The sequence below is a fragment of the Tachypleus tridentatus genome, chromosome 10 (genome assembly GCF_004210375.1).
Source record: "Tachypleus tridentatus isolate NWPU-2018 chromosome 10, ASM421037v1, whole genome shotgun sequence".
Taxonomy (NCBI): Eukaryota; Metazoa; Arthropoda; class Merostomata; order Xiphosura; family Limulidae; genus Tachypleus; species Tachypleus tridentatus.
Genome location: NC_134834.1, coordinates 85,521,414 through 85,665,592, shown reverse-complemented (window position 1 = coordinate 85,665,592; position 144,179 = coordinate 85,521,414). Strand labels below are relative to the sequence as shown.

General features: G+C 34.6%; 1 protein-coding gene across 8 annotated transcripts; it reads left to right on the top strand.

Annotated features, from left to right (window-relative positions):
- The first annotated feature begins 52,360 nt into the window (after positions 1-52,360).
- LOC143229781 (homeobox protein OTX2-like) lies at positions 52,361-143,971 on the top strand. Of its 8 annotated transcripts, XM_076462549.1 has the most exons (7): positions 52,371-52,485; positions 66,818-66,926; positions 105,108-105,389; positions 124,125-124,217; positions 126,433-126,501; positions 138,705-138,868; positions 140,907-143,971. In XM_076462549.1, exons 3-7 carry the CDS (start codon positions 105,296-105,298, stop codon positions 141,513-141,515), a joined length of 1,029 nt encoding a protein of 342 aa, XP_076318664.1. In that variant the 5' UTR covers positions 52,371-52,485; positions 66,818-66,926; positions 105,108-105,295; the 3' UTR covers positions 141,516-143,971. The 8 variants fall into 8 exon arrangements, with proteins under 8 accessions (XP_076318668.1, XP_076318664.1, XP_076318666.1 ...); XM_076462553.1 differs by lacking the exon at positions 66,818-66,926 and having other exon boundaries at positions 52,361-52,485; XM_076462551.1 differs by lacking the exons at positions 52,371-52,485; positions 66,818-66,926 and adding an exon at positions 67,688-68,009.
- The last annotated feature ends 208 nt before the right edge of the window (positions 143,972-144,179 follow it).

Sequence of the window (144,179 nt, the reverse complement as noted above, 5' to 3'; positions counted from 1 at the left end):
TTTATTTTTAATCAGTTTCATATAAAAAGTGATAATTTATACGCAACTTGTCAGTAGATTTCATAAAATACACAGAGAGCATATAGAGCGATTTAAAAACAATTAGAAATTAATGACCAAAAGCTTTAATTGTAGTCGCCCCAATTTCACCTCCACCCGTAAAAAAAAATGAATTATTTATTGGACAAGGTTTCAAACTGGGCTATGTTCATAATTTCTTGTAAAAAATTAAAAAAAAAAACAATTTAATCAAAATGTCAATAATCTAAGTAAAATATGTCCTAACTAGGTCAGTGATAAGGTTCCAGTCGTATAATACTAAGATATAGAAATTGATTTCTGTGGTGAACGGAGCACAGGTAGTTTTGCGCTGAAAACCATCGCTAGTTTGTTATTTTGTAATTAAACACAAAGATACAAAATGGGCTATCAATGATATGCCTTTGATGGATATCGAAACCCAGTTTTCCTCGTTATATAAAACATCTGGTTTTTTCAAAAGTTCAGCGTGTTTCGATAACCCAAAAAAAGCGCGAAAAACAAAATTTTTAATTTCAAAACCTAGAAGTGAAATAGGCTGTTTTTTTATTTATTGGGCTGAGATATTTTGAATTAAACGTAATCCAAAATAAAACAAATAACAGAGTATTGAAATTAAAAGGATGAGTAGATAAATAAATAAATCCATATCAAACAATAAGTTTGGGCCCGGCATGGCCAGGTGGTTAAGACACTCGACTTGTAATCTGAGGGTCGGTGGTTCAAATCCCTGTCACACCAAACATACCTGCTCTTTCAGCAATGGAGACGTTATAACGTCACGGTCAATCCTACTATTCGTTGGTAAAAGAGTAGCCCAAGAATTGGCTGTGGGTGGTAATGACTAGCTACATTCCCTCTAGTCTTACACCGTTAAATTAGGGAAGGCTAGCGCAGATGGCCCTCGTGTAGTTTTGCGCCAAATTCAAAACGAACAAACAAACAGTAAATTTCTCATGGCTCCATTTATGCAGTACTGCAGTTTCAGAAAAACCGAGGACGTTGTCAAGGTAATTGCTGTTAACATATTTGATTTCCCTTTATGCAAATAAATAAATAAATTAGCGCTTTATGGTTAATTCATCTTCCTTTTTCTAGGATTCACAACGCAAAAATCAGGGGCTCGATTTCTGTCGGTGAACACAGCAGATAGCCCAGTGTGGCTTTTCTATAATAAAACACACCCACACACCTTCTTCGAAGAAGATAATGTTTTTCTGTTTGATGATATATTAGTGAGAGATTTTTACTACCCTGAAAATAAAAAAAAAGGTAGAAAATGTTTAGATTTAGTTATCTTGATTTCTTGTTAGATCTCTCTACAAACGTGATTATTTCCTATACGTAAGATCAGAGTCTCCAAAACGTATTCATGGCCAGGTGGTTAAAGCACTCGACACGTGATCCAAGGGTCGCGGATTCGAATCCCCGTCACAGCAAACATGCTCACCCTTTCAGCCGTGGCGACGTTGGTGAAAGTGCAGTCCCCTAAAAGATGGCAGTGGTCGGTGATGACTAGCTGCCTTCTCTCCAGTCTTACACTACTAAATTAGGGACGGCTAACGCAGACAGTCGTGGTTTAGCTTTGCGCGAAATTCAAAAACAAACCAAAATGTATTTTGTTGCGACTTTGTTTTCTATTAGCCATTCTATGAATTTATCGAATAAATTTAATCTTCCGAGTATTTCCTGTATTAAGATAATCAAACACTTCCTTTTCCCATTACTCATAGATGGACTTAAATAATAATATAAAATGGTTAAAAGTTTTAATAGCTTCACGATGAAAAACTGAAGAGTGTATGTGAAGCTGATATTGATAGTAAACCAAGGGATAATAGTTCCAGGATTTAGGAGGAACTGCTTGGCAGTCACGCATTTTCCCTAGAAAATATTTTCTAAAAAATAATTCACCTAGAAATAATAGCACGTGAAAGCCACAGTTCAGGACCCATGTTATGACAGCGAGCAAATATGATGTCAGAATTCGCTGGAGGTGTGAGTAGAAAGGAGCTTTCGATTCAGTCATCTGTTTGAGGTTTTTCTATTGTTTTTGAGCTCGGAATGGAACGGTTGTCTCTCGATTGTAATTCACGCGACACACGCTGTGACAACGACTGGAAATAAAAGACTGAACAAGTGGCCATCTGTCTGTAGAGATATCGTTCCCCTTGTAGAACGCCCCGTGCTTCTCACGTGCAGTTTTCTAATACGATATGGTGGCTTCGGCAATGGATAGATACTCTTTTCTGTATATTCCTATCAAAATATGCCCAATTTACTATTAACAGACATTATTTATCAAGTCGTGTAGAGCAAGAAAATACAAAACATAATACTACCCACATTGTGTTATTGCACATGTAAGATACTAAATGCATTGTTCTCTTAAAACTGTGTATTAGGATAAGCCATAATATAGGGATAATACAAGAGATTTTCCGATTACATATTTTAAGAAGTAATTGTGTTGAAAAACCTTTCAGTTTCTAAGGCAACTTTAAAGCTATTTAAAAAGGCAAACATTTCACTTCACAGTTTTGGTTCAATATCAAGAAACACAGTTATTAATATCAGAGGCGTTGTCAAAAGGCACGAACAACACTTACTTCTCAAACACACACAAAATCTCTGGTTCAATGACAAAATACACGGCTACCTAACTCCATAGATCTAGTTTTACGTCAAGAAACACAGCTACCTGGCTCCAGAAGTCCAGTCCGACATCGAGAAACGTAGCTACCTGACTCCAAAGGTCTAGTTTAACGTAAAGTAACACAACAACCTCACTTTGAATTATAAACGTGTTAAAATCGTTGCTCCAATGTGTTAGTTCGTTATGGCTCTGAATAACTGAGTGAACGCCAATAGAACAAATTTCGTTTAATTAATTAAGACTGGGATGTATTATTTGTGACACATACCTTGATTTTAATATTAGAATACTCAGCGTAATTAAGAATATTAATTTATAAACAAGAAATTTATTGAAAAATATAAATTGTGAATAAATAATAGTGGTCAGAATTTCTATGAATGATTTTGAAGGTCAAACACAAATGTTTATTAATATAAAACAAGGCTGAAATTATCGCTGGCCGCTTGCGTCAATAATTATAATGTATTAATTACTTCAACTATAATACATATGTATATGACTGTGTGTGTGTGTATTTCGACTGTCTTAAGCTTCACTGAATGCACAGTAACGCTTAAGACAATCAAAATATGAGACGATGATGTCAAAATATACTTATGTTGATCGTATATTATCTCTGCGCTACATTGTCCAATATTTAAAGATTTTTGTAGATTAACATATTTTACATACAAGGAAACTGTAAACATCCTGTGAATTACGTAACCTGGCCGACAACTATAGAAGGTCAAAGACCACTGGGTGAACTCATACAACAAAGAAATGCGACACGTTGAAAATTATCTCGCAGCCTACAAAGTATTTCTTATACAGGCATTCCGGTGCATAACTCTATCTGCCCAGACGTCTAAGACCACACCTTCGCGAGCGTTTTAACTCACTCGTTTTGAAAACGAACAGGAGAAAGGTATTAATAACTTGTTCTGAATAAAATACCAGGACAGCGGAAAGGTGTTTACGAGCGGATATAAACTACGTTATTGATTCCAGTTCAACGTAAAGAGGAAAAGAGCTCAGTTCAAGCTACACAAGAGTTTAATCTTGCCACAACATCCTGTAAAGAAATGCGCTATATCTGATATAATGGTTGTTTTTCAATTCATCCATGATTCAAAAAGAAAATGTATTATTTCACGTGTTATTAATGATTCCGATAATTGTTTGTATGACTCACGCTTCTGTATTTATTTTAAGCAAACAAAAATTCATCATTCTTCGTGAGTTCATAGACACTTTGTAACATTTATATGTACTTAAACATATGCTGCAGGATTAAGTGAAAAATATATCATTTACTGATACCACAAAATAAAATAAACGCAAACATGAGCTCTATTTCATTAACTACAAAAGTTTACTTCGAATGCCAGTAATTTTAAAATTATTTACTAATAATCTCCAAGTACCATATAACATAGAAACTTTACACGTGTTTGTTTGTTTTAAATTTCGCACGAGGGCTATCTGTGCTAGCCGTCCCTATTTTAACAGTGTAAGACTAGACGGAAGGCAGCTAGTCATCATCACCCACTGTCAACTCTTGGATTACTCTTTTACCAACGAATAGTGGGATTGACCATAGCATTATAACGTCCCTGCGTCTCATAGGGCGAGTATGTTTGATATGACGGAGATTTGAACTCGCAACCCTCAGATTGCAAGTGAGCGCCCTAATCACCTGGCCATGCCGGACCCACAAGTGTTCAAAAACCACAAAGCTTGTTTCCTCTCCTTAATAGCCCCTGCATGGCCAAGTGGATTAAGGAGTTCGACTCGTAATATGAGGGTCGCGGGTTCGAATCCTCGTCACACCAAACATGCTTGCCCTTTCAGCTGCGGAGACATTATAATGTATCGGTCAATCCCACTATTCGTTGGTAAAAGAGTAGCCTAAGCGTTGGGTGATGATGACTAGCTGCCTTTTTTCTCGTCTTTTATGTGCTTATTGACGTTTTTGTAAGATAAGTAAAATTTAACTTATATTCTTAATACATAGCTTCTTGTTAGTATTTAATTACACATTACTTTTTTACCAACGAATAATGGTAAAACGTAATAAACATTTAGAGATTTCCAATTGTTATGATAAATTCCCTATGGAAACAAAATAAAAAAACCTGTGTTCCTTAGCTAGTTTCATAGATCTAAATATACAGTGAACGTATTAATATGAACGTCGTGATTTGTGGAGCTGTAAAGGTGGAAGCGCATTTTTCCCACCTCATTGATCTTCCTTCATTGTTTTTGTGATAAAAAATGTCACATTAAATTACCAAATATAAAAATTATTAAAATGTATTTGTTATCGTAACAGCAAAAGTACCCCAATTTGTATTTCAATGGCACAGTTTCTGAATTAAATCTCATAAAATGCAAACATGAGAGATTTGTTAGATAAAAACTGCACAATTTCAAATTTAACACAAACAGTTTAATAAATGATTTCTGAAGCTTCGTTTACTTTACGAGATGGATAAAATGAATAAATAGATGTCATTTATCAAATCAGGATGCGTACACTGTTCGAAATAAAACAAAGAACAGTCTGTCCCTTATTAATTTTACACCTATAAAATGGTTAAAATATTTATATCAATCAGTTTGTTTGTTTGTTTGTTTGTTTGTTTTTAAGGGCAAGTGTACGCAATACGTTAACTGCGTTGTGTCCACCACGGGTATCGAGCCCCGACCTTTATCGGTATAAGTCTTCAAGCTTACTCCTGAGCCATAAATACAAAGCAGATATAATTCTCAAAAACTGTTATAAATGAAAGTATAGGTGTAAACACCTGAAATTAATTTGCGTGTAATTATTTATTATATAAATTCGTACACTGAAAATAAAGAATTTTATCTCAAAATGTCAGAAACTTATGAAAATTGTGGTTGCCCTTTATTTCAAGGACTTACTTAAATTAGTAACTTCCATTTTCTTCCAGTAGCGTAAATACATTAGAAACGACAATGAAGTTACGCAAAAAAATATTACACGATATTGACCTAATTCAACCGTTCTAAACTCTATTTAAGGTTAAATAAACTCGTGTATACAAAACTATTTGATTTTGAATCCCCACCTAGTGGCTCAGCTGTATGCTTGAAGACATTTAATGTTAAAATTGGGTTTTGATACCTGCAGTGAGCATAAAAGGTGTGGTTCGTCGTACAGATTTATGTTTATCGAAAAACAAGAAAACAGTTATGAACTTAGTACAATCTACAAATAAGGCTTTCGCCATCACATGGCGACAAAATAAATGTCTTAAGTAAGATTTTCTAGTTCTATACGAGCCCCCCAGTGGCTCAGCGGTATGTCTGCGGACTTACAACGCTAAAAACTGGGCTTTGATACCCGTGGTAGGCAGAGCACAGATATCCCCTTGTGTAGCTTTGTACTTAATTCAAAACAACAACAAGTTCTATATGAAACAAAGCGTCGAATATTTCTATTAAATTTTATATACAGTATTAGAAATAATTATGGAAGCAGTAAGACAAAAATAGCACAGAAGGCAATGTCTTCGGAAATTGCATTTTTTGAAAGTGAGTTGCATAATGTACTGTCACATATTGACATAAAGTTTATAAAGTACAAACAGTCATACTATGCTCAGTAGTAGTAGGGTAACCCAGTTATGTCTCGATGCACGAGATATTGCGAGATAAGCGTGTAGGAATCAAAGTTTAGGTTGACCGTTTCTTCAAGGCTATAAATGTTTTAGTAAAAGCTCAGAATGGAGTAAATGAAACTGACACTGTTATTAATAAAAGTGGACCAAGCAAAAAACCCAGTCTTTCAAAAAATGTTGTTCAGTACATCATAATATGCTTTTCACAAGATGAACAACTATTTGATACAGACCCTTCCAATAACAACACAGTAAATACAAGCATAAATATCACCACGAGAACAGCGGGTAACCTTAATAAAAAGAAGAGATAACCACACCAAAAGTTTAAAGCGAGTATCAAAAAACCACAAATAATGAAATAAGCAAAAGAATCCAAGCCCAAACTTCAACAACAATTAACGACGGTTTGTTCATATTAGAATAGCGATCCGTACCGTAGTCAATGTACAGCATGTATATATACACTGACCCCAAGTAAGGAATCAGTATATATATCAGCCAACAATGTGGGTGGTATACACAAAATTAATGACATTATGATTACTGACAAGTGCAAGGAGATTCTGTTAATGTAATTCCCTTAGGAACACGATTCATCCATCCCATAGGGATTCTTCATCTGCAAATAAAATTATTCTTAAGCGTACAACGTTTGTGGTGAAACACGGTCATGGCAATAAAGGTGTAGATGTACAACTCACAACTATCGTTAGGTCGACGCAAAATCACGATATGAACATTTTTGAAATTATACTGGCTTATGCAAAACACTGAAAAAGTGAACAAGCTACCAATTAACTTGGCTGAATTGTACGTATTAATACAGGACAAATCAAAGAATATCCTCCCTTCCCAATCAAAGTTTGATAAAACTATTTTGGTTTATGTAAAAACTTAAAAGGTAAACAGCGACCAGTTAACTTGACTAAATTATGCGGAACGATAAAGGACATCGTAGTACTCTGTCTAAAATGAACCAAATATTGTCCGTGACTCCTGTACAGGTATCGCTTGTGTGTTTGCATAACTACCTGCGTTATCGTACACAATATCTAAGTATACAATCTGTGTGTATTTAAAATATATCACTGTCGTAATTAGGCGAGACTGACAACTTGAAATATATTAAGCGTAGTAAACGCCTAGTAATTAACGAAGAGATAAAATGATCAACATGAAATAAATATTCTGCTAATATAATAAGAAATTCAGGAGCATTTTAGTACCCAAACACACCAGCAGGTGTATTGCTTATTTTAGCACTGGTCTCAATAGAGAACTGGAATAAATACCGACTGTTTCACTGGAAGTCAACAGAATTTATAATCTGAGTACATTAATGTTTACTCCACTAGAGCCTAAAGTTCTGTAGGACATATTTTCAGACTTGCCTTTACCACATTCATCTATTGATGGGGCGTCATCAGGCGTTACACAAGAAACATTAAATGTATTACAACAGGTGGCAAGAAAAAGAAAAAAAGGAACCAATAAAGTTACCTGTGGTTTAATGCTAACATAAGTGTCCATAAAATAGCACATGGAGTAAGATGAAAAGAAATATCTTGGTTATGTTGATATTAATACAGAAGACGAGACATCTTATCTTGCCAGCGATTGTTTCTCTAAACAGCAACAGAAAAATAGCTGCTGGTTCTTTATTAATGGCTAACCAGAATGAGAACGAACAAACCTGATGAAAATGAGCTTCCATAAACTTTAAGATGTTGAGACTGCAACAGTAGCACTTCTTTTTGACCGGTGCTACATCTCCACCTTGAAATAACGGGGTAAAAATATCTCACCAGTAAATTTTCTAACGTGTTTTTTTTTTTCCACCTTAGCAATAAAAATGTAAAATATATGTCATACTTGATGTGTGCTACGTTCTAAAGCTCATTGTAAACAGTTTTGCACATGGAATATTTTAAAGACCTAAAAAGTTGAATATATTAAGAACACTTTCCTACTGATTTGCGCAAATTGCACGAACAGGAAGACTTGAATACAAATCATGATGAATGCACATCAATGGTAGAAGCAAAAAAATAAGAGATAACTTTGCAACACAAACTTTAAGTTTAAGTGTGGAAACTGTGACAGAACTTTGCAACACAAACTTTAAGTTTAAGTGTGGAAACTGTGACAGAACTTTGCAACACAAACTTTAAGTTTAAGTGTGGAAACTGTGACAGAACTTTGCAACAAAAGCATAAACTTGCCTCACTTAAAGTGAAGAGAGCCCCCTGTTAATTGTTTAAGATAGACGCTTTCATTTGTTTGACCCCAAGAAATCATTTGTTAAATAAATAGAAGAGTTCAACGAGTCATTCTTAAACCTTTCCATGTTGAAAAAGAAAAATGATATTTTATTATTTAACATACATTTCCGGACAAAGATTGGATACATCTGGACCTAAAATACCATTCATTGACTTCCTAACTACAATAAAATCCTCCTTGAAGAATAACAATCCTATTGTCCAATGGTTCACAGCTGCATATAAACGATAGCTCAGGCACTATGAAAGAAGGCTGTCCAAAATGAAAATAAGTCTTACATGATCACATAGTGCTTAATGTCTCTGGAGACATATTAAACATATATGTGACACACAGGTATGATTTTAGAGTACGTGGTTCTAGATAGGATGACGATGATTACGAGACACATCAAACTGCACATCCCTTTTACCATATAAGGAAACGGCTATTGGATGAATAGTTGATTATGTAGCCAAAACGACATCTTATAACAAAGTAAAAACAAAAGTAGTTTGATAAAGGCATCATTAAGAGTAATCAGAGTGGATCTGACAACAGAAAGGTGTTTTGAGAAACTTGAGAAGTCAACCAGTGCTGAATCTTTTCAAATAACTACGACCATTAGTCTTTGGAAACAGACTGCTAGTTTGAAAAAAATATTTTTCAATGAAGCTTTTTCTTGTTTACAAGGACAAGTGCTAGATTGTAAATAATGTGATAACCATGCTTATAGCTTGATAAACATTTAATTATGTGCTATGTAAAAAATAATAATACATAACTTTGTCCAACAACAATCTGGGGCCTGTATTGGTTAGCTGACTAAGGATCTCGACTCGTAATCTTATGGTAGCGGGTTCGAATCCTCGTCGCACCAAACATACTCGCTCTTTTAGCCGTGAGGGTGACGGTTAATCCCAATATTTGTTGGTAAAATAGTAGCCTAAGAGTTGGCGGTGGGTGGTGATGACTAGCTGCCTTCCTTGTAGTCTCTACAGAACAAACATGCTTACACAACGCGACTTGTGCGACAAACAAACGTTTTTTAATCACCTTTTGTGGCACAACCTGTTTGTAAAATGATACAAAACCAACAGTCTATTTGCACAATTTTGTCTTTAGATAGTCCAAACTGTAAGGCGTATCTTTGTTTTGTAAGATAAACTAGTCTGTGAAATAAATCTAGGTAACTGCCTTTCCAAACACTTCTAGTTGTAGGACAAACAAACCGATCTTTGCACATCATTTGGTTTTGCACAAACTTCCGGGAAAAGTAAGCTAGATTATTTCACAGTCTTGCTTACAGCACAAACAAGCCTCTTAATTAATCTGGAATGATATTTTATGTGAAGCCACATATAGTATGAGCTACTTCCCACCCCAAATAAAACAAAACACACAACAATAAAAGTACTACCTTATGGCTATATAACTTACCATTCACATTAATCAACGTAACTTGATGAGGCTTTTCGACTAAAATCCTTTCAACTGAATTTTACTTACGTTATGCACTAACTTTGAAGGTAACTAATTTTTTTAAGTATCTTTTTAAAATAAAAGCTAAAAGAGTAGAATTAATAACAAAAACAACAGCCATTAGACTTTTGTTTTACGATTTTGTCTATTATTAGAATAAAATAAAACTAACAGCAACAACTGAAACTAACAGCCACCATAGAGAAGATGTTGTTTTTTGAATTTCACACAAAGCTACTCGAGGGCTATCTGCACTAGCCCTCCCTAATTTAGCAATGTAAAACTAGAGGGAAGGTAGCTAGTCATGACCACCCACCGTCAACTCTTGGGCTACTGTTTTACCACCGAATAGTGGGATTGACCGTCACATTATAACGCCCCACAGCTTAAAGGGCGAGCATGTTTGGCGCGAAGGGGATGCGAACCCGCCACCCTCTGATTACGAGTCGCACGCCTTGACACGCTTGGCCATGCCGGGCTTCCCCTTCCTCCCCATAAAGAAAAACTAGACAATGTATTTTGTATCGACAAACGAACCAACAGCTGGACGTGTCTGTGGTACTGTTGCTATTGTCCTAAGAGAGTGCAATGGGATTTTCAAAGTTGAAACATTAAGAGAACTCGTAAAAACAAACATGTATCATCCAGTCATATATATATACACAAACATAAAACATAATATTTAGTAACTGACTCAAACTTCGAAAAAAAATATTTACTGTCAGATTTTAAATTTATTAATCTATCCTGTTATATCTTATTTATTTAGTTAAAGTGAGTTAAATTATTTATGTTGTATTATCACTGAACCAAATGCATAAACTAAAGTGGCCATATTTATGTTCCATTAAAGGGTACAAAATAATTAATAATTTCTTATTTTTCTTGCTTCCCTGACAATAATTTTTGTTATAAAGAATTATAAGAAATATGAAATTTAATACAAAATAAGGACTGCACATTGGACAAGTGTGTTACTGTACTGACAATGGCGTTAAGCGGCAGCCATATTGTTGGTTCTTAAATCGTCGTATCTAATCGCGTAGTAATTATTCTCAAACAATAGTTGAATGCTTTGTAATATTTTCACTCTTTCAGTAGTGGTTACCTAAATTTTAAACATTTCTTGCTTTTTAACTATATACACTTATTTTGTCTATATTACTTTTCAGTTTTTATAATAATTCTGAAAAGAAAATAGCTAAATAAATTACAAAAATATTTATTTGTAAAATTAGTATTGTAAACGTAAAGAGAACAATAACTCACAATAGTGCATTGGTGTAACTCAATTATATTGTGATTTGCGTCATTATTAGTAAGTGACATATTTTAGTAAAACCTTATACAAATTTCTGTTCAAGTAGAAAGTGATGCAGGTAAATATTAATACTAAAATAGCACAAAACTATTAAGTGTTATAGTTGATTATTTATTAGTACAGCACAACTGTTATTTGTAATACCATATACGTACACAATTAGGCTACAAAAGGACGTCTATTAGTGAATTAGCGTCTCCCGCTGGTACAGCGGCAAGTCTACGGATTTACAATGGTAAAATCAGGGATTCTGTTCCTCTCGGTGGACTCGGTAATTAGCTCGAAGTGGCTTTGCTTTTAGAAAACACACACACACACTGAGTTAATAAGCTACACGTCAATATTTATATACATTTTTTACACTTAATGTCACATAATATAATTAGTCGGTAAATGTGTTTTATGCATTTCAAAGTTGGTAAAATAGTATTATTTGTACAAATATTTTATACAAGTTGAATCTGCTGATTTGTAAATAAAATTCACTTATAAAGCTTTAATCTTACTTTTTTCACTTGAAGATTCTGCAGATTATTGTTTTGGTTGTTTTTAGTGTGATTAATCGTCACTTTATAACGCCCCCCACAACTGAAAGGGCAAGCATGTTTGGTGTGAGGAGGATTCGAACCCGCGACTTTCAGATTATGAGTCAAGCGACCTAATCATCTGACTATCTCCGGCCTATTTGCTTATTTCACTATATATTGTGTAAGTAAATGATTGTTTGTTTGTCCTACAATACAGAATGTTTAAAGAGAGGCGTACGTTTGTCTTGTGCTTAAATGATTATGTGAGGAAACAGGTTTATTTATTTCATAAACTAAACTGTAAAGAAAAAAAAACAGATGTATTATGCATCAAAAATGGAGGGCCTGTCTGATTTAAAAGGAATTCGTAAGGAGATTGGTTTATTTACTTAAAAAAATATCTAGATCCTATGATCCAAATACAGAGTCCTAACAAACATTTTCGTTCCTTTAAGAAGCTTGTCATGTTAAAACAAAAGCAAATAGTGTTTGCGATTATTGCTCATAAATATGAGCCTTAAGTTCTGAATCTCTGTTTAGAAGTGTTAATATAGTATTATTGCGGAAAGATCCAGTTTATAGGTAAGATTTTCCTTTTTTTTAAACAACTGAAAAAGTGAAATTAAATTAGCAATAATTTTCTGATGGAGAATAAAGAACAATTCTATTAACTTATCTCATCGACATAAGCCTTTAATAATCTTGACAAGCAAAGTACATGAGCTTATAAGACGAGTGGTAAATAGTGTGAACATTAAAAATGTAACTAGAATTACAACTTCTAATACTGCCGAATATAATTGGAACTTATGTCAAGATTTGTATCAAAATCTATTTAATTCCCTCTTGGTAGTCTATCAATTGTTAAGTCTTTTGAAAAGCATTATCACGATAGGTAAAGAACACTAGACTTCGCTTCTGTCATTAGCGTTAATATGCTTAGAGCCCAAGACTCTACTGCGAAGTTAATACCTGACGTCACACGAAAGAAGGGACTTAGTCGGATCATACGCCCTACGGATGCTATTGTACCGTCCATTGACGCTTTAGAGCTAGATTTGGAAGAGAAGTTTTCTCGTTTCGAACCCTGAGTGGTCTATGTTAGAACAATGAAGCAACTCTGTATCGAACGTCCACCTTTCGGTAACACGCTTCAATTCCACCTACTGAAAAATACACGAAGCGAAGGGAATGAACATTTTATTTTATCTTGAACTGGACTGTACGTTTAGTTGGGCTCCACACACACACACACACACACACAAATGTCCGGTTTGTTAATGAGTAAGTTCTATCTATTTTATGTTTCATGTACGGTTTTCTCAGCCTCCCGATTGTAGATAGTCTACAAACAAAAGATAAAATTGTTCACTATTATTTACTGTTTCTTGAGCTTCACTATTATAACCAACCACTGAATAATTTACTATTGCGTAACCTTTGCACTACGTACGCAGGTTGAGTAATCCTTAAATGGAGAAGACACAGTCAGAGACCCCTAGACGTGTTTGGAAACTGCAACACCAATATCTCAATACCTATCAACAACCTCCAGCTGTGCATTTAGCTAATGCGCTCACGTCCTGTATGAACAAGATTGCAGTCATATTTCAAAATCATCTTTTCAAGCAAGGTAGGTGTGCATCATACATTCTGTTTATATTAGGTTTGTAAAGCAGTTGTCAAAGTTACATTGTTAAAGATCACGATTATATGCATTCATGCACGTGCACATGTAAAGCCAAATGTAATATGAAACCTATACAACATAATACAGTTTCAGAGTTGTAATATGTTTGAAAAGGTTAATAAATAAATGTATCATTAAATTCTCTGATACACCAGATAACAAACCTTACTTTCAAGCTTATTTATGTTTTACAAGCTAATTAATTATAAGTAAGAAATTTACTGGTACTATTTCTAACTAGCCTTTTTGTTTTGTTCTACCACTTGGTGTAAGAAATCATAAACTTTCGAATCGATCACTTTTCTCGTGTAAATTTATTGTTCGTGCAGAAAAAAAAAAGTATATGAATCAGTTTATACAGTTCAACACCAAAGTTGTGTTAATAAACACTAATTCTAAATATTAACACAATAGTTGTGTTAATAAACACTAATTCTAAATATTAACACAATAGTTGTGTTAATAAACACTAATTCTAAATATTAACACAATAGTTGTGTTAATAAACACTAATTCTAAATACTAACACCATATTTGTATGTATCATAACTGTTATTATATCAACACCATAGTTGTATGTATCATAACTGTTATTATATCAACACCATAGCTGTATGTATCATAACTGTTATTATATCAACACCATAGTTGTATGTATCATAACTGTTATTATATCAACACCATAGTTGTATGTATCATAACTGTTATTATATCAACACCAAAGTTGTATGTATCATAACTGTTATTATATCAACACCATAGCTGTATGTATCATAACTGTTATTATATCAACACCATAGCTGTATGTATCATAACTGTTATTATATCAACACCATAGCTGTATGTATCATAACTGTTATTATATCAACACCATAGTTGTATGTATCATAACTGTTATTATATCAACACCATAGTTGTATGTATCATAACTGTTATTATATCAACACCATAGCTGTATGTATCATAACTGTTATTATATCAACACCATAGTTGTATGTATCATAACTGTTATTATATCAACACCATAGTTGTATGTATCATAACTGTTATTATATCAACACCATAGCTGTATGTATCATAACTTTTATTAGATATCAACACCATAGTTGTATGTATCATAACTGTTATTATATCAACACCATAGCTGTATGTATCATAACTGTTATTATATACACCATAGTTGTGTATTGTTATTATATCAACACCATAGCTGTATGTATCATAACTTTTATTAGATATCAACACCATAGTTGTATGTATCATAACTGTTATCATATCAACACCATAGCTGTATATATCATAACTGTTATTATATCAACACCATAGTTGTATGTATCATAACTGTTATTATATCAACACCATAGTTGTATGTATCATAACTGCTATTAGATATCAACACCATAGTTGTATGTATCATAACTGTTATCAGATATCAACACCATAGCTGTATGTATCATAACTGTTATTCGATATCAACACCATAGTTGTATGTATCATATGCATCATTAAAATTATTATGTACATCAAACTAGCTTGATATGTTAATACCACAGCTATATATATATATATATAATCATCACTAAATAATCTCTTTGGCAACACTAAAATTTCTGCACCAATACTGGCTCAACAAGTATCAGTATATCAACACCATATATAAGAATAGCTGTGTAGGATTGGCTAATAAACTTCACAAAAAATAAAAAATAAACTAAGAGAAGTGAACATATCATTTGATCTGGCTAATGATCGTATAGCAAACTAAACCGTCCTAACTTTACGTGGAAAATAAAATTCTTACATTACTGGCTTCTCTACTTTGTGTATAGAAAGTTTGGTGTTTGCTTAGAATTTCAGATTTTATTATTAAACCTTTCCTTTAGTTCATTTTACAATAGAGTAACATTTCACGATTGAAAATTCTTGCTCTATTTGTTTTGCCAGTGAGGACGTTTTTTGTTTAGTATTTTTGCTAATATTTGTTTGTTTGCTTTTCTTTACGTGAGTTACTGGCTTATAGTGTATTCTAAAACTTTATACATTTTGCATAGAATAGTATGGTAAAATAGGTATATTTTTTCTCTAGGAAATGTTCGCTCGTTTGAAATTTAGCACAAAGCTACACAATAGGCTATCTGTGCTCTGCCCACCACAGGTATTGAAACTCGGTTTCTAGCTGTGTGAGTCTGCAGACATACGACTGAAAAGTCCCTATGAAATGACGATAAATTGTAGTTACTGCTAAAACTAGGTAGGCGTTAGGCCTATTGAAGAAAGATAATGGTGAACAAAAATAACAAACCTTGCTTTGGGCTATTCGCCAGTTTTCTACTTTGGGAAGATCTATATAACTGAAAAACGGGATATATATATATATACCGGAGATATAAGAACTATACCAGGTAGTTCTGCATATCTAGTTTCTGTTGACTTCTGTAGAAGAAATCCCAGATGACTTTTGATTTAATACAAGCGTCCGTGCCAGCCATACACAGACAGTGCTTGTTAACCCTCCAATAGTCCTCCCGGTCCGGCATGGGCAAGCGTGTTAAGGCGTTTGACTAGTAATCCGAGGGTCGCGGGTTCGCATCCCGGTCGCGCCAAACATGCTCGCCCTTTCAGCCGTGGGGGCGTTATAATATGACGGTCAATTCCACTATTCGTTGGTAAAAGAGTAGCCCAAGAGTTGGCGGTAGGTGGTGATGACTAGCTGCCTTCCCTCTAGTCTTACACTGCTAAATTAGGGACGGCTAGCACAGATAGCCCTCGAGTAGCTTTGTGCGAAATTTAAAAAACAAACAAACAAACAAATAGTCCTCCCACAGTGGTACGTCTGAGGACTTGCAACGCTAAAATCCGGGTTTTGATACACATAGTAGACAGAGCACAGATAGCTCATTCTTTAGCTTTGTATTTAATTAGAAACAAAAACTCTTCGATAAATCGATACCGATACTATTTATGTGGACCATATATGTTTATAGATATATTAACACCATAGCTATGTACATCAAAGTTAATAAATATCAATATTACAGTTATATACACCAACACCAATTCTATATATCATCATCATAGATATTTGTATCAAAACTAACTTAAAGTGTTAATAAACTAGTTATATGCATCAAAACTAACTCCGTACATCAGCACCACTGCAATATACTTCAAAATTTAGCTTTTTGTTTATCAACATAATATTACTTTCAGAAACCTTTACATGAAACGTTAAACTTTTATGTATCTCAACCATTAGCTCTTTATACCTCAAAAAGTTTCATACACTAATACCAACAAATAATTTATATTCTGATCACTATAATAATAAACTTCCATATATTTCAACCATCACTTCTCTATACATCATCAAAGTTCAACACATCAACACATCAACGCGTGGCTTTGCTTCTACATTAAACAAAAAACAAATATACTAATATGACGGTCACGTTTACACAGAGTCTCAACTAGACTTGTTTCACTGTTGTTTTTTTTTAACCCATTATCATGTGATGCACCTTGAACACTTCTTGATAAATATTGCACTCAATGAATGTTCAGTTGGGTATTAAACATTAAAAAACGAATTAGTGATCCTATTGTGCCACATGAGAAAAGCCACTTAATAAGACATGTCTGTTTACTTTATTTCCATGTCTCTGAATTTTTCATCACCAAACCTGCGTAAACCTTTTATTGAAAAATGAAAATATGTGAGAAAACACATTCGGTTTTATCTGGTATCAACTTCACGCATTGTGCTTAGCAAGATACGACAGAATAGGGATTGTATGTTCTATCTCTCTTCCTATGTAGCCAATAAAATATGTTTCTTTATGTTCTCGTTTTAGGTATTTAAAATTTTAAATGTCTTAAATATCACTTGCCATTTAACCTTTAAAATAGGTGTTAGTTAGTGAATTATTTTCATCTCATGGTTAATTCTTCTAAGACCAGAGTCCTGTGGGACGAGGAAAACGCTTCAAGTAGCTCAACCACTTTATGTTTGAAATTAAAATATTTGTGTATCGAATATTATTGCAGGAACTTGATTTTTACTTGCATTAATTTACGGAATCATCTAAGAGGAAATAATGTTAAAATGGCTGAATTCCTATTTTTTATTACCTTTTCTCTGTGAATGTGTAAGGAGTCACGCTGTTAGTCCTCATTATGATGTCATAGAACGTAACTGACATTGCAAATAGTGCACTTCTTCTTACACGCAGGCGTAACGAGACGAGTTTCATCAGTAACGAAACAAAAACCTAATAAAAAAAAACACACTAAATATTTGTTTGTTTCAGTTAATTTCTTTTTACAAAGATGTAATTTGTAACTTTAGCTCCTGTTACCTTTTTTCTTTTTTGCATGGCTATAAATATTGGGTTTTAGGTAACCATCTGCTGCACAGTAGTGCTGTAAAGCACTTTGAAACTTTACTGGTACTCGAGGGCTATCTGTGCTAGCCGTCCCTAATTTAGCAGTGTAAGACTAGAGGGAAGGCAGCAAGTCATTACCACCCACCGCCAACTCTTGAGCTACTCTTTTACCAACGAATGTGACTTCATTATTATACCGCAACGCAGTAAGAGGCTGTCTCTAAAACATAGCTTGACAAAAAGAAGTTATAAGAAAGAATTGTAAAAGTGGACATGAATAACTTGTAGAAGAGCAGAATAACCAGCGTAAAGAACTGTTATGTTAAAACATTTCTGGCCCTTTCAGCCGTGAGGGCGTTATAATGTGATGGTCAATCCCACTATTCGTTAGTAAAAAGTCACCCAGAAGTTGGCGGTAGGTGGTGATAACTAGCTGCCTTTCCTCTAGTATTACACTGCTAAATTAGGAACTGCTAGCGCAGATAGCTCTTGGGTATTTTTGAGCGAAATAAAAAAAAATAAATAAAGCAATTCAATTTTTTAACTCAAAGAGATAAACAATGCGCCATCTGCGCTCTGTTTACAGCACAAATCGATCCCTGGATGTCAAACTTCCTGAGTCTGCAAACTTATCGATGATCCGCTGTGAGATTATATTTACCAAATACTTCGATATGATGTATAAATTGCTTCGGATAGAGACGCTTAGGCCATATGGTCTGCGTCAGCTAACAAATCAAAAGGACAATATTCGGAAAATAAGGGAGTGTCGGATTAAAGAGCAAGATGCCTATGCAACCAAAAACAGTTATAAAGCTATCTTCTGTTGTTCAACTCACTTTTAAAGCTCTTTTGTTTGGGATAAAAGCGACAACAATCTCTGGTTCAGTCTTTCTTTCCCTCATGAAATTTGGCCAGAATACACAGCAAGCTCTAAGAACCTATTTTTGAAAACAAGGGAGAATATGTTCTAATATCTCAGTCTTGCATCGAACACATGTGGTAGTAGACCGGGTGCTAAATATATCAACAAGTGTTACGTGCATAGGGCTTAAACAGTTGTTGCTTCTCTTTAGTGTAAGAGATTTAGAACTTAGCCACTAACGTTCCGAGTATACGTTTCCCATTATAGATAGCTTCATGTTGCATACTTTTTACTACGCTTCGTCATTTGCACGCATATTTTGCACCCAGAAAGTTTAGGTGTTAAAAAAAGAACATTTAGAAGTGCTTAATCCTTTATGTTATATGATGACGATTTGTTTTGCATATGATAGGCACCACGTTTTGTCGTATCTTAGATCTTAGATCACATTAAACGTTAGAATGTCACATATGGAAGAGTAAGTCTATGACTAACACCAGGAAGTAGTGGTTGAAGAGTCTGAAACTTTATGAGGAAAGAATTTGTTTGCTTGTGATCAAGCACAAAGTTACACAATGGACTATCTGTGCTCTGCCCACCACGAGCATCGAAACCTGGTTTATAGCGTTGTAAGTCCACAGAATGGAGGACACAAGGAAGGAAGAAATTAAAAGTTTCATCGTAACTGGAAAGATGGAAGGAAGGAGAGACCGCGGAGGACTGAGTCTAAGAGTCTGTGTGAATGGATGAACGTTGGAAACTCAAAGAGAAGAGATCTATGGATGACCATAGTCACCAAGACCTGTTTGGGTAAAGAGGGAGATGGTCATGAAGAAAGTAAAATGGTGAATGAATAAGGAAATCTCATCCGGAACATATCAGTAAAAGTACTAAAATACACGTCACAGTTCTACTACTCTCTGAGTTAAAGAATTGGAACAAAAATAGTTAACTAACAGTTATCTTGAATTTTTAACACAATCTACTAGAATTTTACTTATAACTGTACGTAATTGTGCACATGTGGGTTAAAACATGAATGCATGTAAACTATTTATTACTGTGTTTTTGCAACTTATTTATTGTGTACTATATAGTTACAGACGCACCTTGTTCATTTTCCGTATTCCTGCTTTTATTGAAAAAAAATGTAATTGTCCCTGCGGTTTATTTCTATCTACTTTTTTCAAATTTATTTAATTTAATCTCTTTGCTTACACTGAACGTTTTTATTTCACATTTTTAATGAAAGTTTTTTTTCAGGACTAAACTGCTAATATATTTTATCACTATCCTCTACAGTGCTTATATACTGACCTCTTCATAACATGATTATTTTTCCTTGGATCATATATAGGTTTCAGGCTTACCAGGCAGCTCGTGAAATCTCAAATTACTTTGCTCAATAAGCTCTGTCAGCAACCAAATATAATGACAATAACAAGACTGACAGGGTAATGTATCTCTCGAATCTTCATCTTAAGATAATCCTAAACGTGTACTTTTTAGAACTACCTATACTAATTTACTTTATCCTCCTATGAGTTATGACGGACTTTGTGGACTTTTATTACATAATGTTGACATCTCTATTACTATGCAAAGATGACGTAAAGCATGCCTCATTCGGTTTTCACTATCATTCTGTACAAAACATTCTTCTGGTTCCTGGCCAAGCACGGCCAAATGGTTAAGGCACACTACTCATAATCCGAAGGTTGCGGGTTCGAATCCCCGTCAAACATGCTTACCATTTCAGGTGTGGGGACGTTATAACGTTACGGTCAATTCCACTATTCGTTAGTAAAAGAGTAGCCCAAGAGTTGGCGATGGGTGGTGATGACTAGCTGCCTTCACTCTAGTATTACACTGCTAAATTAGGGACGGCTAGCGCAGATAGCCCTCGAGTAGCTTTGCGCCAAATTCAAAACAAATCAAACTTCTGGTTCCATCAGCAGATATGTTCAGACAGTTCTTTTTTTAAAGTCTGTTTATTGGCTGAATTTTACTTTATTCCATGAACATCACATCGAAGCTACTTGACATTTTTTATGTCGAAATATTCTTTTATCCTTCACTTATTGTCAGTTCTCAATTTCGCACTGACCAATTATAACTTCACATCCTTTTGTTTCATTAATTCGTGAGCAGAAGAAGAGCTGAACAACTCAGGCCATGGGCATGAGTCTTAACGCTCCCATAAACCTTTCTTTCTTTTAACAAACTTCGTGATACAACCAAATGAACGTAAATGAAAAAAGAAGGGTCCAACATAGCCAGGTGGTTAAGTCGCTCGACTGGTAATCGGAAGATTGGAAGTTCGGATCCCCGTCACACCAAACATGCTCGCCCTTTCAGCCGTGGAGACGTTATAATGTGACACTCAATCTCACTATTCGTTGGTAAAAGAGTAGCCCAAGAGTTGGCAGTGGGTGGTGATGACTAGCTGCCTTCCCTCTAGTCTTACACTGCAAAATTATGGACGGCTAGCGCGGATAGCTCTCGAGTAGCTTTGCGCAAAATTCGAAATGAACCAAACCAAAAAAAGAAGTTCACAAACCTCAAACTGTATATATAAAAGAAATAAATTATTGAAACAAATAAGAAATATTAATTGTTTAAAACACTTTATTAATAATTTCTACATTTTAAAGTGAAAATGTGTAAAGAATGAGAAAAATGCCATGAAAAACCTTTTTTCAGTTTGGAAATTAAATGTTTCTTTCCATTCAATATTGGATGTAACTTTGTATTGCAGAGTTAGTTGTAAAACAAAGCTTACAAAAATGTTCTTTCAGTGGAACTTCGTTTTGATATCTCAAATAATCCTTGGATTAATTGCAGTCCTGGACTAATGTATGAGGTCTTGTACTTATCGTGATTTCTTTTGGTACTAGAATAGAAACAGCAACGTAAATATATACATAACTCAATTAACGCGCTTTCGTTTTGAAATACGCCATGTTTACACGAAAGAAGTTAAAGAAGTTTAGCGTTAGGAGTTTACGAGCTGTCTTCATTCTAAGTGCCATATCTTAAGTAGTTTTCAACCCAGCAGAGGTTGTTGTGGCCATATGTCACCCCAGCGTGGGGCCAGACAAGATGCCTCACCATTGTTGGATGATTGTGACAACATGCTCACCTGCCCTCAGCCTTCTTCTTGGTATCGGAATTATAGAGGTGTCTCTAGTCTCAAACTGGGGGTTTACGAGGCGAAAAATTAGGAGGGTGTGATCGCTAGGTGTGTGTGTGTGTGTGTGTGTGGAGCTTCGCGCTTATAGAGCCAATAGGGACATCGATAATTCCCCTGGTTCTCTACAGTTCCTATTCAGTAAGTGTTTGGAGAAACCATTGAACCTTGTCAACCCTGGTAATTGAGCTTCCGATTCAATCGAGACCTGTATCAGTCGAGTCCGTATCTCAAGCGCCGGAGTTCCCCAGATGTGAACTACTCACCGCAAAGGACTCTTACGGGATAGAAATCTGAGAACAATAAAAGTGTCCATACTTGTGGCGACTATTCATCCACCGCAGCCATGATCAATAGGCTATGTATATTGAATTCGATTACCTATAAATACGCAGAAAACAATAGTAACGAAACATTTACTCTCTTTAACGCATTGGAGTAATGCCAGCTGATTTGACTCTCTCTTTGTGAAATAGTATTCACAACCTTAGCTTTCATATGTTATGTTATTTGATTTACATAATTAACATGTAATACAATTAACCACGGCTTATCAAGAAACATGACAGGAACAGCCGCCGTCTGGTAAGTATTTTCTAATTATTACTCAAAATTAAAAAATTGGTTGAAAATAAATAATTGGATTGGTTTAATACAGTTTTTAATATTACAGAAACAGGACTCAATTTACCATCTTATTTTTCAGTTAAAATTTTATTTCATATTCATTTAAATTACGATACACAAAGTTAAAAACAACTGATGTTTATCGGAGGTTTGGGCACAAAACTGTCGAGAGTGGATGTGCTAAAGAGTTGAAAGTTAATACTAAAAAAAAGTTTACTAGAAGTTATGTGTTACTAGGAAAGGTTAAATGAAGTTCACGAACTACTATCCCATTATCTTGATTTGTTGAGCTTATTACAAATTTCTATGATATCAGAGAAATCTTGATGTTTCTGGTCTTGTCAGAGCAAATTCTTTCTATTATTAACTAGAAACGTCACACAAAAACAAGTTGGCAACTAATCTCAGAAACAGCCACAACGTTGTCATGGTACAGTTTACATGTTGTTTCAAATGTCGACAAGGTCTACCGGGAATCCCAACACGACGCGGCTCTTTGTTGTGGTCGTCATACAAGCCTGTCGGTGCTGGGATTCTACCGGAATTGATTACCAGACAGGGTCGTATTTTTTCTTCAAATAGGACATCAAAAACCAAGAAATCGCTTGTCTCGCTCGTGTGTCTGATCCCACCCATTTCATATAACCTGGGGCTATAAATATCCATGCATTTGAAACGTGGAATCGCGATGTAAAATCATCCCAACCTCGCAGTTGGCACCTATGTTACAAGGTTGGAAATAATTTCCTCAAACTCTGTTTACGAGGTCTAGAAGGTATAGTGTAGAACGGCTATAAAATACTTTATTTTCTTTCAGGCTTGACAGATAAGGTCATACAAAATACCCGAAGAATAATTTTCCAATGAGAAAAGTTTAAACTCAGGTGGCACTGTGTTCGTGTTTTAGACACCTGGAAACACTTATATGAACAGTTCTTCGTCAATAAGAACTGAACTTATATAATTTGTCTGACAGGCCCAGTATAGCCAGGTGATTAAGACTCTCGACTCGTAATCTGAGGGTCGCGGGTTCGAATCCCCGTCACATCAAACATGCTGCCCTTTCAGGCATGGGAGTGGTATAATGTGACGGTCAATCTCACTATTTGTTGGTAAAAGAGTAGCCCAAGAGTTGGCAGTTAGTGGTGACGACTAGTTGCCTTCCCTCTAGTCTTATATAACTAAATTAGGGACGGCTAGCGCAGATAGCCGTCGAATAGCTTTGCGAGAAATTCAAAACAAACCAAATCTAACCTAACTTGTCTGACAAATGTTTTTGTTGCTGCAAATAATTAAAAGTCGGTTTTGACATGAAAAGTGTTTCAGGAAAACGAAACTTTTGGTATTGGCTAAGCAAATAATCGCTTAGCCAACAGTGCTACAAATGTAACAAACAAAATGAGCTAACTTACACTTCGTCACACCAGCCACACTCAAGGAGTCTTTAATACACTAATGGTTTGGAGCCGATCCAATAAGCATTGCAAGTGTTTGAAAATTAGTCTTCCTTCTGGGGTATTTGGAATTTAGCGGTATATCATAAAAGCACACGAGGGTATTTGTGCACATAATTATGAAATCCTATTTACCTTTGAGCAAAGTTATTCATCAACCAATAAACACTCTTTATCCACAAATGCTTTTAGGTATTTTTATTAAAACTTAGAAAACTAAGTTGAAAATACTTCGTAAAACAGAGATATTGATTATTTACAGTGATATGAGTAATAGTAAATCATTTAATAAAATTTTGAAAATAACTCTCTGAAAGGTTGTGACATGCGCACTTCAACCTGCCCACAGCGAAAGAGCTAACTTCCTGCGCCCCCCAGTGGCACAGCAGCGTGCCTGCCGACGTACAAGACAAAAACCGGGTTTCGATACTCGTGGTGGGCAGACCACAGATAGCCCAATATGTAGCTTTGTGTTTAATTCAAACCAACAACTTCCTGCTCTGATGAGAGCCCGTATAGAGCCCAAGAGTAAAGGCACTGCCCTTAATCCGGAATATCAAGACGTTCGTTATTGCAAAATTTATTTTGGTTACAAATATAAAAAAAGAGAATAAAAAGTATTCCCTTAATGTCGAGAAACCAGTTATTCGCAGTTCTACTGGTTAATAGGGAAAAGCTTTGCAGGCGTTGATTACATTAGATGTCGTGTGGTTGGCATATCAAAGCATACTTTTCTAATATAATGTTCTCCTGTTAATGCTATGGTTGCTGTATCTACTTCACCATTTCTTCTGAATATAAGCAAGTTAACTCAGATAAATGATAATTGATAGTATATGGTGTTAAAATGAATAATAATATAGGGTTAAAATTCCTTAACGTCTTATGACGTAAATGAAATTTATAAAAACTGCACTTTGAGAACTTAAAAGTTTGCTTCATATAGTAACGGTCGTATTCAGGTAATTTCTTAAAATAAATAGCTTTTAGATCACTGGTATATCTGTTGTATCCTAGCCTGTTTGAAATGTTGCGACATTGAACGAAAGTCTAGTCGGCACTGATTATACCAGTTATACAAACTGTTAACATAAACTGACAGCTGATAGCATAGATTATTTTGGATGATATGCTTTTCTAATATCACACTGGTTTTCTCATACTTTTGGTCTTGGTGCACAGTATCCTTTAGGGCTACGGATAATAAGAAACGGATCTCATGTTTTTGTTTGTTGGATTACTTTGAACTTGAACAATGAAGTTTTTAGCATAGTTTTCAATTGTTTGTTGTACTATTGTAGTGAATAATAAAACAAGAACTAGCAGGATCACACATAGGAGTTCATCTGATGCTGATTAAGTACATTAAAGTCCTGTTTTTCTATGCTGTTATGAGATAAAGTGTGAACTACGGAAAATATATTGACATGGCGTTTTCAGACATACTGGGGACCATTTGTTATCTAACATGGTTTCATGATGGAAAGGTATAATTAAAATCACCTTATTTATACATCTTTTGTACTGACATGTTTTACCTTAGAATAATAGTTTCAGACATATCATTTGATTGACTTTAACTTTGATTTGACAATTGTTACCTGACGTAAAGTCAGGTAACAAAGTCACTAATATGACTAGACATCCTATATCACAGTATACTTTTGATATTTCATACCCACTTCACAACAATAGGGAAAATCATGACTTGTGACTTGAATTTATACATATATAAATACCGAGTCTGTAAAAATTCGAAAGAGAAAAACAGAAAAACCGGGGTGCTTTCAAAAATACTTTAAAAGCCACCATCGTGATATTGAACTTAAATATTATTATTGTTACCACTCATACCCAAGGTATCCCAAAGGTATTGGATAATTCTTGCGATTTTTAGTTTGTTTTATAACACACCATTTAAGAAACTTGTCTATAATAAGTAAATATATTAAAATGATAGACAAGTATTATAACCTTGAGTTACGCATTGTAGTTTTATTGAAAAAAAATATTGTTTGCCCCAAAAAATGTGGAGAACGTTGATTAAGTTTATTAATTCTGTCTATCAATGGAATCACTGTTTAGGAACGTGACAAGAATGATTTATGTGCACTAAATATTCAACTACGCAAATTTGTTTTCATCTGTATTTGAAGAGAGTATTTTTTAAATAAACGTTTTTATTGTACACGGTTTTATTTGTACTTGGAGAATTTTTTCTATGTATAAAGTTTTTTTCTCTAAGCGAAAACAGCGCGTAATGGTCGTCAAGGCCAAAACCATAACACGTTTACAAGATACGTTCAGTTTTCCATACATACGAATATGCAACAAAATATGATAATTTAATCATTTGCTTTAATCTAGCTTGTTCATACGAGCATGCAACAAAAGTTTTTTAAGCTTATTTCTGCATATTTGTCTCATTTGTAAAACACATAACGTTGTCTGTTATGTTAGATCTGTTTTATATGCATCTTTCCTAAGGCATACGACGAAACATTATAAATCATTTCTGTATCTTTGCTTCTTTTTAAAAGCGTGAAAAAAATAGTTGTTTTTAAATATATTTCTTCTCTGTTCTTTCTTGCTCGTGGAACATTTGATTAAAAACATTTTGGTTACGTACCCACTTGTTTACGACACGTGCAACTATACCTATTTCTTCTCTTTTCTGTCTCCTTCCTATAGAATGCACCCAAATGTTAAACGTATTTTGAAAACAAAGTGTTAACAGTTTTGAAATGCGAACACAATGTATCATTTTTTCCCCTTTTTCACATTACTTTTATATATAATGCACAACTCCGATATCTTATCAGTTCGTAAAATGACTTACTGAAATGAGTTTTCACACAGTTTTGAGATATTTTCGTATATTCACACCTGATACCAGCACATTGTTAACGATCGCAAGTTTTACGAGAGGTTCATCTAGCCTTCAATGTTTTCTAGTTTACAGTTTAATGTTGATAAACTTGTGGCGGTAAAAACATTCGTCAGTACTACGAAAAGACATCTTAGAAGTCATAAGTTTCTTGCAGTACGTGAGCGGAAAGCCGAGATAACCGTCGGAGGAATGGCACGGCGACAGTTACCCGAATCAATGGTTGTGTGACAGCGGGGGGTTCTCGCATGTAACCGTGGCCTACTCGTAAATCACTGGCTCTGAGTTTAAATCATAGCGGAGCTTTGTACAGAGTAAAGTAAAGACTTTTTCTCCTAATATTATTATTAGCGATTATTACCCACAGGAGAGAGTGAGTTCAACACGTTTTGTTTTCCGGCCTTGATGTTAATATTTAGCTACTTGTTGTTCAATTTTCCATCGATGACGAAAAACGAGTAAAATGCGTTGTCACTTTTCCTTTTTCCTATAACCAAAATGTACGACACTTTTGAGGCTCGCGATTACCAACGCACAGGCACAGTTCAGTTGATTTATTTCCAGCTTCAAGTTACGGTGATGTAAAGTTTTAATGTGTTAAAGAATAAAATATATAAAACCGGGCTCAAGGAAACTTTATGTGAATAAAACTTTCAGTAAAAATACTAACCAGGATAGAAGTAAGCTGAACAAAGACATGGTTTGAAGGGTTGGATTAAACAGAAATTATTTATTACAACAAAATAAAAGTGTTAAATCGATAATATAAAGCTCTAGAAGACGCGTTTCCAGTAAGAAGTCATTTTGTAATAATAACATGAAACTGTTAATCAGCTATAAACAAGATAAATGAGAATAGAATGAACACGTTAAGGCCCGGCACGGCCAGGTGGTTAAGACGTTCAATTCGAAATCCGTGGGTCGCGGATTCGAATCCCCGTCACACCAAACATGTTCGCCCTTTCAGCTGTGAGGGCGTTATAAAGTTACGGTCAATCCTACTATTCGTTGATAAAAGAGTAGCCCAAGAGTTGGCGGTGAGTGGTGATGACTCTAATCTTAAACTGTTAAATTAGGGAAGATTAGCGCAGATAGCCCTTGTACAGCTTTGCGCGAAATTCAAAATAAACCACAACACAAACACAGATTCGGACAGTTACGAAATTTTGGGAAAAAATTTTAGAAAAAATTTACAATTTTGCAAATACAGTAAAATACACAATGATACCTCAAGCACAGTTAGGGTTATTAATTGTTATATTTAGAGTGAGATTAAATTAAGATAATATAACGAAACTTTGTAGAATGGACGGCAACTGCCTGTTGTGGAGGCACAATTGTAGAGGAGGACGTTTCGAAAGTCTTCCACCTTTCGTTTGATTTATAAGAAACGACAAAGACACCTTTTCGTTTAACTAAATAAAAGTGTTTCTAGATTTGTTTAAAATGTTTTGTAGGAGAGTTTTAGACCATAAACATTTCTAAATATGGGATGTCATGATTTGCAAACAAACAAACAAACGAAAAGCATCATAAAATGGAATTAGATTTATAGAGCTCCCCTATATCCATAGCTCTCAGTTTGTGGTCGCATGGCCTCTAGAGATCTGCTAGCATTCTAATATGGGTGTGTAACGATAAAGAGCCAGAATCTTTATTATAGTTAAAAAGAAACGAAACAAAATTCTGTTCGATTAAATGAAACTAATATTTTATTTGAAAACTATATTACGTTAGATGCTTATGTTAGTTTCGTTTTTATATACTGTATAGTATCACCATTCCCCGATAGGTCTGTTTAAGTATACAAGTACAATTTGTTTGAGTATAATTTGCGAGATCTCTTCGGTTTTTGAAGAAATCCTTGGCAAAAAAAGAAAGGTTTAGAATCACGAACTTAAATGAATGAAAACTCTATTCAACTCTTACAGCGGAACTTTGAACACAGTGAAGAAACAATAATGTGCCATGTGTCTGTTTGTTGTTAAGTGCAAAGTTACAAGATGAGTTACCTGTGCTATGCCCATTACAGGTATGACTTGGTTTAGTTTGTTTTGAATTTCGCGCAAAGCTGCACGAGGGCTATCTGCGCTAGCCGTCCCTAATTTAGCAGTGTAAGACTAGAGGGAAGGCAGCTAGTCATCACCACCCATCGCCAACTCTTGGGTTACTCTTTTACCAACAATAGTGGGATTGACTGTAACATTATAACGCACCCACAACTAAAAGGGCTAGTATGTTTGGTGTGACGAGGATTCGAACCCGCGACCATCGAATTACAAACTGAATGCCTTAACCACCTGGTTATGTGAAGCGATAAAAAGAAAAACTAATTTCTAGCATTATAACTCTTCAGATGTACCACTGAGCCACTAGGGAGCGCTTTTTGTTTAAAATTTCATTAAAACGTTGCTGTATTATTCTTTAATAGTTCAGCTGTTTTATTAATGATCTGCTTTTTAATCATTTTTATTAATTCCATTTTTTATTGTAATTTATTTGACAGAAACTGTGGTCTAAATGTTGCTTTTCTCGAGAGCTATGCACGTGGTTTTAGCAACAGGTGCTGTGAAATGTGTGCGTGTGTTTACTTTTTATATATATTATGCGTGCGTCAATGTGCATAATTTTATTCTCCGGTACATGATTGAATTACAGGAGTAGAAGCCCACTAGAGAAACCTTATAAATCACCGATACTGGCGAAATAACATGGACGAATAACTTCATATAATGCAGCTCAACAGATATTTGCTATAGCTTGACATGGAGTGTAGTTGTTTCCAGTAATGATGAACAAAGCATCATTATAAAACTGCCTTAACTTAATAACTCATAAGGATTACAGAAACCGGTATGAAGAGCTAATTTGAATCTGAAGAAGAAGACGCTCACAATTGAAACATGTTATGTGAAACGGGAACAGACAACCAGAGTTCATTTTTCTCCCTGTTACAGGCGTTTCATCCTTTATCGTAGCACTTGTCACATTATCACAGATCTAATTAAATATTGCAGAGTAACTCGGTGTTACACATTTAAGTTTAAGTATAAACAAGGTATTATCTTCAACACTGGTAAAGAAGTTTATAATTTAAACAAACCCCACAGTGGCTCAGCGGTATGTCTGCGAACTTAAAATGCTAACAGCCGAGTTTCGATACCCGTGGTGGGCAGAGCACAGATAGTCCATTGTGTAGCTTTGTGCTTAATTCAAAACAACAATTTAAACAAATTATTAATTTTAACACTGGTAAAAGCATTTTATAATATAAACAAGGTATTAACTTCAACACCAGTAAAGAAATAATTTATAATGTATATAAATTATTAATTTTAACACTGATAAAAACATCTTATAATATAATATAAACAAGGTAGTAACTTCAACAGTGGTGAAGAAGTTTTATAATTTCTTCTCCCTCTCTAAATCCACTGACGTTTCTGGCATCCAGATATTTAACACAAGGCACATACTCTGAACTGTTATTAACCACACTCGTATTAAACAAGACACATCCAACTAGTTAACACAAGACATAATACTTTCAAATGTTACTAGCCACTCTCACATTTAACAAAACACTCCCAACACGACATGTGGCTCTTAGTTACTAGTTACCATTCATAGCATATTTAACAAAATGAAACAAGTAATTTAAGGGTGATGACAACGAACACATATTCAACATAAAATTACACTCGCCTGAATAACTTGTGCTTGTTATGAAGAACTATTTTTCATGATGTTTCTCTCAACTGAGTATTACATACGTATTTAACATAATGACGCGTCATCTAATAAGAACAAAATGTATTTTTAACGGGCACGTAATTAATGAGAAATTAACACAAATGCATTTTTTACCTACAGTTTTTCTCAATTGGTTAACATATGCGTATTTTGTTATAATCATACTGTATTAGTTAATTACAAGTATTTTTTTTATAAACAAGTGTTGAAACGAGGCCACCTTAAAGATTTTAACGCGTGGCTTTCAAAGATTCATTCTAATTGATGATAACATTGTCAATTATGAGACGAGTAGTTACTATAAAACTGTTAATTATAACGCAAAAATCAAAACTTACAACAGTTATTAGCGCACAACTAGTTAGTACTAAGACTGTTGATCAAACACCAGTAGCTAACACTCGAATTGCTAATCACCGTTTAAACGAGCAATTAACACAAAGACAGATCAGCTTAACACAAATACCATACAGAAAGTTAGGCAATAGTGAATTAACGCTAACAGTGTTGATCATTATACAATTAATTAATATTAAATTTATTAACCACCAGTAGTTACGTCTAGGATTGTTGTTCATAACTTAAGTAATTATTTGCTAAAAGAGACACTGTTACAGTAGAATGGTAAGAAAGCTGCAGAAACAGTGTCCCACAAAACGCGCCGCAGCCGCAGGATGGCGTGTTGTAGTTGCATGATGAAACGTCACTTGGATAGGATAGAAGGACGTGTTGTGTGAAAGTAAAATTCCTTCTCGAATGATCGATATAACTCTACAAGTATATTATTCTATAACTCTACAAGTATATTATTCTATAACTCTACAAGTGCATTATATTCCATGACACTTGTAATTAATTGGATGAAAGACCTGTATCTGAAGAAAAGTATTATATTAACAAAAGCGAATTAAATAAGAAAAGTATAGCTTGACATATTTAATTTCAAATAAATATTATTTACCAATCAAACAGATGAGATTTCAGATTAGCTATATGCGAAAAAAAACCAGCTTATTATGAATAGTGCATAACAGGATATGCACTATTCATAAGTGCATATTTTAGAGATTTTTAGCCAGTACAACAAATTCTGTTTGAAAATAAATGCACTTATTTTCCAACCTGTTATTACTACACAGATTGTATTCATGTTCGTCTTCGTTCAGATTAAAATGGAAATAATTGTAAGTAGGTCAGAATGCAACAAATGTTATACGTGGATCAATATTCGTAACTGAATGACTTCTGTTTACTATCTAAATCCATACGCGTTGACCAATGTTATCAAAGCTTTATTTCATGAACACTGTACTGACCTTAGGTTTCACTTTTCGCCTTTTTAAATAGTAAAATACTTGTGATTCTAGATGAATATAACATCAGTGTACATGATATGTCAAGTATCAATATAAAACATATGACTCTTACTGTAGCGTCTTTTAGAGATAGGCTTAATATGCTCACTAAGAATGAAAGAAAGTAAAGAACAACGGTAGTTTTTAAAACACGATTTACTAAATGTAAACTCTTCTACGTAAAAAACATGACTCTCATTATGTCTCTGCTAAAGTCTAGTTTCAATAAAATAAACAATTATTCAAGATATAAGCATGTTAAATATGTAATAATTTTTTCTAATCGTTTTGTATATAAAATTTATATTGGTGATATATATACATATTGACTATTTCATTAAGTTAGTGCTGCTGGTGATTTATAAAAGAAATATGTATCAATGTAATGCTGTATCGGTTATTACAATAATTCAAAACCTTATATATAGTGTAATTCATAAAAAATGGTACATCAAATTGCATCATTTTTCTGTGTTGTTCAAATAGAAGGAACTAATGACATAAAAATAAAGTAAATCCAATGCAATTCATTGTTGTAGTTAATTGTTGTTGTTTTTGAATTAAGCACAAAGCTACTCAATGGGCTATCTGTGCTCTGCCAACCACAGGTATCGAAACCTGGTTTTTTTGTGCTCTGCCAACCACGGGTATCGAAACCTGGTTTTTAGCGTTGTAAGTCCGCAGACATATCGCTGAGCCACTGGGGGGGGTTGTAGTTGGTAATAGCTTAACACTAATAAAATATTTCTAATTAATACCATACTCTCACATGACTTTACGGAAACAAAGTAAAACCTACAGGGAAGGTACCTCTATTTTTTATTTCTCTATTGCGATGTTGTTAGCTTAACCTTAAACCTTCTATATTTCTATGTTAATGCTTGTCAAAAGTTCTGCCAAGGTTTTTAAACAAATCAGTTGAAGAGTTAAAAAAAAAAAGAATGGCTTTGAGATTAATTGTCGAAACGATTTGGTGGAATGATATCAGTTTGTAAATTACTATTTAATGTGAATTTGAGCATACTGTAATTTAATGTATACAGTTGATACTTGTATCACTGAACTGTAGTATATACATATTTTTGTGACAGATCAACGTACCGGGCAAACAGAATGTTTGAAATAAGTAGAACAAAAATAATTTTGTACACCTTAACAACATCATATTATTCCAACTAAATGTATACAATTGTCCCGAGGATATCCCCCCTTTGTGATTTCAGTGAGTCTTAAAATTTGCATTTTAAATAAGGCTGGCTTTGATTTAACTTTATCTCACTAATCTACGAGTATGTTTCTCTTGGGTCGGAGCTTGGTCTAAATCCCTAGGCGGCACACCGGCGAAAAACTTTCCGTTTAGTTCCAGATTCCTCCGGAGATAACAGCGGCTTGTCAAGCGTTGGACTGATGTCGACTTCTCGAGGAATGGCAGTGTCACTGAGGTAGAAGGTTGTACACTTATTCTGTTCCTTGTTTTAAGCATTAAATAATTAATTGTTTAGTCTAACAGGCAAATCCCCTGCTGAGAGAGACACAGAGGAGGCTTACAGCTGTGTCAAGATGTCGAGCTCTTTCTTTCCTTATACAGAGGCTTGTGCATGACATTGTTTTATATCGCAAAAGTTAAAGCAATATTAAGAACAACAAAAAAATTCTTTGCAATTTTCGATGAAATAATGATGATATAAGAAACAAAAAAAATCCAGGTCTCGAGACTTGGTTCAATGTCAACATAAATTCAGTCGGCTATGAATAGTTTACTGTGATGAAGCTGCAATGAATTGTCACGCGTTTTTCACATTTATTAGTGGCTCCCAGAATAATGATTAGCGGGTCGTTATTGACTTTCATTCTACTATCAGCACGTACGATTTCAGTAATATACTGTGACTGGTTGTAAAAGTAAACATTCCACCAGATCTAACTATTTCAAACGTTTTTTCATCTTAAATGACTGTTAAATTCTATCTTTACAATTGTTTTAATATACAACAGAAATTAACTGGTTTATCAAGTCTGTTTACCTTTCACTGCTGCCTGTTACAATGAGAGCTCGTTGTACTCAGTTATTAATGGATGATTGAGATTTAAAAATTGATGTGTTATACCCGCTAGCCCACCGCTAGTTCAGCGGTATGTCTCCGGATTTACAACGCTAAAATCAGGGGTTCGATTCCCCTCAGTAGGTTCAGCACAGAACCCGTGTGGCTTTGCTATAAGAAAACACATTTAATTCTTATTGTTGTTTAATTGTTATTAAATACCTCTCGAGCATCGTATATACCTTCAAGTGAATATGAAATTCTAAGTACATTTTTACTAATATCTAATTATATATTTTTAGGCTTCTTTACATTCTGTTCTGTGGTACCACTCTGTTGTGCCAGTATAGCTACACTAATGATATAATTTTGCTGTGATTTCGTAATATCGATTTTATTCACTTGTAACTGTGTTCTCAAAGCTTTGTTATGCTGACACAAAGTTTCTGACCTTGATTTCTGTTATACACCAGGTTCTTGACCTTGATATACTCTTATTCCTGAAGTTCCTGACCTTGATACACTGTTACACTAACTGACTCCTGACTTTGCTATGCTATTATATCGGAAGTTCTTAACCTTGATACACTGTTACACTAACTGACTCCTGACTTTGCTATGCTATTATATCGGAAGTTCCTAACCTTGGTACACTGTTACATTAACTGACTCCTGACTTTGCTATGTGATTATATCGGAAGTTCCTAACCTTGATACACTGTTACGCTAACTGACTCCTGACTTTGCTATGCTATTATATCGGAAATTCCTAACCTTGATACACTATTACACTAACTGACTCTTGACTTTGCTATGCTATTATATCGGAAGTTCCTAACCTTGGTACACTGTTACATTAACTGACTCCTGACTTTGCTATGCTATTATATCGGAAGTTCCTAACCTTTGTACACTGTTACATTAACTGACTCCTGACTTTGCTATGTGATTATATCGGAAGTTCCTAACCTTAATACACTGTTACACTAACTGACTCCTGACTTTGCTATGCTATTATATCGGAAGTTCCTAACCTTGATACACTGTTATATTAACTAACTCCTGACTTTGCTATGCTATTATATCGGAAGTTCCTAACCTTGGTACACTGTTACATTAACTGACTCCTAACTTTGCTATGCGATTATATCGGAAGTTCCTAACCTTAATACACTGTTACGCTAACTGACTCCTGACTTTGCTATGCTATTATATCGGAAGTTCCTAACCTTGGTACACTGTTACATTAACTGACTCCAGACTTTGCTATGTGATTATATCGGAAGTTCCTAACCTTGATACACTGTTACACTAACTGACTCTTGACTTTGCTATGCCATTATATCGAAGTTTCTGACCTTGATACACTGTTACACTAACTGACTCCTGACTTTGCTATGTGATTATATCGAAGTTCCTAACCTTAATACACTGTTACACTAACTGACTCTTGACTTTGCTATGCCATTATATCGAAGTTTCTGACCTTGATACACTGTTACACTAACTGACTCCTGACTTTGCTATGTGATTATATCGAAGTTCCTAACCTTAATACACTGTTACACTAACTGACTCTTGACTTTGCTATGCCATTATATCGAAGTTTCTGACCTTGATACACTGTTACACTAACTGACTCCTGACTTTGCTATGCTATTATATCGGAAGTTCCTAACCTTGATACACTGTTATATTAACTAACTCCTGACTTTGCTATGCTATTATATCGGAAGTTCCTAACCTTGGTACACTGTTACATTAACTGACTCCTAACTTTGCTATGCGATTATATCGGAAGTTCCTAACCTTAATACACTGTTACGCTAACTGACTCCTGACTTTGCTATGCTATTATATCGGAAGTTCCTAACCTTGGTACACTGTTACATTAACTGACTCCAGACTTTGCTATGTGATTATATCGGAAGTTCCTAACCTTGATACACTGTTACACTAACTGACTCTTGACTTTGCTATGCCATTATATCGAAGTTTCTGACCTTGATACACTGTTACACTAACTGACTCCTGACTTTGCTATGTGATTATATCGAAGTTCCTAACCATGGTACACTGTTACACTAACTGACTCCTGACTTTGCTATGTGATTATATCGGAAGTTCCTAACCTTGATACACTGTTACACTAACTGACTCCTGACTTTGCTATGCTATTATATCGAAGTTCTAACCTTGATATACTGTTACACTAACTGACTCCTAACTTTGCTATGTGATTATATCAAAGTTTCTGACCTTGATACACTGTTACACTAACTGACTCCTGACTTTGCTATGTGATTATATCGAAGTTCCTAACCTTAATACACTGTTACACTAACTGACTCTTGACTTTGCTATGCCATTATATCGAAGTTTCTGACCTTGATACACTGTTACACTAACTGACTCCTGACTTTGCTATGTGATTATATCGAAGTTCCTAACCTTAATACACTGTTACACTAACTGACTCTTGACTTTGCTATGCCATTATATCGAAGTTTCTGACCTTGATACACTGTTACACTAACTGACTCCTGACTTTGCTATGTGATTATATCGAAGTTCCTAACCTTAATACACTGTTACACTAACTGACTCCTGACTTTGCTATGCTATTATATCGAAGTTCCTAACCTTGATATACTGTTACACTAACTGACTCCTGACTTTGCTATGTGATTATATCAAAGTTTCTGACCTTGATACACTGTTACACTAACTGACTCCTGACTTTGCTATGCTATTATATCGAAGTTCCTAACCTTGATACACTGTTACACTAACTGACTCCTGACTTTGCTATGCTATTATATCAAAGTTTCTGACCTTGATATACTGTTACACTAACTGACTCCTGACTTTGCTATGTGATTATATCGAAGTTTCTGACCTTGATACACTGTTACACTAACTGACTCCTGACTTTGCTATGTGATTATATCGAAGTTTCTGACCTTGATACACTGTTACACTAACTGACTCCTGACTTTGCTATGCGATTATATCGAAGTTCCTAACCTTAATACACTGTTACACTAACTGACTCCTGACTTTGCTATGCGATTATATCGAAGTTCCTAACCTTAATACACTGTTACACTAACTGACTCCTGACTTTGCTATGTGATTATATCGAAGTTCCTAACCTTAATACACTGTTACACTAACTGACTCCTGACTTTGCTATGCTATTATATCGGAAGTTCCTAACCTTGATATACTGTTACACTAACTGACTCCTGACTTTGCTATGTGATTATATCGAAGTTCCTAACCATGGTACACTGTTACACTAACTGACTCCTGACTTTGCTATGTGATTATATCGGAAGTTCCTAACCTTGATACACTGTTACACTAACTGACTCCTGACTTTGCTATGTGATTATATCGGAAGTTCCTAACCTTGATACACTGTTACACTAACTGACTCCTGACTTTGCTATGTGATTATATCGAAGTTTCTGACCTTGATACACTGTTACACTAACTGACTCCTGACTTTGCTATGCGATTATATCGGAAGTTCTTAACCTTGATACACTGTTACACTAACTGACTCCTGACTTTGCTATGCTATTATATCGGAAGTTCCTAACCTTGGTACACTGTTACATTAACTGACTCCTGACTTTGCTATGTGATTATATCGGAAGTTCCTAACCTTGATACACTGTTACACTAACTGACTCCTGACTTTGCTATGCTATTATATCGGAAGTTCCTAACCTTGATACACTGTTATATTAACTAACTCCTGACTTTGCTATGCTATTATATCGGAAGTTCCTAACCTTGGTACACTGTTACATTAACTGACTCCTAACTTTGCTATGCGATTATATCGGAAGTTCCTAACCTTAATACACTGTTACGCTAACTGACTCCTGACTTTGCTATGCTATTATATCGGAAGTTCCTAACCTTGGTACACTGTTACATTAACTGACTCCAGACTTTGCTATGTGATTATATCGGAAGTTCCTAACCTTGATACACTGTTACACTAACTGACTCTTGACTTTGCTATGCCATTATATCGAAGTTTCTGACCTTGATACACTGTTACACTAACTGACTCCTGACTTTGCTATGTGATTATATCGAAGTTCCTAACCTTAATACACTGTTACACTAACTGACTCTTGACTTTGCTATGCCATTATATCGAAGTTTCTGACCTTGATACACTGTTACACTAACTGACTCCTGACTTTGCTATGTGATTATATCGAAGTTCCTAACCTTAATACACTGTTACACTAACTGACTCTTGACTTTGCTATGCCATTATATCGAAGTTTCTGACCTTGATACACTGTTACACTAACTGACTCCTGACTTTGCTATGCTATTATATCGGAAGTTCTAACCTTGATACACTGTTATATTAACTAACTCCTGACTTTGCTATGCTATTATATCGGAAGTTCCTAACCTTGGTACACTGTTACATTAACTGACTCCTAACTTTGCTATGCGATTATATCGGAAGTTCCTAACCTTAATACACTGTTACGCTAACTGACTCCTGACTTTGCTATGCTATTATATCGGAAGTTCCTAACCTTGGTACACTGTTACATTAACTGACTCCAGACTTTGCTATGTGATTATATCGGAAGTTCCTAACCTTGATACACTGTTACACTAACTGACTCTTGACTTTGCTATGCCATTATATCGAAGTTTCTGACCTTGATACACTGTTACACTAACTGACTCCTGACTTTGCTATGTGATTATATCGAAGTTCCTAACCATGGTACACTGTTACACTAACTGACTCCTGACTTTGCTATGTGATTATATCGGAAGTTCCTAACCTTGATACACTGTTACACTAACTGACTCCTGACTTTGCTATGCTATTATATCGAAGTTCCTAACCTTGATATACTGTTACACTAACTGACTCCTGACTTTGCTATGTGATTATATCAAAGTTTCTGACCTTGATACACTGTTACACTAACTGACTCCTGACTTTGCTATGTGATTATATCGAAGTTCCTAACCTTAATACACTGTTACACTAACTGACTCTTGACTTTGCTATGCCATTATATCGAAGTTTCTGACCTTGATACACTGTTACACTAACTGACTCCTGACTTTGCTATGTGATTATATCGAAGTTCCTAACCTTAATACACTGTTACACTAACTGACTCTTGACTTTGCTATGCCATTATATCGAAGTTTCTGACCTTGATACACTGTTACACTAACTGACTCCTGACTTTGCTATGTGATTATATCGAAGTTCCTAACCTTAATACACTGTTACACTAACTGACTCCTGACTTTGCTATGCTATTATATCGAAGTTCCTAACCTTGATATACTGTTACACTAACTGACTCCTGACTTTGCTATGTGATTATATCAAAGTTTCTGACCTTGATACACTGTTACACTAACTGACTCCTGACTTTGCTATGCTATTATATCGAAGTTCCTAACCTTGATACACTGTTACACTAACTGACTCCTGACTTTGCTATGCTATTATATCAAAGTTTCTGACCTTGATATACTGTTACACTAACTGACTCCTGACTTTGCTATGTGATTATATCGAAGTTTCTGACCTTGATACACTGTTACACTAACTGACTCCTGACTTTGCTATGTGATTATATCGAAGTTTCTGACCTTGATACACTGTTACACTAACTGACTCCTGACTTTGCTATGCGATTATATCGAAGTTCCTAACCTTAATACACTGTTACACTAACTGACTCCTGACTTTGCTATGCGATTATATCGAAGTTCCTAACCTTAATACACTGTTACACTAACTGACTCCTGACTTTGCTATGTGATTATATCGAAGTTCCTAACCTTAATACACTGTTACACTAACTGACTCCTGACTTTGCTATGCTATTATATCGGAAGTTCCTAACCTTGATATACTGTTACACTAACTGACTCCTGACTTTGCTATGTGATTATATCGAAGTTCCTAACCATGGTACACTGTTACACTAACTGACTCCTGACTTTGCTATGTGATTATATCGGAAGTTCCTAACCTTGATACACTGTTACACTAACTGACTCCTGACTTTGCTATGTGATTATATCGGAAGTTCCTAACCTTGATACACTGTTACACTAACTGACTCCTGACTTTGCTATGTGATTATATCGAAGTTTCTGACCTTGATACACTGTTACACTAACTGACTCCTGACTTTGCTATGCGATTATATCGAAGTTCCTAACCTTAATACACTGTTACACTAACTGACTCCTGACTTTGCTATGTGATTATATCGAAGTTCCTAACCTTAATACACTGTTACACTAACTGACTCCTGACTTTGCTATGTGATTATATCGAAGTTCCTAACCTTAATACACTGTTACACTAACTGACTCCTGACTTTGCTATGTGATTATATCGAAGTTCCTAACCTTAATACACTGTTACACTAACTGACTCCTGACTTTGCTATGCTATTATATCGGAAGTTCCTAACCTTGATATACTGTTACACTAACTGACTCCTGACTTTGCTATGTGATTATATCGAAGTTCCTAACCATGGTACACTGTTACACTAACTGACTCCTGACTTTGCTATGTGATTATATCGGAAGTTCCTAACCTTGATACACTGTTACACTAACTGACTCCTGACTTTGCTATGTGATTATATCGGAAGTTCCTAACCTTGATACACTGTTACACTAACTGACTCCTGACTTTGCTATGTGATTATATCGAAGTTCCTAACCTTGATACACTGTTACACTAACTGACTCTTGACTTTGCTATGCCATTATATCGAAGTTCCTAACCTTGATATACTGTTACATTAACTGACTCTTGACTTTGCTATGTGATTATATCGAAGTTTCTGACCTTGATACACTGTTACATTAACTGACTCTTGACTTTGCTATGTGATTATATCGAAGTTCCTAACCTTGATACACTGTTACACTAACTGACTCTTGACTTTGCTATGCCATTATATCGAAGTTCCTAACCTTGATATACTGTTACATTAACTGACTCTTGACTTTGCTATGTGATTATATCGAAGTTTCTGACCTTGATACACTGTTACACTAACTGACTCCTGACTTTGCTATGTGATTATATCGGAATTTCCTAACCTTGATACACTGTTACACTAACTGACTCCTGACTTTGCTATGTGATTATATCGGAAGTTCCTAACCTTGATACACTGTTACACTAACTGACTCCTGACTTTGCTATGTGATTATATCGAAGATCCTAACCTTGATACACTGTTACACTAACTGACTCTTGACTTTGCTATGCCATTATATCGAAGTTCCTAACCTTGATATACTGTTACATTAACTGACTCTTGACTTTGCTATGTGATTATATCGAAGTTTCTGACCTTGATACACTGTTACACTAACTGACTTCTGACTTTGCTATGTGATTATATCGAAGTTCCTAACCTTGATACACTGTTACACTAACTGACTCTTGACTTTGCTATGCCATTATATCGAAGTTCCTAACCTTGATATACTGTTACATTAACTGACTCTTGACTTTGCTATGTGATTATATCGAAGTTTCTGACCTTGATACACTGTTACACTAACTGACTCCTGACTTTGCTATGTGATTATATCGGAAGTTCCTAACCTTGATACACTGTTACACTAACTGACTCCTGACTTTGCTATGTGATTATATCGGAAGTTCCTAACCTTGATACACTGTTACACTAACTGACTCCTGACTTTGCTATGTGATTATATCGGAAGTTCCTAACCATGGTACACTGTTACATTAACTGACTCTTGACTTTGCTATGTGATTATATCGAAGTTTCTGACCTTGATACACTGTTACACTAACTGACTCCTGACTTTGCTATGTGATTATATCGGAAGTTCCTAACCATGGTACACTGTTACATTAACTGACTCTTGACTTTGCTATGTGATTATATCGAAGTTTCTGACCTTGATACACTGTTACACTAACTGACTCCTGACTTTGCTATGTGATTATATCGGAAGTTCCTAACCTTAATACACTGTTACACTAACTGACTCCTGACTTTGCTATGTGATTATATCGAAGTTTCTGACCTTGAAATGCTGTTACACTAACTGACTCCTGACTTTGCTATGTGATTATATCGAAGTTTCTGACCTTGAAATGCTGTTACACTAACTGACTCCTGACTTTGCTATGTGATTATATCGGAAGTTACTAACCTTGATACACTGTTACACTAACTGACTCTTGACTTTGCTATGTGATTATATCGAAGTTTCTGACCTTGATATACTGTTACACTAACTGACTCCTGACTTTGCTATGTGATTATATCGAAGTTTCTGACCTTGATATATTGTTACACTAACTGACTCCTGACTTTGCTATGTGATTATATCGAAGTTCCTAACCTTGAAATGCTGTTACACTAACTGACTCCTGACTTTGCTATGTGATTATATCGGAAGTTACTAACCTTGATACACTGTTACACTAACTGACTCTTGACTTTGCTATGTGATTATATCGAAGTTCCTAACCATGGTACACTGTTACACTAACTGACTCCTGACTTTGCTATGTGATTATATCGAAGTTCCTAACCTTGATATACTGTTACACTAACTGACTCCTGACTTTGCTATGTGATTATATCGAAGTTTCTGACTTTGATACACTGTTACACTAACTGACTCCTGACTTTGCTATGTGATTATATCGGAAGTTCCTAACCTTGAAATACTGTTACACTAACTGACTCCTGACTTTGCTATGTGATTATATCGAAGTTCCTAACCATGGTACACTGTTACACTAACTGACTCCTGACTTTGCTATGTGATTATATCGAAGTTCCTAACCATGGTACACTGTTACACTAACTGACTCTTGACTTTGCTATGTGATTATATCGAAGTTTCTGACCTTGATACACTGTTATACTAACTGACTCCTGACTTTGCTATGTGATTATATCGAAGTTCCTAACCTTGAAATGCTACTGTACTTTTTGATTATTGTATGTGTGTTCTTTTACCAGCCATTCCTAATTTTTATTCGCTGTTATCATAACTTTTCCAAACTTTGATACAATATTACCCTAATTATTAAACTGACCTCCATCCCTACATCAAGAATATGAATATATTTTAACATAACTTCACGAATCAAACTCTCTACAAAGTGGATACAGTGTGTTATAGGATTTCATCCAAACAAAAAATATATATAAATTTTACTTAATATAGTTACAAGAACTGATTTGTTTACATTTTGACATGAAAAAAATAATCCTACAGAAACAAAATCACTACAATAACCACTGTCAGTAAACATTCGTACATTCCTAATGAAAACTTTAATACTCTGAAGAGTTGCTTAGTGGAAAGAAATAGTTGGGCATTACACAATGGCATACGACACGGTGAAGACTATTAAGTGAATCAATTAGTTCTGCGAGAAAGAGATATAATACTTCTAGCAAGATCTTTAACCCAACATTAATCTATCTCAACTTTTTTTCCATCTAAAGGATTAAAAGGTATAAACTCAACCACAATGCCTAAAGTATCCGTAAAACGTGTTTATTAAAACTAGTTAATACTAGGAGAGTAAACTAACAAACCGAAAGTTCTCACGCAAGGCTTGAATTTACGAAGTAAGCACACGAATTCCACTTTGAAAACATACAAAAAGGATAAATCATTATTTATACTGAAACGTTACCATGTTGAATTAAAGGAAGGACTTGAAATATAAATATTAAAGTTCTATTTTCAGGTAAAACAAATAATTATGTTCAAAAGGTATTTTGTTTTTTTGATATCACGTTTCGCTAGGCTCATCTAGGATCGTGAGGTGGATATATTTTAATAACGAAACAAATCCTTTGGGAGGTAAAATTTGTTTTGGAATTTCGCGCAAAGCTACACATTCGTTCGCTTCTTTTTTTCAATTTCGCACAAAGCTACTCGAGGGCTATCTGTGCTAGCCGTCCCTACTTTAGCAGTGTAAGACTAGAAGGAAGGCAGTAGTCATCACCATCTACCGACAAGCTCTTAAGATACTCTTTTATCAACGAATAGTGGGATTGACCGTCACGTTATAACGCCCCTACGGCTGAAAGGGCGAGCATGTTTGGTGCGACGTGGATTCGAACCCTCGACCCTCAAATTATGACTCGAATGCCTTAACCCACCTGGCCATGCCGGGCCGTACGAGGTAAAATATCCACAGTAATGCTATAATAAACGTAGCGGTTTTCTTTCGTTATTCAAACCTATACAAGTGTTTTTTAATAGGATAAAAAATGAGGCATTACCAATTTTTGAGGTAAACAAACTTGTTTTAGGACATAGGACTTGTGTTGAACAGTCCTTCTATAGAATGTTATAGTTTATTTTCTATGGCATTGTCTAACGTAATGCTAAAAAGCGTTGTATATTCCAATTTGTTTTCACACTTAGCTTAGTCCTAGTCCAACTGCACTTGGCACAGTTTTAAGAGATCTATTATAGAACATAACATGTGTTATATTTAATGTTGAAGATAGTTGTTAAACAATTATTTTTCCAACGTTTAACTCCATAAGTGCTTTAGATAGTAACTAATGAGCCCTGTTACAGAACATTGTGTTTTTTAATATTAAGATTAAAAATTACTTGACCAAATGATGAGGAAAATTATTGTAATCCCACAAGGTTTTTCAAACGTTTTAGTCCATTGCACCTCACTAAACTGTTTATGATTTGTTACTGTTTTAATAACACAAAGGATTTTCTAATGTTGTAATTCGTTAGGACGTAACACAGTGTTAATAAGTGTCTTTTAAGGAACATAAGGCTTTTTCCAGTGCTTCGTGTTATTCGGATCTGGAACGTTGTTTAGAAATCCTGTTGTACAACGTCAGGATTTTCCAGTACTGTTGTCCTTCACTACCACACGAGAAACTTAATTAATTTTGTTTTATGATTTTCTGTGATATGTTTTAACAATACTTTATGCAGAATCGTGTACTATTGAACAACACTGAGTTTTCTAGTTGTATAGTATAATATTTCGCATAGTGTTAAAGTGTATTGTTGTACAACATGTTGTTCTTCTTGTAATGTAATAAAATAACACCTGACACAGTGTTGAGAAACATTGTATTGTACTCAAACATTATCTGACATAGTACAGATAGTGCTATTTTAAAACGAAGATATTTTTATTGAAGCAGCTTATTGGTTTGTGACATAACACTGAGAAGTGTTATTAACAACGTATTTTCTAAGGAAGAAGTCCAACAATTCACTTGGCATCGTATTATAAAGTCTTGAATAGAATAGATTGAATTCCATTTTAGTAATTTAACCACGTAATTAATATCAAGTAAGTGAGTCATCATATAGTTCATAATCTTTATTTATGAATTATTTTCTTTCCTCATAAATATACGCACTGTGCTTCATTTAACAGTGCTAGTTTAAGCCTTATATCATAGGCTCACGTCTATAGGTTTGAAAGGTATCCCAACAACTATATCATGTCTTATTTATACAAACTTCTTTCGTTGACGTGGTAAATACACAAAAAACAATGCGAATACTTAGTTCAAATAGGTACTAATTATTTCCAATCTTTCAATATAAGTATAGAGCATATAAATAAGTCTATTAAAACGTTACGATTCGTGTAATGCTACCTTATTACCTCCCCTCAATAAAGCTGTTGAAAATATTGTTTCAACCAGTGTTTTACTCCCAAGGTGTTTTATGTCGTAATTGTATATATTGAAAGATTTACAAAACCTTTATTTATAAAATAATTGAATTAAGGTAAGACCAGTTAATTATCCGTGAAACGTGAACAGTCAGAATCTTCCCTTGTGAGAGTGTATTGTAAATGGTTTAAAAACAGTCGTTATGTTATACAAGAGTAGTTTTACATTTACCCTTCTGTTGGTCTTAATATATGTATATTCATTGGGAAAATTAATGCCGTCACTGGAAACTTCACTATTTCAAGCCGTTTTTTTTTTGTTTTAAATTTTAATACAATTTTTACACTCCAGTTTTGGTCTTCGGTATGGTCAAACTCAATGCAGCAAGTTAACCCTCTCGCGTGTAAAGTATGTCGATTGTTTTTACTTGCTAATTACTTGACAGTCTTACTCGCTAATTACTAAATGATTTAACTTTCTAGTTGCTAGAAGATTTTTCTTGCCAGTTACTAGGTAATTTTACTTACAAGCCATTAGACAAATTTACTTGCTTGTTTTTAAACAAGCTTACCTGCTATTCAAGAAACAGTTTTAATTATAAGTAAATAGATGATTTTACTTGTTAATTTCTAAATGATCTTGATTGCTAGCTACTAAATAATCTTACTTACTAGCCATAAGATTATTTTACTCAATATATTTTATTTATCAATAATAAGACGATTTTACTTACCAAGTTATGGCTTGGCATGGCCTGGTGGTTAGGACGCTCGATTCGTAATCTGAGGGTCGGAGGTTCGAGTCCCAATCACACCAAACGTGCTCGTCCTCCCAGCCGTGGGGGTGTTATAATGTGACAGTCAATCCCACTATTGGTTGGTAAAAGAGTAGCCCGAGAGTTGGCGGTGAATGCTGATGAATAGCTGCCTTCCCTCTAGTCTTACACTGCTAAATTAGGGACAGCTAGCGTAGATAGCCCTCATGTAGCTTTACGCTAAATTCAAAACATAAACAAAGTTGACAGTTTTACTTAGTAGTTACACCAGTCACATGATGACTTTATTTGCTGGTCGTTAGACGATTTTTCTTGTTATGAAGTAGAAGATTTTACTTGTTATTTACAAGATGATTTTACTGCTAGTCACTAAACGATTTTACTTGCTAAGCATTATACAATTTTACTTGTTAGTGTCACTAAAATATATTACTTACTAGTCATTAATCGTTTTACTTTTAGTCGCTAAATGATTTTATTTCATAGCCACGTAACGTTTCACGTATTAGTCATTACAGTGTTTCAATTACTAGTCACTGAACGACTTTACTCCCTTATATGTGAAACACTTAGTGAAACGAACGTGTTATAAGAATAAAATTCAATATTGTATCTCCTGTTTACTATCTGCCATAAAAATTATCTTACATAATTCTATGTGATACACTTAATCCAAGAGGGAGTATAATTTTGTAGCATGACATGATGCTATTATCAGGCGACACGCAAAAGTAAATCAAATTTTTCTCTTTAGGTCAGCGCCTTCGTACCATTATAGTTATATTTTACACGAATATCTAAACTAATAAACTATGCCAATTAATCCCCTTCCCTAACAAAATCGTTCTCTCAGCACTATTTAAAAAAACTCTATCATCCATATTATCCATTTTTTAAATTCATAAATTTAATCTTGTACCCAGGAGAATATTTAATGTTTGTGCTTTAGTTATGGCAACAAGTTTAGATTTTTAAAAAAGAAAACCTTTGAGCTTCAAAATGAAAATCATAGTGACAAAGATAGCAATAGAAACTCTCCCATGACTGGTGCATCACAGAAGTTAGGAATCAACAGATTGGTTGTGTAAATCATCACTATAGTGAAACTCCACACGATAGTACAAATTAAATAGATGAAAAAACTACGTGATGTTTCTGACGCATTCAGTTTGTACAGAAGGTCACGGTATTCCATGAAAAAGGAAAAGTACATCCTGTTTATGTAGTAGTTTGTTAAAGACAATAACTTCAAAATTAACTGTACCTTTACCCATAAAATTGACTTTAAGGTATGTGTTCTGAATACACGACATTCAGTGCAATTAGAAGAAACAATTTTTCCTGGGGTAAGGTTAGCTACGCCACCTGTTTTATTTTGGGAAAACCTACATAAAACCGTTTCGTTTCCATTGCTGAGTCAGACTGATGTCATGTCGCTTATTTTAAGAACGTTCTGAAGAAATCTACCAGTAAAACGTTCCAGAAATAAGAAACTTTATGTATAATATGTGACTTATTGTGCTCAGCTCTTCAAGAATGTTGTCTCGCGTGGCTTTTTACAAGAAAACGTGACAAAGGTGAATCTCGTAGTCTAACTCGTGCTTCTGTATACTAGATTCAATTCCTCCCTCTTCGTGTTGACCCACGGTTGCTTCTGTTTCAGTGTTCCTCTTTTACTTCACCTGTACAAGTTTTCATTATAGCCCTGTACCGAGCAAAGACCGCTATTCACTACACCAAAAAAAAAGGTTAGATTTCTTGGTCCGAAGTGTAAACATTGGTTACTATTTTCATGCTAATTTGAGAGGGGGCTCAAATAGTGTCTTAACAAAAGAATAGCAGCCTACAATTTTCACCATAGTTGAAAAGGCGTTGTATAGAAAGCTCCTTGTGAACCTTCTTTTCATAGACGCCGCTGTCACTAGCTCTTTTCTTGGGATAAAAACGAACATTTTCCTGTATTTTATAAGCTGCCATCCATAATTTAACATGCGTGCCAACTTTGAAACATCTGACAAGGTATGTACACTTGCATAGGCAGTGCAAGTTCTCAAAAAAACTGTATATGTAGATACCATTTGACAATTTTTTGTTGCTATTTGGACTCTATTTTTAGTTGCTGATAATATTCGTACAAAGAAATCACAAGGATAACAGCTTTTAAAAAGTACTTTGTTAACGCGCAAAATTAATAAGCTTAAAGGCACTAGAAAAATTTTTTAACGTTCTAAAACAAACATATTAAAGATACACTTACAAAAATGGTGTACATTCAGATTTTTCGTATGAGTTATATATACATGTACTCTGCCCACTACAGACGTACTTCTGAACCACCAAGGGACAATATGTTGATACTGAAGTTTCTCTAAGAGTTGTTCTTACTGTTAGTTGTTATTAATCGCAAAACTACAATAAGAGTTATTTGTGCTTTGCCCATCACGGATATCGAAACCCGCTTTCTAGCGGTATAAGTCCTCGTACTCTCCGTGTTCTAAGAGTGTAACTATTATGTTTGGCTTAGTTTGTTTTGAATTTCGCGCAAAGCTACTCGAAGGCTATCTGCGCTAGCCGTTCATAATTCAGCAGTGAAAGACTAGAGAGAAGGCAGCTGGTCATTATCACCCACCGCCAGCTCTTGGAACTTTCTTTTACCAAAGAATAGTGGGATTGACCGTCACATTATAACGTCCCCACGGCTGAAAGGGCAAGCATGTTTGATATGACAAAGTAACTGTTATGTAACTCAGTAATGACGTTTTATTTATCTATATTCTACTCTTCGTTTACCTTATTAAAAATGTTTAAATATTGCTAAAGTAAAATATTAAGTAAACGACTCAATTATTTATCAAAAATATTTGGTAAGCTTTGTTCATTTCGAATATTTTATAAACAATGCGAATATTCAGTTTACTTAACTAAATAAAAAGTTACATCATGTGTGGGTTAATCAAGGTTAAATTTTAGAATTGTGAGTCTTTTTACTTCTCAGTATGTGTCACTTTAATCTGTACATAATACTAAGACCGTTTTTAAATACTAAAGCAGGGACAAGTTCTCCCTCTGGTGGCAATCAACGATTCTTTTATAATATATGACGATCACATGTTCAAACTAAATTCTTCATGAGGAGCCCTACTACTCAAATGTTCCAGTAAACTATTGATATTTTACTTTCAAAATATATCATAAAATTAAGTGATAAGGGAAAACTGGACACTGGGCAAAACATTATAGGGCAGTGAAGCCTATGTACAAATGACTTTTCAACTCAAGTGGTACAGTTTCCCTTATAAGCTATTTTACTCACCAGTCGCACTGAAAGAGTAAAAATTAATACCAAATTAAATACGTATTTTGACAACAGTTACAAAGTCAACCATCTTTTCCTTATCCCTGTTAACCTTGGGAATAAGCTTTATTTTCGTTGGGTGTTTCAATAATAATTAAAACCAGACAAGGTAATTATTGACTTCTTGTTAATCTGTGTTTTAAAATCTTAAATCCTTTTTTTTTTCAGAATCGAAGAATGAACGTTATTGTAAATCACTACAATACTGTATGTTCATCAATCACCTTATATCTGTAATTTGGTCATGTCACAGCTCGTACGAAGATTGTTAATATATAGTTTTGGTTTTAATAAGTTTCTACAAATGTTATAACATAAAATCAACACTTTTCATTAAACAAAACATTTTCTTTTCGAATTGAAATTCACACATAATAATAACGTTTTATCATTTTTACTTTATACATATATTAAGTGGTCATTAAAGCAATATCTGTTAACCAAAACTAGTCATTTTTGCAACAAATGAATCAGTTGCTATTTAGAAACTAAACTGTTTAATTGGATAAAAACATTGAATTAATCGAAGCCTTACTTGGTTTTTACTTTTTTTTTCAGGTAAGGTGTATTTGTTGCTGTTATATTGACATACAGCTACACGTACGTAAAGCTTGATTTTCCAAAGTCCTAAGTGTGTGTTGACTTAAATAAAAGTATATCCAGTCTGGTGTAAAAAGTGGCTTCGCAAGTCTCTGTTATCACTAGAATCACAGCCTGTTTAACATATCACGCATTTACTGCTGATATAATTTTATTAGAAATCAAGATTTTGAAGGGTTGCAAGGGTTTATAGTTACCATAGAGAATTATTTTACACGATTTTTAGTAGTTTATAAATTTATTCTGGGAGTGTGTTAAAAAATACGGACAAGTACCAAATTCAACGCGGAACCGTATAAGTTTGGAACGTATGTCATTTGCAATATGGCTTATTTTAATTTACATAATACGTATATTTATATGTAACCCTTTTTATTAAGTTATATTCATACATAGTTCTATCATTTGTTTATTGATGTAATTATCCACACACCTAACCAGTTTCTATTTTTCTATTCGTCTGACTATTTATTTATCTATATATTATACGAGCTAAGATGGAACGATTATCGGAGTGTTAAAAAATTCTTTTATATATAACTAGCTGTCAAACGATAAATGAGAACTGAATTAAACAGTATACAACAAACACACTTATGTGTGTGTTACTTCACACACATAAAAACAACATCAACCTATGTGATCTCACTATCGTGAAACAGTCCGTTCGGAGCCTTGTTAAATAGCAGCTATCTTTTACGTTGAATAAATAGATTGTGTTATCAATTGCCAGGTTAATAAACGAACAACAAATAAAACTAAAACGCAACAAACAATGGTGAATATATCAGTTTTGCTAAGCACATCCTCTGGATTGTAGTGGACCCTAACAGAACCATCAGTTACTTGATTCTTTTTGTAAGCCGGTTACACCTGATGACAGACATCCATCGAGGGGTGAACCCAGGAAAACGACCGTAGAATGTCTGTCTACATCCCTCGCGGGTTCAAAGACAGTCGAAACCGCGACGATGACCTTATAAGCCAAAGCATTCCTATGAATTTACGGTGCAAAGTGGATTTTTTTTATTATATATATACACTTGATATCTTGGCAAACATGACAGTGCTTCGTGACTTAAATAGTCGAGTGACTACACGAGGTTGTTAGCCGAGATTTTTCTAAATAGCGTTTATGCATTAAATGTAGAAATTCGCAAAAGAAACTGATAAAAGTATTTTTAAAAAGGGGGAATATACCCATCAGTTACTTTTAATAATATTATTATCACTTTGGCTCGTGAAATTAATACCAAAGTGAAACAAAAAATCTTACTTACTTTAGCCATACTTTTACAGACCCGTAATGTCGAACGTCCACTACAACACAAGAGGCTCGAGCCCACGCTGTGGGTGGGGAAGTCAGGGCTATGATTGGCTGACAACTGATAGAGTAGGCGCGCTCCTCCACTATCAAATGACTATTATGTGACCACGGGAGTCTAGTGTTCCCAACTATAGTAAATGATCAATAACTTCACTATTAACAACAGTTAAGTTAGAGTTAAACAACTCAGAGACATCCCAGTAGACCTAGTATTTAGACAGAACACAATATACTAATTTATTTTTTTCAGGCTAGGAGATTTTATCACGCCAGAGTCATTCTTTCAACACAGCTTGTTGTACCAAATGGGAAAGCCCTTCAGTACATTGATAAACGTTCAATTGGAAATCAGCTAGTTATTTCAAAATATAAGCTTGAAGTTTCAGCCTTTTCCTTAAACTTTCGGCCCTCAATAAGAGCAGCACATCCAATACACACCGAGAACCTGACTTAGCGATCCTTCTTCCTCAAAAAGACTGTGACTAGTGTTGGCTGCGAATCAGTCCTCATCGACGGACTAGCTCTTCTGATCCAGGTAAGCCGCTTAGCGCCCAAATCCTCAGCTTCTTTAAATTGCTTCAAATTACGACAGCAGCTCATAAATTAACTACTACGAATATCAATCACTAGGTTTAAGAGTTTACACTGCTGTACTTAATTTCGTACATAGAGCTTGATACGATACGTCTTAAGATTCTTAGGTGCTTTAATAGTATTATTTTAAACTATTGCTCTTTCTATCTGTAAATTTGTTTGTGTATTTGTTTATTTATTTCTCATTACAGTATCTTTATGTGCAAATTTTTTCTACTTCAACATCTGTGTTAATATTTAAACGTAAAATTATAATTTACCTTTGAATTTTGCTTTTTCTAAAGCTCGCATTAAGCCTAATTTTCTGTAGTTTTTCGTGTGTTTCTCAAATGATTTCTTTAGGTAAATTGAGAAATTATTTGACACTGAAAAAATAATATTAAATATGAAACTAAACTTAAAAATACTAATGTTTTTTTGTCATTGGAGATACGAATGAAATAGAAACTAAGGTCTTAATAGAAGCATCATATATACAACTTACACTGTTTTCCAACCTTCGTTAGTGCAGCTCAGTCAACAAATATCGTTACAGAGCGAAAAACACAACTAATTACGTATCGATTCTGAGTGACTGAGTTCACATGCGAATATAATATGTTTTTTATCATTATCATATTAGCACTATGAATAATGATTATTTGTTTAAAACAAATATATCCTGTTTCGTTTAACTTTTTGAAGTTATTTTACGTTTGCGGAACATATAGTTTATAATTTTATGAACTAGAAAGGCCCTAATTTTTTTTACTTTTTATTGTAACTTTACATTGCTTAGTTTCTACTTAAAAACAGTTATTTCGGCTTGTGTTTTTGTTCAATACGTTGTTTAAGTATTGTCTTAAAAATATGATCTATTCCTTGGAAGGAAATGGTTTCCGTTCCTGATTTATATGTCATTTTCTATTAGCTTTTGATCCTTTGAGATTTTCAAATATCAACTAACGACCAGCACCAGAAAACGAATGAAATTAAAACTACCTTAAACTCTAAATATTTTGAGATTTTACGACTGGCTCATATTTGTATAAAGTTCAGTGGCCTAATTTTGTTTGTTTGTTGGTAATTACGCACAAAGCTACACGATGTGCTATCTGTGCTTTGTTCACCACTGGTATCAAAACATGGATTTTAGCGTCGTAAGTCTGCAAACATGCCGCTGTGTCACTGTACGAGGGCATTGCCTCTTTACTTCTAGAAAATATAACTCTCTCACTAATCGATATGTTGCAATGTTTGTTTTCTAGAGATTTATATATATATATAAATTTATATACACACTCAAAAGTCATTGTGCGAATAACAGAGTTACTTGAAAAATCTATTCAGCAATGTCAGGTTGATGAATTCTTAAGACAAATTTATGTCTTAAATAGAATGAAATAGAACGAAATTCCATAAGAAATATTATGCTGATGAGTTCTTGACATTTTTATGCTGTTATTTTAAGTCTTTCTCAGTTTCGTATACCATTACAACAGTGATGAAACTTTGCAAGATTAATTACGCGTCTTTCATTAGGAACAACGAACGAGTTAAAAATGCTTCAGGCTTCTGTATTAAGAAATTGCAATTCTTCTCGAAGACACGAACCAACCTGTGTGTACATATATATATTGCTAACCCTTATCGCCTAAGTGATTTGTCGAAACGAGGTGCGTTGACTTTCCCGAGGAATAATTATATTCAAACTTTTCAATTTGGGGAGTGTATTTTATCGAATACGATTAGTTTTACCAATTGTTTAATTTCAACTACGTTTCTAATACGTTAATTGTAGAAAGGATGTCATTAATAATCTTGCAGAATATACCGTATGAGCCTCAGGCCTAAGTATCTCAGCACCTGTAGTTTTTACGTGACTATTTCCCAAAACAAACAAGAATGGTAAGCCAGAAACTGAGTTATAAATAAGTTAGGCTTTTTCATCGCAGTGTTAAAAGCACTCGCACATGCACACAATTCCGTGAAACACAACAGCACATTCGTTTACTTCGGAAAGGTAATATATCTTACAGTTCCCTTCAAGGTAATATATCTTACAGTTTCCTTCACATGGATACACATATTTTACATTTCACTTCACACAGATAGATAGTCCCAGTCTGTAACGAAGTGCTTAACCGGTTTCATGAAGTGAGGGTCGTTCTCCAGGTATGAACTTTAATTGTTGGTCTCTTTCGCTCACGTTCATAAATACCCGTTGTATATCAATTATCTATACAATTTTAATTTCATGAAAAGGGTTGGGCTTCGTTAAAACTGAGATTAGTGAAAATCTGAAACCAAAAGTTTTGAATACTGTAGAAGTAACTATCCGGTTGTTAGTTTAAAATAAAATTAACTATTATAGGAGTTAAGTAATAGCCATAATTAGTGATGTCGAGAAACCCACTTGTTGAGAAATTTATATGCAAAAACGGCTCGTTTGGGTTGAGAAAATATTTTACGTGGAAGAGCGAACAACGTTTCGACCTTCTTCGGTCATCGTCAGGTTCGCTCTTCTACGTAAAATATTTTCTCAACCCAAACGAGCCGTTTTTGCATATAAATAGCCATAATTAACGTACGGAGATATTGAACCTAATTTGTCTAAGTTTGATTTAGGCCTAGCCGTAAGGGGCAGTCTCTGAATTTCCAAAATATATAAACATATTTTTTATTTGGACGTCTAAACAGAGTTGATCATCCATTTCAATAAAAAAAAGGTTTCTAATTATGCATATATTACCTTCATGAAACATGACGTTTTACTTCAGTACGGAACGTTCCACAAAACTTAATTTTTTGATAATTCACGAGTGTATTTGCCTAATTTGAGAAACAGCCAGTGTCAAATGCAGCTTTTTCAAGGTTATATTATTGATATAATAAATATGAATGTATATATGCGTGACTGATCTCCATATTTTTTGAAGATTGTGTAAAGATGTTAAAACATTGTGTCGAATATTTTCTTCTATACATGGTGGGAATTCAGGGTGATATATATATTTCAGGGGCGGTCAGAAAGTGTGTCTGAACGTTGAAATACATATACGTATATGCGTATTCTTTTTGTTTTTCAGAAATGTATCGTTTTAAAGTGTTAAACTAAAGCTTATGACGTGGGATTTTTTTTTTCCTTTTCGGTAATAACACATAAAAATGAGGTTTTACTATTTTAATATTGTTATGATGTGCTTGTAAGCTTCACGTCTCCCAGTATACATAATTCTTTACCTAGAGTATAATTCTAAACGTTATTTTTTGGTGCCTTCAGAGATATTTCGTCACTGCTAGAAAGCAGGGAGCGTCATAAACTTGAACGTCTCTTGTTTTAGATAACGTCAGCGGTACTCTTACCCTATCAGCCTTCTGTTTCTCACGTGCTTACTTCTGTAATTCTAAACTCGGGAAACACTTAGAACCTAGGTCTGTTGGGAGAGATCAACACAATAGAATCAGGGCCGAGTGCCAGACAAGAGAGTTAGTTATTTTGTGTCACTGCTGTGACGACTAAGCAATGAACATAACCCGAGCTCGATGCCTCGAGGACGTTTCACTAGGATGCCGGCCTCGCCCTGGAGGCATCCACGTGATTCTTCCTTCGGTTACACTGTAACAGACGCTCGTGGTTGACACGTCTAGTTTAGTGTCTCCCATCCTTTGAAAAGTTATAAAGAATATGAGACAAAATATTTACTAGATTACATGATTTACTACCCAAATAAATAAATGGCTAGTCTATTTTTTAATATTTTAAACTTTTTATCTTGAAAATGCTAGTGAAACATTTCTAAACAATCTTTATTTTTATAATTTCTACACATATCGGTTTTCGTTACTTATTATCTCAAAATATGATAAAAATAACGAATTTTAATTTTACATGAAAAAAATAGCATAAAAATACTGTCAATAAGTTTATTATACTCAGCCTGAAAATCAAACGTTGTTACTCCAGATGAATTCACTCTGCCTCCATACGTGATTCCTGATTTGAGACGACGCTTTGTGCAGTCTTATATTTACCACAGAAAAGTTGATGAATGCTCGCTTACATATGTCAGAGCCACAGGAAGGTTTTCTGAACAGAAAATATATGCGCTAAGTTTCCTTGTTTTTTTTTCTCTCTCTCCCAGTCCTGACAGATGTTGATTCTACGATTTAGACAATGCTAAAAATGATGAAGTAATGTATTTACGTCACCAGTTATGAAGTTCATGAATTCATCGCTGCTTTTGCTACTTTTAACCGAACCATTTTTACATAACTTGGTTACACTTATTTTGGGTAAAGTACTTTGTGAATGTGTTTTACCAAAACTTGGTTCAAGTAATTTTCTGGTGCGTCTACCGGATAAGGTGAGCTATAAAATGTAACGACTAAACGTTTATCAAATCACGTAAAACAACGATAATTCAGTTTTATTAAACTGTATATCTTTTAATAGAATAAAAGCTGTTTATATTTTTATATCCATAATTTTTTTTGCAACTTCTTGTTGTTGTTTTTAACTGTTTTTCTTTTCAGTTTCTTGTGTCACACAAGATATCACGAATAATCTTATCATGCTTATAAATATTCACCTTCACATTTCCTAATATAGTTGCGAGCGTATGTATCATTATATACTTACAACATCTGTCTGAATGCTGTTACAAAAGATCGGTGAGATTGAATACACTAAAATAAAACAGTTTTAAAACTCGCATATCGTTATAGCTCATTTAGCCATGTCCGGTCCTATTTTGTCTAGTAACCGTGCACTATAACAATAGCCTCACAGTGTAGTTTCCTTCACAAAAAGCTTCGTCATAAAACCGACATGTTCAAAGCACAAAGTTCTTCTCTGCTTTCTTTCTACAATCCATTCAGTGTGCGAGGACGACGGTTTTGCAGTGCTTTTACCAACAATTGAATTCATAGAAATCCATATCGTTGTGTCTTGCAAGCAGACTGATGTGATGTATCTGCATGAAACAGTATAAGCACCTGTTTCATTCTCCAGCTGCTTAAGGTATACTATAATTTAACGGTTATACCATGGAAGTATCTAGTGTTTATGATGTTTACGCACAAGAAACACCTTTTGTCACTTATTGTTTTTTTATTCTTGCCTATTACATTAAAGCGTACTTGCTTAGCATGGCTGGTGTACGATTTATTTAGGTCTCTGTCTGGGCGGTTCTGGTGCTCTAAGCTGATCCATTTTGTTTTGTTTTCTAATCTCTTTAAACAAAAGGAATATTTTTGTCTTAGAAATTATAAGACCTTGATCTGCACACGTCTTTGGAATATGAATATGTGTATATTTTGCGTTGGAAAGTTTCGGTAGCGTCACATGACCTTCGTAACGCTATGCAAATCAAAATATATTTTATTACAATTTACAGTTGTTAAAGTAAGTGAGATTAATTTTAGAACAGGTAAAACGTTCCGATTTATTTTTGAAGTGTTTTTTTCACTAAATTCATTTAGGAAGTTTTTTAAGGGGCTTGCTTTTGTAAATGTTGTAAACTGTAATGAAATATCAGTAAGTAAACTGAAAACAAAACTATAAAATCAAGTTATAATACATTATGTTCCTCTGATACTATTTTTGAGACATGATTAGCATATTTCAAGTTATTTTAATATAACGGATCCAATCCTCAGTTGTGCTAGTGTCAGAATGATCTGAGCTCATATTAAAGAAACCTAAGTTGTCGCAAAAATTATTTGCAGACAGTAGAATACTAACTAATTTTTATTTTCTGAGTAATCAGAAACTGTATGTCAACAATACATAATAATGACACAGAGACGGTGAAACGACTATCGAAGTTTGGTGCTATCAGTTGTATTACTCATTACATCAGAAAGTGTTCTATGGTATTTGATTTCTCATCCCATAAGCTATAGTATGTTAGCATCTGGACCATAAGTTGTTACTGTAAAATGTTAACAATAAGACCAATGCCTTGAGAGACAACAGTGTTTTTTTAACTGTGAATCTTTAAAATTATAATTATTTGGTATCTAAAATCAAAAGTTACAAGTTAAACAGTTTTGGGAAAAACAAAAACTAATAACGGGAATGTTTCCTTAATTAAGCATGCTCTTAACTTCGAAGTAGCAAAAGCTAGAAACGAGAATACTTCGTTATTTTTTCCTTAATTCAAATAAAGAAATGCATTCAGTTGTTGTTGTGTTGCTGCTGTTTTTCAAACTGTAGGTTTGCCTTTGTTTCTCGTTCAAATAAATTTAATCTTTCAATTATGCCAATAGATAATTATATTTATTCAAACTTTTATTATGCTCAATTTCTTATGAGAATGTTCTTTTACATTGCGACTTTTGTTAAAATGCACGTGTGTATATGTTATATGAAGTGCAGTTCAGTTTCTGTATGATTATGTTCCTTTATGAAGTTAGATTTATATATTATGAAACAAGGACAACTGAACACTAAACCTTCCAAGTGATTAAGTTCTACGATGGAAACCTAAATGTATGTCTGTATGTCGTAATATAAGTTTAACCAATTTTTCTTACAACAAACTTCAGTTTAGATTATTTATTTTTACCGAAAATTATTTTATTACATTATTTAACAAAGTGACACGGACCTCAGAAAATAAACATTTGATAGAGCAGGAAAAGCCATATTTAATAATATGAATATGAGAGTAACATTTGTCTTTATCATTTGGTTAAAAAGTTAAACATTATAAGCTCCTAATAGACACCTGTCTCTACAAAACAAACCAAAAAACAGTTTTCCATAAACATCTGTTTAGTTTGATTAATAAATATTATGTCTATGGTTATAATGCTGCTTGAAAATTCAAGCCGTGAACCATGAAATGAACGTATCATCATATGCTTATCCACCTATTGGTTAACTGTTGTCAAAGTTCTTCAAAAACATACTAATATATTCCCCTTCCGAAGTGAATTTATCACATATAACCGGTTTTATGGCTTATATTTATACACTCACATACGTACATACTATTTCATACGTACACGTGTTTTAAAACATGTGTGATTAAGAACATATTTAAATAAGACCTGGTTTATTGACTATATTTATTAGCTAGACTTCGCAGACAAGTATTTAACTTTCTTGTTTTGTTTTTTTAAACCATAAATCAGCTGCTGATGTTATGGGTCTTGCCTGTAGCGTAATACAAGTCACAGTATTATTAGTTATCAATGTGGTGACACGACTTACGTCACGAATTATCTTAACATAAGAAGAAGGAGGAGTCTAAGAACGTCTAAGGCGGAGCATACGCATGTGCAGTTTAATTGCACGTGATTCCCACCGAACCTTATTCAAATACATTGATTCTTTCTGTGCAGTTGTATATGCAAGGCACACTAAATCAGATAACAGCCGCCATGTTAAGTGATAATATGATATTTATCTATCTCTATATATTGCCTGTGTATGCGTGTGTGTAGAAAGAAATATATATTGCTGCCTATTGTAAATTTTCAATATCTTAATTATCACGTTTGTTGTTCTCGGTGGGGCTGAGACCCCTTTATTTAAATATTATGCTGGCAATATAACTAAAATAAAATTATCCGTATTTAGATATCAAAAAGCGCGAATTTCTCGACAGCCAGTGGCGTGTAGAAAGGTTCAGGCGTAAATTCTACAACGAGTTATTCAGGAAGTACATGTTGTACTGAGCGACGAATCTGAATATAAACAAACGCTTTGAAACTACAATTTACATCATTTCACTGAAGTTGAATGCTGGGTAATGAAGTTGATTTGAGAAGTTTACATCCATTAGTACAGTTAACCGTCTTCTAAGTTATAAGCTTGCAGGCTTATAATGAGAAACTTCATAATCGCGGTGGACGTAGTGCAAATAACCCCTTGTGTAACTTTGTGATTAAAACCAAGCAAAATTTTAAGTGTCATAAGAGAAGTGACTAGAACTGAAATACCTGTATCCATCTTTGAACTTTATATATATGTTTTCAATTATTTGGCACAAAGTTATATACATACATATATATATGTTTATTCTCTCTAATTGTTAAAAATATTTTTGTTCATTTTGTAAAATAAATTGTATTGTAATAATTTGGTAAACAATTTCTAAGCACGATGACGGTTTTTTTTGTGGGGGGGATATTTACATTTTTCTACAGCACATTTAACTATCTAAAGAAGACAGGCCAATGTTCTTTCGATATATATAGCATGTTCCCCTCCAAAAAAATAAACCATTTTGTTGCGCTTATGGCTCGTTGTTTGCCACTTTATTATTATATTAGAATAATGTGCTTTATCACGTACGCGAAAGAGGTATTCGCTTACGTTACGTAACAAACCCGAACTACAGTCAGTGTCACCTTATGGAACCTCATTATAAGTAAGATTTGTTTGTAAGCGACCGTTTGTTTGTTTTTGAATGTCGCGCAAAGCTACACGAGGGCTATCTGCGCTAGCCGTTCCTAATTTAGCAGTGTAAGACTAGAGGGAAGGCAGCTAGTCATCACCACCTACCACCAACTCTTGGGCCACTCGTTTACCAACGAATAGTGGGACTAACCACACATTATAATGCCCCCACGACTGAAAGGGTGAGCATGTTTGGTGTGAAGGGGATTCGAACCTGCGACCCTCAGATCACAAGTCAAGGGCTTTAACCATCTAGCCATGAACAACTTTATATTTCGGAGTAAGAACAAACAATGATATTAATTAAAGATTATCTCTACAGAAAAAGTTGGCCGAAAACAAACAAAACACTAACATTATTAAGAGTTGATCTGTAATTCATGCATAAAATTAATTGTAAACTATCCGTAACATTCGGAATACGTATGTTTAAAAATGGATTTTCAACTCAAAGAAAGGCGTGTTAAAGCGATCGTTGAAAGAATGATTTCAAGGTATATCTTGTACAGAAATTTTAAGACACCTCCTTACCGATAGGATGTTCACTGCCGTCTGTAGGTCACTTGTCATAGTGCTCTCCCTTGCCAATAGGATGTTCACTGTAGGTCACTTGTCATAGTGCTTTCACTGTGTACAGTTCAGCTTATCTCGCGTACAAATGTTCTTAACGGTTTGTTAGCTCTTGGCTTTGTGTTCAACTTGCTTGTGTTTCGTTAGCCATGTTCTCAGAAAACTGATGAGCAAACATCGTTTTCATACGGATCTGGTCGTCAACACTGCAAGGCTTATCTGTCAACATTCGGATTTGAAAAGGATCTTCGTCTAACTTGAAATATAATAAATAAATATTCAACTATGGACAAAGTACCATAATCACAACTCGAACAGTGAATTGAACAGGTACAGTTCAAAGTACGTAATTGGTGTGTCTTTTGTTGCGTAAGCTGTTTTTATATTGAGTTCAATTTCAATACGTAATAAGTGATACCCACAGTGACGAGCATCTAAAGCGGTCACGTTTGGTCATGGATTCCACCTGAACCTTAACTATAACACAATATATTATAGATTAAAATTCTGCAAAAGTTTTACACAAGATTCATATTTATATCTTTCCACCAGTACGTGTAAGAATACCGAGTGTTTGTGAGGTTGATTTGTGTCATTTCGCGACTTGAATAAACGCTTATTTGTACTTTAAAGTGTCTTTCTATATAAATTCACGTCAAATGAGCACAACTAATAGATTAGCTGCATAATAGAAGGAGCTCAGTTATGCTATATTTAATGTATTTGTCACCCGTGTGACAGTAGAAACATAAGTAAAATTTATATAAAGTGTTGATCAGGCATAGCCGAGTACTTAGGGCGCTCGATTCGTAATCTGAGGATCTCGGGTTCGAATCTCCAGTACACCAAACATATTTGCTCTTTCAGCAGTAGGAGCATTATAAGGTATGGTCAATCCTAGTACTTGTCGGTAAAAGATTATCCCAAGAGTTGGCGGTGGGTAGTGATGACTAGCTGCTTTCCTCTAGTCTTACACCGCCAAATTAGGGACGGTCAGCAGAGACAGCTCTCGTGTACCTTTGCGCTAAATTCAAAAACAAAGAAATTTATTATAAGCGTATAAAACTGAGAACTAATTAAACTATTCATGCTCCATGTTATTACATAGTGATGCTTAACTTTCTTGTGTAGAGGGCCCTTAATAAAATGTGAATTACTCAGAAATTAAACAAAAGTACCATTAATATTGTAACGTATCGAAACAATTACTAGGACTACCCCTGCGTATTTTACACAGAAAATGAATTAGCACATTTCATGTTTGTTTTAACACTGGGTGTACTAACAGAACAAGTATAGATTTACTTATGATACAACATGTGGACTCCACCTGCGAAAGTGCAAAAGCAAGTTCAGCTCTCAAAATATTGCATTTAGACGATATAAACTAAACAAAAATTGATTAATATATCAACTAAATTGCAATGCAAACCAGTTAGAGTACATTCAATGTTTTAACTGCATAATGATGAAAAACCAGTTAGGGTGCATTTAATATATTAACAGCATAATAACAATAAACCAGTTAGGGTACAATCAGTAAGTGTATTGACTACATTGCGAGGGGAACCAACTCAAGGTACATCTACTGTAGATAATGACAAACAACGGTAAAAATTTATTTAGGTAGATTTGCTGTATGAACTACATTACGGTGATAAAACAGCAAGGGTACATTGAAGGTTTCAGCTGCGAAACCAGATTATTGTACATTCAAAGTATTAACTGGATGAAAGTGGAAATCCAGTTACAGGATATATCTAATGAATAAAATTACGTGATGGTGGAAAGCAAGTTAAAGAACACTCATTAATTTGCGCGAGATAGTAGTCCTAGTGTAGCTTTGAGCGAAATTCAAAACAATCAAACTTGTTTGTTTTTTTCTTGTCACTATGTTTGTTTTAATAGACACTTCACGAGCAATGAGAGAATGTATTGTAATAGCTTTAGTTAGTTATTTTACTTTGTAATGGATGTTTTTATTGATACAATTTTATTTGTTCTTCACAAAGTATCGCCCGAGGCAAAACAGCTTTCCAACTATGCGCCCGCCATTCAGACTGTTTCTTATTTGTTGTAAGGTTATCACAATGAAACTACATAACAAACACTGTTCTTTATATCAGAATCATGTTTTATGTTGTTTTTTTTTTTTTCAGATCTTTAACAATGATCAGCAGGTATTTAATTTTACATTTTTAACATCCGGATACACGCCATCGATACACGTGGATAAATTAACGATTAATGTGTGTCTGTCACAGCAATAAAATATTAATTTTTACTGGAATATTTGCTGCTTTCTCGTATAAGAATGAATACCCCATATTGAACATGAAGTAAAATTAAATTGAACCCCCAGTGGTTCAGCGGTATGTCTGCGGACCTCCAACGCTAAAAACCGGGTTTCGATACTCGTGGTGGGCAGAGCACAGATAACCTATTGTGTAGCTTTGTGCTTAATTCAAAACAAAAAAACTCATACCAACTAAATTTATTTGTTAAACCACACAACTTCTATCTGAAAGAATAATATAGTAAGTCTAAAGTAACTTGCTTTTGTGAGATAGATAAAACAACTCATGTCTGAACAGTTTCTTTTTAGATTCAAAGAGTTATCTGGAACACAGCTGATAAGATTATTTTATAAATGATTCATTTTAGATGAGTGATGGAAGATTGCGATATCTGTGACAAATGATTTGTTCTTCTTTTGGTGAAATCTGAATGGTTTCAGTATTTTGTTTTTTGTCTTGTGTAACTAAAGCAGAGGTTCTTTGCATAATTTATTAGTATGTTATCCTTCGACAGTAACAATCTCGATGAAATATTTTTAACAGTGATGATAAAAATTAATAATTGTTATTTCTAGGTTTTTGTTGATAAAACTAGCTACATGAGACGACTCGTAATTATAGCTAATATTTAAAAATATTTTGAATACAATTAGAGATTACCTCTTGACAGAAAGGATAAGCAAGTTGAATGAGTTTAATACAAATAGTAAAGACAATCATGTTCCTTTTGAAGCAGAACCCCTTGTCATGGTTTCAGAGATTTATATTTTGTTATAAATTTCTAGTTTTTGTATAAGATAAATGAAAATCGTTAGAAACTGTGAGAATAAAAATTAATAGCTAGCAAGTTTAAACTAATGATTGTTTTTACTGGAAGAGCTAGGATTTTGTTTTTGTTTTAAATATATAATAGGGGAAAAATCCTCTAAACGTAATATCTACTAGCACTTGTAAGATGACCCGGCATGGTCATGTAGTTAGGGTTGCTTGACTCGCAATTTGAGGGTCGCGGATTCGAAACCCCGTCACACTAAACATGCTTGCCCTTTCTGCCATTGGGGCGTTATAATTTTACGGTCTATCCCACTATTCATTAGTAAAAGAGTAGCCCAAGAGCTGGCGGTGGGTGGTTAGGACTAGCTGCCTCTCCTCTAGTCTTGCACTGCTAAATTAGGGACGGCTAGTGTAGATTTGCGCGAAATTAGAAAACAAACAAAGAAGCAGTTGTAAGTTGTGTTCTTGAAATAATACTTAAATTATTTGGCATCTCTTTGTATTACACTCGGGATTATTTTTAATTTTTTCTACGAAACATTGTAAAAGTTTAACTTTGAAGATTGTTATAGATTAACAAAACTTTAACCAATGTAAACATGTATTTGAAATGGCAAAAAATAATTGTTGTAAAATAAGGAACTTTAAGGAAAGGAACATGAATTACTTGGGGAAGTATACGAATTTCCATAACAGAATTCTATTACGAACAGTTGTTCTAAGTTTACAGATTAGTGAATTCTATTTTAATAAAGTTAAATATGATGTACGAAAGTTGAAGCATGGAAACGTTTTCTTGCCTTACAGTAATTTTCTCATGGTTGTACACAGCAGTAGTGTGCATATTTGTTTGTTTCCACGTGATCATTATCAGTAACTGTCCATTGATTTAAAAATTTCACTGCACATAAAATGGGTGCAAAATACTAAAATCTGAAACACAAAATATTTGCCAGTGCGTTTCAAGTATTTAAGCTAGATGCGTATATAAAGGACACATTAACAATCTTTTTGCTTCGTATAGAGATATTTACTTAATTCGACTTGTTGGAGGGCGGCTATGGCCCAGTGGTTAGTGTGCAGCGCTAAAGTCCGTAAGGTCCAAGGTTCGAGCCACGATATGTTGCTAGACACTCTTCGTGCTGTCGGTTGTAAGGAGCGTTTTAGTTGCCAGAACGATTTCCCAAATTGGTTGACTATCCATGTTGCTGAGTGGTTGGCCTCCCTCGGGCCAGCAGGTCACATCGTGTCAGAATTTTGGATTCCTGAATTGGCTATTTAGTCACATGGGATAAAATCAGTTAGGTTGAAATTACTAAATATTAAACGTCTGATGGGTCATCGTAGTAGTGACATTTATCTGTGATTATGCCTAAATGTAATATAATAGTTGAAAAGTTAAATATATTAATACAACATATATTTAAGTTCCTGACAATGAAGGAGAACATCGTGACTTCAGGAGAATTATACGTCAGTAATTATTCTCCGTTATATGTTACGGCTCATCACAGTAATGTCTTTAAAAACGGATAATGTTCCTAACAAAACGACAGGAAACAGTTCATCAGGCATTCCTGTGCAGTAAAAATTCATGATTTCTGTCTACTTATATAGTTAATTCTCAAAGTATGGAAAATACACTTTGTTTGTTTTTTAATTTCGCGCAAAGCTGCACGAGGGCTATCTGCGCTAGCCGTCCGTAATTTTGCAGTGTAAGACCAGAGGGAAGGCAGATAGTCATCACCGCCCACCGCCAACTCTTGAGCGACTATTTAACCAACGAATAGTGGAATTGACCATCACTTATAACGCCCGCACGGCTGAAAGGGCGAGCTTGTTTGGTGCGACAGATATTCAAAACAGCGGCCCTCAAATTACGAGTCGAGTGCCTTAACCACCCGGCCATGACGGGTCTAGGGAAATACTCAACTGTTAAAACTGTATATCTTTCTCTTTGTATTTAATGATGCTTAAACGTCCTGATAGTATTTGTGTGAAATCGTTGTTAATTACTTAAAATATAGTACAAATGTACTAAATAAATGGTAAGTACTAAAATACATGTTTGGAATCTCATATAGTTACCTAAAAAAGCGTATTTTTTGTATGACCCATTAATCTCTTAACGATAAAAAATACAATCTGTTATTTTTGTTTCCCACGATGAAAGGTCTTTATCTGTATAGCTTTATTTTATTTCTTAAAGCTGTGTCTTTCAAACAAACTTCTACTTATAGAACCCTCGTATAAAAAGGAAATGTTGACTTCACTTCCAACTGATGTACCACCAACTGACACAAAGGCATAACTCAACACTTTGACTTATAGGGAAGCAAAAGTGTTCAGGTATTTGTTTGATTAGCAAATGTTATTTTACTTAAAGTTTACTCTTAATGTCTTATAAAGTGCTCCACAATGTTTTTCCCGCTCTTTGACTGCTTCTCTTTATGTGACCTTGAGTTTTAAATGCTAAGGTCAAATAGTAAATAAAATCCCTCCCTGAAAACTTCCAAATGAAACTTCGTTGTCCCTTGAAATCTAGGTAGAAACAATAATTATTCGAGTTTATTTTGTGGTTAAAACAATTAAAATATAGCAAGCCTTTTTAATGATGTATATACTTTTAACCCTTTAGTAATTAGCAAAATTCCGCTTCTGTTGTATAAGTAGGCCGTATGAGTGGGCTGGAACGATTACCAGAAGTGAAGGACAAACAGCAGACACAAGAGACCGAAAACTAAATTCAAGTACAGACAGTAACATGTATATATATATATATATATATATATACAAACGCAACACTTAATTCCAAATAAGAGAAATATAAAAGAATCGAATAAAATGTCTTTGAAAATAGGTCTCCAAAGGTGCGCTTTAGGCAACAAGCCAAACAACCTGGGAAAGCCAAGTAAACACTTTGGACCGGTTTATTGCTCTTTTTGTTGAGGGTGTGTCGGTGTGGCAAATAATACAAAATGTCGTAGGCGTTAGTTAATGTTTGTCTGGAAAACGTTTAATGTGGCTAGTTATTTTTCTAATTTTAGAATTTGGTTATGAAACGTTATCGTCTGAGCTCAGACAATCCGGATACTCATAGTTCGGATGAACAGTTAATCGTTTTTAATTAGCTATATCCTAACTACATACAAAGGAAGTTGTAAATCGTTACTGATTTACTGATTTGAAAACAGATTCTGATAAAAACCAAAAACTCCAGTACGAACTACCTGAGTGCAACGTACAATTAAAAGGAGGTAGCTGCGTCATGTCTCTGCTTCTTGGCAGTGTATATATACATCGAGACTTTAAAACGATAGCAGCATGTCATGATACTACTTTCTATCTAGTACCTGCAGTGCCAGTAACTGTGAATGTATCTGATAACGCTACTCTGAAGTTAACACCAGTAGAGACTACATCCTCTGCTAAGTAAGTTTTGTAAACTATGTATTTATTGTTTTAATTTCTTATATACATAACAGACTGTAATAACGATAGTTTGCGAAACTTAAGATTAAATCCACCAATAATCAAATTATCATTTCTCAGTCGTATTGTAGCCAATATATCTTTCAGTCACTGTATTCGTATACACACATAACGTAGCCAATGTATGTTCAGTTAATGCATTTTTATGCACATTATAAAAAGTGTAATGTGCCATAATATAGCCATTGTATTTATACGCATACATAAGGTAACCAATGTACGTTCAGCCAGTGTATAGACTCCCAACTTTCCACCTTCTTAAAACTGTGAAAGTTTTATTTGAACTGGCAGTGTTTGTATCTTCTCCTGTAATCACACCTTATCCCTTGTTACCTATTTTTGTACCTTTCTCTGTAATCATATTTTTACGTTTGTTAGTTATTGTGGCCACTTCGTATTTGTTCAACTTAAGCAGTGTCAAATTTGTACTAATACAACCCGTGAGCTACAAATCGTTATTAAAGAACGTGTAGAATGAAAGCTGTCTCGCAGGTTTCTGCTTCGTACTCCTGGTGATATAACACACCTCCCTTTAAAATATTTAAAACTAAGCTCTAATAACGGTTCTTTGTTATTTCACAATAATTCCCATGTGGTAGAAACGAGAACCAAACCACTGAAACAATCCAGGAATTGACAGTATTTTTGTTTGTATTGTGGTATTTACGAAATATACTAAATACTGAGACACTGAAACGCTTTGTTTCAGTTTAACCATTGCTTGAAAAACTAATCAAAAGCATTGAAAAAGATTAGCAATAGGTTTAACAAGTTAAAAACTGAAGTCCAAGTAGAAACAGCAATTGTAAACATAAGCTACGACACTCGATATATCTGTATATTTTAAATAAACAAGTTTTTCACACATCTATAAACTCCAACTTCCTATTGTGCTGTAAGTCATTTTAAATATTAATGATATATTTCAACCACTTTCAGTTTTTGTATCTAACCAGTCCACAAACATTTAAAACAAATCAACAAGTTATTATATTAATAACACTACACACACAGAATTAGAAAACTCAATACCTAAAATAATCTCAATTGTACAAGCAGAATTGCAAAACTCATTACGTAGGATATCATCAATGATATATATGTACACACGGTTACAGCCCTTCAAGATGTATTCCTCTATGTGGTGAGGAAACCCCTCAAAGAAGGTTTTGTAATTTCACTTCACCTCCTCTAGGATCTGAACAGCCACTCACGTGTTTGCCGTGGTGACCCGTGAAGGGGAGGAGAGGACCCTGGTGGTTAAGGAGCCCAACTCTAACGCATCATTTTCGATGTGAATTTCTGTTAATGGGTGAACGCGGGGTGGCTTCCGCAGGATCAGTCAGCTGGTCCATTTCTTCCGTTTTAATGGGTAACTGTATTTTTATTTGTATATTATACACCATCCTCGATAAACAGAGGTTAAGTATATATGTAAAAACGGCTCCTTTGGGTTGAAAAAATATTTTACGTGGACGAGCGAACAACGTTTTGTGAACTTGACGATGACCAAAGAAGGTCAAAACGTTGTTCGCTCCTCTACGTAAAATATTTTCTCAACCCAAACGAACCGTTTCGACATATATATTTTTCTCTACAAGTGGGTTTTCTTGACATCAGATGTTAAGTATGTAATAGTAAAACCATTTAGGAGCTTCAGCACGTCGTTACATTCAGAGTTACCACGTGTGGTCAGGTTCTGTCTGATGACCGTACAACTTGACGACAGCCCTGCGTTTTTTTTTTTTTTTTTTGTAAAAAGTTCCGTCGAAAAGATATCATGTGCAAAGTGTACAGTCACCTGAGCATAGGCTCCATAATCCATCTAGCGTACAAGGCAGACAGTTTCTTTGTATTCATCTCGACAATCCAACAGCTTTTCCAATATATCTTCGTATGGAATTGTTTGAGCACTAGCTTCATTCTCTAACTACTTTAGGTATGCGATGACTGAACGGGAAGTATGACTGGAAGTCTTATCTTGGTGAACCTGTACCCTGTTGCTATTGTTTCTGTATAAAGCCAATATTTTGTATGGTACAAAGGGTCCAGAGCAATGGTCTATTAGTAAGAAGGGCGCATATTGGCCTTTCTGCTCACTTTCCTAATCTTCAATATGCCTCTGGTGCAGTTTCTAGGCGATGGTCATAAATCTCTCAAAAACATTTCGAGACATAATGTTTACGATATTTGAATATCTTAACCTTTGACCCGTATAAAATGGCTATTAACCTTTTAAGGTTATCAAGGTACACATATGCTTCGTTGACCATCCCCACGTATTGCAACCCCTCCTGTTTGTTGGTGTATATACAGTTTCCTGCAGTTGGTACTGCTTACCTGGATATGTCGTGAAAGTAGTTGGTGTACATGAAACTTGTATTGCTTTTCCACGTAATCGATTTCTTGTCAATAACCTTTGTATTGATGGTTTCTCACCTTTTACAGACGCCGCACTTGACCTTACCACTGTTACTTACCGACTTGTTGCAAGTTTATTTTTGAATGGTATAGTGCTCCAAATTGATCAACATTCCCTTGCTTTTCAGTGTCATTAATGTAGAAGAGATATATATTTGTTTTGGAAATGCTCTGAGTACCAAATCTGAACACACCTTTCTGACTTGAGTGTATGAATATTCCTCTTCAGAAATATACCCTATGATATACCCTTCTTAATAGAAATAATTTTCAAAGCCATTACAATACCTACAGACGTGAACAATGCCAAAATGAAGCTCTGATACTGCAACTTTTACCTATTGTGGTTACCACGCAACTTTCTGATTTGTGTATTAAAAATATATTCAATTTAACGCACTTCAACGCTTTTTTTCTAATTAGACTTTGAAAGTTTCATTGTTTTGCCTAAGAAAACGTGTAAATGTTTTTAAAGGGATCGTTTTTTGTTAAACATAAAGCCACACAGAAAGACATTGTACTCTATCCATCATGGGTATCGAAAAACGGTTTTAGCGTCATAAGCCTACAAACTTATCACTGAATTACCGTGAGGCAGAGAGATTACGTTTAAACATATAGTTCAAAAGGAAAATGAAAATGAAAACCTCAAAAATATATTACTTATTAATTTTAAGATAAACACTTGCGTATTAATATTTGCATTGCTGAGAGGCTTTGAACTGTTTATAAAATACTTAGAACTAGTTTTCATTATCCGGTAACAAAATCAGTGTGTAGAAATAATGTACAAATTTATCTATTAATTTTGAAATAATGCGGTAATCACCATGTTAAATTAATCAGATATAGAAATGTGTACTATTCGTATGTAATATTTAAAGAGAATTATTGTTTATGAATTACATTTATCTGTGAAACGTGGATGACTCTTGTTTCTGTACAATACCTAAATGACGTAAGTTGTGTGACTGTTGTTTCTATACAATACATAAACGTAATATGTGAAAAACTCTTATTCTATACAATATTTTTAGCGGGATCTATAGAACTGTTGGTTTTATTTAGTATATATTTGTATACTCAATAACTCTCTTGTGTGTGTGTTTTCTTATAGCAAAACCATATCGGATTATCTGCTGAGCCCACGGAGGGGAATCAAACCGTTGATTTTAGCAATGTAAATTCGTAGACTTACCGCTGTTCTAGCGGGGGGCAACTCTCTTGTGAAAGACATTAACTTTTCTTTATAGAGACTTGAATAGCCATCGTGTTTATCTTAGTTGTAAAAATCAAGATGAATTCTGCGTGGTGTTCTTGTAGTTTAAGGCAAAATTTCACAGTGTGCTGTATGCGCTGGAGAATCGAACCCGTTGAGTAAAATTCCATGTGTGCTACAGTCGAATATAATTTTAAACATAATAATTATCAATATGAGCAGTGGATCCATTATAAAATTTGTCGATATGTATATACATATAAGTTTGTTTGTTTTGGAATTTCGCACAAAGCTATTCGAGGGCTATCTGTGCTAGCCGTCCGTCATTTAGTAGTGTAAGATTAGAGGGAAGGCAGCTAATCATCACCACCCACCGCCAACTATTGGGCTACTCTTTTACCAACGAATAGTGGGATTGACCGTCACATTATAACGCCCCCACGGCTGAAAGGGCGAGCATGTTTGGCGCGACCGGGATGCGAACCCGCGACCCTCAGATTACATGTCGCACGCCTTAACACGCTTGGCCATGCCAGGCCTACATAGAAGTAAACCGTCATTGCGAGTCTATTTATTGCTACGAATACCTTCGTGACGACATACCAATCTAATGTATGAAACTTGTAAGTCTAATTCTGTTGAGACTGAGCAGATGTGTGTGTGGGAGGGAGAAAAGACAAGGAACATCTAGCGAGCGAACAATATGAGAAAAAAATATAAAATATTGCACATTCAAAACCTGTTTAACATAATATATTATGTAAAGTGTAAGACTAGAGGGAAGGCAGCTAGTCATCACCACCCACCGCCAACTCTTGGGCTACTCTTTTACCAACGAATAATGAGACTGACCGTCAAAATATAACTCCTCACGGCTGAAAGAGCGAGCATGTTTTGTGTGACGGGGAATCGAAACTGCGACCCTCGGATTACCAGTCGGTTGCCTTAACCACCTGACCATGCCGGGCCAAGACAAGAGGACGTTTGTGCTCTACCACCGTGGGTATCGAAACGCGATTTTATTTCTGCACGATACCTAACTATGAATTATAAAGAACTTTCATTCCATACAGGATTCCAAGTGCCTTTTTCACCCACTCACCCCCAGTTAGACTTACTTATGACATGAAATGTTTTATTTCGTGACTTACACTTATGTAACTGAAACAAATGGATAACTCAGTAGAAGAAACTTTATAAAAATATAACATAAAAACCGAGAACATATAGTGGAATTTAAATTAACATCGGCTCTTCCTATAATTGCAGCCAATTAGAAATATCAGTTAAACACTTAGATAAACTATTTTAAACATTGTACGGTTCTAACTCACACTTACATTACATATCAGGCATTCACAAATGCAGTATTTAGTCACTTGTGGAATGTAACAATAAATGTAACGTGGTAGTGTAGTTTCAAGTATGCAACTTGTAATGCAGAACGCGGGAGACATCATATATAGAATGACATCATCAGCTCAAATAAGCAAGCAATGAAGCACAACACTAAATAACACACAGGTATTATGTTTATAAGTTCTATATGTATATGCAGGTCATATGTCAGCATTTGCGGTGACATTACGTCAGCAGGAGTGCTGCGCTGTACGTTTGACATTATTTGGTTTTAACCAAAAACTTGAATTCTTTAGATTGATCGTGAAAGATTAATATACCACGATGTATCTAGTTATATATTATTAGATATTATACATATTGATAGAGGGGCTTTTACTTAACCAAACGTTCATTGAGTAATAGAGGAGCAAACAAACAGATAAATAGATAATTCATACAATCGCGCAATTCTGAAAAAAAATAAATAAAGAGTGACAGTTTTGGAAAGCCGTCTTCGGCGTGTTCATATATAAATAGTTGTACACTGTATTTTGAATAATTTCTTCAACCTGTTCAATGCCGTAGACGAGATAACTCGTTCAAGCCGATCGGTAACACAGTGCCACGGATAAGTTACTTCGTTCTCAATAATACTTAACTTCAACGCTAGATGTCAGCACCATACATGCATTTGGCCTACTTACAAACTGTTTCACTTTCGATCCAAAATGGCGTCACGAAAAAGTTACAAAATGAAGAAGCATTAGAGTTGTATTGTGGCAGCTAAAATACTTGGCACTGTATTTTGAATAATTTCTTCAACCTGTTCAATGCCGTAGACGAGATAACTCGTTCAAGCCGATCGGTAACACAGTGCCACGGATAAGTTACTTCGTTCTCAATAATACTTAACTTCAACGCTAGATGTCAGCACCATACATGCATTTGGCCTACTTACAAACTGTTTCACTTTCGATCCAAAATGGCGTCACGAAAAAAGTTACAAAATGAAGAAGCATTAGAGTTGTATTGTGGCAGCTAAAATACTTGGCAGTCAACAGGTTAAACGTTTGTTCAGCTAATGATAAATAAATCTAGTAATTTGTACAGGTGAGTTCATGAATAATACAACCTGTATGACTACTTCGTTGCTTGATAACATATATCCAGTTTTTACGAGCTTTAATGAATACTATGTCTCTTGTGTAATAAGCTTATCTGATATAACTCAATAGCAGTGAATTAATATTCAATTAATACCACTTCTTATTCTTGATTAGTTTGGTCTGTTTGATTGTAGTTAAGCACAAAGCTGCCCAATAGGCCATCAGTGTGCTGCACATTACATGTATCGAAACCCAGTTTCTAGCGTTGCAGGTCTTACAAACAATCCGATGTGATACTGAGTATGGGAAGTTAGTTTGGAATTAAGCTCATAGAAATTTTCAAATTTATGTTAAAACTTCGGACTAGTCCATATTTATTGTGTCAAGCATCATGGACATTTTTGTTTTAGTTAAGTACATGGTGTCCACGGTGAGAGTTGCGTATAACGTGATTTCAAAGAAATGCATACGAACAAACAAAAAGACCAAGCTCACGGCAAATTAATAAAAACAAACATAAACTAACAGTTAGATTTTAATGTAAACAGCTTTATAATGTCTAAACGTTTGAATATAGACGTCATTATAATTTAATGTGTCTGAATACTTAAGCCTAAAACTGAGTAATGTAATTCAAACATTAAGGAAACCAACATTCGCGGTCGAATACAATATGTCTCCCTCATGCAATCCCAATATAGCCAATCAAAAACTGTCTATATCAATGCTTGAGACCTGCAAGAATGTAACTTTGTACGAAATCTCATTTACAATGATTGGTATATACATGAATGGTTCACGAAAACCACAAATTGTGTTTTCTTCGGTGAAAAATTGAGCAAAAGGCAAACGTTCCACAATTGCCTATATTACTGTTTGAAACCTGCATATAATTTCTTTGTACTAAACCTCTCGTATATTGGTCGAAATGTGTCAAAAACATGGACAAACTACCCTGTGACTACTTGTGACGTTGTGACTCCACGAAAATGAACAACGAACAAATCTAATGTTTTTGTGCATAGATGTAAAAGACCGGTGGAAATGTATCATTGTACCAAATTCAACATAACTTGGTCAGAATATGGTCAAATAACTGACCGAAAAATACCCAACTTATGTTGTTTGCAATCTCTGAACAAGCTGAAAAGACTCAAAATAGGCAAATCCAACCTAATACGTTGGATTTGCCTCTTTATGACATGTTTTTATGTCAGTATGTTGGGCACGTGATAGTTTATATTTATATGACTGCAGAGGAGCCCACAGTATACATTGTTTGATTTTTCAACCCATAAAATAATTAAAAGACCTAAATTAAAAACTCCATCACATCAAACGTGCTCGCCCTTTTAGCCGTGAGGACTTTATAATGTAACGGTTAATCACACTATTCGTTGGTAATAATACCAAACGTTCATAGAGGTGCAAACAAACAGATAATTACGACCCCATATCTGAAATGGCTAGCATGATTGGTGGAATAGGAATTTGAATTCGCGACCCTCAGATTACGAATCAAGTGTCCTAACCTCGATTCAAGTGCCCTAACCTTGGTGCCATTCCAGGCATTGAGGGATTTAAAAGATGTCTTGTTTTTCTTACGTTGCAATAAAAAATCAAAGAATCAATATTTGTTGACGTTAAATTTAAAAACCAAAAATAACAAACTTTTTATATATTTTTTCAAAATAAAGATAAAAATTTCAAGCACGTTTTTTAGATTTTGAAATATGCACATTTTAAGAGTATAATCTGTGTAAAAAATAAATTAAAATTATCAAACATTTTTATACATATCAAAAATAAAGATTAAAATGTGTTAAGCACGTTTTGTGATTTTGATAACGAATCAAAATAGTGAACTTCTGGATCCTTTTAAAGTAGGTTTTGAAATAGGAAATTATATTTCATTCTAAGAAATATATATATATATATGTATATATAGGGAACATGAGATAAGTTCAGTAAAATTGCCACCTTTGAATAATAACACCAGTCATGACGAGCCTCCGTCAGAGATGTATTATACGTAACTATTGTGCACGTGATTCCGTGCATAAACAAGTTAGTGGACGGGCACGGACTTGAATGGTCAAAGCGTAACTCAGTTCTCCTTCCGTTTCAAGGTTAAGCTATGGACACACATGCTTTAAGCAAGGTCACATTCGCATGTTATAGGATAATTGAAACAGGTTGTACATGATTCGTTTTCAAGTTGACCATTTATCGGTTTTCTAGCAGCGCCACGACGTGAGTAATTGTCGAATCACTTAACCTGTATAAGTTCTGGTGCTTTTAGTTGCGCAACGAGAGATTGAATGAACATATTTTAAAAACATTGGTAAAATGAAGTGATCTCGTGTTGCCACGTGTTACACACGAGAACCTAATGTATTATTTTAAAAAAGGACAAGTATAAAGGTTACAAGAATTTCGTAGGAAAAATATCTGTGTCAACTAAATGTTATTTTAATTTTTAAAATATATTATTTACTTGTTTAGCTTTCTATGACAAATCCTACAACAGAATGAGTGGATGTAGAATAACTGACACCAGTAGTGTTGTTATTGTTAAAAAGAGGATTCCTGAACGTAAACAAGAACTGAATATATAAACTTTACCACTATCAAAGCATTTTCCAATTTAATAAAGCATGAATATAACTGATTATACTTGTTGTAAGACACCAGTAATAATGTGTATAATGGACTTAATAATATTGTCTTATGACAATAATAATTAATGATTTCAATACTGGTTTAAAATCATCTCTGACAGAATTTGATTTGGTAAGATAGACTTTAAATGTATGATGAAACCTTAATTATAAGTTGCTTTACTCACACTTATACAATGTTTGTTTGTTTGTTTTGAATTTCGCGCAAAGCTACTCGAGGGCTATCTGCGCTAGCCGTCCCTAATTTAACAGTGTAAGACTAGAAGGAAGGCAGCTAATCATCACCACCCACCGCCAATCTTGGCTACTCTTTTACCAACGAATAGTGGGATTGACCGTAACATTATAAGGCCCCCACGGCTGAAAGAGCGAGCATGTTTGGTGCGACCGTGATTCGAACCCGCAACCCTCCTTATATAACGACCAATCACAAATCATGTATTGGTGTTATAAAGCCATTAGATTTGAAATATTCTTAGAATCCCTTTTATATTGTTTATATTTTGAAAATTCCTTTCTCAGTCTCTTCGAATTTTATGAATCCATGCTACACATTGTTTTATGTCTTGTGCCACGTTATGTTCTCCTTAACTTTTGGTACGCATATTTTTACATTTGAATACGAAACAATATCGTAAATCCATTGTAACAATGAAGTTTTGTTCATAATCGATTTTTTAAGTTAAAAAGGGCATTGATAATATTTTAACACTATCAGTTTTATACTAAAAATGTGTTAGCAAGACACTTAACGTTGGTTAAAGGTTAGTACGAGTTTGCTACTGATTTCGTTTGAACATGACGTCAGCAGAATATACTCTTAGCTTGACCTATCGTGTAGTTTGTTCTTTAGTCGCCAGGATTGCCCCCCACGTCCGTAGTCAATTTTATACTATTGGCTTGACACATCGTGTAGTTTGTACTTCAGTCGCTAGAAGTGTCCCTGATCGTTCGTAGTCAAGTTTTTGTGGTAAGTACATTTTCTTACACACCTACTAAGCAAGATGTACGTTTGCATGTGTTTCTTTCATTTACATATTACATTGAAATAATTCAATATGTATTTTCGTTACTTATGTTATTAGCTAGATTTTATATCTAACATTAAATTTCTTTAATAAAAATAACTACATTGGCCAAATCGTGTGACAAGAATTGCATACGATACATAAGAAAAACGTCACAGACTGAAAAGTGTAACTTTTGAAGTTCATTGAAGTCAAGTTATTTAATTATTCCACTCGTTCATGTGACGATTGGTTTCATTTATGCCTAAAAAGTGCACATAACTCTGCGTTATGCATAGATACACTTGTTAAGTTAACAGACCGTTTGTAGAGTGCTGTTTGATCCGAAACATGGCATTATGAATCTTAATGAAGAACTGCTTAGATTAGATGATGTGCTAATAAATTCAATTTATGATGTATCAAATGTAAGGTTGTAGTCCAAACTGATCTCCTGTGAGGTCAGGCACAAAGTTTCTCGGGTCAGATGTAAAGCCGTGTACTTCTAGTTGACGTCCTTTTACAACAGTTGTGTTGTGTTATTAATATTTGTGTGTAATGTACTTTTTATATCCTTGTACAACAGTTATATTAGTTGTGTTATTAATATGTGTATTTCATGTGCTTTATATATAGTGTTACATAACGTGCATTGTGCTATTATTGTTATAAATAACGAACTTAAAATGTTTTCTGTTGTATTACTTTAAATTGTATTTGGGTGTTAAAAGATTTGTGACTTTCTTTTACTAGGATATTTTTGCTTGTAACATTATTTCTGGCTACCAGAAAGTTTGTTTATTTGTAGTTAAGTACAAAGCTACACGAAGGGGTTATCTGTGCTCTGTCCACTACGGGTATCGAAACCGTGTTTCTAGTGTTGTAATTCCGCAGATATGCCGCTATGCCGGGGGGGGGGTCGTTCGCCGGTACGTGAGGTTTTACGTGTGACAATTTCGTTACGTTGCTAGTAATTTCGCTTATTTTTGTTTTTAGTTAAACGCAAAGTTACACAATGAGCTATCTGGGCTCTTCTCACCACGGGTATCAAAACCCAGACTTGTATAGTGCACCTGTTACTCATAATTAATACCATTTATTACTAATTATAATTCTTATTGCAAAGGTTTAGTAGCTCTTGTGGTAGAATTACATAATTGGTTTTGAACACCTTTGATCTAATACCAAAAGTTAAGAATGTAATAGTTTATTAACTGTACTATGTATAAATATCAGCGAGCCTATGGGCCTTGAACTAAAACTATTTCAGTGTGAACAAAGTAAGCAGTCGAGCTGTGATTTTTATTAATCTTATTTAAGTCATTACACTAATGATTAGGTTTTTCTTATCACTTTTTCTTATAAGATTAGCACTTTGAATATCCTATGGTTACAAATTAGATGTTAATTTTAAATAATGAAGAATTATATGTAGACAGATGAAAATACCATAAGAAGTTTCAATTAAGTCCATTGTTTAAAATAAGTAGCTTAAGTTAACCCCTCCATGGAGCCGTCTTACTTCACATTACTCACGTGTACTTCCGTCATAGGTTTCGGTTGCAATGTACGTAATAGTATGAGTCATTGCTTCACACTAATACCCACGTCCTTTTTGCACCTTTACCCTCAAGAAATATGCAATTTGCGCAAGGTGTACGACCCCTTCCCTAGAGGGTGTATTTACGTGAAGTTGTAAAATGCTGCATTTATTTCATATTTCAACTATTCCATCTTTTTAGCCAACCTTATAATTAGAACGTCGCCTCTCCAAACAACAGAAGTAGATTTAGTGTGTGTGAAAGATCTATGTCTAATCTTTATTTAAACTAGACACTGAAGTTAAAATGAAACATCTTTCGTTTTATAATTATTTGCTTTTCTATGACATTCATCTTAATTGGTGCAAACCGCATTTAAATTCACACCTTCCCTTTATATGGCTATCATCTGAACCAGATATCCAGTAAATCAGTTGCTTGATACACAGACTTGCTTGACTGAAGCTAAATATTGCGTTAAATATAGTCAATACTCTCTTGTTCTGATAGATCCCACGACATTAAGGTACTAATACCAAACATATTGAGTAGCAGAGTAGAGCTTAATGTAGAAAAGTTAGAGTAGCAGTGTATGTCTTTAAGTTTCTGTGAAACTCCAGCTTAAAATGTTCTTGCAACAAAATGGAAATAAATCGAACACAATCTTTCACCAAACCTTTAAACATACGACGTACACGACACAACTTGTATGAACCTTTAAACATACGACGTGCACGACACAACTTGTATGAACCTTTAAACATACGACGTGCACGACACAACTTGTATGGTTGAAACTTGTGACTCAAAAGAATATTGAAGAAACAAATGAAAAGCCTGCTGAGGATGCTTTCGTATTTTTCTTTAAATATAGTAACACTTTTCACTCGAACTATTTCTGTTACAACGTTACTTATATCGTATTATAAATTGTAGTTTTCTACCTGAGAAATTCGAGACAATGTAAAACTAAAGATAATACTTTAATCGCGTTACGAATCAGGTGATTACAAGTAATGTTTGTACTTTTCCACTGAACTGATTCTATGTCGTATTAACATTATAAGTAGCGGAGGACCAAGTTAGAAACTCAAGTAATTACTAAGTGCGTGTGTATATGTTTCATAAAATCATTATTATTTACTGATTACAAAGACACTTCACTTCTCCAAACCGAAGGACTTAAATGGTGTTCGTTTTTGCAGTATCCAGGTTCTTATTCTCGTTAAGAGAATGAGACAACTCTCAGCCGACACTCAAACAGAAACTGTAGTCTTGGAGTTTAACACTTGTTTGACAAACATTAATTTGACGAAATACAGTTTATTAGTCATACGAAACAAATTGTTGTTAAGAGTTTGTTTGTTTTTTTAATTTCGCGCAAAGCTACTCGAGGGCTAGCTGTCTTCCCTCTAGTATCACACAGCTAAATTAGGGATGACTAGCGCAATTAGTGGGATTGACCGTCACACGGAACGCCCCCAGGGCTGAAAGGGCGAGCATGTTTGGTGCAACCGGGATTCGAACCCGCAACCCTAGGATTACGAGTCGAACGCCTTAAGACGCTTGACCATGCCGGGCCTGTTGTTAACAGACGAAGTCGATGAAAAAGTTTAATCAAGTTCGTATAAACACCTAAGGATACTGCCAAAACAGGATGTGGAACGGTAATAACCAAAACAATAGTATTCTCGATCTAAATACTATTTATTTATCAGACTTCCTCAGAAAGGAAGTGGTAATTAACTGGCGTCGTAAATCTAGTCCCATAAGATTAAAATTTAAAAATAAGTGTTTATAAGAAGCAGTTACCTAAGACGAAACTTTACTATCATTGTGAATCTTATCTCTTTTAGAAAAGAACTTTTATGTACTTAGATTGGACACGTGAAGGAGAGACAATGGACCTAAACTATAGAAGTCAACGTTTCCAATATCGGCGTAACTGCTCAGTGACGACGTTGAAGGAAACTAGTTCTTAACGTTTCCATAAAATGTACTTGTGTTGTAGAATCTTAATAATCAAACGTACTTGTTAATGTTATAGAAATTTTAATAATAAAATGTTCTTGTTGATGTTATAGAATTCTTAACAAAAGACTAACTTTGGGTGATTTTATAGCAACAAAAGTTTGAGCATCATATGTATAGCACTGTACGAGATTTTGTTCAAATCGTATCAAATTAAATACCCACCCCCCACTCACACAAATCACATGAATAAATTGTTAAAAGTAAGAATAGTTTCCTATTGCAACATTCTTAACTCGGCAAAAATACTCGAATTTCATTATGTTTAATGATGCATTTTTCTATTTCGAGGACCTATGCGGGAGAAACCTTCACGACTGGAATTGCTGTAGGACAACGTATATCTTGTCTGTCGGCGGTTCCTTGAATATTACTTTTGTTGTCTTGACTGTATCCCGTTTTGTAGATGTTTCCATCAAAATGTATTTAATTATGAACACTATTGTTACACAGAATGTGTTAATTACCATTACGATTCCTTAATATCTCGTGATGACGAGAAACCCACTTGAAGTAAAAATGTATTTCAGGATAGCTGGTATGGGTATTAAACATTTTACCAAAGCAAAGTAGAGAACATACCCATACCAACCTTCCTAAGATATATTATTGGTACCTAAAATTATTAAATTATCTATAGGTGGTTCCATTAACACGAATAGTACCTAGAATATTTTATTATCTATTAACGTTTCACACATTTTGCTTCCATAACTAAAATGTTACTTATTTGTAGGTTATTTTAGAAACGTTGCTATTACCTTAGTGCAGTGTTTTCAAAAACCTGGGGTGCCTCCCGGGGTGCTGGATTGGCAGGAGAGACCAAAAATATCAATGAAATAACAAGAGTTGGAGACGACGTTAACAAAACTGTCACTTTGCTCTAAAAAATTTTGTTTGTTTGTTTGTTCTAGCCATTTACTCGCTTCTTACAAACATTTCTTTGTTAAAAATTGTTAAAAACAGATGATAAAAGTGGTGGTTGGTTGAAAAACTTATTTTAACGTGAACAGGGTGCAATGGAAACTTTGAGTTAGGGAAGCGCCGTTACTTGAAGTTTGGAAAACGCTGTTTTATTTATATAAATAAATTATAAATAATGCTGTCATCTGCAGCAGCGGTTTCCAACAGCTGGTTCACAAGACGGTTGAAAAAAAAAGTGTTTTAAAATATAGCTACTTTAAAAATACTCGAGAAAAAATATGGAACAGCACTAGTGCTCCGTGAAGTTTTGAGATCGGAACTAGTTAGCTGGAGAGGGATTCATAACCATTGATATAGAACGTGTCACAATATTTGTATATAAGCTAATGCGTGTTACTGGTATCTTGAATGTGCCACTTATGCTGCCCTGTGACTAATGCTTTTATCTAGATTTATCACTCGTGGTGTCAGTTATCCTGTAAACGCCGTGGTTTACGAAATGAAACGTTAAGGCGTTTCACTGAACACTGCTGGTTTGTGTTGTTAGGTAGATGATCCTGTAAAAACAGTGGATATCCGGGAAGTGTAGCTTTTTCATATTATAATGTTAGTATTTCTGTAAGTGGGATATGTGACTTATGCTGTAGACGATCTTATAAGTGCAACTGGTTCCTATTTTCTTGTTTGATAAATTCTTTTAAAATATTGCCAAAATGTAAAATGTTTTAATTCAACTGTAGCTGATACATCAGAAATTATGCTAGTACCTGAAACCAAATCCATGAGAAAAACCGATGAAAAACTAATTGTTGAAACAAGTGGAAAAAGGTGATTTTTGCGATTATTTTGAACTTTATCAAGAAATGTGTTTTTCACAAACTATAAACTTGTTTAAATTACAAGACTTTGTTTGCTGTGAATTTAGAAAAATACAAATATCTTTGTAAACGTTTTGTCTCAGCTTTCTTTTCTCGTCAAAGTACCAGACTGTTAGTGATATTCAACAGAGTTAATATCAACGTCTCTGGTGTTCCTCCTAGACTGTCCGAAACGTTTTATCTCTGGTGTTCCTCCTAGACTGTCCAAAAAGGTTTGTCTCTGGTGTTCCTCCTAGACTGTTCATAATGTCTTTTGTAGATTTATAGAAATGATATCTTCGAGATCTTGTGTCTGTCTACAACCACAAGGAGGGAACTTGCCAAAAAAGAGGAGATTAAAAAAAAAGATAATCAAGAATAACAAGACTTAAATTTACTAAACAAATTATTATTGTTAAATTTCACCATGAACAGTAAATAATAACAATCGAAAAGGATATTAATAACGCTGCCTTAATGACCCCATTTAAAAAAAATGACAGGGGATTGACTACAGATTCTAATCTTCCTTAATACTTAGGTATTTAGAATACCAAGTGTGTCTTTAGTTAGTATAAAAATTCGCTACTAGAATTTTAATCTATGCTGATACAATCCTTCAGAGAAAACTATGAAGTCAATGTTGTAAAGTCACGTGAAATATAAGAGAACAACTTTAAATCTGTATCTCAATCAGTTTTTCTGAGTACGCATCAGTTCTATAGCATCTTTTCGCAGAAGACAATTGAAATAAATTAAGTATATACACAATACTGCCTGGTCTGAACCAAAAGATATTTTGAATACTTTTTACTCTCTTTATATATACTTCATATGATGATATTTTCTCAATTTACTGTATAAAATATTAAATATAATTGTGTTTTATGATTCCATTATACCTGCCTCGGTATCCATTACAAGCCGATATCTCCGATATGCTTCATGTGCAAGTTAAATAGCTTATACATCTTTATAGCTGAGGCATTACAATTCTAATATCATAACGAGGTAAAATAAAAAGGGTGTACCATTTTGCACATTGCTAACTTCCTAAGTATAAAGTTGCCTTCCAGCAATCAATTCTGGTAACACAGGATATTTTAAGCATCAAAGACATCAAAGAATAAATTTGTGATCGATTTGACTTGGAACCTTTTGTGGACCTTAATGTAGAAAGCATAATCCATATCTTGTAACATCATTCAGATAATTATCATTGATAAAGTAATCACTGTAATGTATTAGAACATTAATATAACTCACTCTATGAAAAGTTCACGAACATATTTTCTGACTGCTTCTCACAATAACCATGCTCATCACCTTTAATATAACGAACGTGTTTTTTATTTATTTTTATTTTTGAACCAGCAACAAATCTTATTACGAAGTTATCGCTATGAAAGATTCGTCAGACTGCTTGTAAGTGCTCTGATATTAGAAATGAACAATGTAAAAGTTGTACACTTGAAGTCAATAAGAAATGCATTTATCTGGTAAATTTATGTTTAGAAAAATATGTATAATTTCCTATTGATGCTGTAAAATTTAAAGATAGCCAAAAACGTAAATATTCAATCCATTTCCATCGGATTCTCTGGAAATATCGTGTTCGTATTTTACCATCTTTCAGACAACCGCAGCTTCAGCTGAGAGTGAACTAGTGGCGAGCATGTTCGAAATGTTTGGATGATCACATATCAATAAAGTAGAATTATTACACACACACACACACACACATACATACAAATCTTCAAAACAGAAAAGCTGTTTGTTATCGTAATACGAATTCACTGCTTAAAATCAACATGAGATCATGTATGTCTTGAGAGAAAAGAATGACTCAGTTCGTCATGAAGAAAATGCTTAAAAATATTTGAAACTTTACGAATTTTAACTACACGTAGGAAGATGTTCATACACATTATGGCTAGCAAGTGACAGTTAGGGCGTTTTGTGCCTAATTCGGTAAGAACACAATAATGTACTATCTTAGAAGTAATGTATAGTTGAAGCAACGTATCAAGAGTTTAAGACACGTGCTGGCTCTAGTTTGTCTGGTGGCGTATTTTCAATCCTGTTGCTTCTTGAGAATGGGAGATTTTAAAAGGCTTCACTTATATCGGTAGGTGGAAGCTCTTAGATTAAATAAATGGCAGCAAAAAATTTAAGAAAACATAGAAGTAAGGTTTCTATCTTATACCTGGAAACAGTTGAGATATATATATAATATATAATAATCTAGAACGAGATGTCACTATTGGTTTTCTAGAAGGTTCGTTTTGGAAAATCATACTGCAAAGCTTTTAAGGAGACTACGAAAATGTGACACATTTAACTGCTTTTAAAGAAATCCTGTCAATATCTCTTAAGCGTAGAGCCAAAAGTATTAGAGTAAATACATTTTTATTTTATCTGTTGAGTCTCGGAAAATATCCTTTTCTTTCACCACATTGAAAAAACACACTAGTAAATAAACTAAATATATGTATCAGAAGAGAAATACGCTATATATATTAGGAAATATAAATATTTTAGCTGGATTTATTTCTGTAACTATACAGGGAGCTTTATTCGTAAAATATCTGGACCTTCTGTCGACATTGAGTTATATGAGAGTTATTTTTGAAGAGATATTTATCATTTTTACCAATGATGGTAATACTTAAGAATGATTAATCCTGTGAAGAATAAACTGAAATCATGGAATGTCTGAAAGCGAAGTGTGAAGAATCAAACAATTAAAGTGCAATAACGAAATCGTGAAACGTCTGAAAGTGAAGTGTGAAGAATCAAACAATTAAAGTGCAATAACGAAATCGTGAAACGTCTGAAAGCGAAGTGTGAAGAATCAAACAATTAAAGTGCAATAAATTAATTCATCGTTATCCGGTATATTAAGATACAGGAAGCTTCAATAATTAGCGAACAAACATCAAATTTAAATAAATATTCATTATGTCTATCGCACCTTAAAAAAAGCTGTTATCTCAAGTAATCTTTTGATTAGGATTTTTTAATGTTTTTATCCCCCTGCGGAGTTACAACGCTAAAAACCGGGTTTCGATACTCGTGGCGGACAGAGCACAGACAATTCGTTGTGTAGCTTTGTGCTTAAATTCGATCAAGCAAAACAAAATCTGTTCAATGTTTTTTACTTTTGTATGTTGAGATTTTGAATATTTATGTTTAGTTGCGCTGAAACGTATCAAGAGAAGTAGCTGATCCAAGTATTACTTACTATTTTTATTCTTCATCTGTTGAGAACATTATTATTTTAAATAAGTGGTAATACACACATTCAAGAAACGTTGATAAATCATTGGACGATTGGTGTGTTTTATTCACGTTTACATGCTTCACAGTTTAAGATAGTTTAGTTATGGAAACTAAATAAAATGCGGTTGAACTCCACTTTCAAGCATTATAATTTCTCACCATTCATTTCCGTGTTGTATAAATTTAAATAAAAGCTAAAAGCAATTATGTTACTATTATTACCAGTGTGCACTAAGTTCGAAACAATAGCATTGTGATGACAAAATCGCGTAAGTGGCGAAACGGATTATTGCTTGTAGCAACTTATGGCTTTATAATTTAATCAGCTTGGCTAATAAGAACACCAGTCTTGTAACAGACACAGTTTCGAGTCTCATGTGGTGTTACTAAGTTGAAACTAGGAGTAAGAATATTAAATGTTTAATATAAATGAATAAAATTCTTAAAGATTTTACATTCATCCTAGAGATTACAGTACAATGTCGTTACTGAATTTATTGAGAGCAAAATAAACACTAAATGATCGAAATATTTACTTGTAAAAATATAAAGCAAAAACCAAATCAGTCAGTTAAGTTTTTGTTGTTGTTATTATTCTGGACAATTATATGAACAGGGCACATCTTTACTTTCCTAACATGTGTGGAAATATTTGTGCATACACTCTACTTTGAGAATATGGAATTCAGATACGACTCTTTCCTTCGAAACTTTTCCATACAAAAATATTTACAAAGAAATTACAATTATTTTCAAGGAACTATTTTTTGTGTTAAAGGATATGGTGTGTTCTGTACTTAGAAATATCTAGAAAAAAGAAGTCCGTTAGTTTTTCCGATAATTATCACCAATATTCCGTGTGGGCCATAACCCAAATAGAAGGAAACTTATGTCGTCGTATCATAAAGACTTCGTGTCACACGTAGTTTAACGACACTAGTGAACACTTTACACAATAGTAATACTAGGCTTAATAATGTATAAAATGTTTGTTGTTCTGACTGTAGTTTTGTTTTGTTTTTATTGAGGGTATCACTGTGGTCAAGATTGATGTATATGCTATTGGAATTGTCAGGTGTCACAAGCCTTATAAGCTGTGACTTGCTGGCGATAACTTTCAATTATAAACAAACTGCAACACATTCTACTGTTTTAAAATGATATATTAAAGATAAATCGCACGTGTATACAAATGCTCGTTATACTGTTGATTACCATAGTTGTATCCAAAGCTTTAAATAATTGTCTTGTCAAAGTTCACATAAACTGATCAAATTACTTTAGAACACAATTAGTAAGACGAATTATTATTCTTTGTTCTGTTATTACAATATAATATATGATAAGTTCATTTTAAAAATCGCCATTACACGTCCTTGATCGATAACGTCATGATGACGCAGTCTGGAATCAGAACTAACTAACTAATGATTTTTGACGCGTATTTATACACCAACAGAAATAAAGAACATTCAGCGCAATACTTGGTATACTGATGCAATAATATTCTAGCAACATGACACAATAATCTCGTTATTGTAAACAATCGTTAATTCATAACAACTGAACCACACTACGTATGATTCGTAAACAGTTACGTAAGCAAAATTACCATAAAATATCGCTTCTAAAAAACATTGAATATGAAACCCGCGCTACAAAAACTATTTAAATCATAAATCTAGCATTAAATTTTAACTGAAACGTTCATGCATATTTAACATTTTGTATTAATGTTGTATTTTTAAAGAGAAAAGGTAAACAAGGACGTTTATATACGTATAAAAGTAGCTTACTATATATCCTGGCACATTGTAGATTTTTTTATAAGCTTTTAAGCTACAATGTACTAATAAAGCACTTTTTGTAGGCTATTGTATGTCTTTTTTTTTTTGTTAAGTGAAACTGGAATTTGTTGTCTCAGAAACCTGATACTTAACGTTTTTCATCAAGTCAGTCAAAGGTATACTTGTGTCGAGAAATAAGTACTTGAGAGGCTTCCTCAGTGGAGGTGACACACCTGTATGAGAAGAATCTGAGGATGTAGGCAGAAAACATGTTGCCCTATGCATTGATAGGTAGTTTTTATAGCTGTTTTATTCATGCATATGTAATAACGATTCTTTGATACACCTTTACCCGCTAACGAAACGTATTTAAGGCCATGATCACAAAAACATTTTATATTAGACCTTCCGCTACTTAAGAAATGATAATTTATGTTATAATCCCTATAATTGCTTGTAAATGTACGCCAGACTAGAACTAAAGCCAGTTCATAAGCAATCTAAATTGATTACTTAGAAAATTGAACATGTACTCCAACGAATTATATCTGCTGTCGACTTATTGCCTCTTTGCACGTTAGAAATCTGACGCCAACGTATTTCAGGCGTGATTTTATGTTTCTTTCTAATGTAATTTATTACCTTAATTTATAATTACGTTGCACCTAAACTGTAGCTCTCGTTATATTTGATATGAACACATAATGAGATTACTGCTGGAAAAAAAACAACCAAAAAACAAGAGAAACGTACTTTAAAAATTATATCTCGTATGCAATATCCGAAAAAGCTAGAGTAAGTATCAGAGCTGAAACTAGGGCAGTAATGTAATGAAATTTTAGCATGTTACCCTGTATCATATTACAGTTTATTTGCAACCAAGCCTACACCTTAGAACAAAAATACGTTCTTAAAATAACTATGAGCATAATTTTAACAAGCTTAACTCAACGATCATTTCAGTGTACGATAAAATCAAACTTATCATAATCCGAGTTGTGCTGTGTAAAACTGACAGATTTGTTACATGAAGAAATATTACGTGTGAACAACTACAACGGTATTTTTCTGAATTTCGAGAATATATCTTGTAAAGTTTCAACGTATTTTCTGGCCATTAATTGAGGTTTACTTTAAAATATATTATTCTTAATATTATATAAAGAATGATACATATAGATGTTACGTAACAGTGAGGGCATTTAGAAAAGCCATGTTATTCAACTGTAGATGTATGTAAAATGTGGTATTTTTAAGAAGTGAAGTCATTCTCGTGCGTGAGCCGATTTGCATATATTTGCATAATAGAATATAAATCACACGATTTTCATAAACATACCTTCGTGCTGAAAGTCATTCTTATAAGACTTGCGCTGTGATTGTTATCGGCACTCTTTAGTTGCTATAGCAATGTAGGGATTTGTAACTACTGAAATGTTTTAGGGACTGTATAGAGCTACGGAACTGATTGTGTAGAAATGTTTTAATAGACCTGTATGTAGTTATGTAATATGCAGTTACTATTAGGCTGTTTTGATAGTTATATGAAGCCACAGAATGGCTGCAATCAGCTATGGAGACGTTCTATTAACTATATATTGTACCGCGGAATGGATGTATCGATGCGTTGTACTAATCATATAGAGCTATACGATTGTTGCTTTTGGTATAACTTAATAGCTAAATAAATCTACAGAATGGATGCTACTTTGTACTAGCTGCATAGATCTACGGAACGCGTGCTACGCCTTCGTTATACTATTTACATAGATCTGTGGAATGGGTGCTACGCCTACGTTATACTGGCTATATAGATCTGTGGAATGGATGCTAGGCCTATGTTATACTAGCTATATAGATCTATGGAACTGATACTATAAACATGATTTAAATTATACAGAGCGTAGCAGGCACTAAAAGAAAAATGGATAAAACCATATTCACCCAACTGAAAGCGTATAAATGTAAATTACCGCGTCATTCTCGGACAAACCCCTGAAAACTTTTATTTTATAAGCCTATTTACCCCTGTTGCTGTATGCAATTTTGTGGAATTGTCAATAGTAGTGGCTTCCTGAATTTTCTACAAGACAACGATTTTAATTACTGTATTGACTACTTTTGCTGTCATATAATCAAAGCCACACTTTCCCTGCTAAACATGTTTTTTTGCTCTTATAACGTTATTCAGTAGTTTTGGTTGGTGTGCTCCTGCTATTAGACCAGAAGAATAACCATTATCTGTTGGAAGCTTTTATTTACCAAAGATTCTCATTGATATTTTAAGTTAATCTTACACCATGTTTTTGTTGTTGTTAGAATGAATCCGTACCGTGACAGTTACTGTCGTAACTTAGATTCTCACAACAAATGGGTGACATAACAACTGAACTTGCAATAAATATTAAACTTCTAACCATAGAACGAAACCTAAACTTCGAGTGCTGTGATCTGGAGCACTTTTCCATCGATGTTTTGGTAAATTTTTCATTTTCAGAATATTACATCCTTGCATATCTAACACTTTGAATAAAGAAACGTGTCCCTGTACTATATAACCTCAAGGCGTTGTTGCTTCAAAATCCGGAAGTTTTTCTGAATTTATGAATACATCGGATGACTCTTGTAGAGATTAATGGTGTGGACTTTTTTTTTGTTGGTTTTTTTCCCCCGCAGGGTTCTATACTCGGTACAAGGCTCCTTACAGAAGGATGTTGTAGGCGGCTTGCTGAGGCGTCATCCCAGCGTCTCCAGGGCTTCCTAGCTTGTTGACTTTGGTGGCCGCTTTTCGCTGTAATTCATGATTCCTCTCAAATATTTGCCTTCCTCTTGGATACATCTGACAAAGCCTCACAATTATGCAGGCTGTAAGTGTGCTTGAACACAACAATTGCATTTCCGAAATGACGCGCTCAGCTTCTCGTGCCGCATGACCTGCGCGTGCTAAGTGCGTGGCGTAAAATTCAGAGGGACAAATTACTGGCGCCGCTAAATGCCAGTAGGCGTGACTCTACAGTAGCCAATATACTGTTCCATCATTTCTCTCCAGCACTTTGTGGGAAACTAGTTTATTTTTTTACGAAAACCTTTTGCTGTAAAACAGCCGAAAGAATGAAATCTTATGAGGAACATAATTTGTTGACACAAATTCACAATATTTGTATGTATGTTCATTCAGTAATGGAAATAATTATGGAAACACAAACAATGCCAACAGAGTCAATCAGAAATAGTCACTAATGGAAACAAGATGATTAAAACCTCGCTACAGAAAATAGTAACACAAACAAAAGCGAACAGAGACATACGTAGGTAAATGTAGACAGCATTTTTATCAAGTGCAAATCAGCAGAAAGAAAAAAAAAACATTAATGAATAGTGAACCAAATATAATACAAAATGCTTCTAAACACAGAAGAAACATCAAGAATATGTCGCTTACGTAAACATATTGACCCATGGCCTGTCAATGGCCTAGCTTACTACCAGCAGATGGTGTGAGAAAGACTTGCTTTTATAGTTAGATTAAATGCATGTGTTAATCTCGTTTATAAATACACTCAGAAATTGATATGAGGGTATTATCGTTTTATATCTGAATCCTTCGCTTTATTACAGTTCATTAAGCCTCGTTTTCATATTACCAAACTTATTATCAGTACAATAATTATGGAATATAACCCCGAATTTCCTGTTTAACATCCTACAAAACTTTCTTTTGATTGGTCGCTTTTAACATTCACAATTTTTAAACAGCCTTGTACCTCTTTAAGGATTTATATAACAGGACTTTGTGCAGGTCAAGTCATTATCTTAAATGATCCATCAGCCTCTTTATATTTTAACCACATTTGCTTTATGCTTGGGATAATTATCTTACTGAAAGATTAATCGTTACCCGATAAGCCATCGTGTTCCAGAGGAAATAACATGATGGATTAGGAACAACCTGCACTTGGTAACAGTCAAGGTTCCAGTAATTTCGGGTATCTCATCAGCGCCGTTGATAGAAATACAGACAACCCAACTTCGTAACGAAATTTCACAATTCTGTAGTATAGATGGTATACACTGACTTCGATATCGTTTATCTGTCCGTCATTGAACCAACTGCCCTTTGTAGTTACCGGGTAAATCAGCTTTGTTACTTACCTAGTTCTAACTTTACTTATTATACCATTTGTGGTGCGCATTTCAATCTTTTAGATAACTTACCTCATCTCAGTAGCAGTTTTCGATTTATCATTTATGTATCAAAACTATTTCCTACTAATGTGTATCCTTATGCTTTCGACATAGCGATTTTGCTGTGTATTTACAGCAGGGTTGCTGACAAGAAATGTACTCGACTGTCGTCTGCCTTAAAAAACGTAACCTTTATATATATAACGTTTATTGGTTTATTGGCTTGACTACTTATATTAATAGCAGCATTAGTTTCATAGTCTTATTACCTCCAGTTATTTGTATTCTCGATCAGACAAAACTTTGATTTCTACAACGCTTGTCTTTCAGCAACACCTGGATAAAACTGCTGCTTGTAAGTGTATAGGACTGATATTACGTTCTATTTGTGAGTTCCGATACTGTTTACAGACTGACATGAGTATATAAGCTTCTGAATCTGCTACCCCGTTTTGTGTTTATTGAAATTTGCAATTACTTGAACGTATGCGTCACTAACTGTGGGCTTAGCATCAAAACTATTTGTATAAGCTTGACGCATTTCTTGACATATGGTTTTAACTTTAGTTTCAAATATAATAGATCTTGATGTTTATGATTATCACACTGTAGTAAATTTAATTTGTACGTATTCATCGGGTAAACCAAAATATTTAATGACGCTGAAACTTTTAAACTGGAAATTACTCAACAATGAGTTTATTCGAACTTGTCTAAATAAATGTAAAGGCAGTGGCGTAGCTAGGAAGGGGGGGCAAGGGGGCACATCTGTCCCCGGGCTCAGTATCGGGGGGGGGGCGCCAAATTGATGTTACATAATTAGGAATTATGGCTTACATTTTGTCACGAAGGGGCGCGAAAACTGACTTTGTCCCCGGGCGCTGAAAACCCTAGCTACGCCACTGTGTAAAGGACATTCACGAAAATAATTTTTGGAAGTTGTAGGTAGAAGTAGCCCTTGTTAACAACATACAAGTTTAGGTGTTATAAATGAAAACATGTTAATAACAGAGATATGTATACCCCTTGGAGCACTTGCTACAAATCAGTCATGCACTATAAGTTTTATATAACTTACAATTTTAAATAAAAATATCCCCTGCTGGTACAGCGGTAAGTCTAGAGATTTACAACGCTAAAATCAGGGGCTCGATCCCCCCTAGGTCCTCAGCAGATAGTCTCATTAGGCTATGCTATAAGAAAAACACTTATATAAAGATATTTTTAATTGGGCTCCATTCGAAGTATGTTATTATTTGGAGTTAAGTGTATTAAAACCATGATTTTAATATATTTATTTTTAGTATATAGGTTATTTCTGTATCAAATAAAATTAATAGTAAAATATACGCTTGGAAATGCGCACGTATAAGAATATGTACATATTTCTAGGTATATATTTTACTATTGATGTAGGTAGTTGATTATGTTCAGAAAATAATAATAAATGATATATGGTTACCATTGCCCTCTCTGTCTCTATATTCAATGTACGGACATGGGACTAATATAAATTTCTCATGCTTACAAAAATCTAGCTTCGAAATTGTAACAAAAATATTGTTTACAGTGAAGGTGCCAGCTGATAAATCATTTCATTCATACTTCTTGTGGAGGACCCGGCATAGCCAGGTGGTTAAGGCTCTCGACTAGTAATCCGAGGGTTGTGGGTTCGAGCCACCATCACACCAAATATACTCGCCCTTTCAGACGTGGGGGTGTTATAATATGACGGTCAATCCTACTATTCTTTGGTAAAAGAGTAGCCCTAGAGTTGGCGGTGGGTGGTGATGTCTAGCTATCTTTCCTCTAATCTTACCCTACTAAATGACGGACGGCTAATGTAGCTTTGCACTAAATTCTAAACAAACTTCTTACGCGGAAGTTAAATTAGTCACACACATTATTGAGGAAGCTATCCATTTTTATCTATGTGGCGAACTTGTTCTGAACAGAAGCTACTGGGCTTCATGTAATTTTGAAAAAAAGTCCTTTGTTTCCTATATGTTGAATTCTATTGTTTTTATGGTTTTGTTTCTTACTTCATTCACTGGAAGATCAAACTAATATTTACAAGTCTGGTGATTACTTTCAAAGTTTTAGAAGTAGATTAAACAGATATCAACAATAAATCAAATTTTGAAGCCTATTATCCACTAAGCTCTTTACTGCCAATCAATAATAACTCAATTATTATTTGAACAACAAAACACCTACACGTCAATTTGATGAGGTATTGAAAAAGAGATAAATCTATTCTAATTAATTATTCAGGTTGGAAGAGTTTGAAATCCTAAAATTTCTTGATTTTGAATAATAAACACCAGGGGAAATTTAAAACACATTATCAAAAGATCTACGTTTCAAATCAACTTTATCTAAGACAAATAGTTTGTTGATTTTGATCTTATGTAACAATAATAAAATAGAATAAACAGCTACGTTTACTAATACACATTTTATTTTTAAGTTGGAATATTAATTTTAATTGTTCTGCTATTGAAACAAGATTATGCCATCATTTAAAATTTAAACTACTGGTTTATTCCACGTTATCCAAGAACAAATCTTGTTTATTTGTTAGTAAGACTTAATAATTAAGAAAATAACAAACATCTTCAGCGCCACAGGTGGAAATTTTGTAAGTAATCTTGAGTGATTAAATTTTTCTAAATATCAGACAGGCGGTAGCACCACCTATGTAGGAATGGCTTGGATCGTTCGTCGAAACGTGATTTTAAATACCTCCTAAAGAAGTAATTAGAAATTGAAATAATATACAGTATTTTATTTTATAACAATATCAATGTAATTACTGAGTCACAAGGGCCCTGCATGGTCAACTGATTAAGGCAGTCGACTCGTAATCCGAGGGTCGCGGGTTCTAAGTTCCGTCACACCAAACATGATCATCCTTTCAGCCGTGGGGTGTCATAATGTGATGATCAATCCCATTATTTGTTGGTAAAGGAGTAGCCCAAGAGTTGGCGGTGGGTGGTAATGACTAGCTGTTTTCCCTCCAATCTTACACTGCATAATTAGGGACGGCTAGCGCAGATAGTCCTCGTGTAGTTTTGCGCGAAATTCAAAACAAACCAAACCAAACCTGAGTCCCAAGTTCTGAGATGACCAGCTGTGTAGGCAAAATGATGGAGAGAATAATCAGTAACATACTCTATAACATCAAAATTACCAGAAGAACAAAATGGATTCAGAAAATTGAGACAAACTACAGACCATTTAGTCAGACTAACTGAATAAATAATTGATAGCTTCAATAAAAAAAAAACAATGCACTGTCGCCTGATTTCTTGATGTTAAGAAAGCATTCGACACTGTATGGTACAATGGCCTACAGTTCCGTATGGATGAAATGAGACTACCACGTGGAATTATTCGCCGGTTATCTAATTTTTGGAAAATAGTAAATGTAGAGGGTATCTTTTCTGAGTATTTTACTTCAGAAGCTGGTGTCCCTTAAGGAAGGGTGGTTAGCCATATACTATTCATCAAGTGTGTAAAGAATCTGCCATTGAAGAATCCTAATCCTGATGATGTGGCAATCTGGAAAAGTACAACAACATCAACAGTATCAGCCACAAACATACAACCGCAACAAAATATAATAAGCGAATACTGTCAAAAATTCAGAATAAAAATTAATACAGCAAAAACACAACTTGTCGTCTTTACAAAATTGGCAAAATACAAAAAACTACAGCCTGAAATATATATGAATGGAACACTACTTTAGACTGCCACATCGGCAAAATTTCTTGGTCTAACCTATGATTTAAAATTAACATGGATTAACCATGTAAGCGAAATTAAAAATAAAGTATGGCAAAGAACCAACTATGCTAGGAGTTTAACGGGTAAGAATAGAGGAGCATCAATAGATAACATACATTAGACTGTTTTGAATATCGCGCAAAGCTACTCGAGGGCTATCTGCGCTGGCTGTCCCTAATTTAGCAGTGTAAGACTAGAGGGAAGGCAACTAGTCATTACCACCCACCGCCAACTCTTGGGCTACTCTTTTATCAACGAATAGTGGGATTAACCGTCACATTATCACGCCCCCACGGCTGGGAGGGCGAACATGTTTGGTGCGACCGGGATTCGAATCCGCGACCCTCGAATTACCAGTCGAACGCCTTAACACGCTTGGCCATGCCGGGACCCATACATTAGACCAGTAATTAACTATGCAACTCCAGCATGGATAACTGTAAGTAGCAAAACAATTAAAACCAAACTACAAACAATTCAAAACACACTCCTCACAACAGCATATAGAGTTCCCAGAGCAACATCATCTCAATTTATACATAAATATTCAAACATACCAACCATACCAGATAGACTCCTACATAGCACAATAACGTATGTTAATAAAAATTGGATGAAAAATGAATTACTTTGCGAACTAGACAAGTACCTCGTACATGATGAAGAAAGTCCTAAACATACATTTTAAACATAAAAATAAATAAATGAATACATATATATAATAAAAATATAAATAAAAAGTAATGAAATTCGTCGGAAATATTTCTTTTTTTTTTTTTTTTAAAAAAGAGCCACCAACAAACTAGACATCTTACTGACAGGACAAAAGAATATCTATATATGTGTACCAGTACATGGACATTATCCTGAAAAAGGGTCAGACTAAATCAGCCCACTCTGACTCAAAAAGCAGTAACTAACACCATCAAACACTGCATGACCACATAAGTAAAGGAAGGAGGAAGAGGTCAAAGAGCACCTGACTCTCCAGGGTACATATGATATCCAAACCCGAGAGAGAGAGGTCTGAGAGGGCCGGAGTACTGTGGGTTACTGTATCCCAAAAGCACTACAACAATAACATAGTAGTAGCCGGCATGAAAGTTAGGAATGGAGGAAGAGGTCTTGTGCACCTGACCCTCCTGGGTATCTAAAATCCAAAATACCCACAAAGAAGAAGTGACGTTCTGAGAGTGCCTGTAAATATCACAGCATAACGTTTGAATTTTTTGTTCTTTCAAATTATATCATTACTAAAAAACCAAAATAATGGTGTCAACCAAATTCACTGAAATGACTTAATTTCAAACGGAGTATCTGCTTTGATAAATATTGTTAACTTGTAGTAATTATAAAATACATTCCAATTCTTTGAAGTTAACTTTCTTACAGGAATTTGGTGTACCTTTAAGAAGCTTAAGTACAGGATGAAACAGGAATTATTTGGAATTTCGCGCAGAGCTACACGAGGGCTATCTGCGCCATTCGACCCTAATTTATCAGTGTAAGACTAGAGAGAAGGCACCTAGTCATCACCACCCACCGCCAACTCTTGAGCTACTCTTTTATCAACGAAGAGTAAGATGTACCGCATATTATACCGTCCCTACCGCTGAAAAGGCTGGCATATTTGTTGTGACGGGGATTCGAATCCGTAACCCTCAGATTGCGAGTCGAGCGCCCTAACCATCTTGCAATGACGGGATAAACAATAAACATTGCAGTTAGAATCTCATTATTTATAAGTTGGTTATAAATACAATCTTTCTATATCTATTGAAACACTGCATTAAAAATCAAACAAGTAAATAAAAACTGTATATATGTGTATATATATATATAGTAATACATATTACTATTCAATCACAACTGAGTTTAATTTGTATTATTTTTGTCTGTTAACATTCTGCTACATTATGTGCTTGCACAATTGTATTGGGATGATGTAACTGCCATCCATACCATCTTGATTACATTGTTTTTGAATAATTTATATTAACCGTCCCTAAACTTACTTCTTTTTTTGAAAGGTTTTTCCTTACTTATGAATACACAAATATTATATTTGAGTCAATCAGTTCAAACATATTATACTTAATTTAGAAGAGGTTTAAGTAGAGCTTGATTATAATGGAAGTCTTCATGAAGAGCATGAGACTGGAAAATAGAAGAGGGTGGCATTTCAGTTTCATTAAATGAAATGATGAAGCCTCACGATGTTCATCCTCACGCTCAAGACAAATGCAGTCTATAAGAACCTGAAAACTGGTGGAAGGTGAGTTGTTGGGAAACTGTTGTGTTTAGGGAAATTTTATTTTATTAACACGCTGGGTTTTTGTTAGAACGAAGCTGGATGGTCGAAACCTCCTTCAACGTCAATGCTCATGCACGCATAAAATTGGTAGGCGCGACCTCTTCTTGTCTTGGCTTAAGACTTTCTGTTCGGGTATTCGTACACTTTTCTATACTTTCTTTATGCCTCAAAGTGTGCCGCAATGTTAGTGGTCATTCATAGTCGTCGCTCGTGGCATAAAGAAAGGACAAGTGAAGCCGATAGCCCACTACTAGTTCAGTGTTAGTGCTGCAGGTGGAGGACAGTCGGGCTCTGTTAGTAGGCAGTTCCTTGTTGTATTCAGTGGAGCAGAAAGATTATCTTAGCATCCTTCATCTGTCGTGTTACCCGCATGCCTGTATGTACAGCTTGAATCATATTCGTGAATTCTGCCTGCAAGTAAGTGGACAAGTTCTCGCTAAAAGAATCATGCCCCCTACCGGCAGCCCGGAGAGTGAGATAATGAGTTCTCAGTACGCGGAAGCGCACGAGGAGCTTTGACCAACACTATGTGATCTCCTTTACAGTATGTGTATCAAACGTTTGTATGGGCTAACGCTATTCATGATGTCAGAGTAGATAAAAAATATATTTAGTTATTCTTGTTAAAGCAAACTTGTTAACTATTAATAATATCATTGACTGATATTATAACAATTGCTTGGATCAAAATGTCAAGCTACGGAAGGAACCATGGAATTAGATTCACTTTCCGATACAACAAAATCATTCAAATCCGTATTTGCAGATTTGTACTTTTCAGTGTTTTGGTTAAGCTACAAGTCTGTATTATGGTTTTCCATAGATTAATATCATTCCAGTTTTTAATATTGTTGTGAAATAACCAAGAATACAGTCAGATTTATGTCCTTTGTAGTTTATAATAACAGAAATATTTACACGTTAGTAAAGACTGGCGTTTTCAGCGCCACAGGTGGGAATTTTGTAACTAATAGTGAATAGTTGATTCTTAACTGCGAATGTACAAGTTATTAGATTTGTGTCCAAGTACGTTGCAATTTTTTAATCAAAACAGTGACAGTTTGGTTTACATTTAAGATATACCAAACAATAGAACATTTGTACAATTGAAGAATCTTGACATATCACACTATATCGCATAATCAAACTCCAGACGTCTCCAGTATAACGTTCCCTGTAAATTCAATTTGTGACAAGTAAATCGGTGTGCTCAAATGTATGTACACCCGTAGATTTACGTTTATCGCATCTGTACACAGTTTTCTATTGCACGCTATTACTGATATACAAGATAAAAGTGAATGAAGCCTATTTATCTCTTCTGATTTTTTGGTTTAGTGCGAATTAATTCCAAATCTATCTGGATTATAGTATCATGAAGGTTAAATGCCTGATCATATTTGTTAACTATATGTGTTCTTTATGAAGTGAGACGCTTCTGATATAGAATTACCAAAGACGACATCGAATATTCAAATACGTTTCTCCAAACTATCCAGTGACCAAACTGCTTGCGATTCCATAACTTCATTGGTTACAGTTTATATTAATCATATTAAAATAAAATAAGCAAAAGAAAAAGATATTCCAACTAATTTCACTAATTACAGCTCAGGTTTCACTCATGTAATTTACACAGAAATTTAGGGACTTCACCTAAATTTTGTATCCGATCGTAGCGACAGGCAAAAAACGTAATATTACTTGCTATAGTATAATATGTTGACCCCACTGTCAAGACACGGTATATTAACAATGAGTGGATTTTAGGGTTAATTATAAGTTAGGAGCACATTTATTTGTCATAATATATCATTTGTATGTTGTCATTAGTTACAAGCTGTACGTCTTCAAAATTTCAATGTTCTCGTCGTCTTTTAACTACTGTATTTATCTTTTAACTTTACGCCAGGTTATAACTTTTTCCATCAGTTACATGTTGGATGTTCGTCAACTGAGTTTACTAAATCTTATTCCTTTTATTCGATTTTCGTGGTTTCACTTTTATTTTTAAGTCTATATACGTAAGGTAACATCTTAAGATTTGACACATTATTAACGTAAGCTCAGTAAAAAACCAGCATCTTAACCCATAGTTGAGAGTGTACAGGTTAAACAGTCAACATAAACTCGCAGATCACCACCATTTTTACTCCTAGATAAGCTCGTTAAAATACCACCACTTTAAACCATAGTTGAGAGTGTACAGGTTAAACAGTCAACATAAACTCGCAGATCACCACCATTTTTACTCCTAGATAAGCTCGTTAAAATACCACCACTTTAACCCATAGTTGAGAGTGTACAGGTTAAACAGTCAACATAAACTCGCAGATCACCACCATTTTTACTCCTAGATAAGCTCGTTAAAATACCACCACTTTAAACTTTAAGAGTATGTATACAGACATAACATGTTCAATATAAGCACTTTGCTACTTCAACCACAACTGTAAATATACTCGTAGAACATAAAAACACTACCGCTTTAGTTCATAACTGTATACACGTACAACTTAATCAATATAAATACCATAAACAAAGCGTATTAAAATAATTGACTATCGTAAACTAATGTATAATTCATTCTTCAACGTCGTGTAAAATAAAAGCGATTTTTAGTTATTTTATTATGTTTTCATGATTCTAATAAATTATGCAGCTAAACCATGGTTCGGCATTTAGAAGTCCTGGCTTTTGATAAAAAAAAACACGTTTATTTCGTATTCAAACATCAACGCAGGTAAACAAGACTGATTAATGTTGTCTGTAGAACGTTTCTTTTAAGATATAAAAACTGTTTACATGTTGGGAAAAAATATAATGATGAGACTTGCATTAAAGAGCTGTAAAAGATATCTTCTCATTCTATCATTTTATTCTAGTAACTTATAACATTATATTTATTCAACATTTTAATAAGTCTATCGGCGACTACAGTGTGAATGTTAATGATTTGTGGTAAATATGAAAAATAGAGTACTGCGCAAGTCACATCGAAGGTCACATTGTTCAAATTTAGGGGTGGTATGTAAGTACGGATATGTAATGTAGTTACTCTGTAGTGATAAGTTGGGATTCTTTTTTGTGCCATGTTGTAGGAAGTTGTTAGAAATCTCTACACCCTTATGTCTCCTGCTATAGTTACGAATATTTCGAATCTCCCCATAGTGGTATTTAAGGGGATTGAAAGCGTGAAAATCCCGCTGTAACGTTTTATCACAAAACATTCTTAACCATGTGGAATGAAAATAACAATAACAGGTTAAGTAAACCTTGATCTTCAGCCAAATCTAAAATAACGTAGTTAGGAAGATACAATTTGATTATATGAGATTGTGTGAATCTTGATGTTTTCAGAACTTTTTGTGAGAGTGTTTGCGTATTAGTTAGCATGCCGAACTGTGGATACAAGAGTTTGCTCTTTGTATCCCCTAGTAACAAATTCATACTTCCAAATCTACGGCTCTTACTGCATCATAAAAGTGACAGTCAAATTCTATTATTTGATTAGTGGAATCAAAGAGTTGGGTGATTGACCACCCAATCTCTTCTAGTCTGTTGATTTATAGTTTGACAGTTAACATGGACATTGCATGTGCTTCTTTGCACCCATATCTGTAGCAAACTCTTAACTAGGTTTCTAATACTTAAACCGAGGATTGCACCTGTTACATATCTTCAGCAATCTTTAAATATGCACAACACACACGACTGAAATTCAAACCGTTCAGTGTAAAAGAAATTGTGTATATATTCAAGATCACCGAAGACAGACTTCTAAGTTATAAAACAACTATTTTCAAGAAAATATTATAATAAAATATTGAACGACAAATAAAGTGCTATTTTCTTCTTTCCAAATGTTCAAGGGCCTGGCATGGCCTAACGCGTTAAGGCGTGCGCTTCGTAATCTGAAGGTCGCGGGTTCGCGCCCGAGTCGCGCCAAACATGCTCGCCCTCCCAGCCGTGAGGGCGTTATAATGTGACGGTCAATCCCACCATTCGTTGGTAAAAGAGTAGCCCAAGAGTTGGCGGTGGGTGATGATGACTAGCTGCCTTCCCTCTAGTCTTACACTGCTAAATTAGGGACGGCTAGCACAGATAGCCCTCGAGTAGCTTTGTGCGAAATTCCAAAAACCAAACCAAACCAGATGTTCAGATGTGCGTGTGTGTGTGTGTATTTCGAATTTCATGTAAAGCAACACGATGGCTATCTCTGCTAGTCAACATTAATTTAGTAGTATAAGACTAAAGAGATAGTGACTAGTCATCACCACCAATTCTTGGGCTACTCTTTTACCAACGAATAGTGGGATAAACCGTTTCATTATGATGCTCCTACATCTGAAAAGGTGAGCATATTTGGTGTGACGGGGATTTGAGCCCGAGACCCTCAGATTATGAGTCAAGCGCTTTAGCCAACTAACTGGCCATGCCGGGGTTAATTTATTTTTTTTCAAATATATTCTTTTCTTTTAAATTTCTAGTGTGTTTTGTTTTGACCAATTTCATTTGTATTTTTTTTTTAAATATTGATCATCTGATTTATACATAAACTTAAATAAAATGATGAACATTTAATTCCAGAGTTTCGGTGGTTTCCAAGTTGAATATTCAAGTTCTTGAACATTTCTGTATATTTTCAGCGAACTACAAGGGCTAACTTGAAAGTAATGCTTCGTATTTAAGGCAAGTGTTTATAAAAAAAAAAAAAACAACAAAAAACTCTTGACTGTAACTTGAACGTGTTTCGTAGTTTGTCTGTTGGAACAAGCAGTAAACATACAGGTATTTGTCTACAGAAACCTTTTGATAGCCAACCAATTTAATAATCAGTTTAAGTCCGTCTAAGCTCTCGTTCTATTGCAAAATAGACAATTGCGAAACTAAACGAAAGGTGGTACCTGCATTAAACAGCTTGTAGATAAGTTACCCCTTTGATGCAGGGCAAGTCCCAAGAACTTACCACCCAAGAATGCTTGGTGACCACATTTCACTAAGCATAACACCTCGAACACGTATTTAGCCTTCCATTAGAGCAAACAATAGAATCGATAATAAGAAATAACATGACTGACAGGTGAAAAACCAAAATAGCTGGAAAACTAATGGAGCTCTGCGTGTGTCCTTGACACTTGTGACAACGACACTTGAAGGGGTTGGTTAGTAAAGTCCAAAGGCTAGACGAGAGGGGGTTCATGAGGTCAGTTGCTTATTCAACATGTATAGATTTCTAAGAAGTACATCTCACGCTGTTCACTAAATTACCACACGGTTTTCATGCGGGATTCTCCACATGGTTGTTATCACAAGTTTTGAAGCATACGTCTATTACTACGGTATGAATGATAACACACGTTCTAAGAACAGTTAAATATATTTTAAACAGAAATTATTAATGATGTGTAGTTTTATTACACCAGAAGCAAAACATTCAAAAACTTTTATTATTAAATAAAACAACCCTTTGAATAAAAACTTTGTCATCATTTGTTTGTAAAAAAAAACAAAATCCCTTTTACTCTAAAAATAAATTATCTTTCAAAAATATCAGCATGTTATTAGAATAAATAATCCATGAACTAAATTTGAGGAATTCGCTCGCTCTACACTATTTTCCATTTTTAATCTGTTCGATTGTGTAATACGTTTTAGTTAGTAAGAGGTATTGGCAACAGTGAGGAAGTTTGTTTATCGTAGATCATATCGAGAAAACTAAATCAGCCATGGAAACGACACTCCTACAGTCCAGTTATTAACAGTTGGAAAACGTATCATTTGCAAACCACTAGTCATTTTTTGTAATTAATGCTCTATTTGCGAAGACTTGTACATCCTTATCACCTTTTACCAATTCACTTAAAATGACAAATTGTAATAATTTGTGGTACCCGCGTCTTACATTGTGGTCACATTCGAAAGTGGTTGCAAATTTGATAGCCTCTTAAGTTTGGTCTGCCCCGTTTCACCACTCGCTGTGACTTACGTATATAGGAACATTTATAGTATACAAATTGTGTCAGGATATACTATTCTGCATAGCCCCACCTTATATTTGGGTTGCGTGTGATGGAGAAATTGACCAATCAAAGGACAGAAAAACTCAATGTTCCGCCTTCCAGCAGCCATCTGTTAGTGTCTGAAGTTCGTGATTGGCGTGTCACTTTTAGTGTTGCCCTGTAAGGCGGGGCACCTGCTGAGCACATGCAACACACTTTCATTTCGCAGAACAAGTTTCTGCTAGGTGACGGACAAGCCCTACTCCCGTGTGGCAACAGTGGCAGTGATAAAACTGATGAGTTTGAGGGTGGGTGTATGATCTTAGTCTGATCTGTCCATTAGGTGGCGTGACCCCGTGCTCTTTAGTAGAGGAATCTGTTGTAAAATCTGGAGAGTGTTAAATTATTTTACCAGGGGTAAGTTTATAGAAATACAATTCCACTGTACGTTTTCAACAAGGAAAATATGAACTTTGTTTATAGAAAACACGAACAAACTCAGCATGTTTTTTTTTTTCTTTTGTGTGTGTGTGTGTGTGTGTGTCCAGGTACTTGAAAGGAAGCAGAGACGGGACCAACAACGTATTCCTCCGGCTTGGCAGACGTGGTGTCGCCCGTGGAGTTGAGTGTCAGCTGTTGTCAACACCCTTACACCGGCACCGTGGCGTTCCAACCGGCAAACTCCTCGTGTTCTCCTTTCTCTACAGCAGCCTGCCAGACCACGGTCTCGTCCGGTATGGCTTATCTCAAGTCTCCACCTTACCCAGTGAACGGCATCGGGCTGCCTTCCCCAGGAGTTGACCTTCTTCATCCTACCATCGGCTATCCTGGTAAGCCGCTTAACGTGCACTTCTTTTCTCTTTTCCTCAATGATAGCTTACTTAGCAAGCTAGGCGGTTCCAAGCTAAGCTGGCTCGGCGGCTTCTTCCAAACTCGCGCCATGCGCAGGCATGTATGGTCGGGATTCGGACGTTAGTAAAGCCGATTACGCGTCGGTCCTGATTTGACGGATGTTATGAGCTTAGCAAAGAGTAATTGTAACAACGTGGTAATCTAATACGTCATGAATGAGAAGAGGAATTAGGGTAAACACAATATTTGAATTAAACACTGAGCCTTTAATCCTACTTGATTTTTTTAAAGCTTAACGATGACGTACTATTTGGTGAACGTATCTCAGAACAGTGATCACAGAAATCCTCTGGCTCATTGGTCCAATGCTTAAGTCCATATAGATACTGTTTCGTTATTTATTGAAGGAAAATTCTATATAAGGTGAAGTATTCCATTCATTTTCACACCCGGACAGAGGGGCACACTTCACATCTTCTGTGGCTATTATTTAACACGTTGATTTCCAATATTGTGTAACAAATAGTAATATTTCTACTCCAATCAATGTTTTGAACCAAATATTAATTGTATATACCGTTCATGTGGATCGGTTAAGCATTATATAACGACAGGTTAGTGTCCCGTGTTATGACATTTGGTCGCTTATGCACCATGTTCATAGATAGCTCTATATTTACGGATTTTACAAATGCGATACGAAAGGTGATGTTTATAGCCTCATACCAGGCTGGGTGTCACGAAAATAGGGCAAGGGTTTTTCTAGGAAAGGAACGCGTGGACCTTTATCTCAACAGGTATGTCAGTTGGTTAATTAGTAGACCCGAGGCCCAACAAGGTAAGTGAAGCATGCGCATTATTTACTCTTAAACTTTTTTCTACGGTATTTTAGACGTGTAATTGCTGGTATCCCAGATTTGTATAGCGGTAATTATTAACTTGTTTCTTCGTGTGCTCAACATTTCTGATATTTAAACTGTATAACAGGTTATTGTGTGTTACAGACTTGGTAATCTTGACGTGTTGTCTAATCTCTAAATACATCTTTTAAGTAGTTAATACTACTTGTAGATAAGGCTTTAGCTCAGTTGCAAGAATAACAGTAGTATGACCAATGGTATGTAGTTTTACCATCTCAAATAGCAATATAAGCCAATGATATTTAGTTTTGTTATCTGTTTTAGAGCCGCATTGGTCAGATCGCATGTACTTTAGATTAATTGCAGCACGAAGAATGTTAAATACTGTAGGCAGGGATTATTTTACTCCTGCGTGTGTATCAATGCGGTTCTGCTAGGTCATACACTTTAGAGATATGATTCAAAATCAAGTTTGCATTAAGCCGTTGCAGATCAACTGTGTATCAGCAGAAGGCTCGAATGATTACGAACATTCTGATTCTATTGTTTCTGTGTACTTGTGTGTTTGTAACGGACTATAAATTCCATATTTCAATACCAACTTAACATTTACCAATGATAAAAACTATGATAAAGTCGTATGCCAAGAAGACTTTTAGTTACGCCTAACCAGAAGTTAACACTCATTGAAACTTGTATTCCCCTCAACAAGACAGAAAAGAAAACATAGTGACAGATTCAATGAGATGTAATGTGCTTTTCCAAAGTCATCAGCATGTTTCTCAAATATCAACTGATAAACGACCAAAACAATCTGATTTCGTTGAGTCATTCGTATCGATAATGCTTATTTAGCTCATCAAAATATCGAGAAAATATAGATGTCCGTGTAAATAACTTGGTAACACTGTATGAACGAAATAATTATCTTTTGACCAACACTGCGTCAAAGTTCTGTAATTTTTACTTGTTGCGCAAATACATACAACTTTTCATTTCACCCTCACTACAGGCTCTCAACTAGCTCTCCTCTCTTGTATCCGACCATCAAACCGAGCAAAATAACTATTCCTACATGAGTTTGTTTGTTTGTAGTTTGAAGCAGTGACCGACACAATCTGTACTCTGCCCACCACGGGTATCGAAATCCGGTTTCTAACGGTATATGTCCATAAACATTTCGCTGTGCTACAGTGGGGCTCCTACATGGGGATCTTAAACCACTAATGTTATATCATTGACTTTTTTCCGTATTGTATTTGTAATTCAGATTTTTTTCTGTCTTTGATATCGTGTATTTCATTAAACTTAATTGTGTGTATATTCACTCGAGACACAACAGCAGGCCTAGTTGTGTTTAACGTTTACTTGAGTGATTTTACTGGTCGGCAACCAGCAGAAATTAGAATTAAGATTGAAACTTTAAAGGATAAATCTAGTAGGAAAATCGTAGTTCAGTGTTACGCCTGCAAAATGGGATGTTTAAACACGTAACTGGGTGATAGCGTCTTCCTCTTAATAAGACTAGAATTGTTCAGCCATCCCCCCACCTGATAAGCCATAGCTTCAAGGTGGTATTAACATTCACGTTTATAGCATTCTTTTTGGAGAAGCTGAATAAGTTCATTGTACTTATGAGCATATGCACTATAAAAATTAAACCTTTCTGTACTTTATTAACAGGAGATTTTGTAGACAATGACACTAATTGTAGTTGAAATATAGGTGCGAATGTAAAGTGTTAATAAATCAAGTCTAACTGTGATGAAATTCCGCCAGTGGGACAGCGGATTTACAATGCTAAAATCAGAGGTTCGATTCACCTCGGTCTTACATAGCAAATAGCCAGGTGTGGCTTTGCTATAAGAAAACGCACACATAAATTGATGAAAAGCTAATATAATAATTTTTTCATAAGGAAGTTAATGATAGAACGAATTGGACGTATGTATCTTAAAAGTAGTTTCTAGCAATATGGTTAAGTTATATACGCTATACCTTATCCACTGGGGGATACGGATGGATAATAAATCCGACTTTCAGCAAGTCTCCGGATCGAATCCTGGCTATTACCAACGGAGAAATAGTCATTCACGAGCTTGCCTGAAGACGGCAATAGATTGGCAGTCGATACGTAAGATAGTGTTAGTTAATAACTATTATTTAGTCATGAAAAAGGTATTTAATTTTAATTATATACAGGCGATCGTATAGAGTACTAACCATACTTGAGGAAGGACATACATTATGCTAATATAATAATACACGGTCAGGTAAACATTTATAAGTATAACGAAGTGATTTACTTTCGGGGGAACATACTACCGTTTCGACAAAACGTGCTGCCGAAACGGTAGTAGCCACGACAACGAATTATAGCCAGTATTTCAGCACATTTTACGGGAGATAAGGATTTGGATGAAATCGCGGTTTTATTTATATCTAGAATTCAGATGAACATATTACAAGGTTGTGTAAGAAATAAACAGAAAATATCGTATGTAATAGTAAGTCAAATAATCACAGTAAGTGGAACAGACTGTCGGAAGTCTTGATATTAATGACTGAATCAGTTTTTCTAATATTAAGTGTTTTGGCACTTTATTTCATTCACTATGTCATTTACTGATCGTGTTCGAAAACACTGTTCACTACTAATAAACTTAACGTACTTCAAAACATTCCTGGTCAGACATGACCGACCAGGTGGTTAGGAACGCTTGACTCGTAATCTGAGGGTCGTGGGTTCGAATTCTCGTCAAACCAAACGTGTTCACCCTTTAAGCCGTGGAAGCGTTGTAAAGTTACCGTCAATCCCACTATTCGTTGGTAAAGGAGTAGCCAAAAAGATGGCGGTGGGTGGTGATGACTAGCAGCTTTCCTTCTAGTCTTACAATGCTAAATTAGGGACGGCTAGCGCAGATAGCCCTTGAGTAGCTTTGCGCGAAATTCAAAACAAACAAACAGTCAAAACATTCCATCTCTGGTACGTAGTAGCTGAAAAACTACGCGTATAAATACGTATCAATTATAAATGACATTTCTTATGGAAGAACGTTACGCTTTACTTTATTTATATACGACTCTCGAGTTCACTTTTGTAAAGTTTAACCAGAAAATCACGTTTCTCTGTGACACGTCTATGGTGTTGTGTAAGCTTTAAACTGTGGCTAATTAATAAGGATTCTGGCTTGAACACTCGGTTTCTCTACACTACAGAGAACAGTTTACGTTCCAGTAATTCGTCTGGTCATATTTACGGTATAACCGACAAGGCAGGACCCAACTATTGTACTCACGGTTGGCTACGATTTTCCAACTATCCAGTTAAATGCACGCGCACGGCTGAACACGTGGGAAATGGACACGGAGAGGGTATTTTTCTGTAACGTTAAACTTTGGCTGGACAATGGCTATTTTCTCCCACACCTGCCCCAAATACAGCCCTGGATTATACAAACTATTCACAACGACCTTTCTCTGCATACATTCAATGTCACGCCTGCATTTATATATTTGCTTTCTTGTCGTCGGTACTCCCGCGTGCGGCCTGCCCCTCCTGCAGGAGAGGTTAATTTAAATGAAAATCGCTTGGCTGAGTTGATGAAGAGTTGGCACACCACATGAGGTTAGTGTGAAAAACTGTTGTCATAAACATCATACCGTTTTCCTTTTAATTGTCATGTAAAGTGTGCATGGATTGTGCCGTTTCTCCGAGTATGAATGTCCGATTTTGAATTTCACATAAATACGTTTGTTTTGTAATCTATTGCAATTCTTTAGTATGCCACAAAAACGTTTAGCAAATATCAAAATCTGTAATGTTTTAGTTTTTACAGATAAAAACTCAAACTAGAATAATATTTTAACAATGTGCTACGCAAAACTACTCGGGACGGAAGGGGATACCTGCGCTATCCGCCCCTAATTTAGCAGTATAAGACTAGAAAGAAGGCAGCTAATCAGCACCACTCACCGCCAATTCTTAGACAACTTTTTATTTATAAAAAAAAAACAACCAAAAAAACATTACATTATTAGACCATCACAGCTGAAGGGTAAGCATGTTCAGTGATAGTATTTGAGCCCGCGATCCAAATATTTCGAGTCGAATGTTCTAAACACCAGTTCTTTCCAAGTCGTATGTCATGCAGATTATAAATAAGGCATTTCTAGTTTCTGTTAATCACTTCTCGGACACCACGACTTGCAACATGTCTGATCTTTATTTTAAAGACCTAATTATTAGTTGTGTCTATGATTCCACAGAAATATTTTTTAAGATGTATGTATAAAAAATGAGCCATCATGCGCGCGCTTGAACTGATGAGACAGATATATAACTAACAGTTCGACTGTTCCCGCTAAACGTATGGGTAAGGCTGAAAAATTTGTAAATCTGTTAAGATGAAAAAATAAAGGTTTTAATATTGTAGCAAAACTGTGTAACATTTCCATCTTGGCACAATATCAAGTATTGTTTATCACAAATGAGGAATATCGATATCCTGAGCCCTTTTGGAAGGAAAGCCTATGGTTTCCGAAACCTCTCAAGCTAGTAGGTTTCTGGTCTACTAGCATTTCGAATCCTTAATACGTTTTGACTATTATAAATGAATTGTGGTTATCACTGTAAATCGTATGTGTTATAGGTTTTCCTAAAACGTTTCTTTAACATCGAAAGTTTGCACGCATTTCTTTTTTGTTTGATTTTGCGTCTCATAGCAGAATTTAGCGTGCACTATCCCTTCGGTAACGTTTCAGCCATTGTTCTAATTTCCCAGGACTTTTATACATTTTAGCGTAATATTAAAATGAGGAAAGGAAAGACGTGTTAATTCAACTACGGATTATAGATTAAATAGTTTTATCATTGTGTTGGGTATGCCTTTTACAAGCCGGCGAAGGATGATTATAATAAATAGTATAGGCCTGACACTAGTGTGTTATGACAAGTATAGTTTTCAAACGTTATATTGTTTTCGAAACACTAGGCACTTTTACGCACTAAAATGCAGATAAATTCATTCTTTTCGACTCGTGCAAGAAAATGTTTAAATTCATTTCTATTAAGTTTTGGCTAAAGTGAGGTCAGATAACCAATGAAAAGCAAGAGAGGCTCGTCATTAGTCAGGTGATTAGGGCGCTCGACTCGTAATCCGAGGGTTGCGGGTTCGAATCCTCCCCCACCAAAGATGTTCGCCCTTTCAGCCGTGAAGACGTTATAATGTGACGGTCAATCTCACTTTTCGTTGGTAAAAGAGTAGCCCAAGGGCGGTGATGATTAGCTGCCTTCTCTCTTGTCTTAAACTGAAAAGTAGGGAAGGCTAGCGCAGATAGCCCTCGTGTAGCTTTTCGCGAAATTCAAAAACAAACAGAAAAGAAATCTTCCTTGAAGTTGACTTATTTATTGACGCTGTTGTGTTCATTCAGTGGTTCATTTATTTTGCGTGAACCACTTATACTAGTATCACATTGCAGAGTCTATCTTATGTTTTGACTATAGGGGACTATACCGTCCTATATTTAATGATGCAGTTCACGCTTGTGTTATATGGGTCCAACATTAGACGACCAGCAACACAATAAGGACTTAGCACTGGGACGTGAAGTTCAGGTTACGTATATATATACCTTGTTGTTAATGGCCATTAGCGTTACATGAAAAAGGTTTTACATCTAAAGACAGAATCTATGTAGAGATTATTAAAATAGTTGCGGGGTGAAGGAAGATGCAGGTGCCCCCTAGCCAATAGTAAGGCAAGGTTTTTTTCTTGTTTATTAAACATTTTCAATTAAGTACCCCTAAACTACAGTGTGATATACAGATCATACAGAAACGAATTAAACCCTTTAATTTTGTTCGATAAGTTAAAAGAATGTTTTTTGTTTTTAAATAAAATCTAGAATAATGTTCTAGATTGAAATGTTCCCTTCCGAACGTCTTTGTCAATGAATGTTGACCAAACCTGTGGTCAAGAGTTGTACTTGTGTGTGTGATAGACCTACTTCAGAGGGTTGTTATATAAATTGGCGTCTCGTTCTACACCGGAAACGACTTTACTCAGAAACCAGCAAACACGACAGTGTTCTCTTGAAGCTTCAGGCGGAAATGAATTAGTTGATTGAGACGTTAGAGCTGGCCTGTAGAAAACGTGTGAAAAAAGCGTGGATTTCTAGGGCTGATCACAGTGAGCAACCCTCCAACCCACCCCCTCTAAACAAGGAACGCCCATATAAACCGGCAAATCGCTTCGTATGAATTGAGCTAAAAGGATCTGTCGGCCTTACCTGCAACTATACGTCTATATTTCTCTCGAACGTGGAATATTTGAGGCTCACATTTATAGATGTGCTTTCGAATTCAATCACCTAACACATAGAGTCAGTTTTCGGAGGAAGAAGGCGGGTTGGTTGCTTTTATGCTGTTACAGAGAAAAACAGACATTTACACAGCAAGGTCTGAGACCGTCTGAGAATTGAAGCAAATACAATGGTTGAGTTAAATCCGTAAATAAATAGTTCTCTCTTATATAGAGCTTCATATGTGTATAGTAACCAGTCAGTTAACCAGCATTTTTGGTTAGATGTGTCCAAGATAACCCCACAACTATATTTTTTCTTAAGTACTGTGGTTAACGTTTCTTCTAAGAATCTTTACGGAATTGTATCACGAAATCGTTTCATTTGTTTTCAAAGATTCTAAAGCACTCTTATCTCATTAATTATATAAATGCATTTTTTATTCTCAAGGCACGCGTAAGATATTCTTGGAATTACATACTTAACTGCCAGTCTTAAGAATTTGTATTGAAAAACGAATGTGGGTATTATTTTGTCTTAAAACCTCTTTTGACAAATATAATCTAATTGGGTTTTGCAGATAGGTTTTACTTTCAGCGTAACCATACGTTGTGTAATAGTTAATGCAACATAAAATCATTATAAAATCACAACGTTGAACTAAAAACAAATCAGTTGCTCCATGTCAGGTCCAATATAGTAAATACGATATAAACCTAACGAAGAGCAGTCTCTAAACAGATTTATTTCTGTTCTTCAGTGTCGTGTTTTTATTACATTAATCTTTTAACTTTGTGCTGATTGCAGTTCGTAAGATGTATGGCCAGGTGGCGTTTAACTCGTAATTCGAGAGTCGCTGGTTCGAATCCCAGTCACACCAAAACATGCTCGCCCTTTCATCCGTGGGGGCGTTATAAAGCGGAGGTCAATCCCATTATTCGTTGGTAAAAGAGTAGCCCAAGAGTTGATGGTGGGTAGTGATGACTAGCTGCCTTCCCTCTGGTATTACACTGCGAAATTAGGAACGGCTAGCAGCAAATAGCCCTTGAGCAGCTTTTCGCGAAATTCAAAACAAACAAACAAACTCATAAGATTATAGTTCTTTATACTTTTCAGTTTGATTCTACTTTGCCAATGCTTTATCTAAAATCGCACGTGACTTTTCATGAGACAAGAAAAATCTAAAGGTGTCTTTAACGTTAATTGTTATATACACTAAATTACAATTAGGTATAAATATTGATTGTGGGTATACGACATTACTTTATTCTGTGTCAATGACATGAAAATGTCTTTACTTGCTGCTCCACGTTTAAGTTTATGGAGATTGTTCTGTTCAGTTCAGGAACATGGTCACCCTTTCTGCGACAAATACAGGGTGTTCGGAAAGTCACTGTGCAGTTTTGAAAGCAGCGATAACAACATTCATACAGTTTATTTCAACCCAGCAACTGATAACAATGTTTAGAAACAAAATAAGAAGGATCCAGGTCTGTATTGATGCCAACAGGGGTCACTATCAACATTGTTTATAATTGTCATTCATATTTACCTCCTGTATTCTATATTGAAACAAGTCTGTTAATTAATATATAAGTGCACAGTGACTTTCCGAACACCCTGTACTTTTCACTTGCAAGAAAAGTCTGCTTTACGAACTACATAATTGTCAAGTGCAGTCATCAAGTGGTAATATTGAATCTCTTGTTTAATTACTTTAGTTCATCGTTAAATTGACTGAAGATGAAATTTATCCTCTTGCTTGAGAAAAGGTGTTTCAGGTTCATCAAAGCCTCCGCCATCAAAACTTTGTTAAACAACTGCGACACCTATAGGTTTACTACGACAGTATTATTTCAAGCAGATCTTTATAAGTTGCATCTCTTCAAATAAACCAATTTTTATACTTGCTTTAAACAAAAAAAAAAACAACAACTCTTAAAATCCAGTTAAAATATCATTAAATACGTCAATAAGTAGTTATTTATACTACAGTTGGATGAAAAGTAGTGCTACGGTGAAATAACCCAAACTTGGAGGGCGCCATCTGATGGGATTGTGTCGAAAGTGGGTTTACAAACAAAAGCCGATCCATATTCCCTTTCAATATACGTGCACTGTAATTAAAAAGTGGATTTGCATGGTTCCGTTGTTTATAAAACATTGGGATGAAGTTGCAGTTTCGCAAACCATTCACCCTTGACCTTGTGTTTTACCAGAAACAAAGATGGTTATTTGGACAAATAAGATTTCTTGCTCAAGAAACGGGATCTTAAGATAAACATTAGAATTGAAAACGAAGGCCTTCTTATGGCCTTCGGCCGACATAAACTAATAATTACTTGTACAAAAAATCGGGCATCTTGATGGGGTGTTGCCACTACCCCTAGATCCACCCCTGTTCTTCAATTTCTTTTTTATTTGATGAAAAATTCGTGGAAAGTGAAAGGAAAACAACACCTAAAATTTTAGAGATAACGTTTTTTTAGCGTCAAGGTTTCTTTGCTTTGTAATTAAGCACAAAATTACACAATGTGTCATCCGTGCTCTCCCCACCACGGTTATCGAAGCCCGGTTTCTGGCTGCGTGAGTCCGGAGGCGTGCCGCTGTGCCATTGAGGGGCAATGTCAAGGATTGCGAGAGGTTAATATTGCCTAACACTACATACATTCATCACTTCGAATTCTTTGTGAACCAAATTTCTTTAATAATTTTGTGTATTAACTATAAGGAAGACACTGCCGTATTGTGACAGAAATTACTGCATCGGTTATCCATGTCAGTGTTTACGGGTTCAAGATATAAAACATAAGAAAGCTTTTCAAATATATAATACTTTTGGCTGTATACAATAACTTCAGCACAAATATATCAGCTCTTGGAATGGTTTCCAAAGATTGTTATTAAGGTACATTATAAACAGTGCAATAAGCGCGCCAGTAACTGTTTGAAACCAACCAATAGTCTCGTTTCAGTCATTTTATAATTATTGGTTTACTTAATAGAGATCTTTATCCATATTCTTAAAACTTTGTATGTAGTTAAGTTCAAAGCTTCAAAAGGAGATATCTCTGTTGAGCTCATCACGGGTATCAAAGCGGGTATTTTTAGCTTTATAAGCCTTTGTACTTACCGATGTGCCTCGAGGGGGGGTGATCCGTAAGTGAAACATTCTTAACACATTTGAATGTTTGTGTTTCAATGGGCTATTCGTGCTCTGCCCACCACAGGTATCGAAACCAGGTTTCTAGCTTTCAAAGTCCGGAGACACACCGCTGTGCCGCTGGGAGGTTATTTTTGAATAAAGCAATGTTTAATTCTCTTTCAATGACTAAACTGTCTTTCCATTAATTAATGCAATCATAAGCACAGGTACCTAACTGGGTGGTTCACGAGCCATCACACTTTGGATATTTGTTCAGGAAATTTTCTCACTTCGTTCGCTAATCATTTCTTTCTCACACTTGCACTCCTCTCATGAAAACAAAACAAAATATTAACCTATATTAAGAAAGAGGTAAAAATATTAACAACTGAACTGAGTTCAATAATAACGAATCCAAGGACAAAAATTCTAAAAGTTGTTTTGGTGAAGTCATCACCACTTTTTTGATTAGTGCTTAACTTACTATGCACTTGTTTCGACCAGTAGTGAAGGTTTGTGTTCGGCTGTCTTATTAACAATTTGTCTGTCACATGCGTAACCTAATTTTTCATCACATAATAGCTTTTATGATGATTATTGGCTTGTTGCTATATTTAGATGTGCGCATACACAGCAGACATGTTGTATTTCTGATAAATTAATGTGCGTATAAAAGTTTATTAGCGTAGCAACTGTCGACCGTGTATCGAATTTTGGTGTTCGTATCTGATTGAGTGATCTATATACTCATTATGGTTGCTACGAAGCACTACTTCTATAAAATATGCCTAAATATCCCAAATCTCAAACCAGCCACAGACATTCTAGCAAGGTGGGCTGAAAGTGAAGTGTCATACGTAACAACTGTAATACGTGTTACATGTTACTCACTATTCTTGCAATGCCTATAATTGAATAATACGAGACCAGGCTTTGTGGCTGTGTATTACTTAAGACATGCTGTAATTTTAGGAAGTTTTAGCCTTTTCCTAGAATATTTAAAAATATTCAAAGTGCTGTGAACATCTTGATTTATTGGAATGGAACTATAGGCACAGTAGACATTGTGTAGTGGATTCCAGAATTTTAATGGACCACAACTGTTTGAAGAGCGTATCGAAACCTGAAACTTCATCCCCGTTTGATTAAACAGGCAGTTACGTTTCAATAAACTTCTCAAACATGTTTTTAATGTCTACTTATAGCTTTTAAACAACCGATTAAATAAAGTCTTGATACAGGATTTCTATTCATTTCCTTCGCCCTCTACGGAATTGTTCATCATTTCTATATTAGAATAAGATAAACTAAACGATTGTTTCGTCATCCAATATTCAATATGTTTAACGAATTTATATCTGATGTACTATTTACTAACTTCTCTAATAATAAAGAATACATAAAATATGGCTTGTAATAAGTGGTAAATAAGGTTTGGCATAAGAATTTTGAAAACGTGATTGGATAAAATGGACACTTTTGTTGAAATATACCTATTATAGGTACTTCCACATTCGTTACGGGTTGTTTGATAAAGAGTGTCAGTCATAAAATTTTTAGGCATTATAAGATAAGTACCACTCCACATTCATATTAACTATATTATTTTATAAAGGTATTTGCATCTATACTTATAGTGTCCACCTATTTTCACTAATACGTCTATATTCGTATCTCAACGAGAAAAGTTAGGATAAGAAATGATCTAAAACAGGTGAATGTTTAGATTTTTCATCTTTTGAAACTCCCTAATGTTAGGCTTAATGCGCAGATTACCCCAGTGTTAGGTTGAATACGTAGATTAACAATCTACAAAGCAAAAAAGTATTATACTTTAGAATTATTACATATTCAAAGATTGCCGTAAATGGTTCAATAAAAACAGAAACTAAAATCTTATGTAGTCCCTAAACGAAGTTTGAGAAAACGTAGTGGGTTCTGAAATTATAAGACTGATGGTGAGCACATTTTTCCAACAGTTTAATGTATCAAATTGTTAGTGTTAAAATATCGATATAGGGCCCTCATACAATACTGATATTAAATACATTTTTCCAAAATATTTATGCGCTAAACTGTTAGTGAGTGACAAGATTCGTAATAGTAATAACGCGCGGTTTGGTTCTTCACACCGAATGTGCAGTTTGTTTATAAACTTGTTACTTTTAGTGTTGTGATAGGCAAACACACGGAGTGACTCTATATGACACAGTTTGTGGATCCTCACTCTCAGCAAACGGTACGAAAGTAATTCGGTAATTTGAGGGTTATCAGTAAATAAGAGTTATAAGTCATTTCCTCTGTATCACTTTAGTTTACGGAGAGTCGGATCTGCCATCGCCTTAGGTGGTGATATATTTGTCCAGTGGTGGACTTGAACATCTAGTGTGGCGATAATAGTCTTCTGAATAGTTCTTAATTAATTTGCGTGTGTTAAGGGATCAGTATATTAGTTTATAAGCGATTGACTTTACTCGTAGCTTTAGCCCTTGAGGAAACGAGATCCAACAATACAGAGAGGGTGTTGTCATACTTGAAAATAAGGCATTCGACAACGAATGACATTTGTAAATAGATAGTAAAAATCAACAAACGCATGGAATCACAGATTCGCTTGCAAACACATGGGTGGTTTGTTTTTAGCAGAAGAAGAGGTCGTCTACTGTTTTTTTTTTTCAGTGTAATCCTTCTTTATCAGAATACTTTATCTCTTCTGCTCGGATTTCAGATGAAACACTTCTGTCACACATTAGTGCAATGAATATAAAGGGAACTCTACTTGAAAATCATTATTACTTCCAAAATTATCTATAAATAAGCAAAATAATGAAGCTTGGCAAATTACATTTCCCCGATTAAAGACTGACAATTTTCTTGAAAGATTCTTTATATGTGTTGCTATGATCAGTCATATTGGAAGAGCTGGTGATGGTTGCAATGATAGAGTAGAATGGGCAACATTTATTTTCTTCTCAAAATAAACAACAAAATTCTATTTTTTGATATCTCGTTGAGTTATTAAAATCCGCCATTTTGGCCTCTAATGCGTATTTTTTGTTCGCCCTCTGTCGGTAAAAACATACTTTTGATAAGGCTTAGTGGTGATCAAAAGAGGGCACTATTAGTGTTCCTTTTTCTTCGTTGTTTGAGATGTGCGCAAAAACATGATTTGTAAAATTTCAGTTATCAGTATATAATATTAAAAACTCCTCGGTAGGGAAAGCGGTAAATTTTTGGATTTACAAGGTTAAAACCAGGGGTTTGATTCCCCTCGGTGGACACAACAGATAACCCGATGTCGCTTTGCTTTAACAAAAACACACATACATATATAATATTAACAACTTTGGAAAGTACAAAAGTCTTTTAGACTAGTATATATATATATATATAGGAGAACACTTAGTGATGACAAGCGTAACATAACGAAACACACTGGATTACATTTGAGTTCCTATAGTGAAATCCATTGTACAGGTAAGCATTGGTATACTAAAATACAACAAGGTCTGCAATATTTAAAGTACACACGGTGTATATAAAATGCATTTTATGAAACGTAGGTTTAACTGTTTGGCGATACGTCTTAGATAGTTTGTTATTTTCGTCATTGTGCTTGTTAACACTGTACATTTGAGCAACTTAAAAAAGCTTTGTTAAGTGAAAAGAGTATGTTAAACGTTCTTATTTACTAAAGTACGTGCCATCAGAGTAAACTTGCTTATTTCAAAAATAATTTTTTACCGTTGTATAAAATAAACCATAAAACATTTGTTACAATGTATACAACATCAATTTTGAGCACAAATGTGAATATTATTGGGCCTAGTAAATCACTGATGTTTTATAGGCTATTCTATAAATGCGGATACTATCATATCTAGGAAATCACTGATATTCTATAGGCTTGTCTTTAAATCTGAATACTGTTAGGACAAGTAAATGATTAATGTTCTATAGGTTTGTAACTGCGGATACTGCCAGATTAAATGACTAATGCTCTATAGGTTTGTCTATAAATGTGGATACCGTCATATCTAGTAAATCACTGTTATTACATAGGCTGGTCTGGTTGTTATTGCGTTCGGTAGTGGATTTCAGAAAAAAACAACTAATGTTAAAATTGGTGTTAACTGTTGGCTAACACCAAGAACCGGTAATTTATTAGTGCTGTGAAATGTATGTTTAGCGTCTGTGCTACCAAGAGAGGAGAGAACCCAAACGAGTAAACAGTGTGAACGCCCGTTACTGCCATCCGTTGTCAAGACTGGAAACGGGTGCAAAAGGGACGGGAACCTATTCGCCCTGTGTCACCATCCGCTGTTACTCAAGTTGTTTTAATCCTGTATTTGTATTACTATCATTATTATTAAATATTCAAGTACCAAGGTGGCCTGCTAGAAGGCTAGTTCAGGATGGTGAGCGAACATGGCCGCTAGCAATGGAAGAGGATTAATATATAATGGGCGCCACAGGACCGCGGACAAAGGTTAGTCTGAAGGGATACGAAGTTGTGATGATGGAACATTTGTGAGGTTACGTGACCTAAGCATTCGCAAACAGTAAAAGACGGTTAAAAAAAAAAAGCTGGCATTCAATGCCGGCTGCATGGAATAAGAACCTTTGATCGGTACAATTGGCAGTCACATGACAGCCAGGGTGTTAAGACACGGTAGGACTACAAAAAACGCACACCTGCACTTTTAACTAAGGAAGGATTTGGCATCCCACGTTTTCTCCACTCGCATCTTCTAGGCCTGTCTGTTCGGGAATTAGACTAATCCAGTTTTGGAAAGTCAGTTTGAAAAGACCAGAAAGATTGGATTATCTCTTTTCTATGTCCAGCTTAACAGTCTTTTGTGTTTTCTTTAGGTATGTTTTTAAGAGAAAATGAAATACAAGGAATCATTTTTTTAACGTCTCCGAATAAGTTTAAAATTCTACGTTGCTCTTTGTAGCGTGTAAGTGATGGAATGGACAAAAAAGATGTTTTTGGCAAGCAGAAGGTCAGTTCAAATCTAAACGTCAAATCTTCAACTGCTACTCGATTTCTCTAGCGTGAGAGATTCTCAGGTAACATTTGTACTACGTTAATAGCATGTAACTGAACATTGGTTTTCTAAGAGAAAATTCAAATTAACCAATACGATATACAAATTATAGCAGTTGAAAAGTTTGAGAAGCTATTATTACGTTGATGAACATATAGATTGATATAATAAATGTATAGGATTATGTTAGCTATGTTGCTGCTTGCTCGTGTAAGAACTCTTATTTAAGAAGCTAATTCTGATAGCTTCGTTTTCTATACCGACCTTTGAAATTTACTTTAGTATCTTATACGTACATCCATAGGTCCGACATGGCCAAACGCGTTAAGGCGTTCAACTCCTAATCCGCGATTCGTGGGTTCGAACCCCAGTCGCGCCAAGCATGATCGCCTTTTCAGCCGTGAGGGCGTTATAATGTTAAGGTCAATCACACTATTCGTTGATAAAAGAGTAGCCCAAGAATTGGCGGCGGGTGATGATGACTAGCTGCTTTCCCTCTAGTTTTACACTGCTAAATTAGGGACGACTAGCGCAGATAGCCCTGGTGTAGCTTTGCGCGAAATTCCGAAGAACAAGAAAATTATACACATCTGTAATATCATATGTTTTAATCTATTTTGTTTAGTTAATGATATACATTTCCTACTTTTGAATAATGTAGTGATATGTGAAACGAAAATCAAGTTCGCTGTTACTGATGTCCGAGATTTGTTTATTCATGGTTTTTATCGTGTTATAGCTGGAAAGTTTTTGTTCAGCGTGTTATAATAACTTTTGATGCATTGTTTGTGTTACATTTGATCCCAGGATACGGTTTTTCTTATGTTTTGAATTTTGTGCAAAGCTACACGAGTTCTATCTGTGCTAACCGCTTCTAATTTATTAATGAAAGACTAAAAGGAAGGCAGTTAGTCATCATCACCCACCGCCAACTTTTGAGCTATTCTTCTACCAACAAAAAATGAAATTCACCGCATATTATAACTTCCTTAAAGAGCGAACATGTTTGAGACGGGGATTCGAACCCGCGACTCTCAGCTTACGAGTTAAGCCCTAAACACTGGGCCCTGCTGGGTCCTTTTCTTTATCCACAATGGGTATCGAAAACCGGTTTCTAACGTTGTAAGCCCAAAGATAAACCGTTGTGCCACTGGTGACCCCAGAATTCGGTTACTGACCCTTTTGCAATTGCGGCATGTTAAAATGATCAAAGACCGAAATGAAATGTTATTTCGGTGTCTATGCGAATTGTGTGTTTAGAATTATTTCAGTTTCTGATCTATTGTTTATATAGTTTTACACAAATATGCTAAAAATTGTCCCACTTTTTTCACTTTTTGAATATTTTACGTTTTGTAGTTTAATAAAAGTAATTTGCAGAAACACTGGATTATTTTCTGTTTTTAAAATAAATGTAACATCCTCAAAACCCCCGAAATGGTAAAATATAAAAATTACTTAGATGTTTTTTCATATAGTAATATTGTTTCCTATAGATTGCTCCCAGTTGCACAGCGATATGTCTGCGGATTCCCACCGTTAGAAACCGGTAGAGGTAGCCCTTGTAGAACTTTTTGCTTGATTCCAATCCACCAATCGAACACTTCGATACAATTTATATAATAAGATGAAAAATTATTCACAATATTTTTAAAAATATGACTCATTAAACTTCTAGGAAGAGCCGTTTCTTCATCTTGTAATTTGTCTGAGTTGTACAGATGAAAAGAGATACATCCAGTAAATATAGAATTATCAAAAGTGACCAAATTAACCACGAAAGTTGTTTCATTGGGGTTTGGAAACGGCAGGTTAATCCAAGATGATGTATCGACGTCAAATTATTCTTCATAGTAGGAGTTTGAAGTGTATGTACATGTGATATTCGAGCATAATTTGTTGAGATTATTTTTGTTGGTCTTTATATGAATATCTACAATGGGATTATAACTCAGGCGAAACACCGATAATAAAGGGAAGCATAACGTATTTATATGGATTTCCTAGCATTCGACATTTGTTTCCCTTTCTTACTTATCGATAAACAGGCTCTGGAATCTGCTACACGCGAGAGTGAACGATATGAGCTAACACTAACTACATAAAGTATGCAGTGTTATGTCACTTACATAAAGTATGCAGTGTTATGTCACTTACATAAAGTATGCAGTGTTATGTCACTTACATAAAGTATGCAGTGTTATGTCACTTACATAAAGTATGCAGTGTTATGTCACTTACATAAAGTATGCAGTGTTATGTCACTTCTGCGAATGCTGCTCCTAATACGATGCTTATTTTTTATTGGATTCTGATAGTCTCTTCTCGACTGTTTGTCATAGTTTTGAATTATTCATGTCCCCCAGTGGCACAGCTATATGTTTGTGGACTCACCTTGCTAGAAACTGGGTTCCGATACCCGTAATGAGCACATGTGCTTCATTCCAAACAAAATTATTCACATTTTCTAAAGTTATCTATAATTAATGAAAATTGGAAGTTTCTTAATATTTTATTTTAAATAATATAAATAGTTTACTGTAAAATATTTCATAGTTAAACGTTCTATTAATACTTTATGAACTTAGAGGCGTACAACATTTTAAATGAATTTTTAATTTGAGGCATAGAATATAAAAGTTAACTCCGCTATATCAAGGGATCCATGACTTCTTTGGATATTTCTGAACATATGTTTTAAATTACTTATGCATTTGTCCTGGGTGGCTCACCGATAAGCGTAAGGGCTTATAATGTTAAAATCTGGGTTTAGATACTCAAGGGTACTTCAAAAATAGCCCACTGCATAGCTTTGCAATTAAAACAAACAAACGAAAAATTTTTGTATCAGGTTACACGAGGTGTATGACTTTATGCGCTACAAGATAATTAATGAAAATCTACACAAAAAGTATAAACAGAGGTTGCAATTACACTGTCTACTAGTGGGCTTGTCTCCGTGTTTTACTTTGAAAATGAGTAATTTCACCTATTTTCTTTTACACTGACATAAATATAAAATTACACAATATAAGGCAATTTGTGAACCTTATTGATAGTGAACGGTATAAAAACAAGTCAATAAGTTAGTTATGGTTAGAAATTGGAGAATTAACTATTATGAATGATATATTACTACAAGAACCTATATCAACAAAATCGATGTCAGCCTAGCTGTTTATATCCTATTGTTTCGGGTTTCTGAGGAAACTACAGAGTAGTTATTAAACTTCACATATACTTTTTTATTATATATTTTTTATACATAACATGTTAAGTTTTGGAGTATAAATAATGCTTGATAATTCAGTTCTACACAAATAAAGCTATAGTTTTTATTCTTTGTGTTTCTAGATCGGATCGGTAGCAATGCGCATTCTAATTCCTGGCCAAAGCTGCCTGATGGTCGACATTATGATGTTGAAGGTGTGGGATCCTACATTATTGGTAAGACCTTAAAGTTAAAACTCTTCGATTTTAATTACTTGGATCAAGAATAGAAAACTAAAACTTAATAAAAAATGTATAGCTAAAATCTTAAGTTTTAAAATTAATACGATCTTATTGTTTTTGTATTTTCTCTAATTCTATAAATTTGTCACCAAGGGCTAAATACTTCTGAAATTTGGTGTAATGCACTTAAGTGATGTATTGCTACAGGGCAGCAGTTCTTTTTTTATTTCTTTAGATTTCAACAGTTGTTTCTGTTTCTTGTGATGTATTCGGTTGGTTGACACACTTAATCAAGTATCTGTCTTTCCATTTTCAACTTTAACTTTCGATTTATTTGGTACAGTATCTGTTACGAACCGATTAACTTCGTAGATTATATCGTACAACTTCGATACAGATTATCTGACAGCGTTTGTTCGATTTATGTCCGTATATATACACTCTGTACGGTAGGTAATTGTCTAAAATATTTCGCAATGAAACATTTATAATTATCTTCTGCGTTGCTTGAGACGTAGTCTTATAGTAAACAAACTCATTCACATTGTATTTCTAATACACGTGTTTCATTAAGAAACAAATTATCTCCAATGTGTGAATCTGGCAACATGAAATTTTGTCGTTCAAACTATGTTTGCTTTCATGTATGTGATACAACTATATTAAATTACCGCAGAGAGCCTCTTCTTCTAGTAAACGCTTGCTAAATAATTATTAATAAAGGTGTCACAAGACAGATATTTGACTATACACCAAATGTCATTAAGTTGTTCATGTTAACATTCCAGTTGATTCCTGAAAAAATTAAGGTGTTATTAAACATAATTATATCTATTCTTTGACAGATTGTTTATGCAGAATATTCATGATGACATTTTGTAGAATGGACGGTAACTGCCTGTTGTGGAGACACAACGATGTACAAAGTTTTATAATTATACCTTATCTAACATAGAATTTTCTCTCATTTATTTACCTCCCGGAAGCTCTTTGCTTTCTTCTTCCTACATTTTTATCACCATTTTTTGTAAATACCAGCTCCTATTATGGCATTCATTTATATACCTTTTATTCCCTTTCACACACGCGATCAAAGCCGACGAAAATATTTTATAAGTGTTTGAATTTCTTTCCTTCCGAATTTGCGATACCAGACGATGATCAATAGGCATATTTTACATTCATTTAATAAAAAAATTCGAAATCGCTCATCTTTTTCTGTGAATCTTATTGACTTTACGAGTATAAAGCTTTACAAATCTCGTGTATCTTACTGCCCTCTTATGAAGAATAATTTGAAAAAAGCAAATGATATAAACAGGAGTTTGGTAGAACTCCTTAATTTACCCTTAGGAATAAAAATCAGTAAAGGCAGGTTACTTTGTTTTTATTTGTCTGATGCTTTATCATTATAAATAGCTGTTTAGCATATTAAAACTCGGTAAACTAATTGACGGTAATTATGGTTCGGGATTTAATGACTTTTTTCTAAGATGGAAAAGGGGTTCATTTGTTTTTACTTATGCACTTTCTTGTGAAAACGATGTACTTTATTTTTCTTTATCAAATAGAGGTTTAAAGCCCTAAATATGAGCAGGTTTCTAGCAGTTTGTTTGTTTATTTTAGTTTTGTTTATTTCATCAAGCGGAATGTTCGTGTTTAAGGACTTAATACCAAAATTGGTGGTGTATACAGATTGATCAAATTTCATGGATTTCACGAAATAAGAGAAATCAGGGACATTTTTGTATCTAACATAGGAATGCACAGTTATAAATAAGCTAATTTCTTAAGTATTTTGTTACTTCCACTCACTAAAAATGACTTTCACACCAAAGATTCTTTCGATTTCTCTAATTCCGCCATATCCATCAAATTTGAGCAATTGTATACATCACCAGTTTTGATGTAGAGTTTTTATTTTTTGTTCATGCGAGTTTGCTGTCGTCTCCTGTGGTATACTTAGAATTGTTTAAAGATGTACTGAAAATACAGCGACATCTGGAGGAAAAGTAATGTTGGAAATCACGTTCTTTAACTATTATGTCGGACTGATTGGAGTAGATGTCAAAAATTTGTTTGTTTGTTTGAATTAAGCACAAAGCTACACAATGGGCTATCTGTGCTAGAGTAGATGTCAATCAGTAGTAATAAAAGTTTAACTGCTGACAAACAATGACGTGTACAAACCAATATCTTCACCTCTCAGGTCGGATGTCGTGCCCACCTGTGGAACGGTTTCCGGACGTTTCAGATGTTACTATTTATCAAACTTCAGGTAAAACACGAATTTAAAAATCAGCTCACTGTTTTGGAACTCTTTTTATAAACTCGTATTGGTGAACAGGGTATTCTATTTGCTATTCTAAATTTATTTTGCTTTTCTCCCCATTTTACTTTACTCTTATTTATGTTATTTGTTTGCTAACCTACGCCTAGTTCCTTAAGTACTAATATTTAACGAAAGGTTAATAAAACAACTACATATGGAAATAAAAAGTATATAACCCAATGCTTAGATCATTGTCTAAACCTGGTGTAAAATAACCTAATAAATGTTTTATTGTTTAAGTGCTTGTTATTGTAGAAAGAGCAGTTTTTGTTTAGGTTGTTATTGACCAAGAATTGCTTGATAGACATTATTTCATTGTTTTCATGTTTTAGAGACTTACACAGGCCTAATAAAATGTATATACGGTAGGACAATAGTCGTTCTGAGTGCAGATATGCAAAATAGCATATAAAATTTAAGGTAATATCCGCAACTTGCCCTAAATTATCTTATTTTATAGCTTTATAAATATAATCATTCAATAATAACATTGCTGGGTACACTGGGTCAAATATTTTTATCTTTATTGTAATACGCATGACCAGTGACGAGTACCAAGCGAAAGCTGATTTTCATAACTTAGGCCTAGTCGCAAAGCTGTACTTTCCGAAATTTTTAAATACTAAAGCACAAAATATTGGATGAAAAGATAAAAAAAAACGTAGTTTATTTTTTTTTACTACCAATCTATTTAGTATAAACTGAAACTATTATGTGACGTAGGACTAGGAAATTAAGAAAATGTTACAGGAGTAGAAGCTTAAATGAAAAATTGTGAGAAGTAATTCACGTACCATGTAATTTGTACCGTAGTTAAATTACTGTAGTGCCCCTAGTGAAGTTTTGAAACAAGCTAGAGTTATAGTATAACTATGCTTCTTTTAAGTTATTCCTGGTTATCATGTATTGGGTGACAGAAGAAAAATGGAAACAACTATAAGAGCAAGTGTCAAATAGCCAATTTATATTTTGAAATACGGCAAATATATTACGCAATATTAATCGAGTCCGTATTTATTACTATTATTGGCTAAACTAAGCACAGAATTTATGAAACTTAGTAAATTCAATCATTCATGGACATTCTTCATGAAAAGTGAAAAAGGTGGGGATAGTGGCTTTTTTTGTTTGTTCATAATTAAATGCAAAGCTAAACAATGGGCTATCTGTGATGTGCTCAACGTGGGTGTTATAATCCGGTTTGTAGCGTTGTAACACTGCAGACATACTACTATGCGACTCTGGGGGCAGATAAGGATGACAATCCACATTTTAACATCTGAAAAATATTCATTTTAACCAGTTTTTGTTTAGAATATGTTGTTTTGCGCTGTAACAACAATAACCATTCGGACACCAATAGCAAAGAGAACTTTCATGCGAAAAGAAATGTTAAAAAAAAAGTAGTTTAATTGTTATGTATATATGAACAAGAAAATACCCTAAAACACCTGCAAACCATTAGTTTCATTAAGCAAATAGCTTCCGTAATAATACCTTTGTTCTTCTTAGTGTTCCAGTGTGGCCCGGCATGGTCAAATGGTTAGGGAGCTCAATTCATAATCTGTGGACCGCGGGTTCGAATCCCCGCCACACCAAACATGGTCGCCCTTTCAACAGTGGGGACGTTATAAAGTTACAATCAATCCCACTATTTGTTGGTAAAAGAGTAGCCCTAACGTTGTCAAACCTTTTGCCTGTTTGAATGTCTAATGTCGAGTGCACATGAACTGGATATTGTGGTTCAGTCATCTTGTACTTAATACTAGGAACCCAAATATGACAACGATCATTTGTTTGTTCCTTTTATCACACTCTTTCGGAAATTTCCTAAAGTGGTCCAACTCGGCGAGGGATGTTACCTTGTAGAATAAATTGGGTCTGACGCTCCTATCGTGGCAAAGTTATGAGTTTTTTGATAATGATAAAAACACTTCCATCTTGGTAAATATATTTATTCTTCTCGTTCCGTTTCGTCTTTCTCTTGATCACACACACGGTAAGTCTACGGATTTACAACGCAAAAATCAGGGGTTTGATTCCCCTCGGTGGGCTCAGCAGATAGCCCAATGTGGCTTTGCTATAATAAAACACACATTCTTGATCACACACACGTCGATATTTGTTTATTTTATACGCAATTCTATTTTACTATACAGAAAAATATAAAAGTTTCTCACCTTTTCTGTATTACTGTATTCTATTTACTTACTGTATTTTACACGAAGCCGTATTGATGTTGGTCAATATTTCAATAAAATAAATCAGTTCTGCGTTTTCCACGTAGATGATCAAGTTCTAATTGGATTACTAGTAGACGGCGGTGATATGTATGGCAGTTCCCCCTGTCTTTTCATTCGTTGTTTGTATCATAAAAAGACTGGCATATGGTGACGTGCAGCTGCAGCACTGGTAGATAATCGCTACTCTTTTACGCAGCTAAATGGTATTTATTTTCATATATTGTGAATGTTTAGATACACTGTAAAACCAAGCGTGCCTCGTAACTCGAGGTAATGCGAACAAAGAGAAACGAAACAGACAACAGAGCTACAAAACGAATTAAGAAAATGTTTTCAGAAAACTTACTGTTCGCAGTAACTTCCATTAAGAATCCAGACTTTGTTATTCGTTCTAACATGATTCTGTAATTTTCCCCTTTATTCCAATATTTTTTTATACTGTATTTATGACGGAGTTAATTTCTTATTTCCCAGTTAGCATAGCATGATCAAAGCCCAGCCCCTTAATGATGGTTAGCGTATGACTAAAGACACCCTATTTTTTATTTCATTATAGAAATTTGTGAGTTAAAAGTAATGAAGAATTTGAGTATGTAATACTGAAACAATTTTGGGTCTCATCACGTTGTAAAAGTACACGTTGCTTCGCCGACCTAATCTACTTGACAGCTGTGCATATTTAAAATAATCCTGCACCGTGGTTTCCATTACAAAAGACTCTGGTGTCATGTCCAAAGCATATCACTCCTCTCTACTTGCTTTAAATAACACTATGTAACACAAATTTTGTTCCTGGATAGTATGTGTTTTCTTAATTGTTTGTGTTGTAAAAGTACAGAAAATGGCCATTATTCCCTTCAAACTTTGCTTTTGTGACCTGTATAATGAAATTTAGAAATTATCCTATTTTCTATGTAAAAACGGGCAAATTTGCACATTTTCATTTACATAAGGTCTGAATAAAACAACATATGAATCAAGATTTATATGTATTTATACTTATGCTATAGAAAAATGAACAAAAATGTTTAGAAGTGAGTAGTTTTTCGAGATTTGCGACTGTAATGTAAATCACTTTCACGTATCAGTCCCCAAATATAGTCTTCCATCATGTTTTCGTTATACGCTCCCAAGTCATGAAAGCAAGTTTAAAGAGAAAAATAGGTCTTTACCATTTACTTTTAGGCATAAACAATTGGGAAACAACACTTTTTGCCCAGGAACAAGGAAAAGTAAACATTTTATTACATAGTATAATTCGCGTAGTGTATAATGACAACGGTATTTCTGGGTGACCCTTTTAATTATAAGCTTAATATACATTACTGTAGGAAAGATATACAGACATGTATATCTAAATGTTGGTTGCGCTGGTTTCGAATTTTTACCTTTTTTGTGACAGCAAGTATGAGTAGGCTGGAGGGTTCCTAATAAATAATTGGTAATGAGAACATTTAAACAGGTCGTAAAAAGGTTTAAAATTATTCTCCAAACAGAAAAACAAAACTTGTGTCACAAATGAAATACTTTAATGCGAACTAAATAAAAATCGATCCCAATAAATTAACAAAGCGTCAAACTTATACAAAGAAGTTGAAACCTCCATAAAATCCTGGCGTGGAGGGGGACACACCCCCGCACCTCTTATTCATGACAAGAACTACAACAAAAATCAATTTTATCTTAGAAGAAACCATAAATTATGAGATCACGAAAAACTAATTGATGAAAGAAACCTTTATTAGATTAAGGTTTTGTTTTTTATGATTTCTGAATTGGTTGAAATAGTAAAATTAAGTGGATTAATTTAACGTTTGTTTTTAAGCCAGCGTCTCAGTTGACCTTGTCTGGGTTTTAGCCTGAACTAGACATTATTAAGCAATAGGTTATTGACTTGCGTCTTACCTATCCTTGTCTTACTAAAAATGCAGTGAGAGTACAAGTGTAACACCAATCAATTCAAAACACACATATCTATAGAACACAATTCCATTATTTTTACAGTCAGGTTTGCTCAAACTACAAGTTCTTTCCACATATTTTTAACAGAAACGTTTTTTTTTTTTTTTTTGCGGTTTTAGTTGAGTTTTACAAAACATGGCGGCTTGGAGAACTAACAATAGGACGTCACAATTAATCTTTCACAACCTATATTAAGTCTGTGATTTTAATATTCCGATCGCACAGAAATACACAGGCGCTGGTGATCAGCATCATTTTAGTACGGAATAGCACGAATACTCGTCTACTTCTGCAGCTGCTTTAAGTATGTGACAGTTGCACAGGTATGCTGTATAAGTAACTTGCATACACATTGTTTCGCTTATTCAGGCGGGTATATTTCTTGATGATGTTACATATTGTTGCCTGAATCACGTTACGTGTGTTGCTACAGATCTTTGTATTCTTGGATTCTCACCTGTTAAAAGATACCGCGCTTTGTTTATCACGGTTAAGGAACGACTTGTTGCACGTCTCTTTCTGGATGGTCCTGGTGTCCCAAGATAACTCGTATTTCTTGGTCTTTCCAGTGCCACTGAGAATATCTCCGTATTGGAAATTCTGAATTCTCGACCTGAACACATCTTTATGACCTAAGTATGTATAACTTGTGCCGAAAATGGGAGTAAATGTTCAGTGGCATTATACAACCTATATAATACCAAATAATGTCTAAGTGTTGTTTTCGTACATCGTGTAAAACACGTTATGCACTTAAAATAGCTTTAAACGCAATTTTTTCAATTTAACGTTACATTAACCTCAGTTTTTTAAATTGAATTAATTACTTTGAAGCATTAAAGCACTAGTGATAGTTTTATCATTAAATTACTGCCTTCTGCTGGGACAGAGGTAAGTCTGTGGGTGTGTGTTTTTTCTTATAGCAAAACCACGTCAGGCTATCTACTAAGTCCACCAAGGAGAATCGAACCCCTGATTTTAGCGTTGTAAATCCTTACACTTACCGCTGTACTAGCGGGTGTGACATTGGTAAGTCTATGGACTTCAAACTCTAAAATCCAGCTTTCGATTCTTCGCAGTGGCCAAGTTCCATGTAGTTTTTTTTTAAACAAAGTAACATTAATAAAGTAGTAGTGAGAAATAAAATGCGTACATGCGTTTTTCGCTTGTAATGAAAGACTTAACAAAAATTATCACTTTTTTAAAACTTGTGCAAAACTTAACTTCCATTAGGGTTAACTAAATAAGATCAGCGCACTTTATTTTTAATTTTTTACACTTTAAATTAAGAATTGCTGACAATTATACGAGTTTCTGATAGCTTCATCTCGTAACTTATAAAAGTATTCGAACTTTTAAATCAATATTTATTCATTTTTTCTTTTCCATGGTCATTACACTAAAAAAACCACAAACCTTACGCGAACAGTAAATTTGTTTTAATATTTCTAACTAGGATGTACATGTAACTAGAGTAAGAGAAAAACAAAACAAAACAAAACGTTGTATCTTTAGATTTGATGAATATACATATATATAGAATATTAAGACTGATAGACGGTGTCTCTCCACCGCAATGTGGGTCCTATTTCTTCACTCACCTCCAAAACTTAGGGTACATTACATCTCTCACATTTTATCCTATACCCTGAGGATCCTTTCGATTAGTGCAACGTTTCTTTTATTTTTGTTTACATAAACCATATAGGTACAATATAATAAAATTGAAATTCAAAACTATGCTTCCGTTATAGCACTTAAATACTTTGGGGATATTCTATCTATATATACCTGCTTAGTCTCAGCATTTTGAGTCTCGAAAAAAGAAATGTTTTCTTAACCGACGGATCTAGGCTGAAACTTTTTCTAAATAAGGAAAGGTTGAGAACAAATAACTATAATTACTATATTTTTATACTTTCGTCTGCTTGTTTTATCTAAAAAAAAAACCAAAACCGACATAACTTGTATCAGGGTGAACATTTCGCAAATATTTTCCAGCCACTAAGGTACTGAGGAAACAAGTGGATTGTAACACTCAAACTTGTCGCTCTAAGCAATAACAAGAATCGAGAAGCTTTCGTGCGTGAAAATAACAAAACAAAAATTGAGCTTAAAAGATACAGCAGGCGGCAACGTTAGGAAAATATTGTTCCTATAGCGTGTGTGTTCAACCACAATTATAGCTTCTGGTTGGTTGAAAAATTGAAAAGAAACACACTAAGATGGGAATGACTTTCATCATGTCTATAGATTTGGTGCTAATAGTATCGGGCGAGGGATTTTGAGATTGTGGGTGTGCTATAAAGCGCTTACTATTCAATCACATAATTGATTGATTTGGTGGAACACCGAGTGTGATAGTAAGGAATAGAGCCGTGGCAACAACGGAACATCGTTTAGAGTTTCAAAGTTTTGTAAATATACATAATTCAACATCAGCAAATATATGAGAAAATTATTAAAATATCTCCAATATAGTGAATGACATTAAAATATGAAATCACGTTAGGAAATTAATTCCCTGTCTTCTTACTAGTCTATCAATTCAATAATATCAACAGCTATTCCCAGGCAACCCTTATATAGCTATGCATGCGCGAAACTATGAACAAGGTGTTTTGTTTCCAAAAATACAGTAGCTTAAGAATGGGCTTTCATATACTGATGTAATACAATAATACATCTCGACAGTAGTACAATAATACATTTCGACAGAAATTACTGATTACTACAAAATATACAAAACAGTGATATGTTTAACACTGAAGTAATTGCAAATGTTTACTAGTTCTGTTGTGACATGTTAATAATCTGGATCGACGATTAATTACCAAGTACACGAGGGCTATCTGTGCTAGCCGTCCCTAATTTAACAGTGTAAGACTAGAAGGAAAGCAGCTCGTCATCACCACCCACCGCCGCCGACTCTTGGGCGACTCTTTTACCAACGAATAGTGGGATGATCGTTACATTATAACGTCTTCACGGCTGAAAGGGCGAGTATGTTTGGTGTGATGGGAATTCAAACCTGCGACCCTCAGATTACTAGTCAAGTGCCTTAACCACCTGGCCTAATAGTTTGGATCGAGGATTAATTACTACGTATCTGTAAACCAAAGAGTTCAATGTGAATATTTCAGTTTATTATTATAGCCATGAGTGTATTAAAGAAAATCTATCTTTTTACTGAATTCAGTGAAACAACATCGACTGTAGAATGAATAAGACACTGGAAGCTGTTCATGTTTTAGACAAAATTTATTTACGCAAAATAAAGCAAGTCCAAATAATCAAGTAAACATACTGTTACAGTATAGAAAAATAACTTAGTATACAAGTCGTATAAAACAATTTTCAATGAGTCTCTTATAAAAATTTCCATATTTTGTAAAGAATCTTCAACACGTAGTGACGTAAACAGGTGTATTTCTAACTTACAACACGCGACTTACGTGTGAGTAAAGTTATTTTGACAGATCCGCAATGAACGTTGACAGAGGAATCTCAGTGGGTCAGCGATAAGTTGATAGACTTACGACGCGAAGATCCGGCGTTCGATTCCTTTGGTTGTACATGGCACAAATAGTTCATTATTTAGCTTTGTGATGAAAAATTTTCTATATGATTTTATTTTATTGACGAAATGCTACAATGTGCTTTAACTAATTTAAATTAATCGCATTTTGATAGAGTTTAGTGCTATACGTCTGATATAGGTATTAATAATTTCCAGTACAAAGTTACCTTTCTCCGCATTTATATAACTTCAACAACAACTTTTAATCGATTGTATATGTTGGTGTTAGATTAGAAACAATAAAATATGTTTGAGGGAAGTTAATGTCTCAGGATTTTAAACGGTTCGTATGTAAAATTGAAATAAAATATATATATATATATACAAATGAAATTTAATTTGGAAGTTTCGATAAATAGCTGGTTTCTCTGATAAATATTAAATATTGATGAATATCCGCTTATTCAGGCGTGTGTATATGTGTGTTTTCTTATAGCAAAGCAACATCGGGCTATCTGCTTTGTCTAACAAGGGGAATCGAATCTCTGAGTCTAGTATTGTAAATCCGAAGAATTACTGCTGTTCTATTAGGGGATACGTCTATTTAATAATATTTATGGAAAAATATGCGTATATAGTATAATGTTTAATGACTATTATAATGAGCCAGATGCGAGACCCGAGCGTGGTCCATTGGTTAGTGTACTCTACTGTGGAACTGAAGATCCATGGTTTACGTTCGGTCACCAGAACAACAAAACAGAATTCCTATCTTCACTATACAGCCGTGTGTGCCACACACAATTAGCAAATAAATCCAACTATTTAACTAGTGCAACTACAGAGTTGACAGAAGTTGTGTTAACTAGCTGGTTTGTCCCTAGTTACAAAATCCAAGAAATATATAAAAAAACAAAACATGTACGCCAAAACAATACTGTCATAGAATCATTCAGAGTATGGTTATGAATGTTTTATACAGGTATGTTCCACAAGTGATCAAAGTGTTATACAATCGTTCAGAGTTTGGCTGTGAATGTTTTATAGGTATGTTCCACAAATGATCAAACTATTATACAATCGTTCAGAATTTGGCTATGAATGTTTATAGATATGTTCCACAAGTGATCATGTTGTCATAGAATCATGCAGAGTTTGGTTATGAATGATTATAGGTATTTTCCACAAATGATCATACTCTCATAGAATCATTCAGAGTATGGTTATGAATATTTATAGGTATGTTCCACAAGTGATCAATGAGTGATGTCGAGAAAACCCACTTGTAGAGAAAAATATATATGTAAAAACGACTTGTTTGGGTTGAGAATTTTTTTTCGAACATCCAACACCGCCCTCTTTATTCCGACACTCAGTTACACAACCCCTTCCAAACATGTGGTCAGCTACCGGTCAGTTACCTCTTTCTTTCTTTGTGAACCTAACGATGACCGAAGAAGGCGGAAACGTTGTTCACTCCTCTACGTAAAAAAAAAAAAAATCTCAACCCAAACGAGCCGTTTTTACATATATATCATTCAGAGTATGGTTATGAATGTTTATAGGTATGTTCCACAAGTGATCATACTGTCATAGAATCATTCAGAATATGGTTATGAATGTTTATAGGTATGTTCCACAAGTGATCATATTGTCATAGAATCATTCAGAGTGTGATTATGATTGTTTATTGGTATTTTCCACAAGTGACCAAAGTGATTAACTTTGTTATTCACCACATACTATCATATATTTAAGATGCTCTTTCCTTCATAATCTTAAAAGACAGTTAAGGGCTATAATTAACAACCCTACTCCTTTATTTCTAAAGTTAAAATCACAATTAACAACCCTACTCCTTTATTTCTAAAGTTAAAAATCACAATTAACAACTCTACTCCTTTATTTCTAAAGTTAAAGGTCACAATTAACAACCCTACTCCTTTATTTCTAAAGTTAAAAATCACAATTAACAACCCTACTCCTTTATTTCTAAATTTAAAATCACAATTAACAACACTATTCATTTATTTCTAAAGTTAAAGGTCACAATTAATAACATTACTCCTTTATTTCTAAAGTTAAAGGTCACAATTAACAACCTTACTCCTTTATTCCTAAAGTTAAGGGTCACAATTAATAACACTACTTATTTATTCCTAGAGTTGAGTCACAATTAATAACACTACTTATTTATTCCTAGAGTTGAGAGTCACAATTAATAACTATACTCATTTATTCCTAGAGTTGAGAGTCACAATTAATAACTATACTCATTTATTCCTAAAGTTTAAAGTCACAATTAATAACTATACTCATTTACTCCTAGAGTTGAGTCACAATTAACGTTACTCCTTTATTCCTAGATTTCAGGACTAGAGTAGACAACAATCTTTCTTTAAATCATATTTTTTAAGGGAACAATTTGATAGTTACAGCATCATTATTAGTTTTAAATGGGAAGCACCGTTAACACTACTTTGTATTTATATTTAGGTTTTGAAGCACACGATAGAACTTTGATGTAGGAGCAAAATGGAAAGTATTTCAACTATGATTTTGACAGCTGTACTTTCTAAACATCTTCCCCTAACTTTTGTTTCTGTATGATAGAAATAGCTGATTCATTCATTTAAAAAGGCATTAATAGTAACGTCCATTTATATCTGTGAATTTGTTGACCATGAACTAAGCTGTCATGGATTGTTCATTTTTAACAACCCGATTATTCTTATATTTCTCTCTGGCGCCGTTCCCTGCCGAGTGGCGTGTTGATTTTGACTCGGTATTCACAGATAAGGAAAATCGTATTTCCTGCCACAATTAGTGACTATAATAAATAACTCCACCATGATTTTAATCTAATGTTATACTGTTATATTACCTAATTTTCAGGGTAAAAATTCTTTCATAAGTTTAACCAACCAGAAGCGTTCGTTTTATTAATAATATTCTTAAGTTTAGGATTTATATTGTGACATCACGTGATGGCTTCTCATTAGTATGACGTAAGTTGACGAAATTCGGCGCGAAGAGATATGTTTACAAAATTGAGATATTTCTTTAAAATGAAAAGTGCTGGTACTAGTATATTGTCAAGCATTGCTGCCAACTGAACTTTCAAGAAGGGCATCTAAAGTTTATAAATCCACATGCAGGAGACAGTATATGTTGGTTTGCTATAGTTACTATAAACCAAGGAAGCTATAATTGTGATAAATGTTTATTAATTTGGAAAATAAATATACTTCACCAGGAATGCTTATAGAATTTGAACATTACGAAATCATTTAACTTAAGCGGATTAAGACATTGTATAATTTCAGCTATGAAAAACTCGGGTGGCGAAATGGTGACACTAATATAGTGAATGTAGAACTTATCCATTCGAACTATAAACGTTATAAATATTTTAGTTACTTTTACAACTCGAGAAAACGTGATTTATAATGTTGTATGTTGTTCTTGGTTGGCAGGATTATTTCAATTCTTTGAATTTCGTATATTTACGTTAAAAAAAAGCAGTTTGCTTTGTCTTCATCATTTAGAACTTCGGCAGTTACGGATTTACTTTTCGATTATGATTATGTCTGTTTATAATTCTTTGAGGATCCTGGCATAAATTGACAAATATATAATTCATTTTATATAAAAGTAAAGCAGCAATTAAGGCTATAAAAACGTAAGGAAAGCAAGTCAAAATACTGATGGTTATCTAAGAATAATTAATTAAAACCACGTTCTCGATGTCAGTGTTTACGGCGCTGTGAAAGACCTTTCATGAAATACGTCAAGTTTCTTTGCAGATTATTTATATTCTAAGGATTAACTTTCATAATAGATAACATAATGATCTGCTTACCTCTGAAGTGAGAGGTGAGACAACGGAAAGCTGCAGAGATGGTCTGCTCGGACATCTGTGCCAGTAACTTCTCTAGTCTGATTATGACACGTAGCTGTGTGATATTAAGTATATTTGTATACGTACACAAACTTCTGGTGGACTTTTTTCATTTGGATTATTTTACTCGTTTTCTTATGTAAAGCGAAACGATCTACTCAAAGTAACGGAGATGAATGGTCAGAGAAAACATTATTAATGTGTCGATAGAATCTAATGTCTGGTCAGTGACTACGCTCTCGCTAAATGTGCATGATTAAAATATTTTACTTGTTAGAAAGCAACAAACTCTAGTGCATTATTATAGTAAGGAAGGTTGAACATTAAACTAAACACATTCGTTAACCCACGTGCATACGCTTTAACTCTTCCAAAAGTATACTCTAAATTTGCATAATGTATACACAAAGTAAATCGGCGGAAAATCAATTCCTTTCGGGTCGTCGTTTGAACTTTAAAACTTTCAGTTTGTTGTTTTAAGAGTAGTGCCTGGTATCTATATTGAGAATACTTTCGTTATTAGGGCCACCTACGCCTAGTCCTCGGAAACAACGCCGAGAAAGGACCACTTTCACTCGGGCACAGCTCGATGTATTGGAAGCCCTCTTCAGTAAAACTCGTTATCCCGATATTTTTATGAGAGAAGAAGTGGCTTTGAAAATCAACCTGCCAGAGTCCAGGGTTCAGGTAAGAATGGAACTTATTTAAACAGAAAATACATTAAAAGTATACGAACATTTCAAAGGTTACACTCCCAAAACGTCGGATTAAAATACAATAAAAGACTTTTATAAATAAATTGAATAAAAGCTACACACTTTCACCGCACTCTGAAGCCCGTCAATATCGTTCCTACACAAAGTTCCAGTGTGATAAATTTTGAAATATTAGGCTACTAACGACGTGTACGGAAGTCATGGAACATACTTGGTATGAAACCACGTCACGTTACATATAACGTATATGTAATTCATATAACTTCATATAACTTTGTTATACCTAATAGTTAAGCTATGTTGTAACTAAATGTTTTTTGCCAAACAGTATATCCCTCTCCTCATATAGTTGTCCAATTTTATCTCTCATTTGAAAGTTCAACTTCAACAGCAGTAATGGTTACAATGTATACTGCTGGCCAAAATCTTAAGACCAATGAGCATAAAGAAAAAATATGCATTTTGCGTTGTTAAACTCAACCACTTATTTGAGTAGAGCTTCGAAAGATGAAAATAAGAAAAGCGAAAATAAAAGTAAAAAAAAAACTGTTTTAGCAGTTAACAAGAAAATGTAAACACTGTGAAATAAGCCTAAATACTAACTGGCCAAATGTTTAAGACCATACTGAAACGAAGCATTAATCAGTAAATACGTAACGAAATTTAGTCATTTGTGTTCAAGCATTAGCGTTGTCAACATCTCCCACTGACATCTCCTGTGTTGTATTGGGTAAAAACTTGGCAAAGGCTAAAAGTTGACAAAGTTTGAACGTAGCAGAATTGTCGAACTGCAAAAGCAAAATCTCTCTTAACGTGCTATCGCTGGTGAGATTAAACGTAGTAAAACCGCTGTTGCAAATTTTTTAAAAGACCATGAGGGATACGGAACGAGAATTTCAAGTGGTCGGCCAAGAAAATTTCACCAGCGTTGAGCAGGAGGATTCGACGGGTTGTCCGGCAAGACACCAGCCAATCGTTGAACAAGATTAAGGCTCTTATGGATGCAGAATGCAGTTCAAGAACAATATGACGGCATCTACGAGAGAAAGACTTTAAAAACTGTAAACGTCCTCAAAGGCCACGCCTCCTTCCACACCACGAAACAGCTCGGCTAAACTTTGCTGAGAACATGGGTCAAAGAAAAGTGGAAGAGGGATTTTTCTCTGAGAAAAAATTTAACCTGAATGGTCCAAATGGCTTCCAACATTACTGGCACGATAAGGATATCCCACCGGAGACATTTTCTACACGACACAGTGGAGAAGGTTCCATCATGATCTTCGGTGCTTTCTCCTTCCATAGAACAATGGAGCTTCAGGTTATAAGGGACGTCAAACAGCGGCTGGCTACATTAGCATGTTGGAGAGAGCATTCTTATTGACTGAAGGCCCTCGCTTGTGTGGAAATGACTGGGTCTTTCAGCAGGACAACGCTGCAATCTACAATGCCCGCCGAACAAAGGACTTTTTCATGGCGACTAACGTGATTCATTTGGACCATCCAGCGTGTTCGCCCGAACTGAACCCCATTTAAAATGTTTGAAGGTGGATGGCAAGGGAAGTCTATAGAAACGGACGTCAATTACAAACAGTGCATGATCTTCGTGAAGCCATCTTCACGGCCGTGCATTTCACTACTGAGACCTCTTATTTGGGCATTTCCTACCCTATTTAGAACTTCTTTTTGGTATGGTCTTAAACTTTTGACCGACTAGTATTTAGGCTAATTTCGTAACGTTCACATTTTTCCTATTAAATGCTGAAAAAGTTTTTTATTTTCATTTTCCCTTTTCTTATTTTCATCTTTGAAGCTCTACTCGAATAAGTGGTTGAGTCTAACAACGCAAAATGCATATTTTTCTTTATGTTCATTGGCCTTAAGATTTTGGCCAACAGCTTATATTAAGTAATTGATATTGAAGTACGTTCTGAAATAAAAACTTAGGTAGTGTTCTATATGATGCGATTTTATGTATTTTTTTATGTAAAATACTTTTCCCTGTAATTCAGGTGTGGTTTAAAAATCGTCGGGCCAAATGTCGCCAACAGCAACAGCAACATAATGGAGGCTCAGCCTCCAAAAGTGTTCGACCCAAAAAACGTAAAAGCCCGCAACCAGCCAGTTCACCATCAACCACTCGTGATCCGGTATACAAACATCGAAGCCTATCTCAACCATCTCCGAGCACAACCCCAATAGTGTCGACAAACAACACTAGCGCCATCTGGAGCCCTGCAATAACCCCAGTGTCGGACTTTATGAACAGTAGTAGCTGCATGCAAAGGCCCTCTTACCAGATGACAAATCTGAATAATACTCCTTCTGCACCTAGTTGCTACAACACACAGGCTTACGGACCAACATCCTATTATGGAAACATGAGCATGGACTATCTACCACCACCTATACATCACACACAGATAAGCATGACCAACATGGCTTCATTGAATCAGATGAATGGCCCAACTATGACGTCCCCGATGAATCCTGTCGGACTCCAACCTACATCATCCTTGACACCACGAGCGCCCTCCACAAATGGAGGGATCTCGCCAAGTGACTGTTTCGAATACGGAACCGACAAATCAGCCCCAACTTGGAAATTTCAAGTACTGTGACGTAGTACGATCAGAACAAGCAAGAATTCTGGCACACCGTTGAATATAGTTATTTAGACGTTGTACATCATCATCATCTGATATTAGACTTACGTTAAAGATATCAGAGATTTGCTCTTTATCTTAAGTCATCAAATACATTTATGATCTGAGGAAGCATAAACAGGTGTCGAATTTCTGGTTTCTTTTTCCATCAGCAGATGCCCTCACAATACGATAAAAATTATAACCAATGCTCTATTGGCTCCTTCGCCCACTAATAAATGTTTTTTTTTTTTTTTAAACTGGAAAATATAGTTTCTAAAATGACCAACTTTAGTTTTTCCTTTGTGATCTGAAACAAAAAAAGTGTTATATATTTAAATATTTTATTAACAGTATTTCATGGATGGTTCCCCGTCTTTTGCTCAATACGAATGTGTCATCAGCAGGATGGAAGTAAATACTGTTACCAAAACACCAGTTCTGAGAATTATACTATTTTTTAGCAAGAATACAGATAAGTGAATACGAAATTAAAAAGTGTAATGTAAAAAAAATGAAATGAAACAACAAAAGTGGAAACGTAAAACATCAAATTTATTGGATTAAAGAAAAATCCTATTCATTGCTAAAATGTCGCCTTTTTAATCAACGTGAGTTCGGAACATTTCATATTAAAATATCTAAACTGTTTTCCATTATCAAGCTGTGTAGTTTATATATATATATATTTGCTTATGTTTGTGTGCTTGTTTATGTGATAAGTCTTGGCTTGGCTCTAATGAGATAATAGAAAGAAAAACAAACTTCGTTAAATGAAATAATCATTTGTGTCAAAATACAAAATGTTTGTTGTTTTATTAAGGTTAGTCACTTTTACTTTGTAGGAGAAAAGACACGACATTAACGATGCGAAATAAAAGTTTTAGAATTAGTCGTTTCTTACATATTTTCACAAGTGCCAAAAAAAAAAGTCAAACCTCATAATACATCATAGATTACTTTTAAAATTAAGCCTCATAATACAACATAAATCACTTTAAAGATTAAGCTTTGAAATACAATATTGAACATTTTAAATGTTAAGTCTCATAATACAACATAGATTACTTTAAAGGTTATGTCTTGTAATACAACATTAAACATTTTAAAGATTAAGCTTTGTAATACAATATAGGACATTTTATTCGGATTAGATATACAACATTCACGCCAATCTCCTTGCAAAAATGTTTTCAGTACAGATTTCAAGTAAACAGTGACATAATACATTTTCCATTACTAGTGAAACATTTTGGAGGCTTAAGTGTTGTAAAAATGTCCCTTCTATTATATAAGCTTAGGATAATAGTGTGTTTTATTTATAATTTTGAAGGAAAACTGAAATATATTAGTTTTCTCTAATATTATCAAAAGATGTACATTTTCATTTTATCGTATATTTTATGTAAATACACGGATGTAAAATTTAGTGGGCATGTTGAAATTGTGTTTATTTTCCTTTGAAATTATTTAGAAGCATATTGTTACAAAAGTGGTGTACTGTAGTATTATTAGTCGACTTCGATACGACTGTCTAGCACATTATAACAAATATTCACTGTTCAATGCGGTTCATGAAGGTTCTGTTTAAATGTCGAAGTGTGTTCGTAGCGCTATCTCTCGAATGCTTTAACAAACAATAATTTTCATTTTATTTTATCGCTAAATAGCATATTAAAAAGTCATTGACGACTCTTTACATTAATATTCATAGGACTATAATGTGGAAAATATTAACCAATAAGAGTGAAAATTGTGGATGAGGATTGCGAAGCTTTAAGTAAAACACACATTATTTATTAACAGCTTTAATATGCAAGTGTAAAAGTATATTTGATTAGCTGTATTGATTGTCATGTTGATTTCGGGTTTCGATCTAAATTACACAGCTTATTTTTTTATGGAGTTTAAAATCAAATACGGATTATTTCTTCAGTTTCATTTTAGCGACTTTGAGAGCGTTCTTTTGAAATAAAGAAGCATTTACATAAAATAATTAAACCTACTGTTAAATGACTATAAAAAACAAAATCTGATTTAAGGGCTAACTTCTAATTTACCATTAATTTACCTCAACAGGTAGACGTCATTTCCAAATAGTTCAACATCACTGTATGTTGACAGTATGAATGTCGCTGAAAACGACAAGTTCGACTTTGTAACGATGGTGTTAATATTTCTACGTTCTTTGCCTGTACGTGTTGTTCATTATATCTATGTTAACTTTTCAAGAGTATTCTCGATCAGTCGATCGGTAGGACTAGAACCATTGTACATACATGTATATTTCGCCAAACTAACTGTATTGAGTTATACAGCCAACAGTATAAGAAGTTCATTCTTGTATTAAATATTTCCTTTTGTTGTATAACATAAACAGTTATTCCAATAGACGTGAAAATAAAATGTATTTGGAACTGAATAGTGATAAATTATTTTCCTTTCTTCTATATCAATTTATTATACCGATTCTGTTAAGCAGTGTATTAATTACTTTTATTGCACGTTTTTAAAATAAATCATGTTATTCAAACATGTTTATAAGAGTTAATACCGCGTGTTCAAAATAGATTTAACTACACTTTTTTTTTCTTCTGAAAATTTCGAAGCTACCCTAGAATTCAGATGTAATCATCTACA

What these genes read in the sequence shown, in the direction of transcription:
- LOC143229781 (XM_076462553.1), top strand. Translation starts at nt 105,296, where the DNA reads ATGGCTTATCTCAAGTCTCCACCTTACCCAGTGAACGGCATCGGGCTG. An exon ending in TCCTACCATCGGCTATCCTG is followed by an intron (nt 105,390 to 124,124) that starts GTAAGCCGCTTA and finishes TTGTGTTTCTAG; the next exon opens with ATCGGATCGGTAGCAATGCG. An exon ending in TGCCAGAGTCCAGGGTTCAG is followed by an intron (nt 138,869 to 140,906) that starts GTAAGAATGGAA and finishes CCTGTAATTCAG; the next exon opens with GTGTGGTTTAAAAATCGTCG.